The sequence below is a fragment of the Lutra lutra genome, chromosome 7 (genome assembly GCF_902655055.1).
Source record: "Lutra lutra chromosome 7, mLutLut1.2, whole genome shotgun sequence".
Classification (NCBI taxonomy): domain Eukaryota; kingdom Metazoa; phylum Chordata; class Mammalia; order Carnivora; family Mustelidae; genus Lutra; species Lutra lutra.
In genome coordinates, this window is record NC_062284.1 from 137221520 (window position 1) to 137324233 (window position 102714).

At 48.8% G+C, this 102714-nt stretch overlaps 4 protein-coding genes across 10 annotated transcripts; 2 read left to right on the forward strand and 2 right to left on the reverse strand.

The window, feature by feature from the left end:
* The first annotated feature begins 323 nt into the window (after positions 1-323).
* OTUB2 (OTU deubiquitinase, ubiquitin aldehyde binding 2) lies at positions 324-39950 on the forward strand. 3 transcript variants are annotated; one of them, XR_007128469.1, is made up of 7 exons: positions 324-524; positions 10171-10266; positions 11653-11771; positions 15538-15622; positions 16188-16382; positions 17391-20568; positions 39906-39950. XR_007128469.1 is itself a non-coding variant. In XM_047735379.1 (6 exons), exons 1-6 carry the CDS (start codon positions 522-524, stop codon positions 17595-17597), a joined length of 705 nt encoding a protein of 234 aa, XP_047591335.1. In that variant the 5' UTR covers positions 324-521; the 3' UTR covers positions 17598-21040. The 3 variants fall into 3 exon arrangements, 2 of the variants coding, with proteins under 2 accessions (XP_047591335.1, XP_047591336.1); XM_047735379.1 differs by lacking the exon at positions 39906-39950 and having other exon boundaries at positions 17391-21040; XM_047735380.1 differs by lacking the exons at positions 324-524; positions 39906-39950 and adding an exon at positions 9587-9775 and having other exon boundaries at positions 17391-21040.
* On the reverse strand, positions 21998-46000 carry DDX24 (DEAD-box helicase 24). The gene is made up of 9 exons (XM_047735378.1): positions 45832-46000; positions 43926-44642; positions 32534-33046; positions 31309-31462; positions 30523-31038; positions 27923-27998; positions 25448-25636; positions 24024-24153; positions 21998-22565 (listed from the first exon to the last, which is right to left on the reverse strand). Exons 1-9 carry the CDS (start codon positions 45983-45985, stop codon positions 22282-22284), a joined length of 2733 nt encoding a protein of 910 aa, XP_047591334.1. The 5' UTR covers positions 45986-46000; the 3' UTR covers positions 21998-22281.
* Positions 46001-56215: 10215 nt separating this feature from the next.
* LOC125103674 (interferon alpha-inducible protein 27-like protein 2) lies at positions 56216-63722 on the forward strand. 5 transcript variants are annotated; one of them, XM_047735383.1, is made up of 5 exons: positions 56217-56360; positions 60649-60741; positions 62370-62399; positions 62854-63015; positions 63485-63722. In XM_047735383.1, exons 2-5 carry the CDS (start codon positions 60711-60713, stop codon positions 63559-63561), a joined length of 300 nt encoding a protein of 99 aa, XP_047591339.1. In that variant the 5' UTR covers positions 56217-56360; positions 60649-60710; the 3' UTR covers positions 63562-63722. The 5 variants fall into 5 exon arrangements, with proteins under 5 accessions (XP_047591341.1, XP_047591339.1, XP_047591340.1 ...); XM_047735384.1 differs by having other exon boundaries at positions 56312-56333; XM_047735381.1 differs by lacking the exon at positions 56217-56360 and adding an exon at positions 56527-56575.
* Positions 63723-71677: 7955 nt separating this feature from the next.
* Positions 71678-73493, reverse strand: LOC125105567 (interferon alpha-inducible protein 27-like protein 2). Its single transcript, XM_047739156.1, has 4 exons — positions 73381-73493; positions 73163-73192; positions 72447-72608; positions 71678-71904 (listed from the first exon to the last, which is right to left on the reverse strand). Exons 1-4 carry the CDS (start codon positions 73382-73384, stop codon positions 71750-71752), a joined length of 351 nt encoding a protein of 116 aa, XP_047595112.1. The 5' UTR covers positions 73385-73493; the 3' UTR covers positions 71678-71749.
* Between the last annotated feature and the right edge of the window lie 29221 nt (positions 73494-102714).

Genomic DNA, 102714 nt, shown 5'->3' on the forward strand with positions numbered 1-102714 from the left:
CTAAGCACCTGTCCTCTGATCTTGAACAAACTATATTTAAACGTGGCCTTGTTTAGGAATTAATGAGAGCCAACTGATCTTTCAGAAGACCTCAATTTGCAGTTTTGGTCAAAAGCCCATCAGCCTTTACGAATGAAGACCTGTCTTTCTGGGTTGGGCTAACTCCTTTGCCAGTTAAAAGCTTTCTGTGTCTTTAAAAGGGGGTGGCACCCTGTCAAATGAACCCTAAAGCATAGGCTGAAGGCGCGTGAAGTCCCACCCACTTTCTGTGACGTCCTGTGTCCCGGCTTCTGATTGCCCACTTCAGACGTCAATCGCGGGGCGTGTGTCTTGCTGGGACACAGTGGAGGTCTAACCTGTGGTTTGCGGAGCGGTCGGGTGTATTCGCCGCTCGCCCCCACGCCCTCGAGGCCCCCGCCGCCCGACCCAACGGCGGAGCCAGCCCGTGGCTTCCGTGGCGCCCTCCCGCACCGGATCGCTCCTCGCTGGGGTTGGGACCTGGCCCGACGGCTCCGGTCACTATGGTCAGTGTCGTGGGGGGAACCGGGGGAGGAGGAGCTGGAAGGGGGCGCGGTGGGCGGGCTCGCCGCCTGGGCGCATGTGCGCTCGCGGGACGGGAGATGAGCGTCAGGCTCAGTCCCCAGCGCGGCTCCCGCGGCGTTCGGACCCCTCGGAGGGGTGAATCGGGACGGATGCTGGGGGGCTCCGTCCTTCCTGGGAAGGCCCTGTAAGGCCCCGCCGTCCCCCGTGGACGCGCAGCGAAGGGGACCCAGCCTGGCCTCTAGGACCCCGTCCCTGGCGCTCTCGTCCCCGGTGTCCCCGAGGGTGCCGCCCCGACGGCGCAAGGTAGACGCCCTCGACGGGAACGGGAACTGGGAGGCTCCAGGACTAAGGTCGTCCTCTTTGTTAAGTAGCCCCACAGTGGGCAGCTCGGGGCGCCAACCACCCAGGGCCTTGGCCATCCGAGACCTCCCCTCTCCCCCAGCCCCACAAGTGACTTAGGAGGTACAGGAGCTGTGGTCGCGAGACATGCCCTCCATCCCGCACATCAACAGAAAGTGTGTGCATTAGGACGCCCATGGAGAGGCTGCCTCAAGTTGTGAGGCACATGAATTCGGGGTCTAGGCAAAGCAAAGACTAGAGGAACCCCTGATTCAGAGTCCTGTTGGAGCAGAAATGGCCCCAGAGACACCCTGAGCCAGTCAAACCTGGAACTTGAGTAGGTGGGGAAACTGAGGCCCAGGTAAGGAAAGAGACTGATTGTGGTGGCTCTGGGACTTGAACCCAAGCCTCTGGACTCCCAGTCCAGTGCTCCTTGTGTTACATCAGTCCACCTTCAAGGGCATGGGGGGAGGAGTCAGGCAGTCTGCAGGGGATTAGGTGTGAGGGTGGCCTAAAATCCCTTAATCCTGAGCCCCCTGCTCCAGGGGACCTGTAGAGTGTGAGGGTTGGGGGCCCTTATGGTGGCTTGGGGTCACACAGCTCTGAGTTCAGATGCCTACTCCAGCCCTTGGAAAGCCAAGAGGCTTTGGTTGGTCTTCCCCCCGCTCCCAGCTCCCCCTCACCCAGCACTACTTTGTGCGTCTGTACAATGGGCGCTGTGAGGACAGCGAGGTGACCCACATAGGGTGCTTGGCCCAGGTAACTAGCTGCAGCTGTTCCTCTGACAACAGAGTCCTGGAAGTCGGTGGGCACAGGTGTCTGGTTCTTCTTGGCCTGCTGCCTTCCGCGTCTGCACAGGGAAATGGTCACCCCTTCAGGATGCTGCTGACGGGGAGGGACAAGAACCGTAACATACTTTGGACAAGTACGAGGTGCCTGACTTGGGTCATCTCTCTGGCGGTGTGGCGGACACCGGGCTGGAGGCTCGGGCATTTGTTCGCCCGTCCACTCAGTCTGCATTTCTAGAGCAGGACTGTGTGCCAAGTACTGGGGATCTGGTCTTGACAGGCATACAAAATCCCTGCCCTCGTGTTGTTGACATTTAAGTGGAGGGACAGACAGACTGCAAGGAAACGAGCGAACCTACGTGGTAGCCGGTGTGCTGAAGAAATAAAGCAAGTCAAGGTGGTGGGGGAGGGGTGACATGACACAGGGCACTCAGGGAGGACCTCTCTGAGGAGTGATGCCACCTGAGTCTTAAGAAGAGGAGCATCTGGGCAGCAGGAATAACATGTGCAAAGGTCCTGAGGTAGAAATGGGCATGTTTTGTTGGAGGAACACAAAGAGGGTTACTGAGGCTGGATCCCTGGGAGCATGAGGGAGGCAAGGCTGGCTGTTGTAGGACCTGGGAGGTTGTCCTCAAAAGGCTGAGTCCTTTCCTACATGAGGGGAGCCCCGGGAGGAAATTGAGGACAGTTGTGCCCTTCTCTGGCTTGCATGTGCAGCAGCCTGGATGGTGGGGAAGGGGGGCAGGAGCAGAAGCCGGTGCTGTTGCAGCCTTCCTGAAGGCAGATGATGGCAACTCTGGCCTGACCCAGGAGCAGAGCCGATGGGGAAAAGAGGAGAGCAAGAGGGGTGCCGGGTTTGGCATAAGCTCTGGCTGGATGGAGGGGGCCTTTTGGGGAGCTGAGACCCCTGGAGGGGAGGCAGGTGTTGGAGCGAGAGAGAAGTTGGGGCACAGTAGCTCGGGGATGCTGGTCAGACATCCTGGTGGCTCCTGGCTGTTTGAAGCCAGAGCGTCAAGGGGAGGTCAGGGCCAGAGACGAAAATCGGAGGCTCCTTTAGGAGATGTGTGAGTCCAGGCGTCAAATGAGAGAGTGGCTGGGCTCTGAATTCAGGGTCTCTGCAAGGCTAGCCAATAACTGTGACCCAAGAGGGGTGGGCACCCAGACGCAGGGTCTTCCCTGTTTCCTTAGCTGAACAGCACAGAAGGGGCATGTGAGGGGGCAGGCTGAGGAACAGCCCCCCAAGGATTTCCACACCTGATCCCAGAACCTGTGAATAAGGTATCTCACGTGGCAACAAGGGCCTCACAGGTGTGGTGAAGTTACCGGTACTGAGCTGGGAGAGGGCCCTGGATCACCCAGGTGGGGCCTGTGATGTCATCACAAAGGTCCTTATAACAGGGCTGGGGGGCAGAGGCAGGAGGGTTCACGTGAGGGTTCACGTGAGGAGTGGTGGAAGGAGGGGGATCATGAACCAAGGAACGCAGGTAGCTTCTAGAAAGTGAAAAAGGTAAGGAAATTGGTCTTCCCCCGGAGCCCCCAGAAATGCAGGCTAACAAATCTGTGTTGTTATGAAGTCACAGAATTTGCTCACTTGCCATAGCAACAACAGGAAGCCAGTTCTGGACACTAGGTCTTCCCTAGATCTTTTCCCTCCAAACACTGATCACTCATCAGTAAAAAAGTGGATTATTCTATACCTTCATGTATCCTCCATCCTGTCCTAATGTAGACCATTCAAAGGGAGTTTCTCTGTACCTCCAGCGGCAGCCCACTGGGGAGACCCCAGTCCTGGGCAAGCAAGACCAGGGCTGGGGCCCCGGGGAGACTTGGGAAGTGACAAAGAGCTTCTGAGAGGAGAGGGACGGTTGGCCAGGTTGTGAGCCCTGTCCCGGTGACCCCTGGAAGCTCTGGCCTCTACTGGGAAAGAGCCAGTAGCTTGAGGTCAGGCCACGCGGTGAGTCGTGGCTTCTGGGGTACTGGGCCTGGTTAATGAGGCTGACTCAGCCTGCGGTCAGCCATGCCCCTGGAGCAGCCTCGGAGGAAAGTCAGGCTGGCCGAGGGCTGGCATTGCTCACTGGGGCCCACCAGCACCCCGGAGCCTGGGCTCGGGGCTGTGCACAGATGCAGCAAAGGGCACGTTGAGAGGCTCTGTAGGCAGAAGTGTGAGTCCTTACCATTGAGGAGGTGGCAGGAAATGACAAGAGGGCACACATAAGGGTCAAGTGGATTCTGTTCCTGGAGGATAAGAAGGTGCAGGAAGGCACCCAGGTCTGTCGAATCCCCCCTCCCTTTTTTTTTTAAGTACACCCCAAGCCCAGCATGGAGCCCGATGCGGGGCTTGGACTTTCGACTCTGAGATCAAGACCTGAGCGGAGATCAGGAGTCACATGCTTTATCAGCTGAGCCCCCCAGGTGCCCCTTGTTGAATACTTTTGATGGGCTGGGTGAGCAGGGTCTGAGTCCCTACCAAAGACTGCCTCCCTGTGACCTCAGGCAGATGGCTTGACCTCTTTGTGCCTCCATGTCCATTTATAAAACATATTTCAAGGCTTAAAGGAGATAATCCACAGCACCTGCCACAGTGAATGCCCAGCAACGGTGGTTTCATTTCATTCAGCAAGTGATCACTGAGTACCTGCTGGGCACTAGCTGCTGGAATGTTCCAGGGACTTGGGGTACGACTTAGAACGAAAGGGACCAAGGACCCTGATCTTCTGGAGCTTTATTGTCCTACTGTTTTGCTTCTCATGGAAGCCCAGGGAGATTGAATTCAGACCTTGAGCTGTACCTATTCTAAGAGGAGCCTACTGAGAACTCATGGGAGGGCAGGGGTCTTGCTTGGGGTCACATGTCATCTCATGAGACAGGCCTTCAGGGCCAGCTGGACTGAGCTACCAGAGCCTACTCCTTTTGGCTCTGCCCCTCCCTGTCCTGCAGCCTGTCAGCCCATCCCATCATCTCCCAAGGGTACCTGGAGATCCTTGAACAGCTGGGCACATGGGGCTCCCTCGGGCAGGGAGGCAGAGCTGTGGGACTGGAACTCCCCCATCACCCTGGCAGGGGCCGCTCCCTGTCCCCACGTGGAGGCCGCTTCACCAGAAGCTTTCAGGGTTGTGAACCAAAGTGGTTGTTTGCGCAGATTGGGCTACAGGTGCAGGGCTGGAGGAGCCTGGTTTTTTGCTGGTCTGAGGCTGCTGGAGCAGTGCTTGGAGTTACATGGCAAGGTTTTCGTTCTGCAAAGGCTTTGGAGAGAAAACCGGAGGAAAATGGGGAACCTGACTCTCCCCCTGCTTGGAGGGGGTGTGGCCTCGGGCTGGGATCCACTTTGCCACAGTATGTGCTTGGATTTCCACCCGGGGTTTTAAGGCTGCAGGAGGAAACCAGGCCAGGGAGACCGAGGACAGGCTCCCAGTGAGGACTCAAACCTGGTCTGAATGCTGAGCCCACTTGCGAGTGCATGGGGCTGGGTCCCAGGACTGCCAGGGAAAAGCCAGTGATGGCAGAAATGTCCTTTTCTCACTCTGAAATGCAGGCCTCGACTTAACCTGCTAAGTGCTGTTTCCAAGCCGACTTGCCCTCTGCCTGACTTAATTAATTAGCATGTATTTGCACACCAGCAGTTAAAGACTAAGATCCTTTCAGGTGTCCTGATTAGGTCTGACAGGACATTGCCAGGCCTGTCCTTTCAACATAACATTCTGGAAATTTTCAGCCACGATTAGAATATAATAAAATAATACCAATTAAGAGTCAGCCAATGTCAAACCCAGAGAGCATTGTGCCAGATATACGGGCCAGTACTTTGAGGCTATGCCCAAGTTCTCCGTGGCATTTGAGACTCTTGTTTTTCCCCAGAGCTGTGATGAGGGCAGTGCTGCTGGGGAGGTGGTGGTGGCGGGGGCCGGGGGTGTCGTGGGCCAGGGACCTCAGACTTGGGCCATTCTGGAAAACCCCATGCTGCCCCGATAAATCCACCTGCGACCACAGGGGGGCGCTAGAGCTAACCCAAGGCTCCATCACCCGTGGTGGAGAAAACCGACCAGTGAACCATTTGTCAGGAGGGGCAGATCTTAAAATAGTATTGAGTGTGTTTTTGTGTGTGGTGTAAGGAAATGGTCCAGTTTCATTCTTCTGGATGGAGCTGTCCCAATTTTCCCAACACCATTTATTGAAGAGGCTGTCTTTTTTCCATTGGACATTCTTTCCTGCTTTGTCGAAGATGAGTTGACCACAGAGTTGAGGGTCCATTTCTGGGCTCTCTATTCTGTTCCATTGATCTATGTGTCTGTTTTTGTGCCAGTACCATGCTGTCTTGATGACAGCTTTGTAATAGAGCTTGAAGTCCAGAATTGTGAGGCTGCCAACTTTGGTTTTCTTTTTCAACATTCCTCTGGCTATTCGAGGTCTTATGGAGGGTCTTATGCTAAGCGAACTAAGTCAGAGAAAGACAATTATCATATGATCTCCCTGATATGAGGAATCTGAGAGGCAGGGCAGGGAGGGGCGGGGGTCATGGGGAAAAGGGAGGGTAAAAAATGAAATAAGATGGGACCAGGGAGGGAGACAAACCATAGAGACTCTTAATTTCAGGAAACAAACTGAGGATTCCTGGAGAGGAGGGGGCTGGGAGGGATGGGGTGGCTGGGTGATGGACACTGGGGAGGGTATGTGCTATGGTTGAGTGCTGTAAATTGTGTAAGACTTAACAATTCACAGACCTGTATCCCTGAAGCAAATAATGCATTATATGTTAATAAAAAAAAATAAAATATTGGGTGAAGCAAAATAAAAAGGCCACAGTATGTGTAGAATAATCTGTGTGCACATTTAAGACAGGTGCATACATAAAACAACTCTGTAGTTTTAAGACCAATGCATTCCACTTACATGAGGTCCCTGGGCTAGACAGATTCAGAGATGGTCAGATGGCGGCAGCGGGGACGCGGAGTTTGTGTTTAATGGGTGGAATGTCAGATGGGGAGGATGAAAAAGTTCCAGGGATGGAAGGTGGTGACAGTTGCACAACCATGGGTGTACAGAATGCCACAGAACCGCACACTTAAAAGTGGTTATGGGGGAGTATTTTATATATACTTTCCCTCAATTGATTCCCTCAGTATTGAGGGAATCAATAATTTTGAGAGAAATTAGTATACTGTATACAGTATACTGAGTATACTCAGTGCTGTGTCAATATCAGTAATATTTGATATTGACGTAAATTCAAATATTCCTTCAATACCTCAGTATTTGATACTTTCCCTCAATCAATAATATCAATAATATTGAGGGAGTGAAGTACCTCAATAAAAAGGTACTTATTGAGGGGCACCTGGGTGGCTCAGTGGGTTAAAGCCTCTGCCTTCGGCTCAGGTCATGATCTCAGGGAGCCTGCTTCCCTTCCTCCCTCTCTCTGCCTGCCTCTGTGCCTACTTGTCATCTCTCTCTGTCAAATAAATAAAATCTTAAAAAAAAAAAGGATTCCCTTTAAAAAAAAAAAAAAAAAAGGTACTTATTGAAACATGCCAAAGGAACTACCTCTGAGCGGGGCATGGGAACAGGGATGAAGGGGAAGCCAGTGTTGACAGTGGGGCTTTCAAACCCCGAGTGTGATGGGCTCCATCCTCAGTGGCCAAAAGGTGCCCCAAACTGCTATTTAATATTTTTCCTTTAAATTCAATAGCCTAAGGAAATTTGCCCCACAGGCCAAGTTTATATTATGGCCAGTGGGAAAACCTGAATCAGCTTTCCTGGTCCAGGGTGTGCGTCCCTTTCCCTGATCCAGTGCTATATTCTCATTTTGACTGTTGATGGCACTTTACTACCATCTTCATTATTTATCTTTACATTGTTACTCCTTTCCACGTGTCCATCACGACCCTCTCGGAAACAACTGAACGCAGCCGACCGCGACTGACCGCACATCCCACCGCACATTCCACCTGCTGTCTGCTGGGCTTTTGCTTAGGGCAGGCCAGGCAGAAGCAGCTCTAAATACCAGCAGTACTGCCTTTTTTTTTTTTTTTTTAAGATTTTATTTATTTATTTGACAGGGAGAGATGACAAGGAGGCAGAGAGAGATGGGGGAGAAGCAGGCTCCCCGCTGAGCAGAGAGCCCGACACGGGACTCGATCCCAGGACCCCAAGATCACGACCTGGGCCGAAGGCAGAGGCCTTAACCCACTGAGCCACCCAGGCACCCAGTGGTACTGCTTTTTAATCCACGTTTAGAAAGACCCGAGCCAACGTTTTAAGTCCACGGTCTACAGAAACAAGCCTTTTTGTTAGTGAGCTGGGTAATGGGAGTCTGGAGTGAAGCGAGAGAGTGAGGGAGAGGGTGCTGTAGGGCTGACACGCCGGCTGTGTTGAAACCTACCTGAGGGTCACCTTGCTTTTCCCTCAAAGCAGTAGAAGTGGATTTTTTATTCTGAAACTTACAGGGTCCTTTTTTAGCACAGAGTAGTAGGAGTGCAAAACGAACCGCACAGCAACAGTTGTTATGCCAATAATGGAACTCTTCCATGATTTAGAATAGATCAAAACATGTTCACATCTCATAAAATGCCAACCAAGTCAATAAAACAGGCTTTTTTGTTTTGTTTTGTTTTGAAGTAAGCTCTGTGCCCAATGGGGGGTTTGAACTCCTGACCCAGAGATCAAGAGTCGCAGCTCTACTGGCTGAGCCAGCTGGGTGTCCCCCAAAGCTGACTTGTTTTACATTTAAAAAGTACTGCAAATGAAAATGGAACCCTTTGGGGCACCTGGATGGCTCAGTCAGTAAAGCTGTGACTCTTGATCTCTGGGTCATGAGTTCAAGTCCCATGTTGGGTGTAGAGCTTAAAGAAAACGGAACACTTTTAGGCTCCCTGCTCCCTGGCCAAAGGACACTAGCACAGTGGAAAGGATTTAAAGGTATGGTGGAAGCTGCCTTTCTCCTTGGCATGATTATTATAAAAATTGAAGGAAACTGAAAAGAGAACAACTTTTCCTCCAGATGTCCTGTCTTTTAACATGTCCAGACATCACCTATAAATCATCTTTTGTTCCCTCTGTGACAAGTGTCTTCAGACTGGGGACACTGCTCTGGGCACTGAGCTGGGTAGAGAGCTAGGCTCTCTGCCTGGCTGGGACCACAGGCGTGGGAGGTTAGGACTTCGCCTGATGATGCGGAGGCCCTAGTCTGCCCTGTACACAGTGTTCCTGTAAGGTCTAGCAGCTTTGTTCCCTCAAGAGCTAGACTCTGAGCTCTGTTTGCCTAGCAGTTTGGCTTGGTAGAATTCCCATGGGTTTCAGTGCCAGAACTGGATTAAATCACTTCCTGGCCCAAGGAACCTGACCTTGTCAGTTAGAGTGGTATAATTGCTAGTGAGGAATAAATGAGATAATGGGGATATGTATGTCTCTGTCCCAGAGCTTGGCACATCATAGATGCACAATCATGGCATCTGTTATTCTCTACATCTTGGACTTAAGATAGCAGATCATCCAACCATTTCCCACATACTAGCTTTCAGCATCATGGTCACAGGATGGCCACTGTAATGTAGACACTGCATCTGCATTGAAGGCATTGAAGGCAGGGAGGAGGAAGGAACAGGACATGCTGTCTGTTCCTTTTATCCAAAACCAAAAGCCTTCCCTCAGCTCCCCAGAATACTTGTCATGATCTGGTTGGCCAACTCTGGTCACTTGTACGGTATTGTGTAACTGTTCCTTGAACACGGGGCACCAGGGCTACTGCTCTTAAAGTAAATGACCTGGGTCATTGGCTTTAATACCGATTCCTCGCACATTATTTTCATGCTGGAATCAGAGCACGTCTAGGGATGGGTTGGAGGCAGGGGTGCATCTGCCACTTCTCTGGGCAGAGTCTGGGCAGAAACAGCTTGAGGCTGAGAGGCGGCTGCAGGGAATTGACTATTAGAACAGAGATGCCTCTTGCACTTTCCCTGGCTCTGAAGGTGGCTCCAAAGCCGCCTCCTGCCATTACCTGCTCCCTGTGGATTTCTTCTCAGCCCGCCAGAGCCCTGCCTCTGGGCCAGGAAGCTGATCTCTGGGTTGGAACTGACCCGACTCCGACTGGGCTGCAGTATGGACTTGGGCCGGTAGGTGGTGCTGCAGCTAGAATACCCGCTGGATGTTCTAACCTCTTACTTCCAGCTTATCCCACAGTGCTTAGTGCAGGCTGGAGGTTCAGGAATTGGTGGCGAATGAAAGAATGAATGAGTGAGACAAGAAGGACAGTTGACAAGGAGAGAGCTCATACTCCAGCATGAAGGCTCACTAGGTCAAGGGATTATACTCTAAAATGAATCCACTCGGAAGTTACAGGACACCCGTACACGATGGAGCCGACCGTGACTCCCTGTCCAGAGAACTGACCTCCAAGATAACTGGTAACGTGCCTTTTGTGGCAAGGTCCTATTCCCTATGTTATGGAGCTACATGGTGAAAGCATATCCGTGGCTTTGAAATTATCACAGCTTTGCTTCTTTTTCAGAGTGAAACATCTTTCAACCTAATATCAGAAAAATGTGACATTCTATCAATTCTTCGGGATCATCCTGAAAACAGGATTTACCAGAGGAAAATCCAGGTGAGACAGAGGTTTGCAGGGGAGAGGATCTTAGAGCTAATGTGCTGGAGCTGGGATTGGAGTCCGAGGTGCCACTTTGAAAGCAGAATGTCCTAGCCTTGGGGCCAGGCTCCCAGGCAAATTCAAGGGCTCCCAGAATATTTTGATGCTGGGCATTTGCCTCAGTGAGAAATCTTTTAGTTGCAATATATATAGCAATTTTTAAATTTTTTTAAAAGCTAGGTACTATCCTAAGTGCTTTATTTACTGAGACATTATGTTGCAAAGCCAGTACTTTTATTATCCACATTTTACAGCTGAGGAAAGGGAAGCACAGATATTAAATGGCAGGCCCACAGTCCTCCAGCTCGTCAGTGGAGAAGGTGGGACTCTGACAAGGAAGCCAGATCTCGTAAGCTGCATCCATAACCACAGTGCTAGGGCATCTCAGCAGCGAAGGGCCACTCCAGTTGGCCTTTGCAGAAGGGGAGTTTGCCAGAAGCGTGCAGGGGCACAGCTCACAAAACCAGGGCAGGAGCAGCAGCCTTGGCTCTGTCCACCTCTGGGGCAGCATGCTTCTGCTTCTTTCTGCTCACTGGGAGGACTGTCTCCTGCAGCCACAGGGACTTGTGTACCCCGAAGCCCTCTCGGGAGAGGAGATGTGGTTCTCACGGAGCATGGCCTTCCCTGCGGGGCTGAGGGGGGCCCCATCAACCCCAAGCCTTCTCACTGCTGTGGTGGGAGTAGGGACTTCCCGACACCTTGAAGACCATGCTTTGCTATCAAAACCTTGCCTGTAGCTCCAGGAGCTACAAGGAGGCACCAAGGAGACCCCAGGACATTTCAGAGGGAAATTGGCTGCTCAGAGCAGAGCTGGAAGTGGGTGGCATGGGGAGGGCCACACCTTTTGAGACATGTTTGAAGGACTGGCCAGACTGCTTCGTTATGTCTGAGGCCTCTTCTACAAACTCTGCAGACTCCTGGCTCACTGCTCAGCTACACCCCAACCCACCCCCAAGGGCTTTGCTTAGCTGTGCCTTCCCTGTGCCATGCATACCACTTCTGCTCCTCTCAGTGCTACTCCTCCAGGAAGCCTTCCTAGACTTCTGATGCCACTGCTCCGAGGCACCCCCGTGTTTCCCGTCTTGTCATAGTTGTGTAATGGTCCATCTTCCCCAGACTGTAGGCTGCCAGAGGGTGGGCCATGACCCGTTCATCACTTGGTGCCTGCCACAAGGACCGGCTCAGCATGGTTTTCCGTGTGATGGAGGATAGCTGGGAGACTGTGAAGGCTCTGAAAGGAGGCAGCAGGTGCTACCTGGGGGAGGTAGGGGCCCTGGCCCCCCCACAGGACACGACATGACAGGTGATGGTGCAGACGTCCACATTTCCTTCTCTGCTCCACAGGAACTCAGCAAAAGGTTCACCGCGATCCGCAAGACCAAGGGGGATGGGAACTGCTTCTACCGGGCCTTGGGCTATTCCTACCTGGAGTCCCTGCTGGGGAAGAGCAGGGAGGTCCTCAAGTGAGTGGATGTAAGGGACTGCTGGGTAGGCTTGGGTGTCCTGGGTCTCCCTGATGGGGTTTCCTAGGCACAGGCCTGCCAAACCTGGAGAGTGAGCTGCCATGGGGGCGGGGTGGGGGCAGTCATGCGGTCTGGGGTGGAACCAGTGACTTAAGTTCGCTTAGGTGGGTTGCACTGGTTGCCTCTGAAGACTCACTCCAAGAGGAAAACAACGCTTTGCCTATTCTGAGTAATTTCAGCTGCCCCTGTTCTTAAAGGTGTGTAACCAGGTATCTACCTAGTCAGGCCTTGGGTCCTGACCCGATGCTGAGGAAGGTCTCTGTCCAGCAGCTGTTCCCAAGAGCGACCCTCTAGACCTTTGTATAGGCTCAAGTCAGGGCCTCTATAGCGTCACCATTTGCTCAAACTGCTTGGACCTTTTGAACGTGGTACCAATTCGGTCCGTCTAGGGCAGGCTTCTGTTTCTCCCCAACTCCCGGGAGATGTTGCCAGGTCTCAGAACACAGCAAGGAGCTAAAAGACCTACTTCTTGATCTTGGAGCTCTCACTGCCCTGAGAGGATCAGATGAAGCCCTCCCCACTCCGCCACCACACACAGGAACAGAGTGGCCGTAGGTCAGAGTACTCAGGCTTGATCCTTGGACCCTGGTGTCAGACCTGCTTTGTAAGGGCAGCTTTCTCAACAGCAGCACTACTCTGGTATTTTGGGCTCGATCATTCTTGTTGTGGGCCAGTCCTGGGCGGTATAGGGTGGTTAGTAGTGTCCCTCGCATCCACCCGCTAGATGCCCTTAAAGCACCTTCCTCCCCAAGCCATGACCATCAAAAATGTCCCCAGATTCCATCATAAACCTCTTTGGTTGAGGCAAAGTCAACCCTGATTGAGAATGGCTAGGTTAAGATAATCATCTCCTGGTCAAAATACAGATTCCCTCAAAAGGGACAGAAATTAGGCCACCTATTCTTTATTTGGAATGAGTCATTCTTGGACAGACTGAGTCCCTTTTGATGGAGTCCCCTATCTCAAGTCACTTTCCTCCTCCATCTCCCCTCAGCTCTGCAAGGTCAAGACCGTGCAGTCCAGTGCAGGGCTTTTTTCCCTACTGTGTCCCCCAGAGCTGTGCCATGCTGAGGTCCAGGGCTCTGAGGCCAGACCCCACTCTACCTTACTTGCTGTGTCTGTGTGACTTTGGGCAAGTAACCGCAGCTCTCTAAGCCTGTTTCCACATTTGCGGAACATGGGTAACCCTGCATACTCAGGGTGTTTGGAGGACTCAGCAAGGTGATGCTCGCAAAGCCCAGCCCTGAATGCTGGGCTTCACCCTTGCCCTCCTTCCAGGGCACCCTCCCTCCCTGCAGTCATCACCTACAGGACACCACACACAGACCCCACTGTAGGCCCTGGGGATGCAGCAGAGAACAAGAGAGAAACTTCCTGCCTCTGCAGCAGGCATGCTAGCAGGAGAAAACAGACCGCATGTGATGTCAGATGGCCAGAAGTGTTGAAGACAAAAACCAGATGGGGAAGGTGGCAAAGTTGTTAGGATGGAGGCGGGGGGTGGGGGTTTGCAGTTTTAAGTAGGGGTTGGAGGTAAGTGGGGAGTGCCTCATGGGCCTCTATAAATTTCAGCCTGAAAGAGATGGATCCTCTAAGGGTCTGAACAGAGCATCGCCTGGCCTGCTGGCCACTATCCACAGGACAGACTGGGAAGGCACAGCAGGGCATGTGCTCGGAGAAGGGAGAAGATAGTGGACAGCTTGGGCAGACGGAGGGGCTGGGCTGGATTCCAGATTCCTATAGTCAACAGGACTTGCTCATGGTTAGGTGGGGTGCGCGAGCTGAGAGGAGTCCAGGATGACGGCTAAGTGTGTTGCCAAAGTGTCTCAGGATGGAAAAGCCACTTGTTGCAGAGGGGGACTGGGAAGATTGGGAGCTCCGTTTTGGTGATGCTGAGTCCAGAATGTCTGCGAGCCTTCCTGCAGGAGTGTCCACTGGGCAGTGAGATGTTCAGGGTGGTGGTACCCCATTTTACAGTTGAGTACACAGAGCCTTGGGAAGGTTACAAGCCTTGCCCAAGGTCACAGTGAAGCTGGCGGTATTGCAGAGAGCCTCGCCCAAGTCCCAGTGCCGTCCTCCTTCCCCGCACTCATCTTGTTGGGTGGGAGTCCTGGCCTGGTCTTGGCTGGGCCTGTGTGGCACTCATCAGTCCTCGGTACAGGGGTCAGCAGTCATAGGTGAGCAATCAATGTGGGAATGCAGCTGGGGTTCAGGGAGGGTAAGGGGGGGGTGACTAAAGCCCAAGGGCAGCTGAACAGCAGGGCTGCAAACTGTCAGCACAGGGGGTTCCCCCCCTCCCCCACTCTGAACAGCACAGACCTCCTCCTCCTGGTTTAGATGTTTGCGCTCCACACATGCCACCCCTCTCCTCTCTGCCCCCTCCCCTGCAACAAGACCACTGAGCCTCCCCCTCAGGCCTTTAGTCCCTTGTGAAAACCCCCTTCCTGTCCCATTGGGAGGCCAGCCTCCGTGCCCAGGGGATAGACTGCACTACAGCCAGTGGCAGCTGGCCCCCCCCAGAGCCTCCTGCTTGGTTCCTCTAGCGCGGGCTGTTCCCTTCCCTCCAAGGACCAGTCGCTTGTTCTGTACCTCATGTCTGCTGCTAAACGTGTCCTGGGGCCAGGGGCTGCTAGGGCTCCTCACCATGCCCCCAAGTGCCAGGGCTGGTCTCGGAAACGGGAGGCACTGTGAGGGGCCTGCTGGGGAGCAGAGAGGGATGAGCCAGCACTGACAGAGCAAGGGCCATTGGACCAGGTTTAAAGGGTGGCCAGTGCTGACAAAGCTTTCACAGCTGTAGGGCACGGAGGCCTGACTGGTGGTGTTAACCCTTTCTGTGGTATAAATACTCCTTTTGTGACTGGTTTTCAGGCTACTACCACGGGGTCACTGAGCAGGGAGCAAGGAAGAGATAAACACATCCCACAGCCCAGACCTATCTCCACCACCACACACAACAGACAAACAGCACCTCAAGGGCAGAGATAATTAGGAAACTGAGTTTTGAATATTTACCTTTGTGTTATAGTATACTTTAAGTAATGTTTGTCTTTAACACCTGGCTGAAAAAATCTTGAAAACCGAACAATTAGCTCTTGTGAGTAAGTATAGGCTGCTGGTTGATGGAACAGGGTGCTAGGAAATGCAATGCAAATGGCAAGTGGCAAGTGGCCCTAGGGTGGGAAGGAAGTTGAGAAGGGGGAGGAGGTTGGGGAGCTAGGCTGGGGTCCTCCCTTGGACATTTGTGCTGAGGAGCTGTGTCCTGTGGGAGAAGGCTGTCCTAGGTCACTCCGGAGGTCCCTGTGAAGGGACTGGGAGCATGGGAAGATTGGGCATGGCCCTGGCCAGAGATGGTGGTCATATGGCAAGAACTATGGGGACAGGAAGGAGAGACAGAGTTCAGGAAGCTTTGTAAGCTAGAAGCAACATGTCTGGGAGTGGGTAGTGACTACCTCAATCTCCTAATCTGTGAAATGGGTGCTGTATATGCTGGAGAGGACAGAACTCAGTGTGTTACCCAGACTGTGGTGTGGAAGTGCTCTGAAAGGGAGAAGGCAGCTGAGGAGAGGTGTGTCATTAACGGGGACTGCCTTCTCCCGTTAGTTACACACCCCTCCTCAGGTGTTGGGAGCACTGGGTGAGAGTGGGAAGACATTGTCACAGCAGTGTTCCATCATCACTTCCTCATAAGCCATCCGTCTAACCCCTTTAGGTTCAAAGAACGTGTCCTGCAGACCCCAAATGACCTTCTGGCTGCTGGGTTTGAGGAGCACAAGTTCCGAAACTTCTTTAATGCTGTAAGTTAACCTGGGCAGGATGGCTGAGGGTCTAGGTGCTTCTATGCTGGCAGAGCAGAGAGGAATGGGCAGTGGCTGGAGCCCCCCACAGCCCATGGCTCCGCAGTTGTGTCCCTGCTCCTCCCAGCTGGAGGACAGCTGCTTTCTTCGTGTTGGGACAGGGAACCCAGGGCCCTGCCCTCCCATAGGGAGGAAGTACCTCCTTTGGGGCAGTAGCTCTCAGGCCGGAAACATCCCCCCCCCCCCACCTTCATCTGTTCCCTCTCCACCCTACTCCCTTAGTGAAGGGGGCGGGGTTGGAGGATTATAAATAAGAATCCCAATCACCACAATGACGGGAGGAGACCCAACCACTGTCCCCTAGACAGGACTGTGGGCTAAGGTACACACTGCAGGGCATTTCCAACCCTCTACTTAGCTCTGGTCCCAGACTGACTGACTTTGGTAACTCAATTTAAGGATTTAAAAATAGAAATACACATGGCAGGGGGTCCTATGCAGAGAGTCCCATGGGGGAGGGTAGGTCTTGCCTGTGCCTCCCAGCTGACAGCCCGGCGGGGTCCAGTTTTACAGTGTGGTAGAGCTGGTAGAGAAGGACGGCTCAGTGTCCAGCCTGCTGAAGGTGTTCAACGACCAGAGCGCCTCGGACCAAATCGTGCAGTTTCTGCGCCTGCTCACCTCCGCCTTCATCAAGAACCGCGCGGAATTCTTCCGACACTTCATTGATGAGGAGATGGACATCAAGGATTTCTGTACTCATGTAGGTCCTCAGGGTCTCAAGCTCTGGGGACTCGGCCCACAGCCCTGGGACCTGCTGTGTAATACCCAGCTCCTGCGATTGTACACACTGGGGAGGGCAAGGCAGTCAGTGTGTGGGCCATGGGGAAGTGCCGTGAAAGCCCCTCTCCCCTCAGGAGACTTGAGTGCCATCATCCCTAGCCAGGGGACTTCATGTCGCATCTGCATTTGTAATTGGAAGAACAAGATTAGCAAGCCAGAAACAGATCCTACTTAAACTGCCTGAACGTATGGCTCTGGGCAAGTACTTCCCCCACCCAGGCCTCGGATTTCCCATGTGAGAACCGAGGGCCTTGGACTGCCCTTGGAGAGCAGCAGCCCCCGAGTCACATGTGTCTTAAGATGTGTTTTGTTTGTGATGGACGGTATTTATCTAAACGGATCTGCCAACATTTAATTCCTGGGCAGCTCTCTTGACTCTGATTTCTCTCGGGATCCAGCTCCCAGGGCCTTATTCTGCATGGCCGCAATCAGCAGGAGTGGAGTGGCGGCCGCCCCTGTTAGGTGGGACAAACTTGCCAGCCTACCACCATCTCTGCCTCTCTGTGGCCTCTTCAGCATTCAGACTCACTCACTCGCCTAGCCCTCTGTGAAATCCCTTCATGACCGTCCTTGTCTGCTGAAATTCTTTGGTTCTGTGCATTACCAAGCCAAAGCTCAAAAATTCTTGTCTACCTCCATCAACCAATTCTTCAAAGTAGTGTTCTCTTCTCACATACCACTAGAGTCTGGAATCTAAAAGATCTAGATTCAAGCCTTGCAGTTCTGGTGGGTTTCTGGCTGCTCTTCCTCAGTTTCCTCTTCTAGAAACTAGGCATGGCAATACCCACCTGATGAGCTGTTGTGAAGATAACCCAGCATAGATGCTTAGATCCAGGGCCATGAAAAAGCCAGGGATGGACTTCTCATTTGTCCTCTGCCATGCCCCCTTCCTAATCTGGGTTTGTATTTTTCGTTTTGGCCTTTGCAGGAAGTGGAGCCCATGGCCATGGAGTGTGACCACATCCAGATCACAGCCCTGTCTCAGGCACTGAACATTGCCCTGCAGGTGGAGTATGTGGATGAGATGGACACGGCCCTGAACCACCACGTGTTCCCCGAGGCTGCCACCCCTTCCGTTTACCTGCTCTATAAAACATCCCACTACAACATCCTTTATGCAGCTGATAAACATTGATTAATTTTAGGCCATGCAGTGGAGCCTGTCACCTAACGGGACTGCATTCTAAATGGAACATTCCGACTTTTCAATTTTTTAAGCAACTTAAACTATAGTTAGAAAATGTACAGCCTTTTGGGCAGTCACTGGGAATGAGGACTACCCACCACGGACTGTGATAACTTGGTGGTACTGTTAATATTTATTTTCATGGAGGATCAAATGCTTTCTAATTCAGGGCTACAAAGTCAGAACCTCTGGCTCTGCTCCCAGTTTCCTGAGACCCTGGGCAGGTCACCTCCCCTCTCTGGACCCATTTCTTCATCTGGAGAAGGCTCTTGCCAGTACTGACATTCCGTTGTTGTATGAAAAATAGGGCCCTCTGGTTTCCTTTCTGTGCCTCTCTAATGGGGAGGAAAAGCTCAAGGTCAGCTGTCTTTGGTGACTTTCCAGTTCTACAGAAAAGGATCCAGTCCAATCAGCTGTTAGACTGGACACTGGTGGATGGCCGACTGAAGTGTTGGCCAGTTGGCCAATGTGAGGGCTTCAGCATGGTTCCAAACATTCACCAGGGGAGTGTTTTCTTACCCTAACCTAAGGAAAAAAGGACTTTTATGCCAAAGTTTAAAAAGGGGCCTTCAGCACGAAGCTCAAGTTGTTGTGGCCTCCCCTCCTCTCTACCTCTCAGGGCCAGGCCCTTCAGGATTCTGCAGCTCAGCCTCCCCTAACAGGCTCAAGGAAGGCTGGGGTCTGGGACCAGGAAGCTGTCTCGCCGTCCCCAACAGCCTGGAAGGAGAATCTAGGTCACCCGCCAGTGGAGACGCAGTGCGCAGCCGTAGACTCCAGCCGGGCAGGCAGCCGAGTTCTGCAAGGTTGTCCGCAGCTTCTTCCCCGCCCCTGCTCGGTGTTGTGGACCGGCAGAAAGTTAGGCGGGAAAGAACAGACAAGCTGGGGTAACCGGCAAGGAGGGAGATTTGCTGTGAAAACTGCCTAGACGCCAAGAGCCCAGCTTGGCGGCAGCCTCCGTTTGTTCCCCTGGACATTCCCCTCAGTAACTAGCCTTGTCACCTTGCTGCCCCCAGGACCTTGAAGAGCCCAGCTGATCTGGGGTACTGCTAGCAAGTGCTCTTCCTCTGTGGGAGGAAATGGAGACCAGACAAGTGTGGAACTGTCCATGGGGGTGCTCCCCTAACCCAAGGTGTTTTCTCGCAAGTTCCATTCTGCAGGGATTTCTAAGAATCCACCCTGCATGTCTGCCGGCAGCCAGACCATACACAAGGACTGGGTAGCAGACTGCTGAGGCCTTGTATACAAACGGCAGATTTGGATCATTCTTCTACCTTTGTGAAGACCGATGTTAGGGTACTTTAATGCCAGGCAGGGACCCAGGTTCCCCTACTGCATTAGCTGGAGCTTAAACCCAAGGGTTCACACTAAGTGATGTCACTTTTCCAAAGGAATGTAAACCTGACCTTGATCTCTGAATTGGTGATGTCCCACCCTGCTCTGGGTAGGAATGCTAGGATCTGTGACAAACATATTGGAAGAATGGGGGAAATGTTATGTGACTTGTGACTGTCAGGATCCCCAATTTTCAAATCAAAGGGTATGAACACGGCACCAGGCTGAATGCCCGTGGCTGCTGAGGGTCTGTGGGACGGTCCGTGCCTCCAACTGGGCTCTCACACCTGGCCATAAGCAGCAGCGGCCACTTCTTGGCATGCTCACAAAAGTAGAGCTTCCTCTTTGGCAGACTGGCTGGAGAAATTCCCTCTCGGGCTTCCTATGCTGTGCTTCCAGGTCTAAGCCCACCAGTGCTCCCATGAGACCCTCTTCCAGAAGAGTTCCGATCAGTTTCAAATCAGAATGCCACGGGCAAATTATTCTCATGTTCTTACAATGTGCTTCCCCCTTTTCCCACAAAACCACTGGTCCAACCCAAGCCATGGCTCTCTGCCCTCACATCCAACCTCAGATGGTCTAAGGCAAGCACCGATGCTGAAAAGGGAGTGGCAGAATTCAGGAACTTGTTCAAATCCAGCCATCTGGGGAGGTTACTTTGCTGGTCTACAGCAGCCAGTTGCGCAGGCGTTCAAACCTTCTGGACAGTTCTGCACCCACCTCACCAACCCCTCTCTGTCCAGACCAAAAGGGGGCAGGAGAGTTGCTTTGAGAGTCTGTATAACTGCACATTTATTACTTTCTTTCCAAAGGGAACTTTATAAATGGGAATGTTTAGCAACAAAAGGAACAAACTGTCCTTGCTTTTGACTGGGTTCCTATTATAAGCACAGAGGACTTCTGGAGTCAGACCCGCCTGGGTTTGAATCTCCCCTTTCCACAAGCTCTCAGCCAAGAACTTCATCTCTGAGCCCTAATTCCCACATCAGTGAAATGGAAACAGTACCTATGCAGCACAGGATCACTGGTTAAAGTGGAACAAGATTATGTGTGAGACCAGACACCCAGTGCTCTACAAGCGGGGAAGCAGAACACTTGCTGCAATGCGGGCAGGTACTTCCTTGGCAGGGAAACTCTGGCTTCCCCAACAGGAAAGTGTCAGTACCCATGAGACAAGTCTAAGAACTGTTCTCTCACTGCGCAAAATGGGGGCAGCAGCTGTGGCTCAGTGAGCAGCTGGTGGGGAGAGGGGGAGTGGGATGGGCAGGCCCTACAGCTTCTCCTGGCAGTTGGTGGAAACATTTTCCTGCATTAAAATGGTTTCCATGACAACCTTTGTCCTGGTTTCTTAGTATTTGGTATCTGACATGCACTGAAGATCACCACTCTCCCATGGGACTTATCTGTATGAGTGGATTAGCAGAGCGCGGGTTCTCATTTAGTGGAAGATCCAGATACTCAGGAACTTCTGCCTTTGGGCTCGAGGTGCCAAAGAAACCACAGGACTCACCAAAGCTTTACATCATCCGGTCAAAGAACAGAACTGCCAAGGATGCTACCCTTAGCTTTAGAACTAACTCTCCTTAACGTAGGACTTACCCTGCAAAAAAATAAGAGCATCTGCTGTTAAGGGACGAGGGCTGCACGTCAACAGACATCAGTGGGTCTGTCTGGCCTGTGATCAGTAGCCTCAGGCCTCTCATGACTCAGGTACTGCTAAGGTTCCTGAAGGCTGCTCAAACTGCCACTGTATCATCTGGATAATGGTGAGTCCCCTACCACTGCAGCTCCACCAGCTGTCACCCAAGAAATGATCTCACAGACTAGGATTGTTTTCTACTGCATTCTCCTCCCTGGGTCACTGATGACCCTGGGGAGACATTCCTTGACAACACTGCTGTCCTTTTAAGACTGAAGCAGTTTTCTGAACATGCCCACAAGGAAATACCCACGGTTTTGATCGCAGGCCTGCCACTTGGCCGCTCTGTGATCTGAGCCAAGTCTAAATCATTGTCAACTTTTTCAACTACAAAAAGGTATCAGGACTTGTATCTCAGAGGCCTGTTAGAAACCAAATGATGAAACAGATGAAAATGCCTAACAGTGCTTGGTACTTGATCAGCACTCAAGGACACCTGACTCTGTCCAACTGTCCTACTGTAGTTACCCAGAGGGGCTGAGGGAACACTACTGCCATCCTGCCATCCTGCCGACCATGAAGTCAAGGGGACCTGTGTTGAGAAAGCCGGCCTTAGCCGTGAAGAAATGTACGCGTCTCCAGCAACTGTGGCTACTCACCTAGACGTACCTAGAGAAATCTGGGTTGGGGGAGGGGCAGATGGGACACCAGGAGGTCACGGATTCCCTCAGCACATATTTACATCATGCCCTGACCTAAGCCCAAGGGCTGCAAGGGCTAATAAAGCAGCCTATGCTGTCAGGGAGCTTAGCAGACAACACAGTCTGCCAAGCGCTACAGCAAGGGTAAGCCCAACTACTACGGACACGATGCCCTCCTGGGGGCTTGGCGACTAGGGAAGCTGTGCTCAAGGATGGGGGAAAAGGCAAGCAGGCAGAGGGGAAAGCTTGTATAAAGACTCAGGACCAGAGAAAGAGCACGTGGGACTGTGGATAACCACTTCAGGACGCAGAGGAGGGGAGGGAGACAAGTGAGAAACCGGCTAGCACCAGATCCCAAGTGCCTCACAACGCCGGACTCTGCACACTGCTACTGGCTTCCCCACAGACGGCTCTGAGGGTAAGGAAGCCGGTGTTCTCCTGAACCAAGGACGGCAACCTCTTCCCTGCCCACCCCACAGCATGGCTCACACAAGAGAATGTGAACGGCAGAGAGCTATAGAGCTTTTAGTGGAGTGGAGTGCCGTGGAGAAAAGCAGAACACAAGTGAAGACCCAAAGCTCCATCCCCACTCTCCAATGGGATGAGATGTACCCTACGTGCAACCCCATGTGCAACCTGCCACCAGAGGATAGGACAGCTATATTCCGGCTAAAAGCTCTGGATAACACGCTGGTTCTGACTACTTTTAATTAACAAAAACAAGCTGAACATACAAGAAGCCTATACACACTGGAATACAGAAAGATACCAAGCTGCTGCATAGAATTCTCTCTCCAAAACACAAATGTGCATGAGGTCTCTCTCGCAACGGGGGCTGGTATGGAAGAGGATTTTTGTAACCGGGGTTGACAATGGAGTGAAAGGCAAAGTGGGAAGATTATCCACAAAACCAGAGAACAGAAACAATGTGCAGTCACTAACAGACTGACCTGGAGGGCAGTTAATCTAGTTGATCTGCACTTGTACTTGGCTGAGGCTGTTCCTGCTGCTGCTCTTTTGGCGGCGGCGGCTTCTTCTTCTTCTTCTGTTTGGCGAGGCAGCTCAAAGCAGACTCACCATTTCTTGGGGCAGCCGTGAGCGTGGGCAGCTTGCCAGACTGAGTTGGATACTTCGTTTTCAGGTCCTCTTTGAACAAGGGCTGGGAGAGTAAATGGCGCAGCTCCTTCTTCAGGACCTTCATCTGCTTTTGTCTCCTACGCTCTTCTTGTTGGTCAGTTTTTCTTCCTTAAGACACAATACAGAACAGACCATATTTGCTATAGTTTGTGGAAACTTTTTGTTTCCCTTGATGGATACTTGCGATGGACAATGTTCTGGAACTCTTGAGGAATCAAGGTTCTAAAGTTCTCTAGAGAAGCTAGTATTGGCTAACTTCTAACACAGCTGGGGAGGGATACTCAGGGCCATTATATCCTTCATTCCTCAAAAAAACAGCCTCTAACACAGGAATGACCTCCCATTTTACTCGAGGGCACGTGCTGACGGTCACAGAGCTAGCTAACTAGCTGTCAAACAGATTAGAATCCAAGGCTCCTGACTGGTAGATCGGTTTTCTTCCCATGACCCACCCAACTGCGACTTGCTAGTTGGGGCATGGTGACTCGACAGGTACAAAGACCCCGGGAGACTGTGAACACCATCTGGCAGCCCAGCTCTCCTACCTCTCCCCACCAGCACTGTGACTGCATGTAGAGGTGGGCACAGTCAAAGGGCCCCAAGCCAGCCGGTCCTCAGGAAGCGGAGCTCAAGCCCCAAGCTTGAGCTATCAGGGGGAAGAGCTCATTGTCACCACGCCCACTGGTCTGGTTCTCAGCTTTCATACTGAGCAGACAGCTTGTCAGCTTCTGAATTTGTTGGCTTTGGCATTGAGATGCCAACACCTCAGGTGGGCTGCCCACCTGTGGGATGGAAAGAATACCCTGATCTACTCTGGTGTCAGTTCAAGATCTGGTTCCACCACTGTTTAGATTCAAGAGCCTTCCTCAAGCAGGGACCACAGAGATTCATCCCTGAATCCCTAGGCTCTTGCCCAGGTTCAGAGTCGGGCCTCAGGAAAGGCCTGGTAATGGAGCTACTTCCCTGCACAAACAGCTTCTCTTCCATGAACCTCTAGTTCCCATATGTAAAAGAATGATAATTCCTGCTCTGTTCATGTCATGAGACCATGGCAGTCAGAGGAGATGATGACTGGTGTAGTAGAAACAATAATGATCATAAATAAGAACTTAAAATGCATCAAATCCTTCCATTTGCCAGGTACCGATTAAGGCACTTTATATACATGAATTCAAGCCATCTTTTGCAATAACCCCATGAGGCAGGAACATTATGACCTGCATCTTATATATGACAGCCTAGGTATAAAAGTGAGATTAAGGAGCTGGACCTGGTCACACAGCCAGTTAAGGGGATGGACCAGCACTGGCCGCACAGCCTACCCCTGATGTCACTACCTTTCCACATGAGGGAAGCAGCGAAGGCTCCCCACAAATAAGACCGAGAGAACAAAGGTCAAAGATGGTAGGCTCATCTGAGAGTAAGGCCTGTCGCAAAGGAAAAGGCATCTTGCTGATTTTAACAGGACCTATGGTAGTGGCGAAGTTCCAATAGGATAAAGTTGAAGGAAAAAACAAATGAAAAATGCTGAATGCATTCTTCAAGTCCGGAATCCAGCGCACTCACCCTTATACATCTCTTCTTCCAGCTCGATGTCAAGGGCAGCTGCTGCCTGTTCAATCCAAGAGTTGTGTAGACAAGCCTGGAAGTTCCGATACTCGGCCTTCTCAATCTGCCGAGCTAAATGGATTCGTTCCTGGGGGAAGGGAAGAGAGTGTTCATTTGACAGCGCTCAGGCCTCGGAATAAAAGCAGAGAGAGCAACCATTACATGAGCGTATACAAACGAAATCACAAGAGCCAGCTTTCCAAATGACAAGCCTGAAGAGCCCCACCTGTGGGAAGCCCACCTTGGCTGGACGCCCAACTACAGGTGTCTGAAGAGAACTCTTTTCCCTGGACACCACAGAGAGCTACCATAGCCGAGCTGGGACCCTGACACACCCCAACAGCCCCAAGTTAGAGCCACACTGTGACTGATCACAGGGACCACAAACTCACAGAACCACCTTCCTTCTCCTTCCATGTTGTCCTTGCCAAAAACATTTCAGCTCTCCTGCTCAAGGGTGCTGGGGTCAGACCGCAGTGAACAGAAACACGGGTAAAATGGAGATACTGTAGTGTGGGGAAAGGAGTCATGACAAGCGAAGAGTACCTCCCAACACTCCTTACTAACGGGAATTCTCTGTCCTCTCCATCCTTCCAAGCTCATCTCTTATATTTTCCCGCATGGCTAACACTCCTTTCAAGTCAGAGGAGCCAGGAGTCCTTGACCTGGTTCCATGCTTTTGCTCCCTCATTTCCTGGAATTCTATCTCCTTTCCACCTCTCCATACGCAGGAGGCTTGGAGAAAACCTCGCCTCCTACCAATATAAGCAAAATCCCCACCAGTCCCCATGGTGCTCTGATTGTACCTGAAATTCAGCATGGGCTCAGCCTCCCTCACAAGCCAGTGGGCTTCTCTGGAGGAAAACCCACCCGGCTTTGGTGCCTGACACGCGGCAGCCCACGGTCGGCGCAGCTACTCCACTGAACGCTTGCTGAGTTAAAACAAAACCCCAACGGTAGAATTACTGCCATTTGCTTCAGGGATGTGACAAAGCTTTAGTATCTGCCTCAGCAGACAAGCTGACCTTACTTCCCTACAACCACTGATGCCCAGGCAGCTACACTAACAGTCTGTGTCCAGTGGAGGGAGATGGTGGTAGTGGAGGCTCCAGGGGTAGGCAGTGAAGAAAGGCTCAAGAAGGAAATTCCTCCTGTTTTTGACCACTCAACTTTCTCCCTTCTACCACCTACAGTGCCCCCATCTCCCTCCCCTTTTTTTCTCCCTCTCCAACCACTTTTTTTTTTAAAACAAATCTCCCTATTTAGCTGTTGGCAGAACCCTTAATTTCCAAGGGACCTACTGCCAGAGCCTCACAGTAGGGTCTGAAGGCACAGCATGATCCCTTCCCTCATTAGTACCAGATTTTTAACTTTTCTTTTACCTTGACTGCATCCATGTACGTTGTCTGCACAGGAAACAGTGGGATGTCCTCATCTTTCTTGAGGGTTTTGTAAATCTTCTTAAAGTTGATCACATCCTCAGGCCCAATCAGCATCAGGCTGAGGCCTTCATTGGTGGCACGAGCCGTTCGACCACTTCGGTGGACATAGATCTCTGAGGTACGAGGGACCTGCCAGAGGAACCAGGAGGTCAACACACAGTTATCATCCAACAGTATTCTTCCCCTCAGGACCAGCTTCCCCGAGTCGGACAGCTAGAAACCTCTCTAACACTGTGGACAGATCCAGCCCTTTTCCCTTAGTCCTAATTCTTCAGCCCATTCACTGTGCAGCGTCTCCCCTCCCGTGCCCCCTGCCCTAGTTTCAGGTGTCCGAAGAACACTGTTCAACAGAACAGTGACAATCACTTATTTCATCTCTTGTCTTTCCCATTCTGCTTGACCCAGTCCAAAGCTGCCACTCCAATCTTCGTGAGTCAAAGCTCTGACTGTAATTCCCACTCTAACTAAAGAAACTCCACTGATTCTTCATTAACTCTACATGAATGATTGAACATGGTAATTATAACTAACATTTACTGAGTGATTACAATGGGCAAGGCAATTCCAAGCACTCTGCGTGTGTTATCCCACTTATTCCTCCCAAATAGTAACACGAAGTGCTTTCATGATTATCCACATTATGGACAAGGAAACTGACATACAAGAGATGTTAAGCAAATCCCCCCTAGGTTGAGGAACTAAATAGTGGAGCCAAGATCTGACCCTGAAGCAGTCCAGCTGAAAAGACCACGCTAACCTCTAGGCTCCACTGCTTCTACTCTAAGATATACTGGATATATTATCCACGGCTGTGGCATGGGTGCTCCTGCACCCATGGCACATGCCACTAATCAAGAACAGTCTTTTCCACTGAGCCCAGGTTAACACGACCACTTCCAATGCAGCTCTGAGTACTTAACTGTTCATAATGGTGCTAGAAATGCAGTCTATTGGCCATTTTTCACTTTCTTCTCCCCACATAATCCCCCACTGCAGCCAACTGCCCACTTCCACATTCTCTCCTCCTTCCCTTCCACCTCTACATGCCCAGATCCTCCCCATCCTTAAATGCAAAGCATCTTTTAGAAAGCCCTTTCCAACTTCCCAAACTATAAGTTACTACTCTCTCCCTCCCATTATATTTTGCAACTTTCTAGTATCTTCTGCCTTAAATGATGGCTGTGGTCTTATCTCCTTTAGCTGGTCTGATATTTCTCAGGGGCTAAGACTGTATTTTGTTCATGTGGATATCTCCCATAAAGACTGGCCCAGCCTCTTCCCCAAAAAGAGGAGGAAGAAAGATTTGCTAACTGAAGTGGTACCCTGGAAGATTTTTTTGAAGATTTATTTATTGGAGAGACAGAGAGAGTGTGCTTGGGGGGTGGGGTAGAGGGAGAGAATCCTCAAGCAGACTCCCCACTGAGCTCAGGGCCCCACACTGGGCTTGATCTCATGACCCATAAGATCATGACCTGAGCCAAAACCAAGAATTGGACGCCCAACTGACTGAGCTGCCCAGGCGGCGCCCTTACACCCTGAAAGATTTTTTAAAGCATGAGAGATTAGAAAGATGAAATAATAACGTCAGAATAACTATACCTTACTGAATATTTAACACTGTGCTAGAGGTTTCATCAGCAGGAGCTCATTTAATTCTCACAGTAACCCCAAGGGTTAGGCAGCATCATCACTCCCAGTTTACAGTGACACTGAAACCAGAGATAATAAGTAACGGGCCCAAAGCTAACAAATAACTCTGAAGCAGACCACAAGCATCTGAACCCTGTGAGGGTGGCTCCGAAGCCTAAGCTCCTAAGCACTACTCTACGCTAGAACTTATCAGGGGCATGCACTAATATTAATGTCAGTATCAACGGCAGCTCACATTCAGTAAGTGCTCAGGATATGCCCTGGCTCTTTCTAAACTCTTCAGAAATAACTTACTCTTCCTTAATAAAAACTTAACAAAGTAGATACGGTGCTAACTTCCATTTAACAAAAACACTGAGGCAGAAAGAGACTAAACAGCTTGCTCAAGGTTACACAGCTGGGATTTAAGCCCAGGCAGGTCCAAACCACCACACTCTTCTACTTCTCTACACCATGGCAACCAGTTTACATGCTACTATGCCCATTCCATGGAAGAAAATAAGACTCTAACCTGCGACATCCATTAGTTTTTCCAAATCAAAGACAGAGGAGCTAAGTGATAATCAGAAGTGCTAAGAGGTTTTCTGAGATTAAACCTCATGAATGTTCCAAATGTGGCAGCAGCCAGTCAGTCACCAGATGCCAGTGGTACTCTGCGGCATGAGGCCTTGGGACTAATAATTCTTCTCTCTCCCACTCCTCCCTACCCAAACATTTGCTTAAAAAATCCCCCATTCGATGCAACAAATTCCCTAATGCCCCTACCTGGTAATGGATGACATGCTGGACTTTAGGAATATCCAGGCCCCGAGCTGCGACATCTGTTGCCAGGAGGACACAACTGTGGTAGGGAGACAAAGCTCATTAATAATAACTAATAGCTATCATTAATCAGATTCTTACCACCTCTTGAGTATGCCAGATGAAGCAAGTGAGGCTCAGAGAGATTAACTTCCCAAGGCACAAACATGTCTATTCACTTGTGGAGCCAGGATCCAAAGCTGGGTCTCACTGGCCAGTCAACAAGCCACCCTCTGCCAGTAATAAAAGACCACCTCCAGTAAATTAAATGAGGCCATACATATTCTGCGTCAGTGACCTCATTTTCTATCACCCTCCCACTCACTTCCCTCCAGTCACACAGACATCCTCGCTTTCTTTCCAATTTGTCAAACATGCTCTGGCCTCTGAGTCTTCCTCAGACATTCATGTTTCCTTGCTTTGTCCAACTCTGCTTTAACCCCTGCCTCTCAGGGAAACCTCCCTGACCCCGCTTTTGCACAACTCCCTGCACAACTTCACTCCTCAGCACTCAGCACCACTCGACAAACTACATTACTTGCTTTTCAATTTATGATCTCCCTCCACTGGAACGTAAACCCTGTAACAGCAAGGACTTTGCATTACTCGCCGTTCTATTACCTACAACAGTTCCTGGTTTCCAGTAAACACTCAGTAAGTTTCTTAATGTATGTATAGTTCAAGGGAAGTCAAAAGCACCGGATCTGTGTCTTAAAAACCTGAGATTCTGGGCTCTTCAGAATCCCTGCTCCCTGTAGTTCTGAGGTAGGGCTGAAGAATGATGCAAATTCAAGTTTGTAAAATATTCAACTACTGCTGTAAGTCAAAAGCAGTAACTTTTTCTATAAAGGGCCAGACCATAAATTATTTTGGGCTTTGCAGGTGCTAAGTTTCGGTTGAAACTACTCAACTCTGCTACTGCAAAAGTAGCCACAGACAATACATAAATGGGTCTTGCTGTCTTCCAATAAAACTACTTGATTTAGCCCGTGGGCCATAGTTTCCCATCTCCTGATTGAATAAGGTGTAGAGGCCATGTGCAGGCAAACAGACTTGAGGAATGGAATGTAGAAAGAAAGGGCCCACAGCTACCACCTGGCTGAATACAGACAGGCCCATCAGGGGACCCACCTCAAAATACTCACAGGCCCTAACTGACCAATAGGCTACTTACAACTAGGCAGTTACCAAAAAAGGGAGAATTCCGTACATGGCTATACTTCATCTTCCCCTTTTAGAGCGAGCCCCATCCTCTGCCTCACTGCAGAAAGCCTCTCCTCTGCTGTCCTGCTTGCCCACTCCCTTGCGGTATATTCAATCAACTTCCATCTCCTTTGTTCTGCCTCAGGTGAATTCTTCCAGTGCCCGCACCTTGGCTTCTACGGGACTGTTGCCCCACATTTGGGGTCCCCCATCCAATCAGACAAACACGACCATTTAGACACCATATAAACTACTAACTTCTACATAGCAATATTCCAAGGGAGGTAAACCAGACATTTGTTCTAGAAATTAATCACTCTGTAACCTGACAAAACACAGGGCAAAAGTCAATCTAGATTTGACCTCAACTTTTCCAGTCCCTATCCTGACAATATGCACACTGGTGAGCATCACTGCGCCCAAAAGGAGATGCGTGGTGGCAGCATAGTAGGACAAAGCATGAGCTCTGGGTCTGATCGGTCTAAGGCCGAGGGCGCTCTGTCATTTCCAGGCTCAGAAATCTTGGGCAAGCTGATTAGCTTTTCTAGATCTTACTCTTATGAATCTATAAAATGAGAATAATGACAACATATGCTACATGGTATTGAAACATTTCGGGCGCCTGGGTGGCTCAGTGGGTTGAGCCGCTGCCTTCGGCTCGGGTCATGATCTCGGGGTCCTGGGATCGAGTCCCGCGTCGGGATCTCTGCTCGGCGGAGAGCCTGCTTCCCTCTCTCTCTCTGCCTGCCTCTCTGTCTGCTTGTGATCTCTCTCTGACAAGTAAATAAATAAAATCTTTAAAAAAAAAAAAAAAAGAAAAAAGAAACATTTACCAAGTACCTACTGTGGGCTAAATATTTGTTCTAAATGCTTTATATGTACAAATTCCCTTAATCTTCCTAACTAACCCTCTCAATTAGCTTCTACTATCATTCTATTACACTAATTATGAGAAAAATGCAACACACTGAAGTAATTTGGCCAGGGAGAAGTGGCACAGCCAAGGTCTTAATCTCGAGCAGTCTGGTTCCAGTCTGTGTTCTTAACAATAAATCTATTCTGTTTCTTCTCAAAAAAGAACTGAATGAATGTGATAACGTATCAAAAATGCCAACATGATACCTACTCTATGGTTACATGTTCCACAACAACATGTATTACTGTCACCATTAAGTTTCTGTTGGGGATTATCAGCAACCAAATGCATCAGATAAGAGTAAGCCTGCTTCATGATATGCAAAAAAAGGCTACCATCTACTGATAAGGCCTCTGTGTCCGAAGGCAGCTTCCCATCATCTCCCCATCCTGGCAACTGTGATCTAATGACTAGAAACTGGGCTCTGGGTACAGGCCTGACTTACTCTTCCAGACGGGCAAACTGCTCCAGGTTTCTGAGCCTCTGCTTCTGATGCATGCAGGCATGTAGGGTCAGTGGCATGATATCCAGGACTTTGAGGAGCCCAGAGAGGCGTTTGATGCAGGAGATACTGTTGGCAAACACTAAGGTGCGGCCTGGATACTGCATCAAGAAGTAATACAGATATAAGTCTTTCTCATCCGTCTCACAATGAATCTTGGTCTCTGTCAGTGTCTCCACTGTGGCCTCATTTCTGGTCAGGTCAATGACTTTGGGCTTGCCCCTCATACCAATCTTCTGCACGAGGAGGTCAAGTTTGGCAGTTTTGTCAATTTTCTTTGTATGCTTCTTATGAAGGATTCGAGCAGGAGCTTGATGTACCAGGGTCAGTGTGGCAGAAAAAATAAGCGTCTGTCTCTTTGGGTTGAACTGGGAATCCCTGAGCATCTCTAGTAGCTGAGAGAGCTCAGCAAAGTGGCCTTTCTCAACCATCCGATCAGCCTCGTCGACAACCAGGCACCTGCAGATCCAGAGAGACCCACATAACCTGAGGAGTCATTTCCACAGCACACTCAACTACCAGCTCCACCCCCAACACACACAGACATACACACACCACCACCACCAGGGACTCCACCCCCTCATACCCAGTTTTCTAGAGGCCAAAGTCCAGCTGGTACCACACCATGACACTTAGCGACAGGGAGAAGGTAGTGCGTATGCTACTGTGCTACCTCAGGCCCACAACAGAAAAGGGAGTGAAAGGGAAAGGCGAGGTACTGTCACTTACCTGAGCTGCCTAAGGTTGCTCAAATGAAGGTGCTTTTCTTTAATTAGCTCCCACAGCCGGCCCGGAGTGGCGACCACAATCTCTGGCTGGCGGTTTAGCATCCTCTGCTGTTTCTGCGCAGACATTCCACCAACCAAAATAGCAGTTTTAATTCCTATGATACACAAAATATAAAAGACCCTGTTATCCAGTCTGGCTGTGTATTTTCTGCCACGACTAGGACAGGCACCCCCAGATTGGCAAAGGCAATCAATCACCAGGACAACTCCCCTTTATGGGGGTGGGGGAGAGTGGAAGGCTAAAAAAGCGGGCCTAGCCTGATTCTCCGTGCCACTCCTAGAAGGCATGTTAAGTCTTCTCTGATCTGGGCCTTGCCTACTTCCCCAACCTCATTTCTTCTTACACCCTCCCCTTTATCAGCAGAAGATCTGGATTTGAACCCAGGCATGTTTACCCAAAGTTCCAAGAAAACTAAGCAATACTGCACCACAGTGCTGGGAATGAGCTCACTCTGCAGCTGTGACACACCTCCCTAGAAAGCCCTGCCCATCCCCTCCAATGAGAATTATGATGAACCTCCTCTAATGCCTACTGTCTGTTCTGTTCTCTGGTGGAGGATTTCTCAAGGTATCCAATGTGGAAAGAAACACAGGATCATGTCAGCAAAGTGCTTAGCAAAGCGCCTAGCACCCAGCAGGAGCTTGGTAAGTAACTGTTGCTTTTATTATAAAGATAAAATTCTCACTGTGCAGCCCTTCCCGAAAGGAATTCCCTGAGAGAGTAAGTTCTAGTACCCCAAGGCAGAGGTTGGCACACTCTTTCTTAAAGGTCAATAGTAAGCATTTTGGCCATGTGAGCTAAATCTGTCACAACTACTAACTTTACTTCATTCTACCTTGGTAGTGCAAAAGCAGCCACAGACACTATGTTAACAAATGGGTGAGGCTGCACTTTACTTACAAAAAGAGGTACTTTGCCAACCCCTGCCTTAAGCATCCACCATATCCAATAAACTAACTTCCTATGCATCTCAAGTGGCATCAGCTATGCGCCATCCTTGGGAGAACTGAGAAAGTGTTAACTCAAACAATTTTCTGTAAAGCTTAATTCTCTGGCAGGTGAGAGAGATTTCCCCTAGAGCGCAGGAGCCATAGCTTGGTCACCTTTGCCACCCCAGGTTCTAGGATCCTCTCAGAAGTATTTATTAAATGCAATTAAACCTCACCTGTAAACTTGGCCACAGCATCAATGTGTTGCTTGACCTGGACAGCTAGCTCCCTAGTGGGAGTCAGAACCAGCCCAAGCAGAGGGCGCTCTGGATGTGCTTTACAGGTGGCAATTTTGCCACCCAACTCTTGCTTCAACCTTCCAGTCTCCTCTTCATCAAGCTTCTCCTCTTTGTCTTCATCCTGTTTGGGGATGGCCTTCTCCCTGATCAGAGAAGAAGGTCCTTCACCAGCATCATCATCACAAAAGGGCAGCACCTGGTCAGAGACAGCAGCTCCAGACTTGACCTTGCTGGGTGGTGCTGTAGCCTTCACTGCAGCTTCACTGGGCAGGACTTCGCCCTCAACTCCAATCTCATCAGGCGGAACTCCAGACTCACTTGTCACCTTGGTTCTAGTCTCACCAGGTACTGCTCCTGTGTCCCTTGGAGCTGGAGCAGGCTTCTTCTTCATCTGCCACTGGAGCACCGCGTGGATCATTGGAATGGCAAAGGCAAGAGTTTTTCCACTTCCTTAGAAGTAAAACAAAAAAAACAAAAACAGTGTGAATTAATAAATACACATACTTTTTGTTTGGGCTTCTTTCTTTACCCAGAATAAGGGACCCTGATAGCCAAGTGCTACCCCAAACAACCCAAAGCTCCTACACTCAGCACAGGCTTCCCGACAGCACCGCAAACAGCGGGTATCTATAATTAAGAGCTTGAGAAAAAGTCTAGCAGACAAGCACTGAGGCCTGATGTCACCAATTTGAACCTTACACAAAATCCAAGCACTGAAACTCTAGAAATAGACAAGTTTTGTGTGTTTTGTCATTGCTGTAACATATACTACCACATTAGGGTATAGGGAATGGAAATCTCTAATTTCCTAAGACCTTAGGTGGAGAAGATGGGAGTTAGAGGATAATTTTCTTAGTTTTTGAGAAACCTAAAATTAGCACAATTTTATCTATGCTTGAACATTTTCAAACTGATCTTTGAATGTATATGAAGTCCAAATTCACATCTTCTGGGCGGTTAATACAAACAAACAAAACAGTTCAAGTCGCGAATTTATAGTAGTTCCAAAGTCACATCCTCAACAAAAGCAAATAAGTGATCTCTGGAGGAAGAAACCTTTATCATAGGCCTCAAAGAATTCTCACAAAGGGCACCTGGGTGGCTCAGTCTGTTGAGCATCTTGACTCTTGGCTTTGGCCAGGTTCATGGGATTGAGCCCCAAGTCAGCACAGGGTCTGCTCAAGGGATCCTCTCTCTCCCTCTCCCCCTGCTTCTTCCCCAATTTGATCTCTTGCTCTCTTTCAAATAAAAACTTTTTTTTTAAAACCTATTAAGAAGAAGAGTTCTCACAAATAATCTTCAAAGGAAAATGAGATCTCAGTTAAAAAAAAAAAAAAACCCACAAAAAATAAGCGTAAGAAAAAAAGAAAGCAAAACAGACCCTTAACACTTTAGATAAAACAGTACTTTTTATCAAAAACCATCAAAGCTAGAAGACAGTATTACATCTTCATTTGAAGACCTGAAAAAAAAAGAGACAACCTACAACTGTCTACTTAGCAAAAATTCCTTTCAAAACAAATGCAAAATAAAGACATTTAGGTACCCAAAAGCTGAATAATTTATCCATCAGCAAACCTGAACTACAAGAAGTACTAAAGGGAGTCTTCCATGCAAAAGATGCTACCGAATGAAATTTTGGATCTGCACAAATAAAGACTACCAGAAACAGTCATGGTAACACGGGTAAATATGAAGATTTTTCTTAAATATATTATTTAAGTTTAAACTAAAAATTATTAAACATAAAAATGTATTTTGGATTTTTAAAAATTTATTATTAACATACAATGTATTATTTGTTTCAGGGGTACAGCTCTGTGATTCATCAGTCTTAAAAATTCATAGCAATCACCATAGCACATACCCTCTCCAATGGTCATCACCCAGCCTCTTTATCCTTCCTGCCCACCTCCCCTCCAGCAACCCTCAGTTTGTTTCCTGAGACTGAGTCTCTCGTGGTTTGTCTCCCTCTCTGGTTTCATCTTGCTTCATTTTTTCCTCTCTTCCCCTATGATCCTCTGCCTTCTCAAATTCCACATATTAGTGAGGTCATATGGTAACCGTCTTTCTCTGATTGACTTACTTTGCTTAGCATAACACCCTCTAGTTCCATCCACATCATTGCAAATGGCAAGATACCTGTTTTTTTGATGGCTGCGTAATAGTCCACTGAATATATATACCACATCTTCTTTATCCATTCATCTGCTGATGGACATCTAGGCTCTTTCCATAGGTTGGTTATTGTGGACATTGCTGCTATAAACACTGGGGTGCAGATGCCCCTTTGGACCACTACCTATCTTTGGGGTAAATACCCAGTAGTGCAATTGCTGGGTCATAGGGTAGCTCTGTTTTCAACTTTTTGAGGAACCTCCACACTGTTTTCCAGAGTGGCTGCACCAGTGTGCATTCCCACCAACAGTGTAGGAGGGTTCCCCTTTCTCCACATCCCCACCAATCTGTCGTTTCCCGACGTCTTGATTTTAGCCATTCTGACCGCTGTGAGGTGGTATCTCACTGTGGTTTTGATTTGTATTTCCCTGATGCTGAGTGATGTTGAGTACTTTTTCAAGTGTCTGTTGGCCATATGGATGTCTTCTTTGCAGAAATGTCTGTTCATGTCTTCTGCCCACTTTTTTAAAAAAGATTTTTTTATTGGACAGAGAGAGTGAGTGAGAGGGGGAACCCAAGCAGGGGAGTGGGAGAGGGAGAAGCAGGCCTCCCACTGAGCAGGGAGCCTGATGAGGGCCTCAATTCCAGGACCCTGGGATTGTGACCTGAGCTGAAGGCAGATACTTAATGACTGAGCCACCCAGGCGTCCCATTCTGCCCATTTCTTGATTGGATTATTTGTTTTTTGGGTATTGATTATCATAAGTTCTTTACAGATTTTGGATACTAGCCCTTTATCTGATATGTCACTTGCAAATATCTTCTCCCATTCTGTCGGTTGTCTTTTGGTTTTCTGTTTCCTTTGCTGTGCAAGTTTTTTATCTTGATGAAGTCCCAACAGTTCATTCTGCCCTTGCTTCCCTTGCCTTTGGCAATGTGTCTAGGAAGAAGTTGCTGTTACTGAAGTCGAAGGGGTTGCTGCTTGTATTCTCCTCAAGGATTTTGATGGATTCCCGTCTCACATTGAGATCTTTTGTCCATTTTGAGTCTATTTCTGTATGTGCTATAAGGAAATGGTCCAGTTTCATTCTTCTGCATGTGGCTGTCCAAGTTTCCCAATACCATTTGTTGAAAAGACTCTTTTTACCATTGGACATTCTTTCCTGCTTTGTCAAAGATTAACTGACCATAGAATTGAGGGTCCATTTCTGGGCTCTCTATTCTGTTCCACTGATCTATGTGTCTGTTTTTGTGCCAGTGTCATACTGTCTTGATGATTTGTAATGGAGCTTGCAGTCCGAAACTGTGATGCCACCAGCTTTTGCTTTTCTTTTTCAACATTCCTCTGGCTATTCAGGGTCTTCTCTAGTTCCACACAAATTTTAGGATTATTTGTTCTATTTCTGTGAAAGAAGCTGATGGTATTTTGATAGGGATAGCATTAAATGTGTAGATTCCTCTAGATTTTCACAATATTTGTTGTAGATTTTCACAATATTTGTTCATCCAGTCCATGAGCATGGAATGTTTTTCCATTTCTCTGTGTCTTCCTCCATTTCTTTCATGAGTATTCTATAGTTTTCTGAGTACAGATTCTTTGCCTCTTTCGTTAGATTTATTCCTAGATATCTTATGGTTTTGGGTACAACTGTAAATGGGATCGACTCCTTAATTTCTCTTTCTTCTGTCTTGCTGTTGGTGTATAGAAATGCAACTGTTTTCTGTGCACTGATTTTATATCCTGATACTTTACTGAATTCCTGTATGAGTTCTAGCACTTTTGGGGCAGAGTCTTTGGGTTTTCCACATATAGTATCGTATCACCTGCCAAGAGTGAGAGCTTGACTACTTCTTCTTTGCTGATTTGGATGTCTTTTCTTTTTGTCTGATTGCTGAGCCTAGGACTTCTGGTACTATGATGAATAGCAGTGGTGACAGTGGACATCCCTGCAGTGTTCCTGACCCCAGGGGAAAAGCTCTCAGTTTTTTCCCATTGAGGATGATATTCGCTATGGGTTTTTCATAGATGGCTTTTATGATATTGAGGTATGGGCCCTCTATCCCTAAACTATTAAGAGTTTTAATCAAGAGAGGATGCTGTACTTTGTCAAATGTGTATTTTGGATTTCTAACACATATAAAGTATAAAACAAAAATCACAATGTAAAGGAGAAAAGGAAATATAGTCTTTAAGATTCTTGTACTATATAAAAATAGTATATTATTACTCAAAGATAGATTATATCATATTAAAGATATATACTATGAACCCAAAAGCAACCACTAAAAGAACACAACAGTTACAGCTAATAAGATCAATAAAGGATATAAAATGCCATCACAAAAAATACTCAGTCTAAAAGAAGTTAAAAGGAGAAAGAGTATAGCAAATAGCAAAATAACAAATTACAACTTAACCATTATCAATAACCACATTAAATGTATATGACCTCAACAAATAAAAGACAGACTGTCACAATGATTAAATACCAAGACCCAACACATGCTCTCTACAAGAATGCCATTTTTTCCCCTTACAAGTCTGTTTAAAATAAAGTATATGATAAAGGATACAGATGAAAAGCCAGATGAAGAGGTACACTAAGGCAAGGTTTGGAAGGGTTCCAAGGGCTTCTGTCCCTGTGAAACTGGGGGTATACCACCCTCCCAGCACAAGGATGGGTTCACCAACTAAGAAGCGCCAAGAAACCCACCTAAAATGCAATGACATGAATAGGTTAAAAGTACAAGTATGAGGGGCATCTAGCTGGCTCAGTTGATAGAGCATGGGACTTTTGATCTCGCGGTTATAAATTTGAGCCCCACACTGGGTGTGGAAATTACTTAAAAATAATCTTAAAGGGCGCCTGTGTGGCTCAGTGGGTTAAGCCTCTGCCTTCGGCTCGGGTCATGATCTCAGGGTCCTGGGATCGAGTCCCGCATCGGGCTCTCTGCTAGGCAGGGAGCCTGCTTCCTCCTCTCTCTCTCTCTCTGCCTGCCTCTCTGCCTACTTGTGATCTCTCTCTGTCAAATGAATAAATAAATTCTTAAAAAAAAAAAATCTTAAAAAAAATGTAAGTATGCAAAACATACCATGCTAATATTAATCAAAAAAAGCTAGAAAAGATACATTAATATCAGATTGAGAAGATTTTAGAAAAAAGAATACTTTGGGGATAAAGAAGGCCATTTCATAATGAAAGGAATAAATTCATTTAGAGAATATAACAGTCCTAAACATTTATATACCTAAATATAACAGAGCTTCAAAACACATGGAACAAAAACTTATGGAACTGCAAAGAAACCTATCACTCAAGAAAAAGTAAGTGACACAAATACTTTTAATACATTGAAGCAATTAAATCTGTAAGTTAAAACCCACCCTACAAAGTAAAGTGTATCCAAGCACAGATGAAATCTACCATATATTTAAGGAAGAAAAAAAAATACCAATTCTATACAAACTCTTTCAGAAAACTGAAGAGAATACTTCAAAGTCAGTCCAAGGCCTGCATTACTCTGATTCCAAAAACCAAAGACATTACTAGAAAGCTACAAACCACTATCCCATGAACAGAAATTCAAAAATTATCAACAAAACTATAATAAATCAAATCCAATATATAAATGGAGTAATAGCACTGTAACCAAATTTGGTTTATCCCAGGAATTAAGTTTAGTTTAGTATTTCAGAATCAGTGTAATTCACCATTATCAACAGACTCTAAATGAAAAACCTTAATAAATGCATAAAAAGCATTTCAGAAACCATCATTCCTGATAAAAATGTTCAGCAAACTAGGAACTGAAGAGAATTTCCTCAATCTGATGAAGGGCCAACTATGAAAAACCTAGACCTAACATCATACTTAATGATGAAAAACGGAGTACTGTCCCCCAAAGATCAGGAACAAAATAATGGAGTCCACTCTACCACTTCAATTCAAAGTTGTATTGGAGGTTTTATTCCAATAAGATAAAAATAAACAAAAAGCATCTAGACTGGATGATAACTATATAAAACCTGATATAATCTTTAAGAAACTACTTCATGGGAATGTGTGGGGGGTGGGGGGCACATGGATGGTTCAGTCAGTTAAACATCTGACTCTCGATTTTGGTGTGGGTCATGATTTCAGGGCTGTGAGATCAAGACCTGTGTTGGGCTCTAGCTCAGTGGAGAGTGGGCCTGGAATTCTCTCTCTCCCTCTGCCCCTCCCCCTGTTCACACTCTTTCTCTCTCTCTCTCTAAAATAAATGAATAAAAATCTTAAAACAAACAAACAAAAAAAACCGACTTGATGGTACCAAGTTGCAGGCCACAAAATCAATATACAAGTCTTCATACTTCTATTTATTTTATCTGAAATCGAAAAATTTAAGTTGCCATTTACAGTAGCATCAATAATATGAAATATTTAAGGATAAATCTAATAACAAATGTGTATACAGTATAAACTACAAAACACTGCTAAAAAAATTAAAGACCTAAAAAAATGGAGGTATACTACAATCATGGGAAGATTCTATATTATCCAGATGTCATCTGTCCTCAGTTTGCTTTATAATCAAGGCAGTCTCAATCCAAATACTATCTGGCTTTTTGTAGAAACTGACAAGTTGATTTTAAAATTCAAATGGAAACATAAAGGACCTAAAATAGCCAAAATAACTTTTTTTTCCCCAAAGATTTTATTTATTTAACAGAGATCACAAGTAGGCAGAGAGGCAGGCAGAGAGAGAGGAAGGGAAGCAGGCTCCCTGCTGAGCAGAGAGCCCGATGGGGGACTCAATCCCAGGACACCGAGATCATAACCTGAGCCAAAAGGAGAGGCTTAACCCACTGAGCCACCCAGGCGCCCCAAAATAACTTTTACAAAGAACAAAAAGGACTTATTCTACCTGATTGAAAATTTAATTTAAAGCTGCAATATCAGACGCCTGGGTGGCTCAGTGGGTTAAGCCTCTGTCTTCGGCTCAGGTCATGATCCCAGGTTCCTGGGATCGAGCCCCACATCGGGCTCTCTGCTCAGCGGGGAGTCTGCTTCCTCCTCTCGCTCTCTCTCTGCCTGCCTCTCTTCCTACTTGTGATCTCTGTCAAATAAATAAATAAAATCTTTAAAAAAAATAAATAAATAAAGCTGCAATATCCAAGACAGTGAAGTTTTGATATAAAAAGACAAGTAAGGGGGCGCCTGGGTGGCTCAGTGTGTTAAGCCGCTGCCTTCGGCTCAGGTCATGATCTCGGGGTCCTGGGATCGAGTCCCGCATCGGGCTCTCTGCTCAGCAGGGAGCCTGCTTCCCTCCCTCTTTCTGCCTGCCTCTCTGTCTACTTGTGATCTCTCTCTGTCAAATAAATAAATAAAATCTTTAAAAAAAAAAAAAAAAAAAAAAAAAGACAAGTAGGGACGCCTGGGTGGCTCAGTTGGTTGGGCGACTGCCTTCAGCTCAGGTCATGATCCCGGAGTCCCGGGATCGAGTCCCACATCGGGCTCCCAGCTCCATGGGGAGTCTGCTTCTCTCTCTGACCTTCTCCTCGCTCATGCTCTCTCTCACTGTCTCTCTCTCAAATAAATAAATAAAATCTTTAAAAAAAAAAAAAAAAAAGACAAGTAGATCAAAGAGGGGGGAAAAAAAAAAGACTCCAGAAATAGAACCACACCTATATAGTCCCTGATTTTCAAAAAAGATGCAAAGGCAATTCAGTGGGAAAGGAGAGTTTGTTTTTTTTTTTTTAAACAAACAGTGCTGGATGTCTGTATGCAGGGGAATAAAAAGGAACTCTGATCCACACTTCTCACTGTAAACAAAAGTAAGCCCAATAAAGATCACAGACTGAAACATACAACCTAAAACTAGTAACATTTCTAGAAGAAAACAATAGAGAAAATCTTTGTGCTCTTGGGCTAGGCAAAGGATTTGTAGATAAGCACACCTGCACAAAAGAAAGTGATAATTTGAACTTCATCAAAATAAAGAACTTCTGATCTTCTGAAAGACTGTAAAGAAAATAAAAAGACAAGCCACAGACTGGGAGGGAAAAAAATCACAAACCATGTATCTGATAAAGGGGGTATACCTAGAATATATAATGAATTCAGTAATAGGAAAACAACAACCCAATTAAAAAATGTGCAAGAGGTGCGCCTGGGTGGCTCAGTGGGTTAAGCCTCTGCCTTCGGCTCAGGTCATGATCCCAGTGTCCTGGGATGCAGCCCAGCATCGGGCTCTCCGCTCAGCAGGGAGCCTGCTTCCCCTCCCCCACCCCCGTCCCCATGCCTGCCTCTCTGCCTACTTGGGATCTCGGTCAAATATATGAATAAAAAAATAAAAAATAAATAAACAAACAAATAAATAAAATAAAATGAAGACGGAACATACCAAGTATCAGGAGGGACAGAGACCCATTCAAACGCTAACTGGGTGGGTATGTAAAATGCTATAATCACTTTAGGAAACTCCTAAAAAATTACTTTTACCTTAAGACTCAGCTATTCCACAGGTATTTACCCAAAAGAAACTGAAGCACATACCCATACAAAGACTAACACAGCAATATTTACAGTAGTTTTTGTTCTTAAATTTTATCCATTTATTTATTTGGGAGGGAGAGAGGGTGGGAGGGAAAGATTGGTGGAGAGAGGGAGGGAGGAAGAGACAAAGAGCTCCTGGGCAACACTGTGAACAGGCACGGGGGAGGGAGAAGGAAAGGGAGAGAGAATCTTTTTTTTTTTGTTTTTAATATTCTATTTATTTATTTGACAGAGAGGGAGAACAAGCAGGGGGAGCAGCAGAGGGAGCAGGAGAAGCAGGCCCTCTGCTAAGCAGGGAGCCGATGCAGGGCTTGATCCCAGAACCCCAGGATCATGATTTGAGCCAAAGGCAAGATCCTTAACCAACTGAGCCACCCAGGTGCCCAACGGAGAGAGAATCTTAAGCCGACTCCATGCTGAGTGCAGAGCCTGACAGGAGGATAAATCTCAGGACACGGAGATTATGACCTGAGCTAAAATCAAGAGTTAGAGGCTTAACGAACAGAGCCAGCAGGTGTCCCTATAAACGCTTTTATTTGTATAGCCAAAAACTATAAAGAACAAAAATATCCATCAACAGATGAATAAACAAACTGTATTGTATCCATACACTGGAATATTAACTATCAATAAATAGGAATGAACTACTGATACTTGCAGTAACATGGTTGAATCTCAAAGCATGCTGGGTGAAAGAGCCAAACACCCAACCTCTCTCAGAAGTACCTACCTAGTGTATGATTCCGTTATATAAAATGCTGGAAAATGAAAATTAATCCAAAGTAACAGAAAGCATATCAGAGGTTGCCTTGGGGACGAACAAGGAGCGAGATCCAAGAGAGATTTCAAAAGGGGCCCAAAGCATCTTTGGGGGCTGATGGAAATATTCATTATCTGTATGGGGGTGGCATTTTGTCCACGGCCCCAAAAGTCTTTGTGAGTCTTGGACCTGCAGATTCACAGCATTCCACTGGGATAGCCTCAAAGGAGCAGTGGTATGAATCCAACTGTCAGGTTCTAGCCACAGTGGCTCATACAACCTTGGCTCTGTTTCCAGACACCCACTTCCAGGCCTCCGCACAAACCAAAGCAATGTAGCAGAATGCTGAATAGCACACAGACCTAGTCTAGAACCCAGGCACTACCACTTTTCAGCTGCTGTTTTAGGGATACTGTCGTCTGTGAGGCTGTGTTTCCTCATGAGTAAGATAATAATAATAATGCAACCTATTTCAGGGTGATTTTGAGGGCTGAGTTCATCAATATGATGTACTTAATACAGTGCATGACAGATTTTTTTTTTTAAAGATTTTATTTATTTGACAGAGAGAGATCACAAGTAGACAGAGAGGCAGGCAGAGAGAGAGAGGGAAGCAGGCTTCTTGCTGAGCAGAGAGCCCGACGCAGGACTCGATCCCAGGACCCCGAGATCACGACCTGAGCCGAAGGCAGCGGCTTAACCCACTGAGCCACCCAGGCGCCCCTGCATGACAGATTTTAAATGCGAAGAAAATGTTCTAACTTACTATTATTACTTCTACTCCCCTGAAGCTTCCTTACTCTTCCATCTACGTGATTCTTTTACAGGATCTCACCTGTATTTTCCTGATCACCCTTTCCAGAAACCCAAGGTACATAGTGTCTAGATCGTCTACTTCTATCTCATACAATCTAAGTCACTAGCCATGTATGGATGGCTATCAAGCACTTCAAACGGGGTTACTCTAAATTGATGTGCTGCAAATTCAAAATACATGTCAGATTTTGAAAACTTAGTATAAAAATAAGAATGTAAAATATCTCAATAATTTTAATTAAATATTGAAATTTTTATAAATTGATTAAATACAGCGTTAAAATTAACTTTTACCTATTCTTTTTACCTTTTTAAAATATGGCTCCTAGAAAATTTAAAATCCCTACGTGGCTCACATTATATACATATTTCTATCGGTTACTGCTGGTCTAGTTGAATTTTAGTACGAGGCAGTACAAGCTCCTCCCTCCAATCAGTAACTTAAACTACTGAGGTCAAGTCAACCTGGCATTGTTTCACAAAGTCTTAAGATGGCCCAGGGAATGAGAGAACTTTAAATAATGCCTAGTCCCAAGGGTCACCTCATGCCAACATCTTCCTACAAAATCCACCTAATGGTTATCTCCCACACACTCAAACCCTTCCAATAATGATAAACTCAGCAATTCCCAAAGCAGCCCTTTTATCTTTGGACAACTCTTGAGAATTAGTGAACATGTATCTCTTTAGAGGGTTAATCTTAGTCCTACTTTACCCCTCTGAGTCATTTAGGAAGGCTCAAGAACAGGAAAAAACTACCATTTGCAAATCACTTGCAATGTACTGTGTAAACTTTACTGTAGCATTTACATTTAACCCATAAAGAATGGGGAAAAACAGTAGCAGGCACTGGTGTTATCTTCATTTTATAACAGCACCTATAGGTGTCAGTGAGATAAAGCGACCTGTCCAGGGGACCAATCATAAAGTAGCAGATCTCAACTCAGAGCTGGATGACTTCTAAACACCTTCATTCAACAATGCATTTGTGGTTTGGTTCCCAAATTCCCCTCTTCCCAAGCCATCCAACCTGTTAGCAGCCACAAGGTCAACCCAAAAGTAATCTTATCTTACCCTGGCCAGCTAAGGACGCCCTTACCTGTCTCAGCAGCCCCAAGGATGTCCAGTTTGTCACGGATGGCGGGTGCCAAGGTGAGAGCTTGGATTGGTGTGGGTGCAGAGAAGCCTAGAAAGCTGAGTGCTCGGAGAACTGGCTTGGGTACAAATAGATCTTTCCATGCTGTTACATCTGCCTTCTGATCATGCATTTCAGGCACCCATGTCTTTGCTTTCTTGGGCACTTTTGGAGTAGTACCCTGGGAAGGCTCCAATCTTTTTTTCCCTTTCTTTTTTTTCTTTTTTGGAACAGTCTGGGCTGAGCTTTCTGATACCATCTCCTCTACCTGTGGATCAGGACAAACTGTGCCATCTCCCTGAGGCTCTGGTTCAGCACCTCTGACTTCAAACTCTTCCTGGGCACTGATTCCTTCAGTTTCCATGTCTTTATTCTTCTTCAACTTCATCCTTTTCTTTGAGGAGCTGGACTCTCCTTCTTCCTTTCCTGAAACACTTTGTGCCTTTCTCTTCTTGGGCTCCTCCTTTGAGAAGAGGCTGGAGGAATTCTTGGCAGGGGAGACCAACTGGTAATCTGTCAGTTCCTCAAAGCACACCAAGTCATCCATCTGTCCATCTGCAAACATATTTGGGTCAATCTCCACCTGCTTCCATTTCCCCACAACTTTGATTCCCTTTGTCTGAAATTTGCCAAAGCTTGGTGCCTTTGGCTTTGATTTTGTCTCCTTCAACTTCATGGTTGCTGAAAAGAAAAGGAGAGACGCGTTCCATTAGGTTGGCAACTGAAGAGCACAGGAGTCTGAGGCAACAAATATTTTCTACACAGCTTACAGAGTATCCCGCCCTGCAAAGAAGTGAGGACACAGAGACCCTGAAGATCAAAGAGAAGAAATATACCAACAGAGCAGGCCCCTTGGCCTGGAACAGAGGGTACATAGGGCATGGAAGGGCAGAGACACATGAGCTAGATCTGGTTGGGATTCCAGACCCAATACTTACTGCTTGGGTGTCCCTGGACAGTGGTGTTTAATCCCCCCTGAACCTCAGTGCTCTCATCTTTTAAATAAGGGAGAGGGTCCCAATAATATCTAAGGCACAAAATGTTTTATGCAAATAAAATAAAATTATGTAAAGCATGGAGCATGAAGCCTGCCATACCCAAGTCATTTTGAAGGCCGAATTAAGAATGCGAAGAGGTGTTGTTGCTGTTGTTTTTTTCTTTTTGGTTTGAGGGTGGGGGTTAGGGGACCAGCTTTACTGCAAGGACTCAAGCCCTGACCCAAGAAGGCAAACGCCTATTTCACCGTTCTGGCCTGGGCCCATCCAGCTTTTTCGTTACGTTTTGAGCGATTTAACACACATTTCAACAGAGACGTTTGGCACTCCATCCGCGGTCTCCCTTTCCAGAAAGACCAAGGAAAATAACAGGTCCTGGAGGGAAGCCCCAAAGTAAAACGTGGTTGTTCAAATGCGGACCGGCTCCGGGTCCGTGGCGGACGTCTGAGCCTGTGAACCCCTGTCTCCTCGCCTGTAAATGGGGATGATGAAGGGATCTGTCCCAGGGGGTCGTTACACCGACGCGAAAAGGTGACGCACTTCAGAACCCGCTGGGCATGGCGCCTCACCGGCTCTGCACGTCAGCGCGCAGAGAGGCTTCACCCCCAGCCCCGGCTCCACCACGACGGCAAACCACCCGCTTCCACCGCGGCGCGGGTGGTGAGGCACCAGGGGCGAGAGGCCCAGAGCCGCGCCTCGCCTCGGGCCCAACGGGCGCTCGACGCTAAGAGGCCGACGCCACCGGGCCTGGACGCCCACAGCAGGGGTCCCCGGCCGTCCTCTCTGGACCCGAGAACTGAGGCCAATGGCCTGCACAGGCCCACCACGCGAGCCCCGGGGGCCGGCCCCAGCCCCGCTCCGGCTCCGGTACTCACCGCGTGGAGACGCCGTCACGGCTCCCTCACACGCCGGCAAACCGCCGCGCACACCTCCTCCGAAGTCCCTCAGCTGCAGCGTCGACCGCAGTTCCGGGGCGGGGCTCGCACTCACGCACGCGCGCGCCCCTGAGATAGGAAGTCCCGCCCCCATCTAGACGCCGCCGCGTGATTCGCTGCCGCGGCTGGCTGTACTCCTCCCGGGCTTAGGGAGCGGGTGGAGCTGGTGAGCTCGCGGTGCCGCATTCCCGCTCAGCGCCCGCTCATGCAGCGGAACGCGTTTCCTTTTATTCTTGGTCTAGTTTTAGTGCAGTGGCTGTCCGCGAATGAAGTACCTACTGGGTGCCTGGGAACCTTGCAAACGTTTTAGCATCTAATCAGAGGTGCTGTTTTCTGTTTTTTTCATGCCTCACCTATTGCGCACTGATAGGTGAGGTCAGGCTAACTCTGCCTGACTCCAAAGCTCACGTTTTCACTGCCAAACTGAACTGGTTCCTTTGTTATATGCAGAGAAATCACCTTCACAGTAGACAGTCACCTTTTCAATGTGGGCGTCACCACACCACCTGGGAAACCTTGCCCATATGCTGTCTGGCTGGTGACCTTGAGAAGTCCTAAAGTCATTCCTGAAGTTTAGGTCAAGTGAGCCTCCCCACCTTGCTTTGGAGCCAACATGGGACAGAACTTGCCAGTGTGTCCCCAAGGGCCTGTGTGCATAAAACCTGTGCCCAAGTAGTGTCTGAAGAAGTCTGATGACCAGACACTGAAACTGTCCGGATGGTAGAGTGAGGAGGAAGGGCTGCACATCCCTATGTGGAAGGACAGGGTTTCTGTCCCCTCTGGCCTAGCTGGAGGATTGCAGCATTAGTCCTGACAGAACCTTGCCTAACAGGGCTGTTTGGTGGCAAAAGGGTCCTCAGCAGAAACCTACTAGAAATAGGACCCCTGCGGTGGTACTTAGGGTCATAATGGGGCATGGTGAAGATTCTCAGTGAAGGTCTCTGAAAAACTGGCCAAAGCATCTGTATTAGTTACGATTCTCCAAAGAAACAGAGACAACAGGATATGTGTATACAGAGAGAGAAATTTGTCTTAAGAAATTGGCTCACAATGATTGTGGAGGTTTGACATATCCAAACTTGGATGAGGTAGGCCAGTAGGCTGAAGTCTCAGGGAGGAGTCCAAAGGCAGTCAGCTGGCGGAATCCCTTCTTGCTCAGAGGATGTCAGTCTTTGTTTTATTAAAGCCTTCAACTGGTTGAATGGGTCCTCCCCATACTGTGGAAGGTAATCAGCTTTATTCAGAGTCCACAGATTTAAATGTTCATCTCATCCCAAAAAAACCTTCACAGAAACGTCTAGAATAATGTTTGACCAAACTTCCACGCACAGTGGACACATAAAGTTAACCACCACAGCATTCTAGGAGAGAAAAGAATAGCTTTTGTTTGGACATCCCCCATGTCGGAGGAGACAACTCTGTTGGACAGCCAAGAAAGATTTGCAGACAGCACTAAGTTAAAATAGCTTCTCGCCCCTTTCTCTCTTATGGCTTTGTGTAGCCATATGGAGAGGAAGTAGATGAAAGAGAGGTGAAGAGTGGATTACGTCCCCTCTTCCCAGCTCTGTGTTTCAGAGCCCAGATCAGACCTAAACTGGGGAAAAGGGAGAAGTTACAAATTTGCATGTAGATGGAAATTTTGACATCAGATTAGATAGTGTTTTTGTTTACTCACTTTTTTTTTCACAACATGAGGGGGTGTTTCCCCCCCTAATTATTACAGATGAAATTTTATTTTATTTTTTTAAAGATTTTTCTTTTTTTAAGATTTTATTTATTTATTTGACAGAGAGATCACAAGTAGGCAGAGAGGCAGGCAGAGAGAGCGGGGAAGCAGTCTCCCTGCTGAGCAGAGAGCCAGAGGTGGGACTCGATCCCAGGAGCATGAGATCATGACCGGAGCCAAAGGCAGAGGTTTAACCCACTGAGCCACCCAGGCGCCCCTACAGATGAAATTTTAAAATGGCATTCTTTCTGAGTCAGTTTTAGTGGAGGCACAAAGATGGAAAAGAAAACAGTAAGAGCACAGTTTCCTTGCTCTCCAAAGCAGGTTTCTTAGAGAGTGTTAGACCTGACAAGGAAATTGTCTCCAAACCAGTTACATGACACTTAGCTTAATATCTTGTTCTAAGTCTGAAAGGATCAAAATTGAAGAGGCTGAGAGAGAGCATTTCCTTGCAGAACTTACAACTTGTGGCTGAGGTTAAATAAAGTATAATTTGGACTTAAAATAATTTATTTCAGCAAGCATCTCCTTCTTCAGGATTCCCAGAGTGTCCTCTATGGAGTATAGCATTTTCTGCTCTGCATTATACTGGGAGATTTACTTTCTTGTCTTAGTTCTCCTAGATTACAAGTTCCTCAAAGAATTGCCCTCAGATTTATCTGGGTATTCCCTAACATGCCTAGTCAGTGTCTAGGTGATGTAGTGAATCATAAGTGTTTGTTGAATGAATGAATGAGAAAGCCATTGACCTTAGCCTGAGGGTTGATACCCTCTGCCTATTTGTGTAGTTGAACCTGGCACCAGAAGTGATGACAAGGACTGACTTTGTCCTATGGCATCTGTTCCTAGTTCATAGCAGCTTTTTTTGTTATGTCTCCAAGCTGCAAACAACCAAAATGTCCTACAGTAGGTGGATGGTTAAACTGTGGTATGTGGTAATCACTTTGTAATATATATATATATATTAAGTCATTATGTTGTACACCTTAAGCTTACAAAAAGTTGTATGCTAATTATATCTCAATAAAGCTGGGAGGAATACCTATGGTATATCTATTCAACAATAGAGAAGAATGAACTAGTAGCACAAACAACTTGGATAGATTTAAAGGGTATTATTTTGAGTGAAGAAAGCCCTTGTCTTTCTTCATGTAGGCATGTAGGCATGTAGGACATTAAAGACAAAATCACAGGATGAAGAACAGATTGGTGGTTTCCGGAGATTAGGAAGGAACTCGTGGTTAGAGGGTGAGTATTTGGAGTATCTTACACAGATCTCCTAAATCCGTTGGAATTTCCTGGGTGACAGGAACATCTTTTGTTGTAATGGGTTGATTCTTAGTGGGACCCTCAGTGGGGGCTCATCACCAGACGCTTGGAATGTTAAGCCCCACCCTCCAGAGAGGGGAAAAGGACAGAAGACTGAGTTGATCATCCTGACATGAGGAAGCCTCTGTAAAGTCCCTAAAATGTAGGGTTCTCAGGACTTCCGGGTTAGTAAACAAGAATACCTCCTTCCCGGGCACCTGGGTGGCTCAGTCAGTTGGGCGTCTGCCTTTGGCTCCAGTCATGATCCTGGAGTCCTGGGATCAAGTCCCACATCAGGCGCTCTGCTCAGCAGCAAGTCTGCTTCTCCTTCTGCCCTTCACCCCACTTGTGCTCTCTCTCAAATAAATAAATAAAATTAAAACAAACAAACACACACATCTATCCATGGGAATACCCAAACCATGGGACAGAAAGAAGTCCCGTGCTCAGGGCCTCACCCTATATAACTTTTCATCCTACTGTTCTTTTGTACCCTTTAATAGCCTTTGTAATTAATCAGTAATAGTCAAATCAATAATTTTCCCAAGTTCTGTGAGCCTTTCTAGCCAGATGTCCAAGCCAAGGAGGAGGTCATGGGAACCCACAACGTATAGCCAAGATGGACAGAACTTGTGGGTAACCTGGGACCCATTTCTTAGGATTAGCATCTAAGGGAGGCAGTCTTAGGAGCCTGAGCCCTTAACCTGTGGGTTTACTGCAGTTAATACCAGAATAGAGTTAAATTGCAGGACACTGAGTTGCTGCCCACAGAGAAATAGAGCAGTGTTTGGTATAGAAAAACCCACACATCTGATGTCAGGAGTATAGCAGCAGTACAGACACTGTTTCCAAAAACTCCACCTCACTGGGCATCAGGGAAATACAATTCAAAACCACAGTGAGATACCACCTCACACCGGTCAGACTGGCTAAAATTAACAAGTCAAGAAATGACAGGTGTTGGCCAAGATGTAGAGAAAGGGGAACCCTCCTACACTGTTGGTAGGAATGCGAGCTGGTACAGCCACTCTGGAAAACAGAATGGACGTTCCTCAAAAAGTCAAAAATAGAGCTACCCTACAACCCAGCAATCTCCCCTACTGGGTATTTACCCCAAAGGTACTAATGTAGTGATCCCATGGGGCATGTGAACCTGAATGTTTATAGCAGTAATGTCCACAATAGCCAAACTATGGAAAGAGACCCGATGTGCATTGACAGATGAATGGATAGAAAAGACATGATATATATATGTATGTATACACACACACACACACACACACACACACACACACACACACGCGCACCCAATGGAATTTTACTCAGCCTTCAAAAAAACGAAACTTTGCTATTTTCAACAACATGGATGGAACTAGAGCATATTATACTAAGTGAAATAAGTCAATCTGAGAAAGACAATTATATGATCTCACTCTTATGTGGACTTTAAGAAATAAAACAGAGAATCATAGGGGAAGGGAGGGAAAAATAAAATAAGACAAAATCAGAGAGGGAGACAAACCATAAGAGAATCTCAACCATAGGAAACAAACTGAGGGTGCCTGGAATTCTGTTATGTGGAGGTACAACGTTTTATTTACTTGATTTCCTGTTATTTCAAACATTTGCTATCATCAGTAACACCATGGTAAACGTTATGTGCTGACATTTTTGGGTGCATGTCTGATTCTTTTCTTAAATTTTATTTATTTGACAGAGAGAGAGAGAGAGATCACAAGTAGGCAGAGAGAGAGGGGGAAACAGGCTCCCTGCTGAGCAGAGAGGCCCATGTGGGGCTTGATCCCAGGACCCTGAGATCATGACCAGAGCTGAAGGCAGAGGCTTTAACCCACTGAGCCACCCAGATGCACCCTGATTCTTTTCTTAAAAAAAAATTCCAGAAAGCAAAATTTCTGAGCCAAATAGAATGGAGGTTTTTACTATGTGTTTCTGCTTTCGTGGCTTTTGCTTTGGTTTTTGGTGCAGCAGAGAGTTCCAGGGTCCTGTCCTTATCAAGGTGCAGCTTTATTCTGGCGTACATGTTATCAGAGGCAATTTGGTCCCAGAGCCAACAGGTGGACAGTGGCTTTCTGATACTACAGTTTTGTTTTGTTTAAGATTTTATTTATTTGAGAGAGAGAGAACATGAGAGAGCATGAGCAGAGAGGAGAGGGAGAAGCAGGCTCCCCACTGAGCAGGGAGCCTGACATGGGACTCCATCCAAGGACCCCAGGATCATGACCTGAGCAGAAGGCAGACGCTTACCAACTGAGCCACCCAGGTGCCCCTAGATACCCCAGTTTCTTGATCATGGTAGCAGTTGCTGCACCCTTGGTGGTCTAAGACTTCAGTGTTGTTCTGAGGAGGGTGTCCTTCCTGGAAATTCCTCCTAGAACCTCCTCCTCCAGTCTTGGAACAATTTTGAAGGCACCTGATTCCCTGTGTTAAAATTCATTCTGCTTAAGTTAGCCCGAGTGACTTCTGTTACCCATGGCCAAACCCTGACTAATGGGTGGATTCATGGACGCATGAAATACCCACACTCACTCACAGTTATCTCCTTTAAAAAATTATTATACTGTTAGTGAGATGGACCATCTTTTCAAATATTTATTGGCTATATGTAAGTCTCTCCTTGGGAGAGACTTGCTAGTATTAGAGTTTCTTTTTAAAAATCATTTTTTAGAGGCTCCTGGGTGGCTCAGTCCTTACGCGTCTGCCTTAGGCTCAGGTCATGGTCCCACAGTCCTGGGATCGAGCCCTGCATTGGGCTCCCTCCTCAGTGGGAAACCTGTTTCTCCCTCTTCCACTTCCCCTGCTTGTTCCCTCTCTAGTGCTCTTGCTCTCGCTCTCGCTCTCTCTCTGTCAAATAAATAAATAAAATCTTTAAAAAAAATAAAAATAAAAATCCCTTAGAAAAAAAATTTTTTTGGTGCCTCTGTGTCACCAAACTAAGGCACATCAAGATTAATGAACTTGCCCAAGGTCACAACTAGTAAGGATTCCAACCCAGGCTACTGGTCAGAGGTCATGCTGTTCATCCCCAATCCATGTGCCATAGAGGACTAGGGCTAAGTTCCTTTCAGTTCTGAGCTCTGCTTTCTTTGCATTGAGCTCCCCATCGAACTGGTTCTCCAGTCCTAGGTTGAGTAGGTCGGCTTCAGCTGGCAGACCGTTCTATGCAGAACCTGAATCCCCAGCCCTTGGTTTAGTTCACAGTCCCCCAGTGGTTGGCGATTCCTTTCCCAGTTCCAGCCTGCAGTCTCCATTTACCAGTCTGCTGGGTTAGCCCACACTGAGAATTGCTGGTGGTGTGCCTTCTCTTGGCCAGTTGCAGTAACATTTCCTGGGCACTGTTGGTGTGTTGAGATGCATGCATTTGTCTTGTGTTATGTAAGTAAAGGTTATTGCTAATCGGGATCTCCAAAGCCAAAACGCCACAGAAATTGGTGGTCACAGGTCAAGAACTTAAGAGCTATTAGAGCAATTGCCCCCAAACCCAAAGACTCCTAATGTTAGGATAATCTGATCACGGAACAGGTTAAATTGACATTCTGTCACTTACCAGCCTCAAGAAAATTACTATGAAGCGAGGTACGCCATGAAACACTGCACAACCTCACCCAGTGGCACATCCCTTTTAGCCCTCAAAACCCAAAGCCTTGGCCAACAAGATTCTTAAACGTTAAAGAGTCAAATGTCCCACTTTCTGACACACCTGCTTATTCTGTGTCCAAGAACGAGACTCCTGTAAGCTATAAATATCTACAAAGGTGGCCAAATCCTACTATGCTTGTTTTGTGCCCTGAGAACTTATCCTGGTAATCATCAGGTTGGGGCCCCAAAATAACGGCCAGACTGAAATGTGGGTTGTACCTCACTTTTAGGTAGGGTCCTAGCAAACTGCTGCTAGCCCTTGGGGGCAATTATAATGATCATCATGAGGAATGTTCCAATTAGATAAGATCATTTAAGAAGTGCACTTAAAAGTCCCCAAATTAAATAAACAGAATGCTATACCTGTTTTAGTGGGTGTACAAACCCTCCAAAAGGCTTCGAAATTCCAAAATAGCCTTACTGAAAGATGTGTTACAAAACGTTAATGAAAAAGGTGGGGTACCTTGGGTGGCTCAGTCAGTTAAGCATCTGACTCTTCTTTTTTTTCTAAGATTTTATTTATTTATTTGACAGACAGAGATCACAAGTAGTCAGAGCAGCAGGCAGAGAGAGAGGGGGAAGCAGGCTCCCTGCTGAGCAGAGAGCCCAATGTGGGGCTCGATCCCAGGACCCTGGGATCATGACCCGAGCCGAAGGCAGAGGCTTAACCCACTGAGCCACCCAGGCGCCCCGCATCTGACTCTTGATTTCAGCTCAGGTCGTGATCTCAGGGTCCTGGGATTGAGCCCCATGTCAGGCTCTGCGCTGGACATGGAACCTGCTTGAGATTCTCCCTCTCCTTCTGCCCCTGCCTGCATCTCCCCCTCCTGCACGCTCTCTCCCTCTAAAATAAAATTTTAAAACTCCGAAAAATAAAAGATGATGTAAGTACTTAAAAGAAAAGATGGTAAGACCCATGTGACTCCTACTGATTCCTCCTCCCTCCTTTGTTTTAGGAGGAAGCAGTCTAGTGTTTAAAAACAAAACCAGGATGGAAGGACACCTGGGTGGGTCCTTCAGTTGAACATCTGACTTCAGCTCAGGTCATCTGAGGACCCTGAACTCTGGATCAACTCAGATCCCAGAGTCCTGGGATCAAGGCCCACAGCAGGCTCCCTGCTCAGCGACAAGTCTTGTTTCTCTCTCTCTCTCTCTCTCTCTCTCTCTCTCTCCCTCTCCCTTTCTGATCCCCCCCAAATAAATAAATAAAATCTTACAAAAAAAAAAAAAACTAACCAAGAAAATTTGAAGATCTAGTTGGTTTTATTCAAATATTCCTGAATAGGGTGGCATCCCATCTAGCTAGCAGAAAGGGGCTTTGAGGCACTGTATGGGAAATGGGAGACTTTTACAGGCAGAAACGGGCACGACAAGGAAGTTATTAGTGAAAGAAAACAAAAGATTGTTTCAGACCAGATCACCTTCCTTTGGAGGACAGGGAAGCAAGGTGGGTCTTCAGGAATTTCTAGATTGACTGCTTAAAGGTTAGTCACATCCCTGCAGTTAAGTTTCAGTTCAGTGTCATAGTGGCAAATGACTCCACTGGAGGCCTCTTGTTTCTCTTTCTCACTCCCCCTTTATTTAGAGAACTCAGGAGAGAGAGTGGATAGTTGTAAGAGCAACGTTTGATCTTTCTGAGTAGGCAAGAAGGGACGAAATCTGTAGCAACCAGAAGTATAACCAGAGTAAACGGATGCAGATGCTGGGGGTCCGTGGAACTGACATGGGGAAGACAATTCTCTTCTGATTGCATCTAACTTCTTGATGAGATAATAAATAGCCATCTGAGAATCAGTTGGGAGGAGACAGTGGGAGAAGTTTTAGGAGAAGTTGAATTTACTGTTGAAATTTTGCAGAATTGTTGGATAAAAACCATGCCGACATGCCAACCATGTGTCATTCCGTCTAGAAGTGACTAGAAGCCTCAGTTCCTGTTCAACACCCCTGAAGAAACCAGGTGAACTCCCGCACCCCAAATGTTGTTAGGATGTTGAGACTCATTATGACACAGCTTGCATACATGAACGTGCACATACAATCACACACACACACACGCACACACACACACATTCTTCATGTGAATTCGCAATTTCCTGCTCCCGAATGTAGCTGATGGGGAGAGTGTGGGTTCCTGATCAGGGCTCGGAGTGTAGCTTAATCCTCAACAGACTGCCATCGGAGTGTAGCTTAATCTAACAAAAATAACGTGTTTATGTCATACCATCCATGCTGAATATTTAAATTTAAAGCACACAAATTTCTTTTCAGTCTGTTCTTGGTGCAACAGCTATTGTGAACCTGATGGTACCATTTCTCTCTCAGCCTCTGTAAGAGCTTCCCATTTTGCTCAAAGATCAAGACCAGGTCCTTGCAATGGCTTAGGGAGCCCCAGATGGCCTGGCTCCCTGTCAGCCTCTGTCTTTGGCTCCTGCCTCTCTCCCTCAACCACCTGCTGTAGCCACACTGGTCTCCTCCCTGTTCCTCTCATACCTGGTTCTTTGCCATCTCTGATCCTTTTACCTGGAAGGACTTTCCCCCACAATTCTGCCCGACTCCCTCCTCCACCTCCTTTTGCCTTGGTACTTCTTCAATTAATAGATTGCATAACTATATAGTTGTTTATCTTGTTTCCTCCTCCCACCACACTGGCTTATAAACTGTAAGGACAGGTACTTTGATCTTAATTGCCTCGTGCACTATTCAGTGCCCAGATGGGTGTCTGCCGTGATGGGCCTTCAGTGCAGACTTTCCAAAGAGCTGAACATTGGCCACTGCAAGATTATTAATTAAGATTAATAATTAATTAAGATTATTCTGAAAACCACCTTGTCTTTATTAGAAATCAATATTCATCCTTTTTTTTTTAGAACTTTGATCAGATTTCTCATGACCTTTATTATGCAGGGAGTACATCCTGTCCCCAAATTAAATGACAAAGCATTTTATATTAGCTGATGGTGGTGGATACAGTGACCAGATCCCCTCTCTATAATAACTAGATTCTGCCCTTGAGCGGTGTAGGAGCCAAAGGCAGGCTGCCGAAAATGTGCCACTTGGGTACATCCATTATTTTTAATAAAAACTACTGAAGAAACAATGTATGTAGGGACACTAATACCCTCCTCTGTACACCTAAAAGTGTTACTGAACCCACGGTCGATCTGCTTACCTCACGACTGTCCAGTAAGTTGAGTGACAAGCTGTTGAAGCAAGGCATAAAATCTATTTGAGAAAGCCCACCGTCCGGGTGGCGGCCTAATGTCCCAGATAACAGTCTTGCCACGGGCAGTTGCTTTTCCAATGTGATCAGACATGAAAGGATGGGCATCTGAAAAGTCCGCCAGTTTGCTACAAAAATGCTCCCCTTTTCAAGGGATTTAATCAGTCCTGGAACTTGGCAGACCTCTGGCTCTGCTGGTTCTCAGTTCTGGGTGTGTCCTCAGCCTGTGCTGGTTTTCGGTGCTGTCAGGTCTTAGAGAAGCAACACCCCTGGCTGCTTACATCCCCACTTGACATGAGTGACTCCATCTTGTACTCTACATCCAGCCCCCACCCCCACCAGGTCAATTTCTATTAGTTGGCCAGCCCCCAAACCCAAACTATTTCTTGTTTCAGTTTCCAGTTTCGGTTTCCAATTCCCAGTAAAAATAAAACCTATCCCATTGGTTGTGCTCAAAGTGGGAGTCAAAGAGGAAGTTGCTATAAAAGCCGGGAGTCTGATCTGGAAAACACAGCCAAGCTCAGACCTCAGGTCGGTTACCAGAGGATCTGCTTCTGGGTAAGACAGGGAGGGGTAGGCAGAGGGGGCTCCTTCCTGAGGCCTCCAGCTCTAGTGGGTGGTAGGCTCAGTGCAGGCAAGGGAAGGCCACGGGAATCCACTCCCAGAAAGCTCTTTTGTTCCTCATCAGGTCAGTCGGGAGGAAGGGTAAGTCCCTGCTGTTTGACCTTGGGACTCTGGGATGATGATCCTTGTTCAAGCCTGGCTGGCAGCAGGTGAGGCCAGGGGAAAGCATTAAGTGTTAGGAGGATCAAATTGGAATCATTCCAAGCCCAGGCTTTAGAAGCAGCTGGACTTGGGATGTGTCACTTACCCACTCTGTGCCAGAGGGGTTTCCCCATCTATAAAATGGGGATAGTCCGAGTGCCTGGGTGGCTCAGTGGGTTAAGCCTCTAACTTCGGCTTGGGTCATGATCTCAGGGTCCTGGGATCGAGCCTCGCATCGGGCTCTGTGCTCAGCGGGGAGCCTGCTTCCCCCGACTCTCTCTCTCTGCCTACTAGTGATTTCTTTCTCTGTCAGATAAATAAATAAAATCTTTAAAATGGGGGTAGTCATCTCTTTGTTCTCACTGTCTTAAGTGGGGATGATGCAGTATCATTGAGCCCAACGGTCAAGAAAGAATTCTTGAGACACTTGATGGTGCTAAAAGGTACTTTTCTTTTCTTTTTTTTTTTTTTAAAGATTTTTATTTATTTGACAGAGAGAGAGATCACAAGTAGACAGAGAGGCAGGCAGAGAGAGGGGAAGGGAAGCAGGCTCCCCGCTGAGCAGAGAGCCCGATGCGGGACTCGATCCCAGGACCCTGAGATCATGACCTGAGCCAAAGGCAGTGGCTTAACCCACTGAGCCACCCAGGCGCCCTAAAAGGTACTTTTCTTATAGCACGGGCACGGGACCCATAGACAGAGAGAACTGCACTGGGATTGTGAGGAGCGACTGGTTATTGTATGTATTGTAATTAGTGAGGATTAGGGATAGTGTCTCTAAGGAATTTGGAAGCAGGGCTTTCAGGATTTTGAGGGGCCAACTGCTGTTAAGATCGGGTTACTTTTAGTCCTTAATAAAACGTACCCAAACTTCGGGGTGCCTGGGTGGCTCAGTGGGTTAAAGCCTCTGCCTTTGGCTCGGGTCATGATTTCAGGGTCCTGGGATCGAGCCCCGCATCGGGCTCTCTGCTCAGCGGGAGCCTGCTTCCTCCTCCCTCTCTCTCTGCCTCTCTGCCTGTCTCTCTGCCTGCTTGTGATCTCTGTCTGTCAAATAAATAGATAAAATCTTTAAAAAAAAAAAGTACACAAATTTCTTGAGGAATGTCATGTTGTACACATTTCAGGTATCTGTCAATGAGCTCCAAGCTGTAAGGAGATTGAAGTTACGGTTCTCTTACTTTTGTTTCCCTCATGAAGGGGATGGCATGAGAACAGGAACCCAGAGGAACTGGACGACAGTATATACCTTAAAACGTAATTGGTTCTTATTTCCTAATTCTGGTGCCTTTTATTTATTTATTTTTTATTTTTTTTAAAGATTTTATTTATTTATTTGACAGAGAGAGATCACAAGTAGGCAGAGAGGCAGGCAGAGAGAGAGGAAGGGAAGCAGGCTTCCTGCTGAGCAGCGAGCCCGATGCGGGACTCGATCCCAGGACTCTGGGATCATGACCTGAGCCGAAGGCAGCGGCTTAACCCACTGAGCCACCCAGGCGCCCTTCTGGTGCCTTTTAAACTGCTCTGTGGGAATTCCAGGATGCAGTCCCGTGTCAGGCTTCCCTGCTTAACAGGGAGCCTGCTTCTCCCTCTGACCACCAGGCTCCCTCGAGCTCTCTCTCTGCCTCTCTCCCTCTCTCTCACTCTTGCTCTCTTGCTCACTCTCTCTCAAATAAATAAATAAAATCTTTAAAAAAAACAAACAAACTGCTCAGTGGAAATTTAAGAAATTCCCAGAAATGGCTAAGAAGTTGGCGCTGGGCTTTTTGGGAGGAAGGAAGCAGCCGGCTTGGAGAAATAAAGTCCACTCCCCACCCATCCTTTACCATTTCCAGGACTCTTTCCGGACATCAGGCCCTGACAAGTTCAGAGAGGTCTCTCTGTCCCCACTAGACAGAGTTTTTCAAAGTTGTGGGCATGATCCCCCTCCCTTCTGGGGTCCCCTCCCTGCACCAAAGCTCCATCCTGTTCAAAAAGAAGGAAGCCCACATTGGAGTCATTTGCCCCCAACCGCAGCACACCAAGACTTCAGCACAACATCAACCTGTCCCAGGAAGATGACCTTTGGAAAGTCCATCCGATCTGTCCTGCTCAGCACTAGTGAGGTCATTTGCCATCTGCCTGATACAAACCCTGTTTCCCCCTGATGTCCAGGCCTGAAACAATCCTTTCTTTTCTTTTACTGATGACTCCTCACCTTCCGTTTTGCTGCTTAGGAAAGCCTTCATTTTTGCGCAGCTTCTCCAAGCATCTCTCTACTTGCTCGATGGGCTGCTGTCCTGTAACCAGGAGTCAGGGCACGGGGCTAACTGATGACAAAATCCAAAGGCAGAGAGAGCGTGCACACACGTGCAGGGGTGGGACAAGAAAGGGATTTATTTCAGTTGAGGCCAACATGGGGAAGACAGTGGGCTAGTGTCCCAAAAGCTGTCTCCAAAGTGCTGAAAACGCGGCCAGGTTTATATAAGGAAAATGTGGGACAGTCGTTGAGTACTGGAGATGGGGCAGTGAAGGTCATGGCCTTGGGGTCAGCAGCAGGGGTTTTTGTTCGTTTGTTTTAGATTTTTATTTATTTATTTATTTGACAGAGAGAGAGATCACAAGTAGGCATAGAGGCAGGCAGAAAGAGAGAGGGGGAAGCAGGCTCCCTGCTGAGCAGAGAGCCCGATGCAGGGCTCGATCACAGGACCCTGAGACCATGACCCGAGCTGAAGGCAGAGGCTTAACCCACTGAGCCACCCAGGAGCCCCAATCGTAGGGCCTTTATTGCTGGGGGGTTGGGGGCAGTTGGTTCCCACTGCGGGATGCTTTGCCCACTCAGGCTTCTGCCCGAGTTAAAGATAAGCTGTAAGACAAACCGAATCAATTAGAAAGGAAAACTGAGGCAAAATGGAGGTGTTGAGCTCCTTTCAGCCTGACACACTCATGTCAATTTCTGTGCCATGCAATTCGTCCAGGTGGCCACCTTGTCCTCTTCCCTGGTTTCTAAATATAATTCCATTATAATGGAATCCAGAGTAATGACAGCGAGCATGGCCAAAGCCACAGAGGTGGTTTCCCGGGGTGAGCCCTCCCAGAGGGGCTGGTGGGTGGGGGGCGAGGAGGGCGATGGGGAGGGACGGAGTCTTTTTCTAGCTTCACCTCCTTGGTTCTCACTGACATGTCCCGATTTTTACAAAATTCTTCATTCCGGGCCCGTTTTCTTCATTAGTTTGTGTGAGCTCCCTCTCCAGTCTTAGCTGTTCATTCTTGCTGTTTATCTTCCCCTTTTCCTCCATTATATTAGAAGAATCCAACCAAGGACATTTTAAAGATCCAATTGACTTTATTTGTAGTCAACTCATGTATTTGGCCAGCTTCCCAATGAGCAAGGAGAGGGGAGCTCCCGGGGGCTACAGAGGATCCAAGTTTTTAAAAGGCAGAAGAGCAGAAAACAAGAAATTATTAGGAGAGAAACCATTGTTCTAGGCAAGGTCACCCTCCTAAGGGGAACGGAGGGGGCCCATCAGGAAATTTCCTAGTGCTCCCTGGGAAATCTCACATTGACTGGTTAAGGGTTATATTCCTGGGGGACTGAAAGTGCAGTCAGGTTAGGTATTAAGTCTCAATTTACACTTGGGGCCTTAACTGAGGGGACACCATTGTGGGGCCTGTGGTTTTCTTTTTAACCACACGCCCCCCAACCACCCCTGGGATACCTCCCTCCCTCAGAGTCAGCCTTTCCAATATCCTTAATGTGTACCTGTTTTTCTTATGTATTTTTGCAAAATGGGTGTTGGCTTTTTGTTTGCATGTGTTTTAATGTATGTATAGAATAGTGTGCTGTTGACTTTACCGTATAGCTTTTTCCACCCTGAGATTGTCAGGGTCACTAGGTGAGTGTCTAATACTGGCTTCCAATTGTTGCAAACATGCCACTTCGCTTCCGCTCTCCTGGTGTGGACACCCCGTGGTCCTTCCTCCTTCCCCAGCACAAACAGCAGCGTAGTATGGAAGGGGAGGGCGGGGCCTCTGACCACTGCTCACCTCTGACCCTGTGCACTCATCCTCTGTTCTTTCTCTGGACTCACCCTGTCATCCACAGTTGCCCTGAACCAGGCTACAGCTTCCGTGGGATCCCTGCTGGGAACACTGAAAGTCTCCAGAATGGCAGCATTGACTCTTTCCAGAGTCGGAGGTAACTGGCCCAGGGTGACAGAGTTCCGCTTCTCGGGCCCCCATCCAATACTTAGACCCGCGACAAGTCTCCAGCCAGCAGTCTTTCCTGTTTACCAGTAACACAAAGGACTCCTAAGCTTATGATAAGGAATCCTTAAAATAGTAAGGACAGATAGATTTTATCTCATGCTCTGCAGTCCTAGTCACTCTGCCAAACACTTAACATTTATCAATTGTTTTAATTGCCATAGCAACCCCAGAAGGTCACCATTGTCCCCTATTTACAAATGAGGGAATTGTTTTTGGCCCTGGGCCTTTGGGCAGGGAAGTGGGGTTACTACCGAACCTAGGACAGGAAGTAGAACTAAAATGCAGAGAATCTGGTTTAGGGAGGAGGCCTCAGGACAGAGTGGGTTCTGAATAGCCTGGAGAGACCAGGCCACCCTCCTATGGATGAGAGTTGGGGGTGCCCCGCAGCAGGTTAGCAGGGGAACGGCACCCCTTTCCCATGGGCCTTCTGTGCACATCGGGTCCCAGATAGGCCAAGCTGCCGGCCAGCCCGGCATCACCCTTCCAGCCAAACCATAATGTCCAGCTTCAAGGGTTTGACTCCCACCTCTTAAGTTCCCTTCCTATCCCTGGAAGGCTCTCTTCCTGGGGAGCTGGCTGAATTCATTCCTGCGCGCTTTTGCAGGCCTGACCCTTATGGCGGCAGCTGACCAGGACCTCTGCCCGCCCCCTAGGGACCCACATGTTGGAGAGACAGGCCGGTGCAAGCCGAATGGGTCTTAGTGCTCTGAGAGGCTGTGGTCACAGAGGGGCAGTGCTGAGTCCAGATTGGCTGCCTCTGGGGGGCTTCTCAGACAAGGGGGCAATAGGTCCAGCCTGGACTCATCTCAAGCAGAGTTCAAGTGCTCAGCAGTGCTTGCCCTGACCTGCTGGGCAGCGCAAAATGAAGTACATCTTTCTCCGTGAGGATTTATTGCTGTCTGGAAAGATCTGTGGGACAACAGGAGAAAGTTATATAATCTCCCCCTAAGAAAACATTGACCCTGAACGAACATCCTTGTTCAGAGAGCAAGGCATCCGGTTCCTTCGCCTCGACCAACACCACCAAGCCCTAAAACACTCTGCCAAGTATCCCTCGTCCACCCGAGAAGGGATGCAGGGCAGCCTTCTGTAGGGGTGTGTTTGTTTTTGTTTTGTTTTGTTTTAAACAATCAGGCTTGGATGGCAGAGAGAAAGAGAAAGATCGTTTTTGCTCTCCCCGCAAACAGGCCCCCACCAACCTATCTGCAGACAGATTGAGAAAACAAAGCAGACTCTATGTGATCATTGGGTTTTCTGGAATGAGGACCTCAAACTCTGTCTCCAGATAATTTGAGGGCAAAGCGTGCAAATCCATCTGGGACAAGTCATTTGAGTCTGGAATCTGACTCCCCAGCAATCCTTGCCAAGCTCAGAACTGAGGGGCCCCCTTTCCCAGAAATCCCCCTGTCTGAATGCAGTAGGCAGGTGTCAGATGAGGTCATTCCTTCCCATCTCCCAACATGGACAATGCCCTCCCCGTGGGTGGGCTGTAGGCTCAGGGAGCCAAGGGGAGGCTCAGGGAGCCAAGAACTCACAAAATATTCTTTTGGTTTCTAGTCAAGACTGTGGCAGCTGTGATAGGAGGAGGTGAGTCTTTGTAGGGGAGGGGTTCAAGTCCTTATCTGTTCCCCTGAGCCTGGGTCTTGGGGAGCAACCGTCTTGTCCAGGCCCAGGTTTGCCCAGGACTTGCGCAGATGGTGGGGAGGAAGTGGACTGGTAGACATGGGGAGGAAGCCAGGAACTGGAAACAAGAAATCAAGGAGCTTGGACCAACGGGTGTCATGGAAACTCCACAGTGGAGGCAATCCCAGCAGGGGCCCCATCTCCTCTTTGCAGGCATTTACCCTGTGACCTTGGGGGTGTCTCTGACTTTTCTGAGCTCCTGTTTCCTCTCTGAAAAATGGGCCATGCCCATAGTCTCTCCTGAGCTCAGAGTTCACCCCCTTGCCTGGGCCCCCCAAAGCCCCCTGAGCCTGACTGAGTGTGTGCGGGTCCCTTCCCTTGAGCCCACTTCTTAACCCAACCCAACCCAACCTGACAGTCGTGTCCGTGGCGTCTGTGCCCACCGTGCTGGGCGCCGTGGGCTTCACTGGGGCCGGAATCGCTGCCTCCTCGCTAGCAGCCAAGATGATGTCCTCTGCTGCCATCGCCAACGGGGGTGGCATCGCCGCTGGCAGCCTGGTGGCAACACTGCAGTCCGTGGGTAAGTGTCCCCGGGGGCTTGCTGGGAGGGGCGAGGAGGACCAGCACCTCAGTACCCGGCCCAGATCTTAGCCTCCCCCACCCTCCTTGTCTGCTCCTAAGCGTCACCCTCCAGGTTCTCCCCAGGAGGCGCAGGAGGGAGGCCCCAGGCACGGGGCGTGCTGGCTTCAGGCTGCGGTTGCTGGGTGCCTTGGGGATCTCCGCCCTGCCTGAGCTCAGCCTTCTTCCATGGAGAGGAACAGCTCCCAGCTCTGGGCTTCTCCATGGGGGTGCTCACCAGCGGGCTTCGGGCAGTTGCCCTCCCACAGCAGAGATCTGGAGGGCTTTGGGAAACGGGAGGGTGCTGACTGGGGCCCCGGGCCTCAGACCTTCCTGAGGGGCCCTGGAGTCTTTGACCTCTCGGTTTTGTCCCACAGAGCTGCCCCAGGTCTGCTCCTTACCACTCTGCTCACCCTCTCCTTCTCCCCCAGGAGCAGCAGGACTCTCGCTGTCAACCAAGATCATCCTGGGCTCCCTGGGCTCTGTGTTCACGTTCCTGAGCTTCTAAGAGTTTCCCTCCTCTCTGCCTGCAAAGAAGAGGACGGCCCTCCTCAGCTCCTCCCCACCCCTCCCCGCCCCTCACCCCCCCCCCATGCAGGGAGGGACCAGTCCCTGGCTGACAAGTGTGTCCTGAGGAAAATAAGCAATAAAAATTGTAGTTGCAGCCCATCCTGAATCCCTTCCTTCTTGCTCGAAGTTGGGGGCAGGGGTGGGAAGGGGGTCCAGGGAGGGTGGGTCACTCCTCTTTCCCAGTCCTGTGGTCCGGAGCAATGTGGTGTAGGGGTGCAGGGTGCACTTGGCTGGGATGTGCCAAAACGTGGGGGCTGGTGGCTGCCCCCACCCTGCTTGTGACTCTGTGTGACTCGGGGCAGGCCACCTCCTCTCTGGCCCTCATTTGTCCCTCTGGGCATGGGGAGTTGGTCTAAATGACCTCAAAGGTCTCAGCCATGGGTGGGTGTTTGGCTCAGTTCCTGGGCAGTCTGGAATGGGGTTGAGGGAGGCGGGGGACCGGCAGGGAAGGACATCCTCTTCAGAGCCACCACCTCCCAGTTGCAGGTCTAATGGCTCTGTCCTAAGTGGCCTGGCTTTGAAGGCCCAGGCCCATATGAGTCATTGCTCCAGACTCAAGTCAAAGGCCACCATCCAGCCTTTGTCTTTCTCCTCAATAGCTAGAAGGGAGATCGAATTTGCTGGGGGCTCTGACCTTTCTAACTTCAGGGCCGTGACTCACCCTTAAATGTCCTTCTCCCAGAACAAGATCTTCTAGAAACTTCTCTTTGCTAGGATGACTTCCAACTTGGAGCATCAGAAAATTGACTGATGTGCTGATCTGCTCCTCTTTTCCACAACTCTTTGAGCACATGCTGTGGGTCGGGCACTGGCTAGGGGCTACAAACTTGGACTTTCTGTGGGGAGTGGGGGAGGATGGACTGACAGGTAGACAGCCATCAACAATGTGCTCTGGGAAGTGCCATGCCAGAGGCCAGCCCAGGGATCCGGGGCCCAGCAGAAGACACAGAAAGTCTTAGTCTGCGCTAACAAAAATCCCACAAACTGGGTCATTTATAAATAACAGAAATGTATTTCTCACAGTTCCAGAAGGTGAAAAGTCAGAGAACAGGGCACTGGCAACCCTAGGTTGCTGGTGAGAAGCTGGTGAGAAGGTGTTCCCTAGATGGCCCCCTTCTTGCTGTGCCCTCACATCATGGAAGGGCACGAGCTCCCTCTGGCCTCCTTCGTAAAAATACTAATCCCACCCAGGAAGTCTCCATCCTCATGATCTCAGCACCTCCCAAAGGTCCCACCTCCTGATACCAACATCTTTGCGGGGTAGGACTGCAACCTGAATTTTGGGATACACAAACATTCAGACCACAGCAGGTGTGTTGGGGAAGAGAAATTTGGGTTCTATCCTGAGGGTCATGAGAGACAAGTGTTTCCAACGTGACCTGATCGCAGACCTACACCCCTGCACGCTCTGTCTCAGGTGCTGTGAGCAGGCTGACGAGATCTTGGTTTCCAGCAAGAACCAAACTTAGGTGCAGTGCTCTGGACCTTGAAGGAAGTTGAGCGACTTGGCCATGTCTTCCAGTGGTGCCTCGTCGGGTCACTGAAGCATGCTTGCTACTTAGCCAAAGAATTAATTCAATATTATTAATGTTAATAATATTGGGTATTAATTCAATACTTGGTTCTTTTTCTTTCTTTTCTTTCCTTGATGCCTCAGAAAATCTGATAAAGGCTGTGAATCCTCTCCTAGACTGCACACATTCCCAAAATAATGCCTCCAACTTCAAGGCCTTCTTTAGAACTTCTGAAGACCCTCCTTGCAGCTGAAGGTAAAGGTCTCTGCTTTCAGTGGAGGTCCGGGCCTCCACCAGGGCACGTGGGTCTGCCTTGGATCTGGAAGGTTGGCCAGGTCAGCCTCCCTCCCTGCCGAGCCCCAGCAGACCACTCGCAAGACCACCCCTTGTTCTGGACACTGTGCCCTGACCTCCTTCGTCCCACTCAAATTCCCAGGGAGCCTGTTGCTAACGCTGACCTGCGTCTTCCCCTTTTGCTGTCAGGTTTGGCCTCTGCAGTAGGTAGATTTCTAAGCCCGGTGCCCAGTGACCCTGACCCTCATACACTGTCCTGCCCTTGGAGTGTGGGGGGTCCTGTGGTGAGATGCCAATTCCGTAATTATGTTCAGTTATAAACAGAGGCAGACTCTGCAGGTAAGTCTACGTTCATCATAGGAGCCCTTCAGAGAACATTCTCTGCTCATCACAGAGGAGGAACCGGAGATTTGAAGCAGGAGGGGGATTTGAAGATTCCTCCCCGGGCCCTGAAGGAGAGCCCCATCTGGCTGAACACTTGATTTTGGCCTTGTAAAACCCTGAGCAAACAACTCAGGGAAGCCTGCCTGGACATCGGCCCTACACTGTAACGTAATAAATGGGCGTTCTTTGACGCTGCTGGCTTTGGGGTCATTTGCTCTTCTGGACTAGAAAACGAATATGAGACTTGATACCCCTTCTCCCTTAACCAGCCTGCAGGGCCTTTGGAAGGAACTGAATGAAAATACTCTGGCAAGACCCCAGGATTCCTGAAATTCCTGGTTTCAGTTGGTCTCCCAACTCCGGTCCTGCCTCTGTGGGATTCCAGGGGCCCCTGGTTGTCCGAAGGAGCTCCCAGCCCCGGGGAAGTCAAGCACACTCCCTGCTCCCCATGTTCTGGTGCATGGTGGCTCACGTGCTGCTGGGAAGAGCGTGACTCAGGGTAGGTCACGCTCTTACTATGGGGATACACAGTCTTACTATGGGGATCGAGGATGGCTTCCTGTCGAGTTGGGCATCTTCATCAACAGGGTAGAGGCTGCTAGGAGCAGCTCAATGTCTACTCCTTCCTTCTGGCTCCCATGAACAGAGCCCTGATTTTTGGCTAGGTGATGCTCCCCATGGAAGGACTGCGTTTCCAGTATAACCTGCAGCTAGGTGTGCTCACTGGACTGGGTTCTGGCCAGTGAAAGATGAACAGAATGAAGGATGCCATTCTCTGGGCACGCAGGGACAGGGAACAGGTGGGCCAGCCCTAGCCCCTGGCCTCCTTCCCATGAGTTCTGCTGCAGGCAGGGGAGTGACCGTCTTGAACCTGCAGATGTGAGCAGCTGGTCAAGGAAAGTAGAACAACGGGGCCCCTGGGTGCCTCAGATGGTTAATCATCTGCCTTTGGCTCAGGTCATGATCCCAGGGTCCTGGGATCAAGTCTGACATCAGGCCCCCTGCTCAGGAAGGAAGAACAAGACCGTGGGAGCCAGGGGCTTCCAGGAGCAGAGCCACCCCTCCACCACCCTCTCACCCCCAGCAGAGACTCAGCTGATGGAGCAACAGAAGAAGAACTTCTCTTGCTTAAACCAAGAGGGTCTCTTTCACAGCAAGCAGCCACCTACGACGTATTCTAATGAACACAGTAGGGAATTCCTCTATTGCTTGATGACAAGCACAAGCAACAGAGGAAGTAGTCCAACGGAGTGGACTTTAGCGGTCCTTCTCCATATACCACTACGATAACAGTAATGTACTAAAGAGGCTTAGCATCACATGGGCAAAGAGAAGGAAAGAGAAGATGACAGGAACACAACTTTGGGAGCCAGAGGTTACATGGACCCATGGTTCCACTGAGCAGTCCCAAGAAAGCTGAATCTTAAGTTGTCTTTGGAGAATGAGAGAAAGAGGCCTCTCTCCCCTCTGGAGAGAAGGGGAGAAAGAGGCAGACCCCCAAGGGCTCCGCTCCTGGAAGGCGGCATGGGGTGACCCAGCACAAGTCTGTTGGATGTCTCTTTAAAACCAGGGAGATGGGGCGCCTGGGTGGCTCAGTGGGTTAAGCCGCTGCCTTTGGCTCAGGTCATGATCCCAGGTCCTGGGTTCAAGCCCCGCATTGGGCTTTCTGCTCGGCAGGGAGCCTGCTTCCTCCTCTCTCTCTGCCTGCCTCTCTGCCTACTTGTGATTTCTCTCTGTCAAATAAATAAATAAAATCTTAAAAAAAAAAACAAAAAACAGGGAGATCCCTGTGGGTCCCCTCCAGCAGACAACTGGCACTTTATTTTTGGAAGCTTTGGGTCTCTGGGACAAAGTGCAGTGGCTTCCTATGAGAAATGCTGAGTTCCCATACAAGGGTGCAGACCCTCGATCTTCATGGATATCCGGAGCACTGGCAGCCAAGTGGCAACAGCCAGAACAAAGGGGGGGAGGACTCTTCTTAAGAATTTTACCTGCCCCCCAAAAAGAAATGTTCCCATTCTGACACATGGGGGAGGGGTGCTCGCTGAAAGGATGAGCCTGGTCTGAGAGTGTGGAAAACAGTGGGTACAGAAAGGGGTCCTGAGGCGAGGGGACTGTGGCTGGCCCAGGAAGGACGCTCTGTTCCATGAGTTCTGTTAGCACCCTGTCTGGGCCAGAGTGCAACTGCCCTCGGAACAATGTGTTTACTTAGACTATAACCCCTGGAGGATTCTACTAGTTGCTAAGCACATTTAGGTATGGCCTTAAGAAAAACATATACTGGCAACAGGTCTTTGGGGAGAAGGACGATAGACGACCGTGAAGCTGGGCAGCTGGGGGTGCCCGGCCCGCTGAGGGCGGAACACCGTCTTCTTCTGGGAAGCCGAGCACCCGGGAACGCCCTGTCAGCTCAGGGTGGAACGAAATACCACCTGCTTCCCTTTTCCTCTTGTTGTTCCTTTCTCTTCCCAGAAGAGCCCATTGTTAGTTAGATGAGTTCTTTGAATGTGCTTGGTTAACTATAAACTTTACCCTCCTCCTCGTTTGTCCACAAGACACGTGCCTAATGTTTGACCTTCATCAGTTCCTCTGTTGGCTATTGTTTCTATCTAATAAAAGTGAGACTGTGGAGTTGCTGGGGGCAGCAGTCTTTTCGACTGTCGTCCCCTGCTCCCAATCTCCTGCAGTTGACTCGTTTGTCCCTCATTCTTCTCCTGTTCACCGACTGGAAGCGGCACGAGAGAAGAAACAGAGGCCTGCCACCGTCCTCCTGCACCCCCACAGCAACTTCGGAGATGCCACAAAGGCACCCTGAATACGCACAGAGCGAGAACAGGGGGATCCAAGCAAGCAAAGTTTAAACCGCACCTACCATGGTCAAGACATTACCCGTGCCTCATCTCATAGAATCTGCCCAGCATTCCAAGAAAGACAATGCTGCTGCTCCAGTTTTAGAGATCTTGTTACGAGAACCTAGTAAGAGGCATCTAGGGGGCTCAGTTAGTGAAGGGTCTGCCTCTGGCTCAGGTCCTCAAAGGCCAGTCTGCCTCTCCCTTTCCCTCTGTCCCTCCCCCTGACCCATGCACTTGCTCGCGCTCTCTCTCTTTCTCGAATAAATAAATAAAACCTTAAAAAAAAAGAAGAAAGAACCTGTTAAGAAATGATCCGAATTCTTCAGATCAATTCAGTCCCTAATTCCTGCTGCTGTTGAAGGGCGCCTCCTCCCAGACCGAGAATGGCCGGCTTTGTGGGTTCTTTCCAGATTCAGAGCCTTGACCTGGCTCCCTGCCCACCAGTTCCCTCCCAGCTCCCTCTGTGAACAGCCGGCCTATATTCAGGGAGATAAAATGGTTTTCATAATGAACCAGCTGGTGAAGAGGTTTAGGGTAGGGGGCCAGGAAATGGAAGGGTTCAACAGTTTCAGTCACCTTTGGGTAGCCCCATCCAGACTCTCCCGAGAATCTTTCGTAATGGAGATTTTTTGAGAGGCAAAGGGCATTGAGAAGGCACATTTTCCAAACAGACATGGTGCCAGACTTTTTCCTGAGGATTGCAAAGACCTAGGGACTGGTTTGAGGGATTTGCCCTAAAGTCCTTAACCAGCCTCAAAGCTGAGCTGTGGTTTCTGCTGGAACGCCCGCCACAGGTCTGGACCTGGCTGGGGTCTGGACCAGGGGGTGTTCCTGCGAGACAGACCCTAGAGCCTCTTGTCTGAGCCTCACTCTTATCTTAGAAGGATAAGGCCTGGACACAGCCAAGTTTCAGAAACAATCCAATATGGTGCTGTAGTTGTCAGGGGCTCAGCCCTGTGCGCTCCTGAGTGGGCCTGAGGAGAGAGCAGGAAGTTGTCTTGGACTGACACTCCAACATGAAGACTTGAGTGAAGGTATTGGTATGGGAGGTGACCCCAGGGGGCGCCAGCAGGGAATGAAAGATGAGGTGGGGAGAGACACAGCCAAGAAAGGGTCCATTCAGGATTGAGTTTGGCACTGTGAGCAACTGAGGCTTGATCCTCCAGAGATGTCTGGGAATTTGGGGCATGTCTGAGTCATTCCACCTGACGGGTGTTTATGCTCAGTTAAAATCCTGGCTAAGGTCTCTTCTGGGGGGTGGGGACTAACACCTGAACACTTCTGGCCTGTCCTGTTGGCTGGGGGGCGGGGGGCGGTCACAGGTGCTGGCCGTAAAGGCAGCAGGCGTTGGAAAGTGAGTGCTGGGGGTGGGGTGGGGGAGGGAGGAGCATGGGCAAGGCAAGCCTCCATTGGTCTGCTGCACAAGCCCCATGGAGACAAGGAAGTGAAGAGTATTTATGTCAAGAAACAGGTCTGTACCTGGGAACTCAATCTTACTGGGAATTGAGCTGGGGTTGGACTAGGGGTTGCTATGGCTCCCGTCAATGATCCATCAGCTTCCAACTAACCCTACCTTGTGCTTCTGGTGGAAACTGATCTCAGTCTGTGCTCTAGCCTTAGCTTCAGGCTTCCCGTCTGGTGGATGCATCTTGGGGAAGGTCTCCGCATACCTGCTCCCCCAACAGTGTAGACGGCTGTTGCTGGTTACTTACTAGCCTAGTGGTGGTGGGAGGGCAGCAGTGGAGTTCTCCGTGGTCCCATCCAGCCTCAGTCTGGGCAGGCAGCATGGGCCCAGGCTGGGGGATGGGGTTTTCTCAATAGCCCTGTCCCTCCCCCAGTGGTGGGTGGATTCTTCCTGGGCCCAGGAAGGTTTAGCACCCCAACCTTAGGGGGAGAGGTTTTTCCGTTCTTCCCCCCATCTACAGTGATCTTCATCTGAGTTCTGGGAGGCTTAAAGGTTTACTGCCTTTCCCCCAGCAGTGTGAGGCCTCTTTCCCTAGGGGAGAAGGAAGGTGCAGCTGTAACTCGCCTCCCTATCTCCTCCCAGCAAGGGAAGTTTTCTCCAGGTTTCCACCTGCCTCAGTCTTTCTCAGTGGAGAACCCCACAGGCCTGCCTTTTCAGCTTTTACGGGTTCATGAAAAGTTATTTATTTTTATTTTCTATTCATTTTTTAAATCACTTTTTGTGGGTTGTCTGGATTTTTCTTGTTACCGGTTGGGGGTGATGCTCTTTCTGCATCCATAGGGGTCTACAAAATGCAGAGGGTGCTCCCAGAGACCTCAAGGCTATCCGCTGGGGTGTAAGCAGGAGTTTTAGAATTTTAGAATTTTAAGGATGATATCTCAACCTTAAAAACCAAAACCAAGCAACAAACAGAAAAACTCCAGAGAATGAGACCTCTCTGGCAGAAAGTAAGCCCTCCACTTGGACATGAGTGGAGACAAGGGACACCAAGAGCATTTATCGCCAGGGTAGGAACTGGAGGATTTTTCCACAGTGGAGTGACCAACCCTGACTCAGTCTCCTTGACCAGAAGTGCCCAGAGCTTCACTGTGACATTCATGATACTATGTTGTCCTGCTGGTTTGCTTGTTGGCCTCCCCACCCACCAGACTTGAGATCAGGCAGGGAAAGGCCAGTGTCTGATTCGTCTCAGGACATCTAGTGTCCATGCACCAGGAAGAGCAAAATGGTCTGTGGTTCCATATGTACCCTAGCTACCCTTTACCCTGGATGCCCAACGGGAACCTTTGTTGACCCCATCACTGAATGAGGGAGTAAACTGAGGCCCAGGAAGGCTCAGGAAAGGCCCTGGGTGTATACAGCCCCTCCCTCGTCAGACTAGGACCAACCAAGGCCTCCTGCCAACTGATTCTGTGCTCAGTCAGCCTACCCCCGAGCCCGACCCCCACACAAGGCAGGTTGGGAGGACTGGGGATTTAGAAAACTCCAGCCTCACCCTGCCCCCCACCACCTCCACCAGAGCTGCAAGGAGCAAAGACAGGGAGGTGTGTCTGCATATGATCTTTATTTCTCCTGCTTCTCTGACCCGATGGGGGGTTTGGGAAGTTCAGCTTGGGATTAATTTTCTTTTGGCTCTTTCTCTTTAGCCTCTTTCTCTTCTTCTGCTGGGGGAGAGGAAGAAGGTCCCTTTTTTGAACCTGCAAGCCAGGCTCCAAAAGCTGACCCCACAGAGCCCAGGAGGATGTTGGACGACGTGGAGAGTCCAGCTGCCCCTGAGGAAGGGACAGAGGGTGAGCACAGGAACATTCAGTGGCCAGAGGCCCCGAACCGCACCCTTCCCCCCTTCCACATCTGAGGCCCAGGAACCTGGATCCCTGCTCTAGGTTCTGAAACCCCCAGGGCTCCACTTTGGACAGAGGATGCTGGAGGAGGCTGAGAAGTGAGGAAGTGAGAGGCAGAGGACTGTCAGCCACAGACCCGGACAGTGACAGGTCCCCTCACCTTACCCAGGAGGCCACTGAGCCCCAGAGGGGAAGGGACCCTCCTAGGCCCCCTAAGTGTCAGATCTGGGCAGGGCTCCAGGAACCCTGGGCTCCTTCCCTTCTTCTCCCTCCCAGAGCTCCCTCAGCCCTCCACTCCTACCAAACCCCACGCAGAAGGTGCCAGAAAGAGGACAGTCAGGTGAACACTGAGGACCGCATCACTGGAGGGAGAGGACAGGCTCCTCAGGCTTAGTCTCCGGGCTGAATCCCCTCCTGGCTATGCTCCCCGCCCCTCCTCTCCAGCCCCTCCCCCCACCTGTCCCCCAACAAACCCACGGACTGCAGCGTCGCCACCAGGCTGCCGGCGGCCACACCACCCCCATTGGCGACGGCGGCGGCGGACATCATCTTGGCCGCTAGCGAGGAAGCGGCGATTCCGGCCCCGGTGAAGCCCACGGCGCCCAGCACCGCGGGCACAGCGGCCACCGCCAGCACTGCGGGGAAGAGGAGCTGGGTCGGGGCGTGGGCCGGGGGAAGGGGCCCCCGGAACCCCCCGGCGGTGTCGGGGGCCTGTCTGCGCTGAGCATTCGCGAGGCCGCTCGGAGGGGGTCCGAAGGCAAAGCGAAAGTGGGGGACATGGAGCCAGGTGGGTGCGCAGGTGTCACACGAGCCCCAGGCAGGCCCCGTTTGGGTCTCTAACTTGCTGTGCGACACCGGGGACGTCACTGCCCCTCACTGGGCCTCTTGCCCGCGCGCGTGTGTAAATGTGCGGGGGTGAGACACACCATTGCCATTTCCAGCCGTCACCCCCCGCGCCCCCCGGCCCGGTCAAAGGCAATCTCTGCATGCTCGCTGGACAGAAGGACCAGCGCAGCAGCCAGGTCCCGGATCAGGTGTCCCCTTAACGGCGGGTACTGCGAGCGGGGCTCTCCGCCCCCGAGATTCACCCGGGCAGTCCCGGGAGCCGAGGGGCGGCCCCTCCCAGCCGATGCAGCGCCACATCTCCCAAGTCCCCTCCCTGGGGACCCAGAGGATCCGGGCAACTCACCTCCTCCCACGACAGCGCCCGCCGCCCGTTCTTGGGGTCCGAAAAAGGAAGGGGGAGGGAGGGGGAGAGAGAGAGAGAATATGAATGTATGAGTCAGCTAGTTAGTAGTAGGTGGAGGGAGTGAGGGATAGAAGCAACCCCTCTGGCCCAGCCCGGGTTGGGGACAGGGAGGGCTGCCACCCCCACCGCCACCCCCACCCCCGCGAAGGCAGACTCACGCATCCCTGAAACTTCTTCCGCCCCCCCTGCGCAGCCCAGAACTGCAAGCTCCACCGGGTGTATTTCCCTGGGCGAGCCAATGGGGACACCGCCCAGCCCTCGGGGGGCGGGCCCTTCCCTGCCAGTCAGCGCAGGCAGAAGCCGGGACGGTCCCGCCCACCGCCCCTACGCCTCCACTCCCTGCTCAGGGTCTCAGCGGGTGCGGCCCTGCAGCTCCTGACCCCACCCTCCGCCGGCTCTTCGACCCTGTGGTGGTTTCCGTCTTGCTGGACGGCTCCATCCGAGATCAAAGAGACAGGCGCCCTAGAGCATCCGAACAACAGAATTGTTTCCAGCAAAAAACAAAATGTGAAGAAAAAAAAGAATACAGATGGTCGCTGAAAAACATGGGTTTGAACTCCTTGGGTCCACTTACATGCGGATTTTTTTTTTAAATAGTACAGCACTGTAAATATATTTTAAGATTTTTTAGCAATAATTCTTTTCCCCAGCTTACTTTGTTGTAAGAATACAGTGTATATAATACATATAACACAAAATATGTGTGAATCGACTGTTTATGGGATCAGTAAGGCTTCTGGTTAAAAGGAGGCTAGTTTTTTGTTTGTTTGTTTGTTTGACAGACAGAAATCACAAGTAGGCAGAGAGGCAGGCAGAGAGAGAGGGGGTAGCAGGCTCCCCGCGGAGCAGAGAGCCCGATGCGGGGCTCGATCCCAGGACCCTGAGACCATGACCCGAGCCGAAGGCAGAGGCTTTAACCCACTGAGCCACCCAGGCGCCCAAAAGGAGGCTAGTTTTTTTTTTTTTTTTTTTTTTTTTTTTTTTTTTTTAAAGATTTTATTTATTTGACAGACAGAGATCACAAGTAGGCAGAGAGGCAGGCAGAGAGGTAGGCAGAGAGAGAGGGGGAAGCAGGCTCCCCGCCGAGCAGAGAGCCCGATACGGGGCTCGATCCCAGGACCCCGGGATCATGACCTGAGCCGAAGACAGAGGCTTTAACCCACTGAGCCACCCAGGCGCCCAAAAGGAGGCTAGTTTTGAGGCAGTCGAAAATTGTTTTGAATTTTTGTTCGCATAAGTTATCCTGGCGTGAAGAGCTTAGGTCACCATACACAAATATTTTCTGATAATATGTTCCTAGAGGTGGAGTTGTTGAATCAGAAAATACGCATTTCTTATGGCACTGATATTTATTGTTAGGGTACTTTCCAAAAATACTGTTATCAGTCTATACTTCCATCAAAAGTGTGAGAGAAGATCTATTTCCTACTACTCACCAACGGTTAACTTTGTCATAGAAAAAGAAAAGAAATCTTTGCTGATGAAAGGTGAAAAATAATGACTTATTTTAATTTATATACATATACATATGTATATGTATATATATGTACATATATATGTGTATATATATGTATATGTGTGTGTGTGTGTGTGTGTGTATATATATATATATATATATATATATATATATTTTTTTTTTTTTTTTTTTTTTTACCGCTAATGAAGTGTGAAAATAAAAGGAAACCTCACTAAAATGGAGCGGGGAGGCCAGGAGGGGGCGCACTCACGCCCTACCACTCCTCATCAGCTGCAACCCTCCCAAGAAGAGACCTACTTTCCAAGTGGACACTGTTTTAGTTACTACTTTACCACTCCTGGAGAAAGAAGATTCCCCCCCCCCCCCCCACGCCTCCTCTGGCAATAGACCAGCCAATGAGAGATTGTCACAACTTCAGCCACGGTGAATTCCCAGCTTACTCCAAAGGACTTTTTGTTTTTATAACAGGCCTCCCAGTCTCCCTCTTCCCTCTGTAAGAGCTTACTTCTCCTTTGTTTTCCAGATTTGCCTGTGCGCTCTCCAAAGTTCTGTATTGTAGATTGTAATTTTCTGCTATTCCTGAATAAAGCAATTTTTGCTGGTAAAAATATCTGGCAGTTTATTTTTGAAGTTAACAGAGGCTAATTATTTTGGGGTCTATTAGGCTTATGCAATCCTCATGTTGTGAATTATCTTCCCACATTCTGGATTTTTTTTTTCCATCTAGGTGTCATTTTTTTCCCTTACAGATGTATAGGAATTATATATTAATTCTCTTAATCCATTCTCACAGATGTTGCAGAATTTTGTTTCCAGTTTATCTCTTTTTTACAGAAAAACTTTTTAATGCTTACATAAATTTGCCAATGATTTACTTTATTTCTTTTGTCTTTGTGTCCCCAAAAAGGCTGTTCCCGTCAGCTATCAGATACATCATCACCTGCATTTTCTTTAGGTTTTTCTGGGGTTTCACTTTTTAACATTAACTTTTTAGGGGTGCTTGGGTGGCTCACCCAGTTAAAGTGACCGACTCTTCGTGTCCGCTCTGGTTGTGATCTCAGAGCCATGAGATCGAGCCTCCTGTCAGACTGTGCTTACAGCAAAGTCTGCTTGCGAGTCTCTCTCCCTGACTTGCAAGATAATTGCAATTACTGGAAAATTCAAACTATGTTAAAACGATGCAAAAAATACTTACCTGTAAAATTTAGTGACATTCTAGGTGCAGATACTTATGAGTTTTTTGCTTACACGAAGGGACTTCTGAAATTTCTACAGGATAACTTCTAAGTGTGTGAGATGGTCCTGCATATTTCAGGATGTCCGGCATCTCTGGCCCCTATGTACGAAAGGTTGGTAACATACCACTGTCATTGGGACCACTTAAAAAAAAAAAAAAAAAAAAAAAAAAAAAAAATCGAATTTCCGAAATGTCCTGTAGGGGGCAGTACCACCCTGTTAAAAACTATCCTTTTGGACAGTAACAAAAAACCTAGGGATTTAGGGATGTTTATAATTATTTAAAGAAAAAAATAAAATAAAGAAAACCAAAAATCTAATTTTGGACATTAGTTTCAAGACTAATCTCTGCAAGTTGAGTATTTAACTTATGCATAAGAACTTGGCATATGTAGCATTAGAATTATGATTATAATTTTAATGGTATACTTCAATAAGAATTTAATCTTATGATTATAAAGTTGAAAAAGATTATATTTTCAACCAGTTTTGAAAATAAGTATTGTTTAAGAATACTGGAAGTTAAAAACTGTGTAAGCTTATTTTATTAGATTTATGTGATTCACCAGCGTTCACTCAGGAGGTTTTGCTTGTTAGAAACAAAACAATTTCCTTAAAAAGGAAATTGACTATATATGCTAAAAAACAAGACAACAGGCCCCAAATGGAGTCACTTATGCTAAGCCCTGCAACACCCGACTGAGATTTAACTTAATTAAATTTTTGTTTTCCCAGAAATGGACTCTTAAACCAGTCAGGAAGCGCCTGTTAACTCGAGTTGAGTCATCTGCTTGATAGACCCATGGCATTTCCTAAAGCAAAGTAACTTTGTGGTAACCAATCTGCTTCTTTGCCTGGTATAACTTCCTTGTTCCCTTACCCTCTGCCTATACAAGTCTCTCATTTTTTTTTAAGATTTTATTTATTTATTTGAGAGTTGGAGAGAGAACACAAGTAGGCAGAGCAGCAGGCTGAGGAGGCAGGCAGGGAGAAGCAGGCTTGCCGCCAAGCAGGGAGCCCGATTCGGGCCTCGATCCCAGGACCCTGGGATCATGACCTGAACCAAAGGCAGAGGCTTAACCCACTGAGCCACCCAGGCACCCCCCAAAGTCTCTCATTTTATACAGCTCCCCAGACCCCCTTTCTAGCTCCTAGATTGGGTGCTACCCAGTTTGAATCAATTCTTGCTCAAATAAACACTTGTAATTTTTAATATGCCTCAGTTTATCTTTATACACAGATACACACAAACTTAGAATAAAATTGGCTATGTTAAAATATACACAGCCTAAGGGGCGCCTGGGTGGCTCAGTGGGTTAAGCCGCTGCCTTCGGCTCAGGTCATGATCCCGGAGTCCTGGGATCGAGCCCCACATCGGGCTTTCTGCTCAGCAGGGAGCCTGCTTCCTCTTCTCTCTCTGCCTGCCTCTCTGCCTGCTTGTGATCTCTCTGTCAAATAAATGAATAAAATCTTTAAAAAAAAATATACACAGCCTAAGAGTATTTAGGGGAATTTGATTAAGTTGCGAAGTCCTGTTAGATTGATGAGTAGAAATTCAGTTTTTATTTTTATTTTTTTATTTATTTTTTATTTTTTTTAAAGATTTTATTTATTTATTTGACAGAGAGAAATCACAAGTAAGCAGAGAGGCAGGCAGAGAGAGAGGAGGAAGCAGGCTCCCCGCTGAGCGGAAAGCCCGATGCGGGGCTCGAACCCAGGACCTGGGATCATGACCTGAGCTGAAGGCAGCGGCTTAACCCACTGAGCCACTCAGGCGCCCCGAAATTCAGTTTTTAATTAAACCTAAATACTTAAGGAATGTTAGCTTTTAATTTGTTTTTCAATAAATTGAATATTAACTAAAAACTCCAGCCACAAAGAGCCTTTATTATTCTTTGAAGTTGCTTCCCAAGAAAACCTAAAACTGACATGTCTAGCAGCTACCTTCTCTGTCTTCCCTGAGCCTTTACCGATTTCCTCCAAATTGCAGATAAAGACCGTAAGCTTAAACCAAATACAAGCGAGCATTTAATCGTTAAGGGAAAAGATGACTAATTTGAATACTTTTTTTTTTTTTAAGAGAGAGATGGCACACATATGGGTGGGGAGAGGCAAAGGAGAGGAAGAGAGAGAAACCCAAGGATGCTCCATGCTCAGCGCGAAGCCTGAGGCAGGGCTCGATCTCATGAACCTGAGATCATGACCTGAGCTGAAATTAAGAGTCAGCCGCTCCACTGAGCCACGTAGGCACCTATGAATGTGAATACATTAAAATTAAGAAGGTCTGTTCAACAAAAGTCACTGAGAAAAGAAAGAAAACCCAAGCCATGCAGTGGGAGAAAAATATTTGCCGTACATATAAGTAATAAACAATTGATAATCAGAATATATAAACTACTCCTACAAAAGAATAGAAAGACTTTAATTAAAAATTCTAAGTAATTTAGGAATGAAAGGTAACTTCTACAATCTGACAAAAGTTTTCCATGAAGAATATCAACAACAAATATAATTTTTCATGCTTACATTTTGAATTCCCCTTTTGACTGGGAGGAGGCAAGGATGTGGATTTCCACCACTTTGCAGTATTGTGCTGGAGGTCCTACCCTGCACAAGGAAGAAAGTGGGGGTGTGTGAGGAGAAAGGCACGAAGATTGGAAAGGAATCAATAAAATTTTCTTCATGTACAACATTATTGTTTATGTAGAAAGTCCGAAGGAATCCACAAAAAAAACCCCGCTAAAACACGTGAACCCAACAATATTGCCAGATCAGTTGTATTTATAAATGTTAGCAAAAAAAGTCAAAATGACACTTTGTAACATCCAAGGGGTTTCAAATGACATGATAGCCTTGAAACCAGAAAACTCTTAGGGAGACATATTATCAAAGGACAAGTACAAGTACTTGTACAAGTACTCAAGACAAGTACATCGAAACCAGAAAATATTGCACAGAGAAATTAAAGGGGACCTCCCCTCCCCCTGAATGGAGAGATTAACCAGACTCATGGGTCAGAAGACTGAATTTTAAGTTGCCAATATATTACACACTGACCTATAGATTCCGAGCAATCCATCAACTCCACTCCTCCGTGTTTAATCAAGAGAAATGAAGACATCTGTCCCCACTTACGGACTTGCACACGATGTCCAAAACCGCGGAATTCCCAATAGCACCGCCCCCCGCCCCCGCAAAGAACCCATAACATACATTAAACAAGTGAATCATGCAAGCAATACATGGTCGTTAGAACTTTGAGAAGTTCTAGATAAGCAAAGGGGGGAAAAATCAAAGCCCTCAGTGGTTTCCTACCACTATCCCCTGTTCCTGTCTCTGATGCAGAGCTCTCTCCCCGTTTTTCCTGCCTGCAGTGTAGACTTTAGAATGGCCTCCGGCTGTGGCCTCCTGCCTGAGCTCTTCTGGAAATTACACTGGGTCGTGAGTCAATCATCCAACCCGGAATCAAGTGAGTGAATTTGCCTGGGAGGTGTCATTCTTCAAGAGATGTGGCAGCGCTGGGCTGAGGTGAGGTGGGGATTTCTGAGATCCTGGGTCCTCCCCTATCTCGCCTACCGGCAGCCACCCCAGTCGGGCCTGCGGAGGTCACTGCGGAGAAGGGGGTTCGGGAAGAGCCGTCACTTCGGGGGCCTTGGTTTGGAGCGCCCTCTTGTGGCAGCGCGTCGAACTGAAGCCCGGCGGCAGGTGGGCCGGGAAGCACACCTTCGGATGGAGATTTGTTCTGAGGGCGGGAGCAGGTTTGTCACGAGTCTCAAGCTGACCGGGCTGCAAAGGCAGCTCCCTTTATTGGAGCAAACATTTGTACTGGGCGAGCAGAAATCTCCCAGTGGCAGAGGTTTTCCAGTACCTTCTTTTTAGGATGTCTCCTCAACTCCCAGCCAGGCCACGAAATGCTGTTTCTTCCTCATTCACCTGGTGGGCTCCTGGGATCCGTGTTCGTGAACATGGTGCCACTTCCTGGACCACAGCCAGAGGACCTGGGTGGGCATCTGGCAGATCTGGACCAAGCGGGGTTGTTTCCCTGGAAACTTGGAAGGAGAGCAACACAGAGACACTAACTGGATTGGGTCTATAATAACGTGGGGAATGTGGGGCAGCTGTTCATTTAGTTCTACTTTGATACCTCCACGTGGGTTGAGTAAGAGAGAGAGCTGGGGGAACAGAGCAAATGTGCAGAAAGAGGCCAGTGTGTGTGTGTGCATGTGTGTGTGTGTGAGAGAGAGAGAGAGAGAGAGCTCTCCCTGTGTTCTCCTTTCTAGAAGCCCCTGAGGTCTGGCCGCATCCAGCTTTTGGGCTCTGAGATGCTCCTAGAACTTATTGGGTATGCTTCCTTATGTCTTAATGCTACGCATTCAATCACTCCTTCATGTCTTCATTCAGCAAGTCACTATTGACCTTGTCTACATATCAAATGATACTGCTATAGAAACTAGAGAAAGAGCAGTAAACATGTAGAGGTGATGTAGAGGTGATGTAGAGGTGTCATGTAGAGGTGATGAATATAAAACACCAAACCCATAAGTATACAACATGTCAGATGGTGTTAAAGCTATGAAGAAAAGTGAAGTAGGGGCGCCTGGGTGGCTCATTGGGTTGAGCCGCTGCCTTCGGCTCGGGTCATGATCCCAGGTCCTGGGTTTGAGCCCCGCATCGGGCTTTCTGCTCGGCAGGGAGCCTGCTTCCTCCTCTCTCTGCCTGCCTCTCTGCTTACTTGTGATTTCTCTCTGTCAAATAAATAAATAAAATCTTTAAAAAAAAAAAGAAAAGAAAAGTGAAGGAGAGTAAGGGGAACAGTGAATGTAAATAGAGCAGTCAATAAAGGCTTCTCAGCTTAGGTGGGACTTGAACAAAGATGTAAAGGAAGTGAAGAAGCAGAGGGAGCCATGTAGCACCTTAAGGAAAAGTGCTGGGCAGAGAGAGCAGTAAGTGCAAAGGTCCTGGGGCAGGAGGTGTTTGAAGAACACCAAGGAAGTGACTTTGACTAATGGAGCAAATGAGGGCTGAAGATGAGGTCAGAGGGGGTGGAGGAAGCTTGAGGGGGTAGGCTGCATGGGTGTCGCGGGGTGGTGGCTCGGGACCTTGTGGGCATTTGGGAGGACTTTGGCTCTTGCTCTCAGTTAGGTAGGGGACAATTGGAAGGTTTTCTGTACATGTTATGATCCTGCTACATTTTTAAAGTTAATAATCAGACATTAGTGTTTATTTTGGGGAGATCGATTCAAGATTCTGGAAATGCAAAATCATCTATAGGCTTGGTGGGTAACAGCCCCTGATAGGTGCAGGTCTGGGTCCTTAGCAGCAAATTGGCATGTATTTGTCGGAAGAATGAGGGCTTACCCCAAAATGGGCTGGATTTGGGTCCTGGCCACGGGATAGCTCTAGGCTTTTGCCCATTTGATTTGTTTTTTTGTTTGTTTGTTTGTGTTTTAGGGGCTTCCATCTTTCTTCTCCCACGAGACAGAGCTGAAGGATGGACCAAGTGTGATCTCCTCTTGCTTGGGGGGAGAGACCCTCTCCCCCTGCCCCGCCCTTCTTCAGTGGCCAAGGGGGATTATGGAGTCTGTGCCGACATGGAGTTCGTTTATTTACTCAGCAACTCTTCATTTACGTATTCTACATGTCAAACCCTGTCCCCAAAGTGGCGTTAATGGAGCCTTGACCAAGATCCTTTCCCTGAACTGTGGGGCAAAAATACCATACATGCCGGATGAAAGGGGACGCTGAATCCCCAGTCTTCACTGATTCCACATCTCCCCCCTTCCACTCTATGAAAGATGTTGTCACGGGAAGGCGAATGCCAAGACCACGAGTCCTCGTTTGCACAATGTCAGAATGGTTCCTTTTGAAGTATCTGTAATCTCACTAGATAGCCACTCACCTCTGTGCTTCAAAGAAGTCTTTCAAAGTTTTGTTACCTGATACCCCGGATTTGCACGGTAAGACCACGCCTCCGCGAAAGAATCTGAAACCCCTTTTAACAATCCTGCCAGGTCACCCTTACCTGAAACCAGGCACCGGAAACTAGTTTTGACTTGTGGGGGGGAGTCCCCCAGTGCTCTGCTGTACACGAGAAACAAGGCCCCCCCTTGGCATGAGCTGTTTTTCACATACTCAAGCACCAAGGGTGCCCTCAGTGCCGATCTTGTGCTGGGTGATTTAGGGGAGAATAATGGATTTGTCTACTTTGGGCTGCCTTTACAAGTGGCTACAAACTGCCCAGCTTTAAAAAGAAATCTATTTTCTGATTGACTCATTTCATTCAGCATAATAGTTCCATCTAGTTCCATCCATGTGGTTGCAAATGGCAAGATTTCATTTTTCTGATGGCTGCGTAATATTCCATTGTATATATCTACCACATCTTCTTTAACCATTCATCTGTTGATGGACATTGGGGTTCTTTCCATAGGTTGGCTATTGTGGACATTGCTGCTGTCAACATTGGGGTGCAGGTCCCCCTTGGGATCACTATGTTTGCGTCCTTTGAGTAAATACCTTCTAGTGCAATTGCTGGGCCATAGGGTCACTCTATTTATGACTTTACTCCTAGATGGAGTTTAAGAAACAAAACAGAGGATCATAGGGGAAGGGAGGACAATGAAATAAGACGAAATCAAAGAGGGAGATAAACCAGAAGAGACTCTTAACCATAGGAAACAGGGTTGTTGGAAGGGAGGGGAGTGGGGAGTGGGGAGCTGGGATAATTGGGTGACGGGCATGAAGGAGGGCATGTGATAAAATGAGCATGGCGTGTTATAAGCAACTGATGACTCCCTGACTGCTACCTCTGAAACTAATAATGCACTATATGGTTTGATTGAATTTAAATTGAAAAAAGAAGAAATCTATTTTCTCATAGTCCCAGAAGCTAAAGGCCTGAAATCGTGGCGTTGGCAGGGCCACGCTCGCTCTAGAGGCTCCAGGGAAGGACCGTCCTTCTTCTTCCAGCTTCTGGGGGCTCCAGGTGTTCCCGGCTGGTGGCTGCATCACTGCTGTCTGCGTTCATCTTCCCCGTGTGTTTATTTGCTCTGCTCTGTCTTCTACAAGGACACTCACTGTTGCATTTAGGACTGCCAGGATTGTCCAGGATGATCTCATTGAGATCCTTAACTACTGGGGAAGTGGTTTTGTGTTTTTTGTTTTTACCAAATGAGGTTATAGTCACAGATTCTGTGGTTAAATACTCCAGGCCCTAAGGTTCCCTAATGCAACCCCTGGGGGTTACTGTGCGATGCCCAGGGTTATGTATCAACTTGACTGGGCTAAGGGATGCCCAGGGAGCTGATAAAGCACTCTTTCTGTGTGTGTCTGTGAAGGCGTCTCTGGGAGAGATTGGCTTTGAAGCTGGTAGAAGGAGAAGAGAAGGGGGCTCTCGCCTGTGTGGGTGGCATCACACAGTTGGCTGAGGGCTTGAATAGAGCAAAGCTGAGACCTTCACCTTTTTATGCCCCTGGACGTCGGTGGTCCTGGGTCTCGGGACTTTGGAATCAGACTAAATCATACCACGTCCTGGGTCTCCAGCTTGTAGACTGTAGATCTGGGGACTTTCTGGTCTCCATAGTCATGGAGACCATAGCCATTTCCTATCATACATTTCCTCCTCTGTCTATTTACGGATGTCTCCTGTGTATTCTGTCTCCCTGGAAAAGCCTGGCTAATGCACTCTCTTTATTTGACTTCTTCCTGCTCTCTCAAAGTCCTGCCTCCTAAAAGCCGGCACTTGTCTTATTCCTGCCATAGGAGATGGGCTCAGGTCTGATTCTCCCTTGCTGCTTTGGCCCTGTCCAGCTTTCTGAAGCTGAGCCGGTGTCTCTGTATGATGTAACTTCTGATCCCTGATCTTCTGTCCCCTCCGGCACAGTTCAAGTCCTGGCGGATCCCCGTGGTCCTGCTCCCAGCTCTGTGGCTGCTTTCCTGCATCCCTGAGACTGCACTCCTTCTGGGCTCCGTCTGACCTTTATTTCTCAGGATTCTGAGCAGCTCTTCCGACTGGGCTGCATGGCCCCAAAGTACGTTCTCACTACAGGCACCTGTAGCTGCGCACAGCCCACGGGCCACACCAGTCTTTAGCTGCAAAGAGTGAACATGGTAGAAGGATTTCTTCTCTCAGTCCTGGTCTCCTTTTCTCCCTCCCTATTTCTTTTCCTCTGATTCTAGTTTTTTTATTCTCTCACATGCTGGATTGGTTTGCTGTACCCTCCAGAATGCCGCAGAACAAGCTCTCCCTGACTATGGGGGCTTGAAACAGCAATCTTTTTCCCCTCCTTGTGGCTCTGTAGGCAGGCTGGGGCACTTCTGTTAATTCAGGCTTGGCTGGGCTGGGTGATTGCTTCAAGTGGTGACAGCAGCAGCTTTGCTTTTCACTCATGGCTCCCAGGTTAGCGGGGACAGCTCTGGTCTACGTGTGTCCCTTCTGCAGTCCATTCTGATGGGGCGGCGGCTGCCCAGAGGAAGTTCTTTGTAGGGGAAGGGCAGAAACACGTGAGGCCCCAGGAGACCTGTGCTTGCATCCGGCTTGCTGATACTTCTGTGCCTTCCAGTGGCCAAAGCAAGTCACGTGGTCAAGGCCCAAATCAAGGAGTATGGAATTACCCTGCCCAAAACGAGGCCACTGCGAGGGTGTGGATACAGGACAGGGGGAAGAATCGGGGCCAGTAATTCAATCCACACCTGGTCAGTGCTCGGTACGAGCTGTTCGTCCCGTGTGTCGCCGGGTACGTTCCCTGGGTTTTGAATGTGCCCCCAGGAGAATTTAAAACTGTGTCTGCAAGGACTTGAATTTGATTTCCTCAAGGGACTGCTGTTGGCCTCTGGGAGCATAGGGGGCCAATCTGTCTGTGGTACTTGAGAAAGACAGAAGAGCTCTTTCTGAAAAATAACAAAAACTGAAAAACCTCCACCAGCATGATGTGGGGTTTTTAAGATCCAGGTCTGGGTCTCCATCCCTGCGGACCCGAAACATCCATTAGTAGGGCCATTAGCGTGCAGCGGCCAGGGCTGAGGCCAAGGATGAGGCCTCTGGGCCTGAGCGAAGCTTTTGATTCCTCTACAAGACTGCCAGGGAAAGACTCATAGGAAGCCTGTGCCAAGAGCGGACCACACATTATCTCATTTAATGCTGGCCACAGCCCTGGAAAGTGGTATTTTGAAACCCACGAAATGGAGCACTTATATTTGGGCGATTATAATGTCTCTCCCTGGGTTATTGCTTGAATGGAAGTTTGTTGTGTGTGGTTGCTGTCCATTTCCCAGCATTGCTGCAAAATTTGGAAACCTAGGTCAAGTACCCTCACCTTCAAGTTATATCAGGAAGCTTGCTTAATAGAAAATCTGGTGTCATAAGACTATCTCCATTAAGTGAGCCGGCCATGCCTCGGAGACAGCCAGAAAGTCCTCATTTGTCCTCTTTGCAACTTGGAGGATGGGCCTGCTTTGTACTTCTCCCATTCATTTGCTGACGCCTGTCTTGGGCCTCTAGGACCCATGCGTGGGGTGCTCTGTGGTCTGGAAGCAGGCTGAACCCCTGCTCCCAACCCTCCTGGAGGAACAGGAGACCCTCACAGCCCCGAGCCTTGGAACATCTCTTTCCATTGGTATAGGTTGTCCCCTTTGGTTATCTGCAAGTCAGGCGAGGGCTACCCACTCCTCAGCTGCCTTTGGTCAACAGCTCGCTGGGGAGTCCATGTCAAGAGGCTTTGGTGGCTTGGGAGAAGACGATGGAAGTGACAGAGGGCAGGCAGAAGGTCGCACCCAGCTCTTTCCTGTTTTTCTCCATCTTTTATCTTCTTCTCTGATTCTTCTCCAAGTCCCTCCCTAGCTCCTTTCTTTCCTATCTCTTTCCTGCTCTTCTACAACTTTTTTTTTTAAAGATTTTATTTATTTATTTGAAAGACAGAGATCACAGGTAGGCAGAGAGGCAGGCAGAGAAAGAGAGGAGGAAGCAGGCTCCCTGCAGAGCAGAGAGCCCGATGCGGGGCTCCATTCCAGGACCCTGAGATCATGACCTGAGCCGAAGGCAGAGGCTTTAACCCACTGAGCCACCCAGGTGCCCCATCCAACTTTTCTTTTTTTAAGATTTTACTTATTTATTTGACAGACAGAGATCACAGGTAGGCAGAGAGGCAGGCAGAGAGAGAGGAGGAAGCAGGCTCCCTGCTGAGCAGCAAGCCCGATGCGGGGCTCCATCCCAGGATCCTGGGATCATGACCTGAGCCAAAGGCAGAGGCTTAACCTACTGAGCCACCCAGGCGCCCCTCTTCTCCATCTTTTATCTCCTTCTCCAATTCTCCTCCAAATCCCTCCCTGGGTCCTTTTTTTCCTGTCACCACACCTGGAAAGTTCTCCCCGCCCTCCCGCCCTCTGCGTGCTCCCCTCTTCACTCCACATTCTCCTAGGGCAGCAGGGTGGTGTTCCTTCCTGTCCGCGTGAGGAGATCAGATTCAGGTCTGGAGAGGGGCGTGGGTTTCTATCGAGCTTCCGGATGGTGCTGGTCCTCGGACCGCACTTTGTGGAGCCAGAGCATTGTGTTCTACAAAGGTCTCCAGCATGTATGACTCCTCTTGTTCCTTGCCGCCACCCAGAAGGGCCGACAAGGCGGCCCTAGTGCTAGAGGCTAAGGATCGGGGAGCGGGCCGGACCGCGTTGGGAGCCGCCTGGGTAGAGTCAAGGAATCGAAACCCAGTTTTCTTTTCTTTTCTTTTCTTTTTTTTTAAAGATTTTATTTATTTATTTGACAGAGATCATAAGTACGCAGAGAGGCAGGCAGAGAGAGAGAGGGGGAAGCAGGCTCCCTGCTGAGTAGAGATCCCGATTCGGGGCTCGATCCCAGGACCCTGGGATCATGACCTGAGCTGAAGGCAGAGGCTTTAACCCACTGAGCCACCCAGGTGCCCTGGAACCCAGTTTTCTGATCAGCAACTCGATGCCTGGTTTACGCTGCTCTACTAGGAGGACGGGATGGCCTGAAGCCATGGGCTCTCGCCTGCCAGGCACACAGCTTTGTAGCTACTTTAAACCACCGATGTGTTTGATGTCACCCACGCCCCTGCCTCTGAGAGCAGCCTTGAAACTGAGGGGACTGTCCTATTATTCTGAGGTCGCATTGTTCCTGGCCTACTGTGGTGCCCCAGTAAAATGAAAGCTTTCAGAGGAGAGGTGAGTGGCCGTCGGTGGAGAGCACGCGCATCTCAGAGGGCAGAGTTCCCGGTTTCCCTGTGCAAGATCAGGTGTGCTTTGTGGGCTGTCCTTGGCCACGGAAGTGGGCCGTATAAATTATACACGGAAATAATATACATTCGGCTGCAGTCTGCCGGACAGTCTAGCGATGGCAGAGATGACGGATTGCCTTGCTGGGGAGTGGCGGGCGGTGCTGGGCCGGGGGGTGGGGTGATTGCTGAGAGAGAACTCGAGAACAGAGCGGAGGTTGAAGCCAGGTGTCCAACTTCTGCATTTCCTGTCAGCAGACCCTTGTACTTTCCTCTTTGGCCAAAGCTTGCTGGCCTTTGACAAAGGACCTACATTCTCAGAGTTGCAGGTCGTGGGCAAGAAGGTTGAAAAGGGTCTAATCTGTGAGTGATGATTCGGGTCCATGGAATCTGAGGATGTCGGGTAGGAGGCCAGAGAGGCTGAGAGCCCAGCCCAACCACGGTGCAGCTGGGGAAACAGAAGCCCCTAGACAGGGACATCTGCCTGAGGCCACCTGGCTTCTTGAAGGCAGCGCTGGGGCCAGCGTGCTGGTTTCCTGACCATGACCTCCAGTTTCTCCTCTTGCTTCGTCTCTTTGCCTTTTCATGGACCAGCTTTCGTCTGACATTTTTTTTTTAAAGATTTTATTTATTTATTTGACAGAGAGATCACAAGCAGGCAGAGAGGCAGGCAGAGAGAGAGGAGGAAGCAGGTTCCCCGCTGAGCAGAGAGCCCGATGAGGGGCTCGATCCCAGGACCCTGAGATCATGACCTGAGCCGAAGGCAGCGGCTTAACCCACTGAGCCACCCAGGCGCCCCTCATCTGACTTTCTTAAGCAGGAGAAAGGGCTCCGGATTCAAATTGGGGCGGGGGGGCAGTGGGGAGCAGCCTGCACGGTCTTGGAGGGAAGGGCTCATTCACAGGGTGCACCTAGAGAAAGGCAAGATCTCTGGCATCAGGGAAAGACACTGGTTCGACTGGTTGTCACCCCCTTTGATCTCCTTTCTCGGGCCACTGTTCAGTTGCCATTTCAGCGTACCTCGAATTACAGTGTGTCATTTATTTGCCTGCCCCTCCGTAAATGCCATCGGTCCGAGGAGTGGATGAGCTGTGTGCTCAGGCCATTCCTCCCTTTCCTCTGTTTCTTCGCTGAGAAACCCGACATGACATCTCCCGTCCACCAGCCAGTCCTCCTGTGTGTGGTGCTGGCCACCCAGAGGTCAAGGCCATGGTCTCTGCCCTGGGTGACTGTTGTTGCTATGCTTCTGTATAAATAACATGCTCGGAACCTCGTTCTAGAGTGATGCTCCTCAGAGCCCCTGTTTGCTTCCACAAAAAGAGCTTGCATCAGAGTGTAAGCCAACATGCCCGTCATGCCACTGAGAAAGTCACTATGAGAAAGAAAAGTCTGCAACAGCCCTGAGGCTTGTGCTGAGCAAAGTAGCTGATCTATCTTCTTTTTTTTTTTTTTTCAAAGATTTTATTTATTTATTTGACAGAGAGAGAGATCACAAGTAGGTAGAGAGGCAGTCAGAGAGAGAGGAGGAAGCAGGCTCCCCGCCGAGCAGAGAGCCCGATGCAGGCCTCGATCCCAGGACCCTGGGACCATGACCCGAGCCGAGGGCAGAGGCTTTAACCAACTGAGCCACCCAGGCGCCCCTGATCTATCTTCTTGCACTAGGTTCTGTCTCCTCACGGACAGGACACCCACAGGATCTGTGGACCACACACTGGGAGCCCTGTTCTAGCACTTTCTGTGCATCAAGCACACCACTAAACACTGTGTGTATGTGTGTGTGTGTGTATGTGTGTGTGTGTGCACACCACACATGTACATGGAGACAATTAATTCCATTCCTTAAATTATGCTATAAAATTAACTTTTCTCCTTTTTGGTGTAGAGTTCTGTGACTTTTAACACTCATATAGGTTGGCATAACCCTCACCATAAGCAAGATACAGATCAGATCCACCACTCCAATGAACTCGCTCTCTCCTCTCCCTTCCCTGCCCCATCCAGAACCCCCGACTACGCCCGGTAGGCAGACATAAGTGGGGAGCCAACTCGGATGGTGCAGAGGAGGGCACCACCCTAGGGAAAGAAGGAGCATGGCCCCTGAGATGGCACAGAGCAGAACTCAGGGAGAGTCCTCTCCTGTGATCGTGTCCCTTTCCTTAAGGGCAGGACCTTGAAACTCTGCTCACATCTAACTGTGAGGGATCAGGGAACTAGGACCTTTGCTCTGGATGGCCCTTGTCTCCAGCCTCTCCTACAAAATAAGAGGGGTGATGGTTATAGTCACAGCCACAACCATGAAATTCAAGAACTGTCTCATTTCTTTATTTTTTCTTGGAACAAACCAAGTGTGGGGCTCCCTCCAGCACACCCCGGATCTGTTTTCCAGAGCTACGTGCAGAGTGACCTTTGGTGTGTGCTGGTATTCCCTTGGTGCCCAGGGCAGATGACCAGGGTGGCTCTTTCATCTCCGGGGGACTCTGTGGCTCTGAGGAGGGGACAGAAGGTACTCTTTCCTGAAGGCCCGCCTATGGGACTCTGCCCCTGCCGTGAAGGCCACAGCCTTCCTAGAATGGCCTGTTCAGTATCCCCCAGTCCCCCTCATCTGGGGCCATTGCTTCAGGGCATCACATGGTGTCCTTGAGGAACCACATCCTAGAGGTCCCTGATCTAGTCTCAGGAGTCTCAAGATCAAATATTTAAAATTAGTATGAATTCTTGGGGCCCCCTGGGTGGCTCTGTCAGTTAAGCGTCTGCCTTTGGCTCAGGTCATGATCTCAGGGTCCTGGGGTCAGGCCCTGCATGGGGCTCCCTGCTCAGCGGGGAGCCTGCTTCTCCCTCTCCCTCTGCCCCTCCCCCCGCTTATGCATGGGTGCATTTGCACTCTCTCTAATAAAATCTTTAAAATAATTTTTAAAAAATAGTATGAACTTTTAAGTTCACACTAATAATGATCTTAAATATATATATATATATATATATATATATATATTTATTTATTTAAAATAGTCTTTTAAAAAATAAATTTAATAGAGCCTCAGGGACACTTACCTATGACGTTGGCCTGAACCACGCATAGTTATATCCAATACTTACAAAGGAGATGTCCCAGTCAGGAGCCTGGCAAGAAACAGAGTGAATTTGAGGGACACCTGGGTGTCCCATTTGGTTAAGAGTCTGCCTTCTGCTCGGGTCGTGGTCCTGGGGTCCTGGGATTGAGACTGCTCCCTGTACAGTGGAAAACCCTCTCCCACTCCCCCTGCTTGTGTTCCCTCTCTCACTGTCTCTCTCTCTCTGTGTCATTAAATAAATAAAATCTTAAAAAAAAAGAAAAGAAACAGTCAATTTGGGTGATTTCAGGAGACTTTAATAAGGGGACCCCACTGTATTTTGGAGCTAGTAACACGGGGGGAGTTGCTGAGAGGGTGAGGGGTGGGGCTAGTCTCAGCCCAGAGAATTGTCCTGAGGGTTTTTCACAGGGTAACTGATTTAATCCTTGTTGCCTGAGCAAAGGGCCAGTAAAGGCTAAGCTAGGTGAGGATAAGGAGGCATTCTAAGCCACTTTTGATTAAAGCAACAAGGGAGGAAGTGGACCTGAGCAGGTCCCTGCTACTTGGAGTTGCTTGAAGAGGACACATTTATGGGAGACGCCCAGATGGAGGCACCAGGGGACTCCGGGTCGGCGGGGGGGGGGGGGGGGGGGGGGGGGGGGGGGGGGGGGGCGGGGGAAGGCATGCGTGTGTGCAAACAACACTCCTGGATCAAAATACACAATTTGTCCGAGGAACCAACAATGCGGAATGGCATTTCCTGGGTGCGCAGGAGGGAGGACCGGGGAGGTGGGGAGGAGGGGTTTGCGTGTTCAGACAGGATTGGGATGAGGAAGAAGCCTGCCTTCCTGCCTCTGCTGCAGCCAGCAAGCTCGCGCTCTCTCTCTCTTTTTTTTTTTTTTTTTTGAAGATTTACTTATTTATTTTAGAGAGAGCATGGGTGAGCGGTAGGGGGGCAGGGGCAGAGGGAGAGGGAGTCTTAAGTAGACTCCACGCGCAGGGCAGAGCCCGACAGGGGACTCAGTGTCACAACCCCTAGTTCATGACCTGAGCCAAAGCCAAGAGTCCTATGCTCAACCCCGATGGAACCAACCAGGCGCCCCAGCCAACTCTCTTTAATCGGTTTCTTTGGGAAAGGCCTGAAGAGGGAGGGCTCGGAGGTCATTCATATCAATGGCGGCCACCATCCTTAAGGTCCCTGTTTGCCAGGTCCGTCAGAGCTCATTATCTCAAGTAATCGCCACAATCCTGCAAAGTAGACGTTGTTGTCCTTTTTTTAATGGATGAGGAAACTGAGGTCCTGAGAGGTGAAGTAACTTGCCCAAGGTCACACAGCTGATAGTGGCAGAGCCAAGGCTTAATTTCAAACCCTATACGCTTCGGGTTACCCTATGTTGTCTTCCACATCTAACAGAGACACAAAGCACATCGAGTAGGGCCTGGAACAGACCGTGTGCATACACAATAGGGAGACCCAGAATGAGGAGGGGAGGTGCCTTAAGGCCCTCTGAGATGGTTGCAGGAGGAAAGCAGGCATAAATTGAACTTGGAAGGGCAAGGTGAATTACTATGAGTGGAGCAAAGGGAAAAGTATTCCTGGTGAGGGAACAGCATAACCAAGTGCACGATGCAGGGACGGGCGTGGTGTCTAGCACAAGCAGAGACAGCAGTCCTGGTGAGAGCAGGAGGCTCAGCTGGGAAGGAGGGAGGGGCTTGCAGTAAAAATTATGGTGGCAAGATGGTGGACTGGCCTCCAGCAGTCCACCATCGGCACTGGCTCAAGTTCTTAACAGAAATGCAAAGGGGGTGCTCCTGGGTGGCTCAGTGGGTTAAAGCCTCTGCCTTCGGCTCAGGTCGTGATCCCAGGGTCCTGGGATCGAGCCCCACATCAGGCTCTCTGCTCAGCGGGGAGCCTGCTTCCTCCTCTCTCTGCCTGCCTCTCTCTGCCTACCTGTGATCTCTGTCTGTCAAATAAATAAATAAAATCTTTAAAAAAAAAAGAAAGAAATGCAAAGGGATGGAAGCAGTGATTTAAGGAAGATTGAAATCCAGGTTACTCAGTTGACCCCCCTCAGATGGGACTCTGAAGAGTGCAGGTGCTGTAGCTTTATAAATCGGGTGTTATTAGCAGGTGACTTCCAAACCCAGTCATCGTGTGTTTTGCCTCTAGCCCTAGGTATAGCTTAAAAAGGGCTATACGTCATTCCAAACATAGCTAACACATAAAGTAGGTGTTTTTCCCTTTTTCTGACTTAATGAGTTTTAACTGACACTTATATTGCTCTTCTGGAAAACTACTCCCCCTCCCCATAAAACCTACAAGCCTGTGTGTGCCCACACAGCTGTGAAAGGAGCCCTGTGGCTTTGACAATGCACGTGGTGGGCGCTGGTGGCCAGCACCCTGACCTCTGCCCCCTGACTGACCTGAACCCCCAGCAGGTGCAGAAAAGGAGGGTTTGGTCTGAGAAGCTTCAAGGTATGATGCCATCCCAGGGTATGGGCCCAGGGTGCCAGGCTCTGCTTAGACCCACAGTGGAAGAGCTCCTCTTCCAAGATATGGTGAGAGCCTGGAATTGGCTTTCATTTTTTTTTTTATCAGATTGTTAAATCAAAGTTAAAGGAGCATAAACAAGCCTCCTGCAGGGCTCTGGAAGTGAGCAGGCTACAGAGGGTTGGAAGCAGGCCTTGAGATGGTGAGGGGTCCTCTGAGATGCCTGAGTGGGTGATGGTCCGAGGCCATAGTGATTCCATGTCCACTGAGAAGGAGGCTCTGTGCTGGGTGGGGGCTGGATGGCCAGTGAGGCCAAGTCTCCTCTGGGATGGGGAAGCCACAATCTGAGTCCTTTGTCATCACTTCTTCAAGGACCCCCTCTCTGCCACACACATTCCTGTCCCCTACAGGAATATGTTCCTAAAAAATAAAAGAAGAAAAAAAGGAATATGTTCCTTTTCTGGGACCCCACAACCCCATGTGTTATATTGGTCACATTGTTCCTTATGCTGGATTGTCCCTTGCTACGTCCCTGTCTCCCATTCTCTCACCAGTGCTGGGTGCCATTGCTTGGATCAATGTTTTAGAAAAAAAATTGGTGGACCGGTGAAATGGGGTAAGGGAATTTAAATCCAATGGAGGGAATGAATGAATGATGTTAAGTTATCTTAAGACCATTTGCTTTCCTAAGAGAAGTGATTTAAGAACTATCCTCTAGAAGCTCAGAAAGAAACCATCTCGTGTATTTTGGGGCTCTGGGTGATTGTGGAATTCTGGGAAACTGCAGCCGCTGACAGGCTAATGGAAACTCGGTCACCTGGGGCAGGCTGTACAGTGGGGCAGAGCTTCTAGGAGGAAACACCAATCACCTTTGACCCTCTCACTGTGGGGGAGGAGAAATGCAGCCATGTACCCATCATGCTTCATTCTCTTATGAGCAGGAGAGGAGCGTGGCTTAGGGTGCATGACCACAGTCATGGGAATGTGTCGCCTCACTCTTCTGCTCTCCTGACACTCCTGACACTCCTGACATAATGGTGTCCAGTGACACGTGTCCACACTTGACCAACATGACAACCCGGTATTGGAAAGGGAAAGAATGATGACCTGCTGCCACCCGATGGGTAGGCCTTTGGGGATCGGCATGTGAAGAATCTTTTGTCCTTCCTCCACATGATCTCAATTCTTCCTTGACCTCTCTGTTCTCTCACTAGTTCTGGAAAAGATTTCTCAGGCCTTGGGACAATAGTAGACTCACTCTGTAGGTGATGAAAAGTCATTGCCACATTCTATTCTCCAATGTGAAGTTCACTCCAATCACGTGGGCATAATGAGTTGACACAAGATGCAGAGTGGTCACACACCCGGACCAGGCGATCAGGGTTTCTTAGCAACAAACTAGAAACTGTTAAGTAGGTCTTGTTTGTGTCTGGGCTCCTGTGTATCAGTAGCTGTGTGGTCCCTGCTGAATGTAAATGGACATTCTGTGTGTTTGTTGATATCTTCTCTCAACGCCATTGCAATGTAGTCACCTAACAAAGAGTTTGAAAGACTGTAGTATTTCTGAAATGGTTTCATGGGTCCGGAGCTAATTTTAAGAGAATCTAATCTTATCTGCTTATGTTTACCATTTAATGCGTGCTATGCTTTGAGTTTTAACAATTTGCCTGGTGTAGCAGAGAATACCTATTCTGAAGACCTGCCTTAGTTTCTAAATCCATCAATCCCTCCTACTTTCTGTTGCTCGAACAATCTTCGCGGACATGGTTTATTTCCATTTTACCTCCTGCACTAGAGGCTGGGAGAGGAGCAGTCCCATACTCCTTGGTCAGGACTAGGACTCAGACCCAGATCAGCCCACATGCAATTTCGGTGGGGAAGGTAGGAGTTTTCTGAAACTTGGACCCATATATATAGTGTGACTCCTCAAACACAGTGGCCAGAATGTTTTTGGGTGTCTGTGACCATCAGATGATCATTGTTCTGGCAGACCCTACCTGTATGCCAAGATGTGGGAGGGAATAAAGCCAGACTCCAGATTCCAGACGCCATGGGCCACACTACCTGCCCCATCGCTGGTAATCTATTGGGGTTGCTGAATGAATGAATGATTGCATAAATGAATGAATGAGTGAATGAGTCCAATTCCATTCTCAGCCAAGGTTCCCACTTGTCCGGCACACTGAAGCAGCACATAATGGTTTCCATTACCCAAACTTGGGAGATTATTTTGATGTAAACAATGGTACTTTTGCATGTTACTGGAGAATTATAAGTTGCCATTGTTCAAATTATTGTTCTCAATAATTATTGTGGTGACACAGGGAGAGAAACGGAGCTGCCCCCTCTTATGAAACAGTGAGCCAGCATGAGTCAGGAATGAGCATTAGTGAGTATTGTTGCAAACAGGTGGCAACGGTCTGCCTCACTCTGTTTGCCAAGGCAAATGTGATCACCGCGCACAGCGTTGGAGATCCTCGCACGGTCTTGCTGAGAAACTGTGTAGAAGCATCCGATATCAGCTGGATCCATTTCATCCTGAATGTTAGCCGTTTCCCCCAGGCTTCCTTCTAAGGTGCTTCGAGTCTTTAGGGCCACAGCGTCTGCTTATAGTGGGGTCTCCAAGTATAAATGAACCAAAGCTCGCTTAACCTCCCCATCCAACCCACAGCAGCTGGAAGCCCTTCCTTGTGCGCTCTGGGTCTCCAGCTTGCACCCAGTTGGGAGCTCCAGAGCGCTGGTGGAACATTATTCCTGCTCTCATTTGTGTCCATTCATTAAACGTGTCTATTTGTTCTGTCATAATAAATACTCATCATTTTTTTTGCCAAGTGCCAGGCACATGGGGAAATGCAAAAATGAATGTCATTCTTCATGGTGAAGAAGCCCCCCTCGTGGGGCACCATGCCTTGGTCATTGGGGCAGATCTGATTTAAATTTATTGGCAGAGAAGGAGCCTTTACAACTCAGCAATGCCAACAACTCAACACTGAATGTTGGACATCACCATCTTTAAAGGTCTTTCTACTCCCATGCCTTGTGTTTTGGCTGTCCCCACTCTTCCCTTTCTCTCAGCTCAGGGGACTTTCATTCCTGCCCCCTCCTACCCAGATAATTCAAGGACTACATTAGATGGCTGGAGATTGACTGATGCGATCTCCTAGAACCACAAGTCCCTCCCTTGGGTCATATTCCCTCTCCTCCCTGTCTTTTTCAGGGGAAGGAGTGAGTAGGGCAAAGATTTGATTTGCCCATGGATCTAAGTCACACCCCACACTCCCCAGTTTTGCCTGAGAAATAGCTCTTGCGTAACTACAATCAGTTTGGATTTTAAAGCACTGTCAGGGTCATTATGTGAACCTGTGCTTGTTAACAGTTTGCGCATCTTCTTCCTCCTCTTAAAGTTTTTGTTTATTTATCTGTGAGAGAGAGTGAGTCAGAGAGAGAGCATGGGCAGGGGTGGGGGGGAGGGGCAGAGAGAGAGGGAGAAGCAGGCTCCCTGCTGAGCAGGGTGCCGGATGATGAGGGGCTCCATTCCAGGACCCTGGGATCATGACTTGAGCCGGAGGCAGACACTCAAGCAACTGAGCCACCCAAGCAGCCCTCTTTCTCCTCTTAGATCAGAAGCTCATACAGACAGAGGGTTCATTGCCTAGCGTCCTCTTTTTTTCTCTTGGCTCCAAACATGGTGCTAGACAAGTACAGTGACGCTTTATTCATGTTCTTGTTCCATCAAACAAGTTTTTCATCTTGGGCTTGAATAAAGGAGTCGCTTCCCTTATACAACAGAGCTGAGCACGCGGGACAGGAACCCTAGATAGCTTTCAAGTCTGTGTTGAAGGAATCAACGAATGAATCAAGGTAAAAACGTAGCCCAGTTACAAAGGTGTAAGGTGGCCAGGTATATGCCAACAGGGGACCCGTGAGGCTGGCCCTTCTTCCCTTCATGGCTTTGAAATGCAAATGACAAAACAAAACAAAATATTGTGCTGGCCAAGAAGCACAGAACCCCAGCCTCAGATGCCCATGAAACATTGCCTTCACACACATATTGGGCTAATCTGCTCTGCTCATGGGCGTGCCCTAGAGTCCCTTCGGACTGGGTTTACGAAGCACCAGTTCGAAGATAAAGTTGTTGGGGTGCCTGGGTGGCTCAGTCATTAAGCATCTGCCTTTGGCTCAGGTCATGATCCCAGAGTCCTGGGATAGAGCCCCAAATTGGGCTCTCTGCTCAGTGGAGAGCCTGTTTCTCCCTCTCCCTCTGCCTGCCACTCTGCCTACTTGTGCTCTCTCTCTCTGTGTGTCAAATAAATAAATAAAATCTTAAGAAAAAAAAGGTAAAGTTGTTAAGGATTTCATGAAGGTGACAGGAGAGCACCCAGCCTTGAGTGGAGGGCCCTTCTGAGTGCTGGACCCTCCCTGGGAGACTGTGCAGGCTGCCGCCCCATGAAGCTGGCCCTGCCTGGCCCATAGTAAGTACTCAATAAGCATTTGGTGAATGAATGAATGAATGTCATTTAAGCACAGGCCTCTCATCAACCAAACCTCAATTATCGAAATTAGTCTAGGACCCAGTTACAACGGTGGGGGGCGAGGGTCTTCCCTCCCACCTCCCAGCAGGCAACTCCCCATGATACCAGCTGGGGGGGGTCCTACAATTTAACTAGATTCTGAGTTAAATTCTGCCTACCCGGCGGGAGGCAGCATCAAATCCTGCAGGTTAAGGGCTCAGGCCCACGAGACTGCCCCCTCACATCAGATGGCAAGTTCAGTCCAGGGTGTCGCTGTGATTCTGATGGGTCAGCTACAAATCAGAGGTTCCCACAAGCCCCTCTTTGGGTTCGATTAATTTGCTAGAGAGATTCACGGAACTCAGGGAAATAGTTTAGTTCTGTTTGCAGGTTTCTGGTAAAGGTATGGGATGGCGGATGCAGATGAAGGGGCCGGTGGAAGAGATGCAGGGAGCAAGCTACGTGGGCGGGGCGTGTAGCTTCCGTGCTCAGTCCACCTGTGCTCTTCCCACACCTACACCTGCTCACCAAGCTGGAAGCTCTCCGAACCCCCATCGCTGGGATCTTAGGGAAGTTTTCTTACTTAGGCATGATCAATTATAAACTCCTTTTCTTTCTTTCCCTCTCTGGAGAATGAGGGGTGGGGCCAAAAATCCCATGCTTCTAACCATATCTTGGTCTTTCTGAGGACCAGCTCCCCTCCAGGAGCTTCCCAGGAGCCCACCCAGAGCTGCTCCATAGGACCAAAGAGGCTCCTCGTGCTCTTATCACTTAGGAATTTCCAAGGCTTTTAGGAGCTCTGTGCCAGGAGCCGGGGGCAGAGAGACCAAGGTTCATATTCTCTATTAGCTTGCAATAGTCTATGAATGGCAGACAGAATAGATATATTGGTCTCTCAGATGATTTTTAAAAAGAACTTCTGAGCCAAGAGTTTTAATCTCTTTCTCTCCTATGAGTTTTGTTAATCAGCTGCAATATTGAGCAGATTTGTTTAATCAATTCTGTCCTTTGCTAGAGAGAACAGGGCCTCAAGAGAGAGAAGGACAGCAATTGATGGGACATGAAAAATTCATGGTTGGGGGGAAGCAAGTCCCCGCTACAGAAAGATGAATTTTCGTGGTGTATATAATATGATCTATTAATAATCACGGTGCTGTATATCACAGCTGATTCTCACACCCCTGGAAACAAATTTGTTGAGGCAATGCTACTGCCACACTTTGAGGGGCTGGAGAGTTCTACCTGCTACGTGTTCACATATTGATGGCACAGAGAGGGGCAGGAGTGCAGATTTTCCAAAGGGAATAGGTGGGAAGACCCCAAACAGCAGATGCCCGAAGTCCTCCTTTTATTTTGCTTCTCTCCTAAATGAAACTCATTGTTGGTAAAGAGATTTAAGAGAATCAGAAACATATCACGTTTACTTATTTATTCACTCAACCACTATTTGTTGAGTGCCTACTGTATGCCTGGCATTGTGTTAGGTCCAGAGGCTTTGGAGTGAGATTTGGCGAAGCCCTCAGTTTATCCTGAAATGACAATGTGGTGGTCGGGATGGGGTGGGCTTGGGGTTCTCCCATCTCCTGGCACCTTGCTGAAATGACCGTTCACAGCCAGAGCCCCCAGATGCTGGAGGAAGCCATGGCACCCCACAGAGGCTGGTAAGCTACAGGTTGTCATGACAACAGATGAGTTGGAACTGGGTGTGAGCACTCCTTCTGTGAGCATACTCTCTCCTCCCTCTGCCTGGGTCATCACCTGAGGAGTCCTTGCTTAACACTGGATGGGTTTCCTGGATGTGGGATTTGGCTGGAGGTGAATAAGCTGATGGAAGGGGGCTGCCAGGCAGGGGAGAGGGTTGTAGAGACACTGCAGATTCGGACAGAATGAGAAGCTGAAAAACCGACCACTCACTGGCCCCTTATCGTGCACCGTGCTACCATGCTATATATGGTTGCCGCTTCTCAGCCCATTCTCAAAATACCCCTGTGTCCTTCCCCCATCGAGGAGGCAAAGAAACAGGTTCAGAGGGGCCAAGCTAAGGTGGGAATCTGCGTCTGTCTGATTCCCATGCCTGGGGGAGAGACGCCCACGTTGAGAGGCAGGGGTTCTGAATAGCAGGTGCAGAATTCCTGGGGGTGTGGCCACAATCCAGATTCCTGGGCACGCCCCCAGACCTGCTGTTTCAAAATATCTGGGGGTGGGGTCGAGGAATCAGAGCACCAATGGACCTTGGAGGCCGCCTGGGCTGAGAGAGGCTTAGCGAGGAAGCAACTTGCCTTCTGTCCCCGGGGCTGGTTAGAACCAGGGTCTGGGACCTCTGTGCCAGCTTAGAGTGGAGGGGGTGTGTTCCCAGGGAGCCAGAAGAGGGGACGCAGGGCCCAACCACTGAAAGTTGCCCTTGACTTATGATGACGAAGTTCCATCTAACGGGTGCTCCAATCAAGAAAAAGGAAAAAGAAAGACAGAAGTCCTCACTGGGGCTTACTATTTTCTTTCCAGCACTTCTGCCTGCCGGGCCAACCCACTTCCTCGCCCGGTCACCAGGGTAACCATTACTCCCACCTTGACAGTCAAGTGCGCACCCACTTCTTGTACCCACATCCGGGGCTGCGGGACCCAGCCCTATAACCAGCACCCCCTGCCTCGGTAGACAGCCCGCAGCATCAGCTCCCCGCTCTCTGGGCCCCTCGCCCCATCACAGACACCCCTCCCCACGCTCACGCCGAGCTCCGCTTCCCCCGCCCACTGCCTCCCAGGAGACAAATGTGCAATCTGCTCCCAGCGTGTATCATCACCTCTGGAGGGAGGAATCTGCCCTCCAGTTGGGACACAGCCCAACACGCGCGGCCCACACGGGAGGAAAAACAGCCCCTGCGAGGAGGAAGGGAGCCGCGGCGGTGAATGCCGTCTCTCCCTCCAGAGGCAGTGAAGGGGGCAGCTGGAGTCTGGGAATGGTTTGCCAAGTGATGATGGGGGGAGGGGCCGCAGGGCCAAGGAGGGGGTAGGGGGGCCGGGGGTCAGATCCTGTTGCTAAGGAAGAGGCTCCCTGCCCAGAACATCGGAGCCCCTCTGCCACCGCAGACACCTGGAGTCTGATCCTGCAAACGATGCAGTTGCATGCCCTTCTTCAAAACCCCCCTCAGAACAGTTCCATGAGGCCGGGCTGTTGGGGCGCTGGGGTCCTTGTCAGGACTTTACAGGGACCAGCTGTTTCCTTCTTCACTTCTTCCTTCCCTCCTCCCTCCTGTCTCTCCCCTGTCTCCTAGGCCCTGAGCCACTTGCTGGGCCCTAGGGACCAAGGATTGTTGTCCTGATTACTCTCCTTTCCGAATTCCCTACAGCCTGAGGCCAGCCCCTTCAGACACCTGCCCCATTTCATGACTGGGCAGAAGCCTTCTTCCTGAGGACCTGGGCTCTGGCAACCCTAGAAGCTGCTTCAAAGGGCCCACTGAGACCTTTAAAGTGCAAGAGAGTTAGCCCCGCAATGAGCCAACGTTGACCTGCGGGAAGCAAAAGGCAGGAGGTAGACTTTTGCCTTCTTTCCACGGATGGGTCTCAATCCTGCGCTTCTTCAGAGCCCGTCTGGAGAGGTCCTATATGGGACCTGGCTGGGCTCCTCCCTGAACTGGGGGTCCGCCTGGTGGCAGGCTGCTGTCCTTGTATTTGTTTCCCATCCTGCCCCCCATCATCTCACTGTCCCTCACTCTGGCTACCCTGGGATTATACCTCTTAAGGAAGTGTCAGCACTTATGCCTCCCCTCAGACTTTTCTAGGGAATCTGGACTAAGTTAGCGCTGAGATCCAGATAGAGCAGCAGTCTCATTCCAGATCAGTTAGCCTAGTTCCCTCCTTTGTCAGAGGGAGCCGAGGCCCAGAGAAGTTAAGTGATTTCACCAAGGTTACTGCCAGTTAGTGGAGATTTATGATGCCATTATTCATGACTTTATGCCTACTCATTACTTTAGCAAATAATTAATGAGCACCTACTATGTGCCAGGCATTATTCTAGGTACTGGGAATGTAGGGGTGAATAAAATAAACAAAATCTCTGCCTTTATGGAACATAACATTTGAATGGAAGATGGGAGAAGAAAAAGACTATAAATGAGATGAATAAGTAAAGTATTCAGAATGTTAGACTAATCAGCGCTGGTGGGGGGGCTGGTAGGTGTTACAGGGGTGAATGGTGTTCCCCTTCCCCAAAATTCATATGTTGAAGCCCTAACCCCCCGGGATGTCCCAATGTGACCATATTTGGAGATAGGGCCATTAGAGGTGCTAAAGTCAAAATGAAGCATTAGATGGCTGGAGATGCCTTAACTGTGGCGTGTGAGCCCACCTCAGGACAGAATCCCCCAGTGCTCTGTGGCGCAGGAAGTGTCTGTGTAATGAAGTCATGTCTAGGAGAGAGGAGCACAATAGGAACATGCCTTTTTGAAAGGAAACTATGCTGTCGTGTACCTCTGGGACTTTTTAATCTGCCTCTCCCTGAGGCACTGAGAAGAGGTGCTTGTGTTTCTGAGGAGATCTTAAGCTTCCTTGTCAAAGAAGAAACAAACACGGGATTTCCACGTGGACGTTGTGTGCACTCAACCCCACTTAGTGTGAGCTGCCGTCTCACACCTTTGGAGGCAAGTAAAAAGAACACACGACATCAGGAGCATGCCTGCAGCTTAATGACCTTTTGTCACTAAATTATTTTTCCAAAAGAATAGCAAAAACATCCTTGATTTGAAGATAGAACTTTGCAAGTGCTACTGAAATTCAACAGACAGTTGTGCTCTGCTGGCCGGCTCCTTAACCTAGGAACATTCTAACCTGTATCGGTGAAAGACATACTTTTATTTTTTTAAACGAACAATAAAATCAAGAGAAACTAAAAAAAAAAAAAAAAAAAAAAAAAAGAAGCATTAGAGCCAGCCCTAATCCAAGATGACTGGTGTCCTTACAAAAAGAGGAAATTCAGACACACAAAGAGTCCCCAGGGAGGTGAACACAGGAGGAAGACCATTGAGGACAGAGCAGGAGGACCACTAGGTGCAAGCCTCAGGAGAAACCAACCCTGCCTGCACCTTGATCTTGGAATTCCAGCCTCCAGAACCGTGAGACTGTACATTTCTGTTGTTGTCTAAGTTGCTGGATCTGTGGTATTCTGTGATGGCCGCCCGAGCAGACTAACACGGTGAGATTTTGATTTCATACAAGGCATCCCGAGCTGGCCTCACTGAGTTGATGACGTTTGAGTAATAAACCCGAAGGATGTGATAGAGGGAGTTACCTGACAATCCTAAGGAAGAACATTCCAGGCAGATGGGAGGGCAGGCTCCATGGCTCTGACGGGGATCAGACCTCCAGAGTTGGAGGAATAGCAAGGAGGCCAGTGGGCCAGGCAAGAGGAGAGTGGGAGGGCTGAAAACAGGAGGAGGTGGGAGAGGTGAGGGGGTGTGGGAGGATGTCCTCCGTGTGAGATGGGGAGTAACTGCGGAGTTGAGAGCAGTGGTT

Excerpts from the sequence above, each read along its gene's own strand:
- LOC125103674 (XM_047735381.1), top strand. The coding sequence starts at position 56,542 with ATGATGATCCTTGTTCAAGCCTGGCTGGCAGCAG. Across the intron at positions 56,576-60,648 it reads TCAAGCCTGGCTGGCAGCAG|TTGCCCTGAACCAGGCTACA; the intron begins GTGAGGCCAGGG and ends TGTCATCCACAG. Across the intron at positions 62,400-62,853 it reads GGCAGCTGTGATAGGAGGAG|TCGTGTCCGTGGCGTCTGTG; the intron begins GTGAGTCTTTGT and ends CCAACCTGACAG.
- DDX24 (XM_047735378.1), bottom strand. The coding sequence starts at position 45,985 with ATGGGGGCGGGACTTCCTATCTCAGGGGCGCGCGCGTGCGTGAGTGCG. Across the intron at positions 31,039-31,308 it reads AGCAACCTTAGGCAGCTCAG|GTGCCTGGTTGTCGACGAGG; the intron begins GTAAGTGACAGT and ends CTGGATCTGCAG. Across the intron at positions 22,566-24,023 it reads GGAAGAAGAGATGTATAAGG|GAAGAAAAACTGACCAACAA; the intron begins GTGAGTGCGCTG and ends TTGTGTCTTAAG.
- OTUB2 (XM_047735380.1), top strand. The coding sequence starts at position 9,602 with ATGCCTCTTGCACTTTCCCTGGCTCTGAAGGTGGCTCCAAAGCCGCCT. Across the intron at positions 15,623-16,187 it reads TCCGAAACTTCTTTAATGCT|TTTTACAGTGTGGTAGAGCT; the intron begins GTAAGTTAACCT and ends GGCGGGGTCCAG. Across the intron at positions 16,383-17,390 it reads TCAAGGATTTCTGTACTCAT|GAAGTGGAGCCCATGGCCAT; the intron begins GTAGGTCCTCAG and ends TGGCCTTTGCAG.
- LOC125105567 (XM_047739156.1), bottom strand. Across the intron at positions 72,609-73,162 it reads GGGCGCTGTCGTGGGAGGAG|TGCTGGCGGTGGCCGCTGTG; the intron begins GTGAGTTGCCCG and ends TCTTCCCCGCAG. Across the intron at positions 71,905-72,446 it reads GGCGACGCTGCAGTCCGTGG|GGGCAGCTGGACTCTCCACG; the intron begins GTTTGTTGGGGG and ends TCCCTTCCTCAG.